The 142,104-nt window shown below is 47.8% G+C and overlaps 3 protein-coding genes and 2 pseudogenes across 8 annotated transcripts in view; 2 read left to right on the top strand and 3 right to left on the bottom strand.

Moving 5' to 3' along the window:
• Positions 1–5,775, top strand: part of FBXO16 (F-box protein 16) — a 72,967-nt gene extending 67,192 nt beyond the window's left edge. The window contains exons 10-11 of the mRNA XM_043487290.1: positions 4,926–4,951; positions 5,665–5,775. Of these exons, the coding sequence (XP_043343225.1) occupies positions 4,926–4,951; positions 5,665–5,674 (36 nt within the window). The 3' untranslated portion in view covers positions 5,675–5,775. The remainder of the gene's footprint in view (positions 1–4,925; positions 4,952–5,664) is intronic.
• A 36,860-nt stretch (positions 5,776–42,635) lies between these two features.
• On the bottom strand, positions 42,636–42,730 carry LOC122453406 (annotated as a pseudogene).
• A 4,180-nt stretch (positions 42,731–46,910) lies between these two features.
• On the top strand, positions 46,911–95,160 carry ZNF395 (zinc finger protein 395). 3 transcript variants are annotated; one of them, XM_043486729.1, is made up of 10 exons: positions 46,911–47,203; positions 75,826–76,072; positions 77,825–78,057; positions 81,308–81,417; positions 86,783–87,018; positions 87,595–87,695; positions 88,340–88,622; positions 90,192–90,284; positions 91,217–91,320; positions 91,508–95,160. In XM_043486729.1, the coding sequence occupies exons 1-10, from the start codon at positions 46,944–46,946 to the stop codon at positions 91,617–91,619; spliced, it is 1,779 nt and encodes a 592-aa protein (XP_043342664.1). In that variant the 5' UTR covers positions 46,911–46,943; the 3' UTR covers positions 91,620–95,160. The 3 variants fall into 3 exon arrangements, with proteins under 3 accessions (XP_043342664.1, XP_043342666.1, XP_043342667.1); XM_043486731.1 differs by lacking the exon at positions 46,911–47,203 and adding an exon at positions 47,501–47,646; XM_043486732.1 differs by lacking the exon at positions 46,911–47,203 and adding an exon at positions 47,653–47,810.
• A 1,981-nt stretch (positions 95,161–97,141) lies between these two features.
• PNOC (prepronociceptin) lies at positions 97,142–126,885 on the bottom strand. 4 transcript variants are annotated; one of them, XM_043486929.1, is made up of 4 exons: positions 126,806–126,885; positions 112,581–112,729; positions 102,204–102,597; positions 97,142–97,580 (listed from the first exon to the last, which is right to left on the bottom strand). In XM_043486929.1, the coding sequence occupies exons 2-4, from the start codon at positions 112,704–112,706 to the stop codon at positions 97,495–97,497; spliced, it is 606 nt and encodes a 201-aa protein (XP_043342864.1). In that variant the 5' UTR covers positions 112,707–112,729; positions 126,806–126,885; the 3' UTR covers positions 97,142–97,494. The 4 variants fall into 4 exon arrangements, with proteins under 4 accessions (XP_043342864.1, XP_043342866.1, XP_043342863.1 ...); XM_043486931.1 differs by lacking the exon at positions 126,806–126,885 and adding an exon at positions 126,546–126,724 and having other exon boundaries at positions 102,146–102,597; XM_043486928.1 differs by lacking the exon at positions 126,806–126,885 and adding an exon at positions 126,546–126,632.
• Positions 126,886–130,726: 3,841 nt separating this feature from the next.
• Positions 130,727–132,702, bottom strand: LOC122452767 (annotated as a pseudogene).
• Positions 132,703–142,104: the final 9,402 nt, after the last annotated feature.

Raw genomic sequence — 142,104 nt, 5'->3', positions numbered from 1 at the left:
CGAGGGGTCGGCCAGGAGGAGGCTCCAACCTTCTCTTTCTTGATTTTACCTTTACTTTCCCCACTTTTCTTTTTTTTTTTTTTTATTTTTAATTGATTATTTTTGGCTGTGGTGGGTCTTAATTGCAGCATGTGGGATCTTTCATTGCGGGGCACAGGCTTCTCTCTAGACGTGACTCTCTGGCTCAGTAGTTGTGACTTGCAAACTTAATTGCCCTGTGGCTTGTGGGATCTTAGTTCCCCCACCAGGGATCAAACCCTCGTCCCCTGCATTGGAAGGCAGATTCTTAACCACTGGACCACCAGGGAAAGCCCCTCCCCACTTTCCTTTGTCTTTCCCCGTTGTCTTCGGTCTCGCAGTTTCTGCTGTCTGAAAAATGGTTGCATCCGAGCGGTATGACATGGAACCCATGTATTTTCTTTCCCTGCACGGCCTCCATAAATCTTGTGTCTGTGCATGACTCCTTCTCAGTGCTGGGTTTTTGATTCCACGCCCCCAGGTAGAATACTGTGTGTTGAACTCTGCCATGGATTTGGTGCTGTGCGCCCTCCTCTGCCTCTGATACCTCCAAGATGAAAAGACCTAATTGCTAAGAATCCTGGGGGCAAAATTAATTCTCAGGAAGGACCACAACTTAGCATCTTTGCATTTCTCCTTTGCCTCTGAAAAAGCATAGTCTGCTTGCTCTGTCTTGTGGCCTCTTGTTTGATCATGCTACGCATAATAAATTAACTTGGCATTTCCAACAGGAGTAATTCTACTTGCTTCTCTTTCCCTGAACATTTAGACTGGGGCCAAATGGCTTCTTGTTTTTACTTAAGAGTTAAACAAAAGAGACTTCCCTGGTGGTGCTGTGGTTAAGACTGCCTTCCAATGCAGGGGCTGCAGGTTCAATCCCTGATGAGGGGACCAAGATCCCACATGCCTCACTGCTCAAAAACCAAAACAAGAAACAGAAGCAATATTGTAACAAATTCAATAAACAACTTTAAAAATGGTCCACATCAAAAAAATCTTTAAAAAACATATATGTGTGCATATGTAGTCTATATGTATGTACTCGTGTATAACCCTTTGTGTTAAATAGTTTGGCTTTTTACAGCAAACTACATTAGAAGTCAATTTTCTCAGACATGGATGCTTTGAAATGTAAATTCATAGTCCTTACTAAACAACCATAGGAATTCTATGTCCTGTGCACATTTGGCGGCACATCCCGACTTTATGTCACCTACTTGGGAGGCTGAAGGGTGCCATCACATAATCTTGGGCTTAAATTTCGAAACCCTGGCTAGAATTTTCTGCTTAGCCTTTCCCCCACAACTGACAGTTTTACCCCAGAGCTAAAGACAAATGAAGAACAAAAACAGGCCTGTTGCTGTGTTGATTATTTCTTGCTCACCTCTATTTCTCTATTTAAAAAAAATTTTAAGGTATATATTTTTTAATGTGGACCACTTTTTTTTAATGGCCACATCGTACAGCATGTAGGATCTTTAGTTGGGGCGTGCAAACTCTTAGTTGTGGCATGCTGGATGTAGTTCCCTGACCAGGAATGGAACCCCAGCCCCTTTGCATTGGGAGCTCGGAGTCTTAGCCACTGGACCACCAGGGGAGTCCTAGACCCATTGTTTCTTGACTGCTTTCCCTTCGTTCCTGCAGTCCTTTCTTCCCTTAAGGTCATTAATCACTGAGACCTGTTTAAGGGCAAGCATTGTGGCCAGGCTTAGATCACAAAATGTCTTGGACCAAAATGGGTTCTCTTATGTCAAAGATGTCATGCCTGATTCTCTTTCTCCAGGGACCCCCTCCCCTATCTGCTTACAACACCCAATGTTGACATAAAAGAAATTTCCAGTTATTTCAACCAGATCATCAGATGCTGTGGATCGAACTCAAGACTGTCAGATTTGTACCCTTTATATATTTCCTCAGGCTTCCCAGGTGGCTCAAGTGGTAAAGAATCCACCTACCAATACAGGAGATGCAGGCAGGAGATACAGGTTTGATCCCTGGATCGGGACGCTCCCCTGGAGGAGGAAATGACAACCCACTCCAGTATTCTTGCCTGGAAAGTTCCATGGACAGAGGAGCCTGGCAGGCTATAATCCGCAGGGTTGCAAAGAATCGGACACAACTTAGCTACTGGACACACACACACAAGCATATAATTCCCCATATTTTGTCTTTCCTCCTTAGATTTTGTCTTTCCTCTTGTCATGATGGGCATTAAAGTCTTAAAATGAAGAGGGTTTACAAACTTATTTTCAGGGACAACCAGGAAGGTTGGTGGCTGACCAGCCCACTCAAGATGTCTGTTCTCTTGCTCTCTGTCTATCCCCTGCCCGACCAGGGCCTGCTTCACTTACACTGACTCTGGCCTTCCTACATACTTGCCTTGGGCCCCAGCTAGTGATTGTTCTTATCAAAGGGGCGGTGAGGGGCGTGCCCTTCTGTTGGTTTCCCTGGTAATCGATGAGCCCATCTGACATCAACTCCCCTGTAACTGGCAATCTCCCCTTCCACCAGGAACAAAGACTGCTGCTGTGACCTGAAGGTGTCTGCTGCCCGGGTGGGGGTGTCGCTCTAGGACTTTGCTTCAGACACATAAGCTCCCCATCTGTCAAACCACTGATGTCTCTGTTGCTTGATGCATGTGTGCGTGCCAAGTCACTTCAGTCATGTCTAACTCTTTGCAACCTTATGGGGTGTAGCCCGGCAGGCTCCTCTGTTCATGGGATTCTCCGGTGAAGAATACTGGAGTGGGTTGCCATTCCCTTCTCCAGGGGATCTTTCTGGCCCAGGGATCGAACCCTCATCTGTGTCTCCTGCATTGCTAGTGGATTCTTCACTGCTGAGCCCCCGGGGAAACCCCTCTGTTGCCCACCCCGGGCTTTCCTCAGTCTTGAAGCTGGGCAAATGCAGGCTTTGTAGGGCTTTGAGGTGCAGTCCAACAGGTGAGCATAAAGAGACCAGCTTCCAGAGCCCCTCAGGAAGGGATGAGAAACTTGACAATTTGGGTAGGTGGTGACAGTTACCAAGAGGAGAGGTGGTGGGGCAGGGGAGTCCCTGGGACCTGCCAGGGTGGAAGAGAAGAGCTTGAGAGGAGCCTGCCTGGGCCTGTGGATCTCCCCTGGGGGACTTAGGAGAAAGGGTTCCTCAAGTACAGTGGTAAATATACTTTGCACTGTAAGAGGATTCCATTTGAAACTGTTACAGGCGAGGTGCTACGAGCCTATTCTTGTATCACAGAAAGCTAGGCTTTTCCTCCATTTGGCAGGTATTATTTGATTTTCCTTGTTCCTAAAATAGCACAAAGGGAGGCTTCTGTTTGTTCTCTTACCTTGTGCTAATCTTGGAGCAACATGAAAATGCTGACTGTACGCGGATCTTGAAACAACCCCGAAAACTTCCACCACGGGAAGACAATTAATTCCCACTCGTTCCCCCTTTACTCTTGGATTCCATCCACTGGCTGTGTTTAACCCCAGTTTTGCCTACTCTTTCCCAGAAAAGTCACAGCTAACATGCGTGGATCTACTAAAGGCAGGAGCGTAGATTCAGTAGGGTGCGGGATTCCAGCTTGATTCTCTGGGGGCTGACGTCTCATCAGAGAACTAATACTGAAGAGCAAATGTTCAGTGCTAAGTTAGGGGATCTGGATGATAATGGCTTCAGGAATGCAGCTGAGACAAAAGTCCCTGAGGGCTGAAACACTCGAGTTTCTTGGAGAAGGTGGGCCTCCAAGGATAGATGTAGAGAAGGAATAAAGAGAGGAGGTGAGTAAGTCAGAAAGAGAAAAACAAATATTGTATATTAACACATGTATGATATGCATTATGGCAGGCTACAGTGCATGGGTCTGTATGACTAAAGTCACAACCAAAATGACTTAGCATTCACACACCACACATATATACAGAATCTAGGAAAGCAGTACTGATGAACTTATTTACAGAGAAGAAACGGAGATGCAGATGTAGGGAATGGACTTGTGGACACGGCAGCGGGAGGAGAGGCTAGGAAAAATTGAGAAAGTAGCATTGCTGTACATATACTCACTCACTCTCAAAGTCACTCAGGTGTGTCTGACTCTTTGAGACCCCATGAACTGCAGCCCGCCAGGCTCCTATGTCTATGGGATTTCCCAGGCAAAAATACGGGAGTGGGTTGCCATTCCCTTCTCCAGGAGATCTTCCCAACCCAGGGATCAAACCTGAGTCTCCTGCATTGCAGGCAGATTCTTTACCATTTGAACCACCAAGGAAGCCCCATGTATGCTCATAACCTGTGGGAGGCTGCTATATAGCACAGGCAGCCCAACCTGAAGCTCTGTGATGACCTAGAGGGAGGGGATTCGGGGGGAGGGAGGCTCAAGAGGGTAGGGATATACACACACATACACACATATATATATCATTATGACTGATTAACATTGATGTATGGCAGAGACCACCACAACATTGTAAGGCAATTATCCTCCAATTTAAAAAATATATATAGAGAGACAGGCAGGTGGAGGGTACAGGCGAGACCAGCCTGTGTGGAGCATCTCTGTGGAGGAAGAGGGACCCACTGGAGACAGCAGTCATGGCTGAAGCAATGTCTGAGCCAGTGAGAGCCTAAAGTAGGATTTTCCCCAGATTAATGGAAACCCTGTGTGTTGCAAATATATCCATCAGAGCATTAGAGGGAGGTAACGGATGATCTGACTCCTGGGACCTGCCAGCTGAGTGTGGAATCGGGAGGGGGACAGTGTTCGGAGGGGCTCAGCCTCTGTACATCTGCTTGCTCTCCTGTGTTGCTCTGCCCAGTCGGGGCCGAGATAAGGGTGCATGTACCCCCTCCTGCTTCCTGTGAACTCAGCTCGTATTATGTCTTTCTCTCGCTCTCTCCCTTCCTCTGCCCTTTCTGCTCACGGCCAGATGTTGAGGAGAAGTCCTTCCTCACTGTGAGTTTTGGGTGGAATGTCCACCTGTGACATCAGTCTTGTGTGTGCATGCCCAGGTTAGCAGGGACGGTAAACGATGGGGATGCTATCAATACCCACCTGGTCTCAGGATCACGAGTCTCCAGACCCAGCTCTAACACTTCCTAGCTCCTTGAACGCTGGCATTTCAACTACCTGCTCTTCAGTTACATTTATTTGTAAAATGGAGATGTTAATACCTGCCTATCTACCTCACACAATTTCCTTGAGGCTCAAATGAAACACGGTTGTGAAAGTGCTTTGGAGACAAAGAAATGTATTTATTAGGAGTAACTCAATACTTGAGGGGTTGCATGAGGGGGAAGGTGGTGAAACTGGGACATCTCAATAAATCCCATCCAGTCCTACGATTTTATAAAATTGTTTTATACTACTTTGTTGTTGTTTAGTAACTAGGTTGTGTCTGACTCTTTAGCAACCCTGAGGACTGTAGCCCACCAGGCTCCTCTGTCCATGGAATTCTCCGGGCAAGAATACTGGAGTGGGTTGCCATTCCTTTCTCCCGAGGATCTTCCCGACCCAGGAATTAAATCCACATCTCCTGCTTGGCAGGTGGACGCTTTACCACTGAGCCACTAGGGAAATCCTTTATATTCCTTAAATAAGTTGAATTAGATAGCTTTTTCTGCTGTTCTAACAACTCTCACTCTAGTGGTATCTTTTTTCCTCCCTAGAGCTCCTTAAATGCAGAACCCAGGGCCTCCCTACACGTTCCAGCTCACCTTGCTTGGCTTCCTCACCAGTCACTGGGCCTCCCAGCCACTGAGGCAGCAACAAAAACTCTCACACAGCATCTCCAGAGGCTCTCTGGACTTCAGTCATCACCCCAGGCCTTCCAGCAGCAGCTGATGCAAAAAATGTGAAAAGATTTTTCCAAAAGCGACAAGATGCTCTACACAGAGACGTGGATGTCACTTGGATCCTCGCTTAGAAACGGCTTAGGAACCTTATTGTGAAAGCAAGTCCTGCAGTATTTCAGGAACAGGTATAAACTTAGGAATGTGATGATAGATACCATGGAGTGGATAAAGGGACATAATGATAGTGTCCCTGGTGAGGTTGGCTGTGTGAGGCCAGGTCCGAGAAGGATATAACCAGCACATCCCCAGGGCTCCACAAGCGGTTTAGGATTGGGACGATTGACTGTGGTGTCATAGTTTGCTGGGTCTTGCTGTAACAAAGTCTTAGTCCGTTTAGACTGCTGTAACAAAAGTACCATTGATAAGTGGGCTTCCCTGGTGTCTCAGAGGTAAAGAAACAGCATGCAATGCAGGAGACTTGGGTTTGATCCCTGGGTTGGGAAGATGCCCTGGAGAAGGAAATGGCAACCAACTCCAGTATTCTTGCCTGAAAAATCCCATGGACAGAGAAGCCTGGTGGGCTACAGCCCACAGGGTCACAAAGAGTTGGACACGACTGAGTGACTAAACCACCACCACCATTGATGAGTGGCTTAAAAACAACAGACATTTATTTTCTGGAGGCTTGGAAGTCCAAGATTAAGATGTGGGCAGGGTTGGTTTCTTCTGAGGCCTCTCTCCTTGGCTTGCAGACGGCTGCCTTCCCCCTGTGTCCCCACAGACTGTCTTCCTTCTCTGCATGTCGATGTCCTCATCTTCTCTTCCTGTGTATATGCTAAGTTGCTCAGTTGTGTCCGACTCTGCCACCCCATGGACTGTAGCCCGCCAGGCTCCTCTGTTCATGGGATTCTCCAGGCAAGAATACTGGAGTGGGTTACCATGCCCTCCTCCAAGGTGATCTTCCGGACCCAGGGATCGAACCCACATCTCTTATAAGTCTCCTGCCTTGGCAGGCGGGTTCTTTACCACTAGTACCACCTGGGCCTCTTATTATATGGACACAAGTCAGATTGGATTAGGGTCCGCGTATATGACTCTGTTTAACTTTGATTGCCTTTTTGAAGACACTCTCCCAAGACAGTCACATTCTGAGGTCTTGGGGGTTAGAACTTCAACATAGGAATGGGGGGCAGGGGTTACAACTCAGCCCTTAACTCACATTGTGGGCAAGGTAAGGAGAAGATGAGATGGAGAAGCCACTGAGAACTATTAACAGCAGAAGCCTCTGTCATCCTTGGGCCTGGAGAAACAAAAGAGACAGGGCGTGCTATTCCTAGAGCCCATCCAGAGCTGTGGTCATAGGAGAGGGGCCGCCCAGCGTGGGTGCTTATGACAGAGGAAGGCACCCATGGTGGAGACCAGGGTCTGGCAGAGAGGGAGGGAGAAGACCCAGCCCTCTCTCTCCCCGCCCTTCACACTCCTCCCTTCACACTCTGATAGTGCTCCTCTTCGGTCAAGAGCCGAGAAAGAGGAGCTGAGGACAACGAGGCCTGGGGGCTGCAGCTTGTAGATGGCAGGCTTTGAGGCAGGCAATGGGCTGACACGTGTGGCCAGGGGTGGGAGGGGAGTGGTAGGATTAGAGTGGGATGATGAAGAATCACCAGCTCAGTGGAGAAAACAAAGACATTTCCAGAGGAGAAATTAATTATGCATACTCAGGTAACATAAATGGGCTTTAAAGTGTCATCGGAAAACAGAAAATGCTACTTAGCTGCAAAAAATATTAGTCATACATTGGAAACTGAACCATGTATTCATGTAACCATTTCCAGTCCTAGAAGTTACTATTCTAAGATACTTGCTTGCAGAAGTAAAGCAGAATGATAGAAAAATACGTTTGTCAATCTTGTCATGTTGAACACTTACGTTCTTAAAATGGGATGGCAAGTATTCCTGGAACTGTTTTGGAATAGAAGGCAGCTCTCTGCCTCAGGAGGGTGCCTGTGTGACCGCACCCATCAGTGGTCACAGCGTGGTTATGTGAACTGGGTGCGTCCCCTGTGTTATCGTGCCGGGGCTGCCATAGCAAAACACCATGAGCTGGTGGCTTCCACAACAGAAATTTGTTTTCTCACCACTCTGGAGGCTGGAAGCCTGCGACCCAGGTGGTGACAGGGCGGATGTCTGCTGAGGGCTCCCTTTGGGTTGCCTTTTCAGTGTGTGCTCACGTGGTCTTTCCTGGGTGACTTTGCAGGGGGGAAAAGTGAGGGGGATGGAGGGAGGGGGAAAGAGAGAGAGAGCAATCTCTTGGTGTCTCTTCTTCTCTTTTTTTCCTAAGTTCAAATCATCCTGATTTTATGATCACAGAAATACTATAAGTATCCACAGTTGGTGAACACCATTATAACAAATACAGATAGAAGGATGGATAGAGAGCTACATAGATAGAGTGACTGGAACAAGAATAGACTCAATCTGCACATGCTGTTTTTAAAGTATAGTGTTGAATTTAGTGTTACTTGAATTAAAAAAAAAATGTATTTGACCACACCAGGGCTTAGTTGTGGCATGTGGGATCTTTAGTTTCAGCATGTAGGATCTAGTTTGCTGACCACGGATCAAACCCAGGCCCCCTGCATTGGGACGCAGGCTTAATCCCTGGGTCAGGAAGATCCCCTGGAAGAAGAAATGGCAACCCACTCCATTATTCTTGCCTGGAAAAATCCCATGGACAGAGGAGCCTGACAGGCTACAGTCCATGGGGTTGCAGAGAGCTGGAGACGACTGAGCGACTTAGCACACACTCATGCATTTCCTTAAAGGCCCCACGTCCAAATACAGCCCCTCTGGGGGTTAAGACTTCAACATATGAGTTTTGGAGGGGACCCAAACATTCAGTCCATAACATCCCACATAGTGATATGAAATAGATGACACTTGATACATTGATAGTGACAGTCATTAAATCAAGAAAACTTCATTGCACACCTACTGTGCGCCAGAATCTCTGCTAGGCTCTGAGATTATAGGTAGAAGGGAAAAAAACTGCCTCAGTCTTTAATGAGTTTATAACTTGAAGAGAGACAGAACAGCTGTTAGAACACAGTGCTCGCTGCCAGGAGAGCTTGAGCATTTGTGCCAAGGCACTTGGTCATGTTCGGCTCTTTGAGACCCCATGAACTGTAGCCCGCCAGGCTCTTCTATCCATGGGATTCTCCAGGCAAGAATACTGGAGTGGGTTGCCATTTCCTTTTCCAGACCCAGGGATCGAACCCACGTCTCTTGGGTCTCCTGAATTGGCAGCAGGTTCTTTACCACTAGCACCCCTGGTGGCTCAGATGGTAAAATTTCACCTGCAATGGGGGAGACCTGGGTTCTATCCCCAGGTCAGGAAGATCTCCTGGAGGAGCACATGGGTACCCACTCCAGTATTCTTGCCTGGGAATTCCATGGACAGAGGAGCCTGGCAGGCTACAGTCCATGGGGTCGCAAAAGAGTCAGGACACGACTGAGCGACTAACACTTTCACTTTCTGTTCAGTGCCTCCTGGGAAGCCCCAGAGCGCCTAGATACGATGAATAAACCACTCCCTGGGGGCTGCAGTAGTGATGTGCAAGCAGAAACGGAGGATGAAGAGTTGGATAGTAAACACGGGGTGGGACAGACAAGGGGGAGCATTCAGGATTTGAGGAAGATGATACACAGAACTAGGGTGACCAGGATCCTGGTTTGCCCGGGGCTGTCCTGGTTTTAGTACTAAAAATCCCACATCCGGGAAAGCTCGGGGTCGCTGAGCCTTATACGTAGAGGTGTAAACGGTGCAGTAGAGCTGGTGCAGGGAGGAGGAGGGTTGCAGCAGGGTTGATGGGAAAAAAGCTGGGAAAGTAGGCAGGAGCCCAAACAGGAGCTGAGCCACGCTCGGGAGGTACGGCTTTCTTCTGGAGCTGGTTGTACTCAGAGCTGTTGTGCTGTGCTTCCTCAATCAGTCGTGTCTGACTCTTGGGACCCCGTGGACTACACAGTCCATGGGGATTCTCCAGGCAAGAATACTGGAGTGGGTTGCCATGCCCTCCTCCAGGGGATCTTCCCAACCCAGGGACTGAACCCAGGTCTCCTGCATTGCAGGCAGATTCTTTACCACCTGAGCCACCAGGGAAGCCCAAGAATACTGGAGTGGGTAGCCTATCCCTTCTCCAGGGGAACTTCCCCACCCAGGAATCAAACAGGGTCTCCTGCATCGCACGCAGGCAGATTCATTACCAACTGAGCTGCTAGGGAAGCTAGTAATCAGTAATCCATCTTAAGTAGGGGAGCAACTTGCTGAGACCAGATTTTTTTTTTTCTACAGCCAATTAATATAATATGTATTTAGTTTTTTCTGTAATCTGCAGTGTGACTTTATTTATTTTTAAATTTTTATCAGAGTATAGCTGCTTTACAATGTTGTGCTAGTTTCTGCTATACACTCTGCCATACACATTATTGTTCAGTCATGTCTGACTCTTTGCGACCCCATGGACTGAATGAAGCACGCCAGGCTTCCTAGTCCTTCATCATCTGCTGGAGTTTGCTCAAACTCATGTCCGTTGAGTCGGTGATGCCATCCAACCATCTCATCCTTCGCCTCCTGCCTTCAATCTTTCCCGGCGTCAGGGTCTTTTCCAGTGAGTTTGGCTTTTCAGGTAGCCAAAGTATTGGAACTTCAGCATCAGTCCTTCCAATGAATATTCAGGGTTGATGTCCTTTAGGATTAATTGGTTTGGATCTCCTTGCTGTCTTTTTTTGAATGCCCTTCCCATCTAGGTCACCACAGGGCGCTGAGTAGAGTTCCCTCTGCTCTATAGCAGATTCTCATTAGTTATCTGTTTATATATAGTATCAATCGTGTGGGGCTTCCCAGGTGGTGCTGGTGGTACAGAACCCGCCTGCCAGTGCAGGAGACTAAGAGACACAGGTTCAATCCCTGGTTCAGGAAGATCCCCTGAAGGGAGGGCATGATAGTCCACTCCAGTATTCTTGCCTGGAGAATCCCACGGACAGACGAGCCTGGTGGGCTACAGTTCATGGGGTCGCAAAGAGTCGGACACGACTGAAGGGGCTTAGCAGGCATGCGTGCACGTCAGTAATGTATATGTGTCAGTCCCAGTCTCCCAACTTCTCCCGTCATCCCCAGAGACTTGCATTTAGACAGAGCTGTATCTGCTGGGTGATGAGAAAGAGGGACGATATTGAGGGCCATGCAGGAAGCCACAGTGGTTTTCCAGGGAACAGCGATGGAGGGTGAAAGAAAAACGATGGGGGGAGATGGAGAGACCCAGAGGGTTCGGAATGTCTTAAGGAGGAGTAACAGGCCTTAGAAATACACGTATGGGACGTGAGAGAGAAGGAGCAGTCAAGGATGACTCCCAGGTTGCTGGCTTGGGCAACTGGAAAAAGTCTTGGGAATTAACTAAGAAGGTTTGGAAATACCTTCCCCACTGCACCCTGCGTGAGAATACAAAACAAAGCAGCCTTTCTTCTGCTTCCCAGACAGCTCTTGGTGACCTGAAATCTCAGTTATTGTGCAACTGCCCCAGAGGTCTCGGGCCCATGCAGCCAGGAGACTTATGGCATGCTCAGGTTGGGGAGGAGGTTTGGGGTGAGAGGGGGAAGCAGAGGGGCATTTATGGCGCTAGCTACTTCCTCAAGGTCTGTGTACTTTGTCTTGTTTAAACTTCACAAGAATCTTGGCAGAGAGGGAGGTGGGGCTGTTATTCCCATCTCAGAGCTGCTGAATGGGGATAAAGCAACATGCCCTGGGGGCCAGGGACACAGAGCAGCAGAGCTGAGCTTTAAACCCAGCTGCGAGGACTTCCCTGGTGGTCCAGTGGTTATGAGTCTGCCTGCCAATGCAGAGGATGTGGGTTCGATCCTTGGTCGGGGAAGATTCCACAAGCCACAGAACACAACTACCGAAGCCTGTGCACCCTAGAGCCTGTGCTTCGCAACAGGAAAATCCTCCACAGTAAGAAGCATTTGTGCCACAACTACCGAGTAGCCCCCACTCACCAGAACTAGAGAAAAGCCTACGAAGCAATGAAAACCCAGTGTGGCCAAAGTAAATAAATAATTTCTTAAAAAAGACTCCACCTCCCAATGCAGGAGGTGTGGGCTCGATCCCTGGTCAGGAAACTAAGATCCCACATGCTACAGGGTGTGGCCCAAAATTATTAAATAAGTAAATTTTTTAAAAAAGATATATTAAAAAAAAATTAAAAACCCACCTATGTCTGACTCTAAAGAACGGCTTTTTCCACCAGCGAGCTCCCTAGTTTCTACCCAATTGGATATGTGGTCGGTGTACTGCCATGCCTTGATTCTGTCTTTATTCAGCAGGATGCAGACAAGGTAAGGACTGTCTCCTTCAGGGCCCTAAGAGGCCAGTTGAAGGCTGCTTGCCTGATGGAGCAAGGATTGCAAGAAAGCATCTTTATCCTCTGTAACTGGTCCCCACGCTGATGAAACCTGCAGAACTCTGAAAGCCGTACTTTCCGTATAATTATCTTTGTGAGCATCAAGGCTATGGAGACAATGTGCCCATCAACAGCCTGTTTAGGGAGGTGGGGAGGTGTGTGTTAGTCGCTAAGTCGTGTCTGACTCTTTGTGAGCCCGCCAGACTCCTCTGTCCATGGAATTCTCCAGGCAAGAATACTGGAGCAGGTTGCCATTCCCTTCTCCAGAGGATCTTCCCCACCCAGGGATCAAACCTGGGTCTCTTGCATTGCAGGCAGATTCTTTACCATCTGAGCTACCAGGGAAGCCCAGAGGGTTGGGGGAAGGAGATGAAACTCAAGAGACAGGTAGCCATGAGCAGGATACTACATGGAAGAAAGGAACACAGGAGGCGTCTCCAGGGCGTCCCTCCCAAAGATGGGCGTGTACAGCGAGCTTGTCTAAATCTCCGAAGCGGCTCTGGAAAACTGACAGCCGTGAAAGTGGTGCGGACAGGGAGGCTGCCCTCCTAGGTCAGGGACCTTCCAGAACTGGAGCCTTAAAAGAAACCCGAGGGCCAACCCGAGCTCCTTTGTAACCAGCCACACTTATATTTTGATGTGAATCTTGACCTAATTCCTGCAGAGTCTTCATAGATAATCCATCCATTTTGCATATGTCTTCTATTGTTATTTCTGCATGTATTTTGTTTCTCTACCCCTTCTAGATTGGGATTTCTTTAAAAGACCCCAGGTTCACTCTGTCCATGTTTTCACAGGTTCTTTTACCCAGTAGACACGTGACTGGCGTTGGTTGTCCTTGATGGGAAACAGTTGTTTCTGACTACCTTCTTTATTCACGGACACTGGCAGAGAAAGAACACAAGAGGGCACTCCTTCCCCACTTATCTGAGTTCAGGTCTTGAAACCTGAGACAGGAAAGGCATTGATAGAAACATGTTTTTAAACTAATTTGGGGGAGTTTGAATATTTACACCACCACACTTAGGGAAATCTTTTTTCAGCTCAAGTCTTTGATTCCATTTGAATCAAACTAATATTCACATAATTTTTGAAGAATTTATAATCTAAGGAAGAAGCATCTATTTAAAAAACCAGCCAACCACTTTATATCCATTAATATGGTTCTTATTGAAAATGCAAAATAGCAAGTGTTGGCAAGGATGTGGAGAAATTGGAAACTTTCTGTGTTGCTGGGGGGAAGATGAAAGGACAACTGCTATGGAAAATAGTATGGTGGTTCCACAAAAAGATCAAACATAGAATTACCATAAGACCCAAGCAATTTCACTTCTGGGTATATTCCCAAAAGAATTGAAAGTGGCAACTCAAAGAGCTGTTTGTACACCCGTGTTCATAAAGTATTATTTGCAATAACCAAAAGGTGGAAGCAACCCAAGTATCCACTGCCAGATGAATGGATAAACAAAATGCAGTGCAACATATGCACAGTCATGTCCAACGCTGCTATCCCATGGACTGTAGCCTGCCAGGCTCTTCTGTCCATGGGACTCTCCAGGCACGGATATTGGAATGGGTTGCCATTTCCTTCCCCAGGGGATCTTCCCAACCCAGCAGTTGAACCTGAGTCTCCTGCATGGGCAAGCAGATTCTTTCCCACTGAGCCACCAGGGAAGCCCGTAACATACAAAAGCATAGTATCAAGCCTTAAAAAGGAAAGCACTTCTGACACATGCTGGAATGTGGATCGCAAAGGACGGCATGTGGTTCCACTTATTGGAGGTCCCTAGAGTAGTCAGATTCATAGAGACAGAAAGTAGACTGGGGGTTACCAGGGGTACCAAGCATTTATTTTATTTTTAAAACCAAGACTGTATCTTTTAAATTATTTGTTTATTTGGCTGTGTCGGGTCTTGGTTGCGACACGTGCGATCTGCATGGTGCCACGCGGGATCTTTCGATTTGGTGCACAGACTCTAGTTGCGATGCATGGGCTTAGTTGCTCTGCAGCATGTGGGACCTTAGTTCCCCAACCAGGGATTGAACCTGCATCCCTTGCATTGCAAGGAAGATTCTTTATGGCTGGGCCACCAGGGAAGTGCCACCAAGCACTTAATCGATACAGAATTTCGCTTTGGGAAGATGAAAAAGTTCTGGAGATGGATGATGTTGGAGGTTGCACAACAACATGAATCTACTTAATTCTACTAAAACATACATTTAAAAATGGAAAAATTAAAGAAAAAGGGGGGGACAGAGAAAGATGTGTCTTTAAGCCCAGTTTCACGTACAGCCTTATCTCTTGCCAAGGTGCATTGGAGTAGTGAAGACCCTCATGACCATGCATTGTGCATGTTGGTGAGGGAGAGCACCAAAGTTTCTGAACATGGCCCCTGCTATGACCAGTGTCCCACCCATCTGGGCTCCTGGTTCCGTCCACTTGGGTGCTGGGACCACACTATCTCAGTTTAGCGTCTTTCAGGCACCTTACATGCTTCACGCCACACGTAACCACTCATCTTTACACCGTTATCGTTGGACTCAGCCCTATTCCTCTCCTTCATTTCAATAAACACTTTCCTGGAAGTTCCATGTGAGTCTCTCTTTTGTTCTTTAATATCTCCGTCCTCTCCTTAAACCAGGAAACCCGGTCTCAGCCGTCACCTCATGGCAACTTTACTGTCATGGTGTCTCAGTCCAGTCTGGGCTGCCAAAGCAAAATTCTGTGGATCAAGGGGCTTAAGAACCACAGACATCTATTCCTCACAGTTCTGGTGGCTGGAGTTCAAGATCACGGTGCCACAGGTTCAGTGTCTGATCAGGCCCCATGCCTCCTTCCTGTATCCTCACCTCTGGGGGCTCCTTTATAAGAGTGCTAATTCCACTTCCCAGCTGGCTCAGTGGTAAAGTATTTGCCTGCCAATGCAGGAGAAGCAGGAGGCTTGGGTTTGATCCCTGGGTTGGGAAGATCCCCTGGAGGAGGGCATGGCAGCCCACTCCAGTACTCTTGCCTGGAGAATCCCATGGACAGAGGAGCCTGGTGGGCTGCAGTCCCTGGGGTCACAGAGAGTCGGACACGACAGACTGAGCGCACAGGCGCACCCCATCTGGTGACTGCTGCGGAAGCCTGTTCTCGCCTCTAGCGGCTGTCTCCTTTGCCTTCTCTACACCGCCGGGTTCTCCGGCCCCGGTTCTCCTCCGGGCCTTACTTGTGCTCTGTTCCTGGAATCTGCAGCGACCTGCTGTTTACTCTGTGGGCATTCTTGCGGTCTTGCCTGAGAGGCGCTCAGCTCTGTCAGCTTCACCCGATTATGATGACGACTCCCAAATCTCTATCCTCGAGGCCAACCCCCCTCCCTCACGTAATCCTCTCTTTCCCCGATTTATAGGGTGTTTGTGCTTTGGGTGTTCTGCCAGCACCTCACACTCAGCCGCTGAGGCTGTCTCATTTGTTTCCTAAACCTGAGATGGGGCGGGAGGGGTCTTAGGCTCTTCTGACAGGGTTGCTCCACTCGGCTTCTTGGTTGTGGGTGGGTGGGTGGGTCATTTAATTTAATTTCTCAGTTTCCTTACAGAGGAAGAGATTTACTTCCCCAAAAATCCTGCCTGTGAGGAATAAGAAAAAAATAATCTGGGGACTGCCCTGGGAGTCCATGGTTAAGACTCTGCACTTCTCATGAAGGGGACACAGTTTCACTGATCAGGGAACTAAGATCCTGAGTGCTGTTACTGAGACCCAGTGCAGTCAAATAAATGAATAAATAAAATCCCACATGCTGAGCGGTATGGCCCCCCCAAAAAAATATGTGTGTGTGTACTGTAAGGAAAAATACACAGGTGCCAATGAGTGGCAGAAGCTGGGAATGAGAGGCTTTGCCTTCTCCTGAGTGCACCATCGCACACAAGTGGAAGCTCAGGTGGTCTGGAAATACTTATGCAAGAGCGGGTGAGCTGTCAGGGTGGTCTGCCCTGCCTGCTGGCATGGAGACACAGGCTAACTCCTAGACCTGGCATATTCTACCCCACTTTGTCTAGCAGACTCCCTTACTCATCAGTTGTCAAAGAATTAAGAAGTTATATACTCTCAGAAAGGCACAATTCTAACCCAGTAGGACTGAAATAAACTTATCTTAACAAACACCACCAACACCTTCAATTCCTATTATGATGGTTCTCAACCCCAATATACTCGAGGGATATGACGCTCCTATGACTCTGTGCTGATGATTCTGGGAGAGTGCATGAAAATCAGGGTGCATAACGTGATCTAGAATTTGGGCGGGCATGTACCCCGAGTTGAGAATGATGGCTCTATTACAAGATTGTCTCGTGGAAAAGCCTAACTTTATTTATTTATTTGCTCCCTTGCTAAATCATTGAAACACTAATAACTCAGTTTTTCATGAGCCCCCATCCACTTGTCATCAGTGTATTTAACAAAGATACCATCCTTTTGTACTTAAAAAGGTTGTTTCTTTTTGAGACTCCATAAAGGATTCTAAAGGCAAACAGGATCCTTGCAATTAAGGAAACTATAATGTAACAGGAAGGTTTCTTATAGACAGGAAACAATTGGAGGGACTTCCCTGGTGGTCCAGTGACTAAGACTCTCTGCTCCCAATGCAGGGGGCCTGAGTTAGATCCCTGGTCAGGGAAGTAGATCCCACATGCCACAACTAAAGATCCCTTTATGGGGCTCCCTTTTTAAGATGCTGCATCTTAAAAAATAAAAATAAAAATCCCACATGCAGCAACTAAGACCTGGTGTAGCCAAATAGATAAATAATTTTAATTAAAAATAAATAAATAAAAATTAAAAAGATTCCCAGATATTTCTTATGTTCTTTTGTGTTTGAAGAACACTGTTGTATACCATTCTATTTTTTTTTTCCCATGCACTTTTCATAGCAACATACAATTGTGAGTTAGAACAAGAGATTGTTATGATTTTAGAGGTTTTCACCAAGTAGAGAGTTGATTTGTTCCTTTAAAAGGCTGGATGGGATTTGTATGCAAGGCGTGGGCCAGGACAGAGTTCCAGGGAGATAAAATTGTTTATGCAAAGGGGGAAAGAAAAAGCAAATGTGAACAGAGATTAGAAAACTTTTTCTGAAGTCAAGGATTCATGAAGGGGAGGAGTAGTGATAAGGTTGAATAAACTCTGAAGAAGAGGCCAAAGTATTTACTTGGGAGGGCAGTGTTTTCTCTAATGTGCCATGATGAAATTTTGATATATTTCATTCCGTCATCCCAAAGAGAAACAATTTTTAAGAAAGAAAAAGACCATATCTTTAACATTGTAATGATCGCAACTACCAGCCCGAGTGCCTGGGAGAAAACCAAGCTGTTAAAATAAATACGACCTGCAATTGCCAAATCTTTTATTATTTACTTGCTGCTTGTTCGTCCAGTTTGTCATCAGTTAATGCGAGCAGATGGGCTTCCCTTGTGGCTCAGACAGTAAAGAATCCGCCTGCCAATGCAGGAGACACTGGTTCGATCCCTGGGTCTTCAGGGGGAAGACCCCCCTGCCCTGGAGAAGGGAATGGCTGTCCACTCCAGTACTCTTGCCTGGAGAATTGCAGAGGAGCCTGCAGGCTACAGTCCATGGGGCCGTAAAGAGGCACCATACGACTCTGACTGAGTGACTAACACTTCAATGCTAGCAGATAAAAGTTTGGATCCTTACTATAGAAAAACAAATGGGGCGGGGTGGGGGGGACTTACAAGTTGAGGAAATTCTACCCATTAAATGTTCTTTTCTCTATGAATTGGGGAAGGGTCACAAGGGCAGACCACCTTGGTTCAGCTCATGGAACTTCAGACTTCCCAGAGAAAATGGATTAAGTCCCACTGTCAACTGTGGGAAGTAAGGCCCGAAAAGGATAAAGGTGTGCTTTTAGGCAGATTACTTTGGTAACTGTATACACATTGGGTTGTTGAAGGGAGCAACCAAAGACAAGAAAACCAGTTAGGAGATTACAGCAGTAAACAGCAGTAATCCAGACTGGAGATGGAGTCATAGGACCTTCTATCTAATCTACCCTGCTTTATGTGATACACATTCTTTTCACAGGCACTCCCTAAAACAATTATGTGAGGAAAGAAATGTCATTTAAGCAAACAAACAAACAGACAAACAAGGTGGAAGTTTAATTTAAAAGGTGGCTATGTGAGTAATATTTTTTTGTTTTCATTTTTATTTATTTATTTGACTGCACCAAATCATAGTTGCAGCACTCAGGATTTTCAGTCTTTTAGTTGCTGCAAACGGGTTTGTTTGTTTGTTTTAAGTTGTGTCATGGGAACTCTGAGTTGCAACATGCGGGATCTAGTTCCCTGACCAAGGATGGAACCCTGGCACCCTACATTGGGAACACAGAGTCTTAGCTACTGGACCACCAGGGAAGTCCTTGTGAGCAATATTTTTTTTTTTTTTAATTGACAGCATTTAGTGAGTGGTTGGTTGGTGGGGTAAAGAGCAGCAGAAGGGAGGAATCCACGGTGATCTCAAAGTTTTTGAACTTGGGCACTTGGGAGACAGTTGCTGCTATTAACAGATCCCTTGTAGCTCAGTCAGTAAAGGATCTGCCTGCAGTGCAGGAGACCCGGGTTCGATCCCTGGGTTGGGAAGATCCCCTGGAGAAGGAAAATGGCAACCCACTCCAGTATCCTTGCCTGGAAAATCTCATGGACAGAGGAGCCTGGTGGGCTGCAGTCCATGGGGTCGCAAAGAGTCAGACACGACTGAGCGACTAACACACGCAGAGGAGAGGCTAGTTTGGAGGGGGGTGTGTAATGGCAAGTTTTCTTTTTCTTTTGCAATAATATCAAAGTTAGAGAAAAGTTATACCAAAAGAGGGACTTCCCTGCTGGCCCAGTGGCTGAGAATCTACCTTCCAATGCACGGGTTCGATCCTGACCCCTGGTCTGGGAACTAAGATCCCATGTGCTACCGAGTGACAGAGCCCATGCACTGCAATTAGAGAAGCCAAAGCATAGCAATGAAGATCGAATGCAGCCCCCCACACACAAAAAAAAGACAAGAAAAAAAAATTTATACGGAAAGAATAATACAAGATATTTGAGATAAGACTTTCACCCTTGTCTCAATAATGCCCTTCTTAAGAAAAGGACACAACACAGGGCCACGCAGTGCACTCAGCTGTTACATCTCTCAGTGCTCCTTCCATCTGGAAAAGCTCTGTGATTTTTCTTTACTTTCACGGCTGTGACATTTTTTAATATTACAGGCCATTCTGTAGGCTTGTCCCCCGGTTTGGGTTTGTGCATGCTTTCCTCCGTATTAGACCCCGGCAATGAATCTCTGATCGGACTATCACAGAAGTGACTGTTTTCACTGCATCAACAAAGTGATTTATCTCATTACTTGTCATGTTAACTTCATGGTTTGATCTTAATCTGTATCTGCCAGTTTCCTCCATGGTAAAGTGACTCCTCCCTCCCTAGCCTAATGACTAAAATATATTGTGAAGAGATTCTTTGAAAGGGTGCTGGTTTTGTGACAGTACCAGCTGTGTAGTTGTAAATGCCCTGCACTTAGAAGGGTCCCAGGTTTGGTTTATTTTTGCTCATTTCTTACAAAGAAAGAAAGAGGGAGAGAAAGAAGGGGCAAAGAAGAATACATTCAACTTTAAAATTTTTTTAAATTATTATTTTAAAAAATATTTATTTATTTGGCTGCACTGGGTCTTAATTGAGGTATGTATGATCTTCAACCTTTAGTTGCAGCACTAGAACTCTTAGCTGTGGCATGTGGGATCTAGTTCCCTGACCAGGGGACCCAGGACCCCTGCATGGGGAGCATGGCGTCTTAGCCACTGGACCCCCCAGGGAAGTCCCTTCCAATTTTTTATTATTTATTTACTGGCCCTGCTGCACTGCTTGGGGATTTTATTTCCCCAACCAGAAATTGAACCCACTGCCCTTGGCAGTGAGAGCTCAGAGCCCTACCCACCGGATGTGGGCATGCATGCACGCTAAGTCCCTTCAGTCCTGTCCAGCTCTTTTTGAGCCTATGGACTGAGCCTGCCAGGTTCCTCTGTCCATGAAATTCTCTAGGCAAGAATACTGAAGTGGGTTGCTATGCCCTCCTCTAGAAAATCTTCTTGGCCCAGGGATTGAACCCGAGGCTCTTAGGTCTCCTATATTGGCAGGCAGGTTCTTTACCACTAGCAGCACCTGGGAAGCCCTCTAGCCACCTGACAGATAGGGAATTCCCAACATTTAAGTTTTGACTTGTGACATTTGAGTTGCCAGGATACCTAAGAGTTAGAAGAGCACAACTAGGGCTTGGGAGGGAAATCTGGGCTGGAGAGGTACGTGCACAGAGGTGATGATTGAAATGGTAAGCTCTCCAAGGGAATTAGAAAACAGGAACTGGGGAACTAACCTTTAGGAACGTGCACAGATGCAGTATAGAAGGAGAAGGGGAGCCTACAAAGCACCCAAAGGAATGCATTAGAGAGGGAGGGAAACCCAACGGTGCGGCATCACAGAAACCAAAGGAAAGGGGGTTTTATAAGGAAAAGAGACATCAGCCACGTGAGTACTGCAAAGAAGTTAAAGGAGACAGCTGACCAAGGAAGGAACCCTAGTTCTGATAACTAGCCACAATGAAGACATTCTCTGTTCTTTCTTGTATGCACTGGACAAACATGGCGGGGAGGGGTAGTTAGGATGGCGAGGATGGGGGCGAAGAGTGGTTAGGGCATAGGCTTGAGGATGGAAGGGTACTGCCGAGGCCAGTGTCCTGGGTATATAAACTGTGTGGGTGCGTGCATGCTCTGTCATGTCCGACTGTTTGTGACCCCAGGGACAGGCTCCTCTGTCCATGGGATTTTCCAGGCAAGAATACTGGAGTGGGGTGCCATTTCCTACTCCAGGGGATCTTCCCGACCCAAGGATCAAACACACATTTTCTGCATCTCCTGAATTAACAGGCAGATTCTTTACCACTGAGCCACCTCGGAAGCCCTTTAGAAGAGTCAAGGCTTGGTTTAATGCTGCTGAATTTTTAAATTTATTTTTAATTGAAGGATAATTGCTTTACTATATTGGTTTGGTTTCTGCCAAATCTGGAGGAGGGAATGGCAACCCACTCCAGTATTCTTGCCTGGGAAACCCAATGGACAGAGGAGCCTGGCGGGCTATAGTTCATGGGGTTGCAAGGAGTTGGACACGCCTGAGCAACTAAGGCTGCCAAACATCAACATGAATCAGCCATAGGTGTACCTATGTCTTCTCCCTCTTGAACTTCCCTCCCATCTGAAATTCTTTCTAAGCATGAGGTCCCTCATGGGACCCCGCAAATTTATGTAGCTGCCTGTGAGTGACCCCCAAGTGTAAACTATTCTTTCCTTTGGGAATATTTGTAAGTGGCAGGCATAGAGCAGTACCTTGTCCCAGGGGGGAAGCACAGGTGAGATTTCACTTAGCCTTGGACACGTGTGCTGGCAGAGGGCAGTGTATGGTGGAAGATTACCGACGCTGGGGAGGGAGGATGGATTTACAGACAGGGCCAAAGTGAATTCAAGGCCATTCGGGAGGTAGAATTAGCCTTGGACAGCGGGACAGGAGCAAAGTCGATGAAAAGACAGCTAAGGCCACGAAGGTGAGGGGACTGGCTGAGGACAAGCCAAGTGCCCACTGAAATTCTTGTCTGGAGTCTAGGGCTTAGCGGACCTTAACGATCGATCTGGTTGGTAGAGAGTCCGCAGGACCAGACACGAGGGCGTACGCTGGGAGAGGCCTGCCACCCGGGCGCAGAAGCGCACCCACGGCCCGGAGACGCGAGTCCCATCCGCCGGACGAGCACGACTCGGGAACAAAGAGGCCTCGCAGGCCGCGAGGAAGGCAGAGCTTCCGGGCCTCACGTTCCCTCCCCGCGTCCCCTCCGCTCTCCCCGCCCGCGGGCCGCGCGCCTGGGGCGGCGCAGGGAGGCCTCCGTGGGGCCGGGCACGTCCGCGCCGCCGCCCTCGCCGCCCCGCGCGCCTGGAGGCTGAGCTGGCGGGGAGGGGCCTCGCGCTGCCTCTGGGCCCGGGCGCTTCCGCCGGCCGTGGCCCGGGCTTGGGCGCCGGGCTTGGGCGCCGGGCCTGGGGCGAGGCGGAGCGGGGCCCGTCGGGCCTCCCAGGGCCTCGGCAGCCGTGGCCCCGCGCGGTCTGGAGGAGTCCTGGGTGCAAACGAGTCGGGACGCGCCGGGCAGGACCGCCGGGCGGCGCTGGCGGCGGGGCAGCAGCGCGCGGAAGCCCGTCCTCCTCGCTGCGCCTCAGCCTTTCAAATCTTCTTTCCAACCTCCCTGAGCTCGTCGGAAGGGCCCTGCGGAGGCGTCAACACTTTTAAAAGGGGTAAATTAACCAGGAGGAAATTAACCTGATTCAAAGCATTGGGAAGGAACCCAAGGAGATTTGAGGTCGGCTTCAACCTCCGCCTGCCCCCACATAATCAAAGTAAAATGTACTTACTGTATAAACTGTGCCCAGTACAGAAGTGTAACTAATCAGACCAAAAAGAAAGAGGGAAAAAGAAAAAGTACCCATCATTCCACTAACCACAAGCAAACAATTGACATTTGGGGATAGTTCTTCATATGAGGTTATGTATTTTTTTCTTTTTACATAATTGATAATTCTGTGTAAATTATTTGGGGTATCTTGATTTTTGTGCTTAATAGCTTGAAAATATTTCCCATGTCCATGAACACGTCGTTTGTATGGTTCTGTGCTAACACTGTCCAGCTGTAGCAAAATCTAACCGTATTTTTTAAAGATTCAAAGGATAAAAATACTTTTGAAGTTCCCGATTCTTAATATTCAATTGTTCTCCACAAAGACTGTATTAATTTATATTTCCAGTCGCACTGAATGAATGGCCAGACTTAGTACACCCATGCATACTGATCAGAGATAGACTCCGAGGTCTTGAATAGGTAACCGGGTCTCTCCTAGGCACCAAATCTCTGCTCCACGTGCTTCCTTTCATTTAAAACGTGAAGAAAATTTCAGAGCCTTTTGAACTCAGACATTCAGACTACTTGGGGACTTTGGCCAGTTCTTGTTTCTCAGTTTCCCCACCATTTTCTGTTCCCCTGAAGTTTTGAAAGGATACCACCCAATGGGTATCTTAAAGATGAAAGAGGAATCAGCCGGAATTCTCTCTTTCAGACCGCTGCCCTCCTCCCTCCAGGTAAGCTTCCTTCACAGTATTTTGAAATACTCAGGATGCAACCTGCTAATAGATGCAGAGGCTCCCCTGGGATCAGGCCAAGAAGCCCTCAAAGTGCAGGTGTCAAGTAATTATTCCTATTAAGAATTCGGGGGGGGGGGGGCGGGGGAGGGCAGGAGGGGGGAATTCCCTGGCCATGCAGTGGTTAGGACTTGGAACTTTCACTGCCAAGGGCCTGGGTTCCAACCAGACTACTGAGGGGAGTTTGTTCATTTCCTGGTGGGGGAACTTAAGATCTCACAAGCCACCGTGGGAGGGGCAGGGGGTGGGGGGAAGAAAAGAAATCTCTGCTTCCTAAGTACTGGTAAAAGGATGAATGGCTAAAGAAGATACCAGATATACATAATTCAGTCTTTAGGGCATTATGCTAGGTGGGATAAATCAGACAGAGAAAGACAAATAACTGTATAATATCACTTTTATGTGGAATCTCAAAACTGGTAAAAACAGAATGGAATGGTGATTACCAGGGTCTGGGGGGTGGCAGATTAAGGGAGGTATTGTTTAAGGGTGTGTGTATGTGTGTGTGTGTGCATTCAGTCACTCAGTCATGTCTTGATTCTTTGGAACCTCACAGACTGTAGCCCACCAGGCTCCTCTGTCCATGGGATTTCCCAGGTGAGAGTACTGGAGCGTGGTGCCATTTTCTACTCCAGGGTATCTTCCCCACCCTGGGATTGAACCCACATCTCTTGAGTCTCTTGCATCTCCTGCATTGTGAGGCGGATTCTTTACCATTGGGCCGCTGTAATGATACATACATGCTTGCAACTATAGATGAATAAGTCCTGGAGATCTAGTGCTCAGTACAGGGATTATGAACAACCATATTGTTTTATAAACAAACTTGTCAAGAGACTAGATCTTAATTCTTCCCACCACAAAAATTCAATAGTTTTATGATGTGATCAAAGTGCTAGCTAATGCTCCAATGGTAATCACAATGTAAATATATCAGTTCAACATGTTGTACAATTTAAACTTACACAATGTTAAATGTCAAATACCTTTCAGTTTTTTAAAAAGTCCCATATAGGGACTTCCTTGGTGGTTGAGTGGTTAAGAGTCTGCCTTCCAATGTGGGAGATGTAGGTTCAATCCCTTGTCTGGGAACTTAGATCCCACATGCCCTGGGGTGACTAAGCCTGTCCACAATGACTGAGCTCCAGGGCCCCAAGGAAGAGACTGCATTGTGCCACAAGGAAAGATCCCGTGTGCCACAACTAGGACCAGACATAGCCAAAAATAAAATAAATACAGAAATAATTTTTTAGTAAGTCCCATATTGCTGGGACCTTAGAGAATAAAATAGAAAACAACACTGTGCATACAAGTGACTTCACTCTCACCTCATCCCACAAAATATTAACATTTAAATGGACAAGAGCTATAATAAAGGTGAATTCAAAATGCCAAGAGGAGGAAAAAAAATCTCTTCTTCTTCAAAACTGGAGTGCCTCTTCACGCAGTACTTGCTTGGCAAGTCACAATACTAGATTCCCCAAATCTGAATGGCTGAAGGGACTCTGAGTGACTTTCTGGAGCTTCGCCGTAGTGTAGTTAGTAATATGGCTTAGTGGTAAAGAATCTGCCTGACAATGCAAGAGACGAGGGTTTGATCCCTGGGTTGGGAAGATCCCCTGGAGAAGGGCATGGCAACCCACTCCAGTATTCTTGGCTGGGAAATCCCATGGACAGAGGAATCTGGTGGGCTGCAGTCCTTGAGGGTCACAAAGAGTCAACAGGACTTAAGGACTTAGCAGCAACGAATAATGGAATAAATAATAATAGCCACTCTATCGAGCAGGAGCTTGTATGCTCTGAGGGTTAGATCATAATCACCCTTTGAGGAAGTTTTATTATGCATGGCCCTCATTTTACAGTTGAGGACACTAAAGTCAGAGTGGTTTGTCTGATTCCTTGATACTCTGTAACAGATAGAATCTGTTGCTCTCTCCTTTTCCCCTTTGCACCAGCAGAGGAAGAGTGTGAATATGAACAAGATCTGCACTTTCCCTTAAATTCTAAACCCTTGTGTAAACAGTCTTCCCAATCATAGCACAGTACTGATGGAATCAAAAAGCAGCAGCAACCCACTTTTCATGTTTACTTCTATCTGGGTGCACATGTGTCATCACATGGTTTTCCCATATCCTATTCATTAAGCTAGCCTGCATTCCCAGCCCCATAATTTCAGTTCACTCCTGCTGCTGCTGTTGGAGCCTCCTGTTCTGGCCTTATCTTTGACGTTCACTTCAGTTCAGTTCAGTCGCTCAGTCATGTCTGACTCTTTGCAACCCCATGGACTGCCGCATGCCAGGCTTCCCTGTCCATCACCAACTCCCAGAGCCTGCTCAAACTCATCTTTGACGTTAGTTATATACATATATTTGCCTGGCATCGCCCATCTGGGCCCCTGGCCTTGTGATGTTTTTAAAAACTGCTTTCGCTATTCTTTCCAGAGTGGATGTGTTGTTTACTTCTTTGAGTTTCCTTAAGACAACGAACCCTTCTCTTAGCACCACTAAATCACAAAAGAACTGAATTATCCAGCCAGAAGAGACCTTGGCCAGTGTCTACTCATCATTAAAAAAAAATAATAATTTTATTTATTTTTTTTATGGTTGTGCTGGCTCTTTGATGCTTCTCAAGCTTTTCTCTAGTTGTGAGGCACAGGCAGTGGCTCTTCTTGTTGCAGATCATGGGCTCTGCTCCCCCATGGGTGGGCCCCCAGGCTCTAGAGCACAGGCTCAACAGTTATGGCTCCCTGGTTTAGTTGCGGTGAGACACATGTGGGATCTCCCCTGATCAGGAATTGAACCCGTGTCTCCTGCATTGGCAGGCAGGTTCTTCACCACTGATCCACCAGGGAAGCCCTCTACTCATCATTTTAAGGAAGAGGTGTTCCGGTCACTCAGCTAGTTGAGTCACTGAGGCTAGGCAAAGCCTAGGACACAGGTGTCCAGTGCTCTTTCCTACAGCCTCTGGTGACTGGTTGCTTCTTCGGCTCCAAGCTCCAGAGATGAGCACGGGTAACCCACCAGTGCCCTGAGATGAGCAGAAGCTTCTGTCTCTTGGCTCTTCAGGATGATTGCTTAGCTAATCCTGAATTCTTGAGCAATGTGGATTTTGCTTGTACTAATTCTGCAGAATATCCTAATAAACTGTCTCTCTCTCTCTCTTTTTTTTTTTTTGGCCAGGCTGCCCAGCTTGTAGGATCTTAGTTCCCCAGCCAGGAATTGAAACCCGGGCCCTCAGCAGTGAAAGCACAAGAGTCCTAACCACTGGGCTGCCAGGGAGTTCCCACAATGGGCCTGCACTGGCTCAGCATCTCACCCTCAGTAGCATGACAGGGAGAAGAGCAGGGACAAAGGAGGACCTTTCAAAACTCCTACTATTTCACGCAGAAGGAACAGAGCCTCCCTCTTCCTGGCCCAAGGCTTAAAGCTTCCTGGGAGCTGGCAAGAGGTTTATTTTATTTCTTCTTTCAAATGATTTAAAATTTATTTTAAAACCTTATCACAGGACTTCCCTAGTGACCCAGTGGTAAAGAATCTGCCTGCCAATGCAGGGGACATGGGTTTGATCCCTGGTCCAGGAAGATTCCACATGCTGCCGAGCAACTAAGCCTGGGCATCACAGCTGCTGAATCCGTGTGCCACAAGTGCTGAAGCCTGTGCTCCTAGAGCCCATGCTCTGCAACAGGAGGGTTGCCCCTGCTCACCGCAACTAGAGAAAGACTGCTCAAAGCAACGAAGACCCAGTGTAGCCCCCAAAATTAAATAAAACCAGAACAAAACAAAAACTCTTCTGCATTTGTACTATGGAATACTATGTACCATTAAAAAACAAACAAACCTTACCACAAACAACACAGGAACATCTTTACAGTTTATTGTCAGGATTTTTTGGTTTTTATTTTTAATTTTAAAAACATGGTGTTATATTTTTATGTAACATATATTGCTTCAGTTCTGCAATTTGCTTTCCTCCCTTTTTGTAAAGTGTTACACACACACACACACACACACACATAGACATAGAGATGCAAATACCAAAAGTGTACAGTGTGATGAATTTTCCTGAACTGAACACACCCAGTTACTTGTTTTCAGATCAAGAAACAACATTGCCATCACCCCAAAAGCCCCCCTGTGTAGACTTTTTGTTATTTTTTTCTTCCCTCTTTTCATAAATTTGCCTGATGTGAAATGGGATTTTTAAAAAATTGTTTATTTTTAATTGGAGGATAATTGCTTTACAATGCTGTGTTGGTTTCTGCCATACATCAACATGAATCAGCCATAGGTATATATATGTCCCCTCCTTCTTGAACCCCCCCCCACCCCACCCCATCCCACCCGTCTTGGCTGTCACAGAGCGGTAGGTTTGAGCTCCTTGCATCCCACTGGGATCCCACTGGATTCCATAAGATTCCCACTGGCTATCAGTTTTACACATGGTAATGCAGAGGTTTCAGTGCTACTGTCTCAATTTGTCTCACCCTCTCCTTCCCTCAAAATGGGATTTTTATTTGACTTGAAGATGGTACACTCTGCAGCTTCCTAGCATCCAACATATGTACAATAGAAGAAATATTTCCCTTTTCATTGGAAAAAACCCTGATGCTGGGAAAGACTGAGGGCAGGAGGAGAAGGGGACGACTCAGGACGAGATGGTTGGATGGCATCAACGACTCAGCAGACATGAGTTTGAGCGAGCTGCGGGAGATGGTGAAGGACAGGTGAGCCTGGTGTGCTGCAGTCCATGGGGTCACAAAGAGTTGGACACAACTGAGCAACTGAACATCAGTCTTCTAAGGCCAACTTAAGTCAAGTTCATTAAAAAACTGGTTGCTCAGGAGAAAGATTGAGTGTAGATCCATACGTATTTAAGGCTGGAAGGAATGTTGGAAAGAGAAACTTATGGTCAAGGCATTGGATCTCTTAAGTGACAGATCTAGAACTGGAGCCAGGCCTTCAAACAAACCACCATTATTCCTTGTATTGTTAATGTCATGTAAATAGCCATGACCCAGATTGGAGAGACAGCAGGAAGGGCAACTTCAGGAAGATTTCCTGTAGAAGGTTGAGTGATAAGGGCTTCCCAGATGGCACAGTGGTAAAGAATCCGCATGCCAATGCAGGAGATGCAAGAGATGTTGGTTCAGTCCTTGGGTTGGGAAGATCCCCTGGAGAAGGAAATGGCAACCCACCCTAGTATTCTCGCCTGGGACATCCCGTGGACGGAGGAGCCTGGTGAGCTACAGTCCATGGGGGTTGCAAAGAGCTGGACACAACTGAGGACTGAGCACAGGCACATAGCTGGATAATAACACTGTGGCAAACCTTGATGTAGGTGGGGACTTCTCTGGTGGTCCAGTGGTAGAGAATCCACTTGCCAGTGCAGGGAACACAGGTTCAGTCCCTGGTCGGGGAGGATCCCACATGCCATGGAGCAACTAAGCTGGTGTGCCACAACTGCTGAACCTGCGTGCCCTGGAGTCTGTGCTCCAAAACCAGAGAAGCCACCACAGTGAGAAGCCTGGCACCCCAAGCAGAGGGCAGCCCACCCTAGAGAAAGCCACCCCCTGCAACCCCACAGCAACAAAGACCCAGTACAGCTAAAATTTTTTTTTTTTTAATTCAAAGCTGTACTAGGAAGGTTTTTTTTTTGTTTGTTTGTTTTTAATTAGTTGGAGGCTGATTACTTCACAACACAGCTAAAATTAAAAAAAAAAAAATTGTTTGGACCTAACTGCTTGACATATAGATCCATTAGGTTTTTTATTTTTTTAGTGTATTTTTATAATTGCTTTACATAATTTTGTTGTTTTCTGTCAAACTTCAACATGAATCAGCCATAGGTATACATATTTCCCCTCCCTTTTGAACCTCCCTCCCATCTCTCTCCCCATCCCACCCCTCTAGGTTGATAAAGAGCCCCTGTTTGAATTTCCCAAGCCATACAGCAAATTCCCGTTGGCTATCTATGTTACATATGTCAATGTAAGTTTCCATGTTACTCTTTCCATACATCTCACCCTCTCCTCCCCTCTCCACATGTCTATTAGTCTATCCTTTATTTCTGTTTCTCCATTGCTGCCCTGTAAATAAATTCTTCATAATTCCATATATGTGCATTAGAATACGATATTTATCTTTTCTGACTCACTTCAGTCTGTATAATAGGTTCTAGGTTCATCCACCTCATCAGAACTAACTCAAATGCATTCCTTTTTATGGCTGAGTAATATTCCACTGTATATATGTACCACAACTTCTTTATCCATTCATCTGTCGATGGCATCTAGGTTGCTTCCATGTTCTAGCTACTGTAAATAGTGCTGCAATGAACAATGGGATACATGTGTCTTTTTGGATCCACTCGGTATTTTTTTTACGCCTAAGGTGAGGAAAGATCAAGTTCTATAAGTTACTTCAGCATCTTTCTTTAGTCCTATGTGTCAACAGATGTTCAGCTGGTAGACCAGAGTCTAGGATGTTTTTTACACAGACAAGGAGATTAAGTCTCAGAGAGTAACTTGAGTTACTTTAAATAACCGAGTTAAGTCATCCAGATGAGGCCAACCCAGGTTTTATCTGGCCTGAAGCTTATACAACTGTTGGAGCCCTCTGTACATACAACAATGCGCAATTAGGTCAAGGGCTAACTTAGGTCAAGAGCTAACTTGGGTCGAGTGCTTGCCGAAGCCTATTCAAGGAGGAGTTCTGATCTTAAAAATAAGACTAGAAAAGGTAAGCATAGATAAACATTTCATTTTTGCTTAGTCGCTCAGTCATGTCTGACTCTTTTGCAACCCCATGGACTGTAGCCTGCCAGGCTCCTCTGTCCATGGGATTCTCCAGGCAAGAATACTGGAGTGGGTAGCCATTCCTTGCTCCAGGGGATCTTCCCGAACCAGGGATCGAATCCAAGTCTCCTGCACTGTAGGCTGATTCTTTACCTCTGAACCACTGGAGAAGCCTGGAATGATAAAAATAGAAAATCAGGGATGAGAAAGCACTCCTAGAAATGTGAGTCTAGCTGGTCATCTGCACACTTGACCTCTCTAAGCAGGAAACTGAGAGTGGGAACACAACTCCTGTACCTTCTCAGGGGACTGGAAAGGGCTTTGGCATCAAAGCTGAGTTTTAAATTCTGGCTCTACCACTTCCTAGCTCTGTGATCTGGGTAAGTCACTTACCACTTACCATCTCTGGTGTTACGGCAGCAGTAAAACTCACACCCCACAAGACTGTGAGGGTTACACTCAGGGATGTCTGAGATATCAACAGATGAAAGTGTCTGCTCGACAGCAGGCATGCACACTCTCTGAGTCTCCCTCTTTCCTCTGTTCCCACACAGATATCATGTACATTTGGAGACGAAACAAATATAGACGAACTGGTGAGTGGAGTTTCCTTCTTGTGTGGGTATAAATAAATGCACATATACGGCAAGCGACTGTCTACGAAAGATGCAAATCAGACCAAGTTGGCAGATATCTGGTTGTGTCTTGTCTTGGTGCAGCACCTAGCTCGGTGTCTATTTTCAGGGGTTCCCAGTTATCCACAGACCAAGGTCGAAACTCCTTACCCTGGTATTTGAAATTTCCTGAAATCTCAACTTATCCTTCTGGGACTTCCTGGAGGTCCAGTGGTTAGAACTCTGCTTTCACTGCTGAGGGCCCGGGTTCAATGCCTGGTTGGGAAACTAAGATCCTGCAAGCAGTGTGTCCAAAAGGAAAAAAAAAAGGATTTCAACTTAACCTTCTTACACCCCCCTCCCTCCCCGGGACCCAACCCAAACCAGTCTTCTAACCAGACTGGTTTCTTCACTGATCTTTAAATACCACCAGGGCCTCAGGGAAAGCCAGGAATTGTCTCTTCTCTTCACAGTCCTGGATCCTACCCATCTTTTAAGACTGGTGCCCTCTCCTGCAGGGAATATTTTCCAATTGATCCCAGGCCCTGGGGATTCCAGTCCTCCCATTTGAACCATGCAGTCGGGAATTAACCATGCACTGCCTTATTTTGTTTTATAGCTTTTAGGGAGTTTGTTTTTCCTTCCAATTGCACTGTAAGTTCAGTGCAATGTCATGGAAATAACATCAGACCGAAAGCAGAGACTTGGCTTCTGTTTCTAACTCTCTGTGTAACCCCTGGGCAAATTAACTCAGAAGTCAGGGTACTGGATAGGGAAACTCTTAACTGCTTTTCTTAAAAATTAGGACCCTCTCCTCAAGACCCCAACTCAGTGAAATGCAAGTTATAATTTCATAAAAAAAAAAAATTCAAGCATTTGTTGATGACTTATGTTCACAGTACTGAGCTAGAATGAGAAAAAGAGACCTAAACACAGAGCTTGCTCTCAAGAAATTTGCAAGGGAGGATTAGATGCACATACTCACTTGTGGAATTTACTGAATGAAGGGTCAGGAGCTAAAAGGTCAGGAAGTAGTGAAGTGTTTGACATTCTCTCTAGTAGTGGCCTCCGTCTCCCCACTGCACTGAATCCCAGCTTTCCCCCTACTCAAGCACCGCCCCCGCCCCTTGGACACTAAAAGGGCAGAGCTCGGAGGCTCCCTGCCTGGCCCTCCCTCTGGCACAGAAACTTTTCCCCTTGGCTTAGAACCCAGCTGTGGGGCTCTCAGCCTGGGGAGGTCCCAGCCAACACGGTCCCCCAGCCTCTGCCCTTCCAACCACCAATCTGCGTGGAGCCTGAAGTCGCTCCTGCAAAGCTGAGCCTGGCCCAATAGGTTAATCTGGCTGCAATACTCGGAGGGAAGCACCAGGAGACCATAGGGCATTAAGAAACCCAGCACAAAGACTAGCCCAGGGTAATTTCTTTGATGGCTTTATTATATGCAAAGCGTCAGTTCTACCTCTTCCTATATTAACTTGGTTCATCCTCACATTATCTTCCATTTACAGATGAGGGGCTAGAGGAAGAAAGAAGTCACATGGCTTGCCCAAGACACTCAGTAGGAGGACGGGATCGGTCTGGAATTGCCGTCTGCCTCCAAGTCTTCTCTTCCAACCTCTGGCTCAAACTGTCTCTCGATAAAGGTTTTCTGTTCTAACAGCTCTGATCTATTTCCTCAGCTACCTTGAGACAGACGGGAGGTAGAGGACAGATACATTTTCCCCCGGGGAGGGGAAGATCTAGACGGTATTAACTGATAACCGGGACTGGAACTACCGGTTCAGGGGGAGTCAGTCTGACCCTGAATAGCAGGCATGGATCAGGGCAGACAGAAAGGCCCTGGCCACCGGAGGTCTGGTCTTGGCTCCGGCTCTAGGAAATCTTTTCACCTTTTGAACCTCAGGTTTTCCCCCACCTTCAGAGTAAGAGAAAGGGAAGGGAGGTGGGCTGGGTGAGCTAGCAAGCGGATCCCTCTCATGTTCGGGTTACGGAATGGTGATGAATGGAGAAGTGTGCGAAGACTGTACAATCAGGTCTGTGTGTGCAGGAGGGCGTCTCCGCTAGTGGAGGCAGGAAGGCGGTGTGTCCGTGCAGGCCTGTGAGTACGCAGGGCTGCAGACCGGGCAGGAAACTTGAGAGGCTCTGCCGAGTGGGGACTTGGGGGCGAGGAGTCGGGGGCGAGCCCAGCGGCCGGGCTGCGCCGGGAGGCTGCGCGAGGAGGAGCAGCCACAGTGGCAAAGTCACTGGGAGGCCTAGCGCAGCGATCTCCGGGCTCGGGGCCAGAGCGGGGCCCCAGCCGGGCCCCAGGCGGGCTGGAGGGAGTGAGGGAGGCGAGGCCGGGCCCGCCCTCCCCGCCGCCCTGGCCCTAGCCGCCCAGGCCCGCGCAGGCTCCGCCCACAACACGAGTCACGTGTGCGCCACGCACCCTCCCTCTGCGCGGGCTGGGGGCGCGCGGGCGGGCTGGCAGGCCGCGGGGTCCCCAGGGAGGAGGCTCCGGGGGCGGACTGGGGACTGGGCCCGCTGCCCAGACCCGGCTAGGGCCGGCGGACGCCGCTAGGGGAAGGGCCGATGGCCTGGGGCGGGGCTTGTCGCTAAGGGCGGGGCCTGTTGCTGAGGCTGGCGCAGGAAACGGGGCGAGGGGGCCGGTCCTACCGGCTGCCAGTCGGAGACTTGTTTACTCCTGGCGGGGGAGCTTTAACCCGAAGGGCGGGAGGGCGGCCGGGAAAACGCGGAGCTGGATCTGAGAGCCGCCGGAGCGGGAGTGGGGCGGAGGAGGGGCGGACGGCGGAGTGACTGCGGCGAAGGTGCCAAGGCTGCAGCGTTCCTGGAAGGGTCTAGCTAAAGACGCCCAGCACAGCTTTGGTTTTGTTGTTGGTTTGGGTGGGGGGGTGTTTTTCTAATTTCCTAACCTGTACAGTTCTCCTCCTACCCCCCACCGCCCGCCCCCACCCCCCCCACATACACACACACTCGCCCGCAGTCCTTTCGGCCCTGAAATTCCTCAAACCTAGACTGGTCTCCCCTCCCCGCTGAGAGGCTGTGCGGACGTGCTCGCAGGGATCGCTGCCTTAAGAGGTGGATGCCTGCGTGCGTTTTGTCCCGGAGCGGGTCTCTTGCCACTTTTCAGTCCAGGAAATGATTCAGTTGCAGGATCGTCATGTATTTTGTGTGTCTGCGTGGGGCCGCACTTACACAAATAAGTTAATTTCGGCTTATAGTCTAGGCATTGCAGCCTCTTGAACTTCATTTTGCAGTTTGTACGGTAGATGAAAAAAGCCTGCGGTAAAATATAAAGTGCTCTATAAATGTATCCGTATAAAATTAAGAGGACGGAGTGCACTGTTACATGCCTTCCTCAAATTAGTCAGTTTTCCATTATCTGAAAAATCACCTGGTACCATACAGAGACACTGTAACATATCATTTAATATTGTAACTAGTAACTACCATGTAACCATTTTATACCTGAGGAACTGAGGCTCAGAAAGAAGTGGCAAGTCAAAAATCACCCAACTGATAAACGAGCAGAGGAACATGAGTCCTTTGACAACTAAATACTATCTTTCCCTCCCTCGCGCCAGTTTCTGTAGTGGACACATGTAACGTCTCCTCTCGCCAGCGTTTATTCCTCTGGGGACAGTCAGTCCTCTATTGCCTGTGGTTTGATTTAGCTTCGAAATCCTAGTAACCCATCCCTCTGGCAGCAGTAGTCCAAAGTGGGGCATTTTAACTAAGCAGAATCAATTAGAGGCTCTCCCTGGAACGAATATGTGAATACTGAGAGAGTTAGTTTTGTTTTCTGTTGGTGTTGCTAAATAGGGATGTCATAGTTGGTAGTTGCCAGCAACAGGATTCCAAAGTGTATGAAGGAAGCTGTTTTTATGGGGGGGGGGGGGGCACTATTTTGAGATAGGAAAGAAGGGGACTCCTAAGAAGGGGCAAGTAGAAAGGAGAGATTTAGAGTACACACCCTGACAATTTTGTTTAAACCTGAGGTCTGGCTGTGCCTTTGGCCAGTCCAAACTCCTGGATTTCCCAGTTCAGTGAGCCAACAAATTCTCTCTCTCTCTCTTTTTTTTTTTGCTTAAGTTAGCATGAATTGAGTTCCTGTCACTTGCCTCCAAAGAGAGGCTTGACTAATAAGTTTGGCACAATATTATTTCTTTATCCTTCAGAAAATAATGGAAGTTGGGTGCTGGCCACAACTATCACTTCTTCAGCATTCTAGTTCCCATGAGTCATACCAAATGTGAGTCCCATGGATATGGGTAAACAGAAGAAAATAGAATTCTTCCTCAATATTATTGTATGGTGAACAGGACACCAGCCAACAAACCTGAATTCAGAGTTGGGTAGATAACATTTAACCCTGGACTATTGTGACAGTCTGAATCATGGAGAGGATAAGATTGAGGGCTTTTGGTTTTTTTAAAAAAATATTTATATATTTATTTGGCTGCACCAGGTCTTAGCTGTGGCACTTGGGATCATCAGTCTTCCTTGCAGCATGCCGTTCTTTTTTCAGTCGTGGATTCCACGTGGGGTATCTTTTAGTTGTGGCATTCGACCTCTTAGCTGCGACATGTGGGATCTAGTTCCCTGATCAGGTATCGAACCTGGGCTCCCCGCATTGGGAACACGAACTCTTAGCCTCTGGACCACCAGGCAAGTCCCAAGATTGAGATTTTTGAGATGAGATTATTAAAAGGTTTTTAGTGAAATGGTAAAGAAAGCAAGTGGGTCCAATAACAATTACTCTATTAGTGGGTTCAAGCTGAAGTGTTGGAAGGGTAGTGGTCAGTTTTTGAGGAGCAACATAAAAGGTGGTCAGTGGTCCAAAGAAAGTAGGGAAGAATCCTCCTTCCCATCCTTTGTCAGCTGCTCTAAGGGACTGGGGATAAAACTGTGGAGGCCCCAGAGAGCCTGGAACTGATCTGATACTAATACTGATGTCATGAGATGAAGAAAAGAGAAACATTAAAATTTTGATGTATACAGTACCAATCCCTTGCCACTCCCTAATTTCAAGGGAGAGGATTCTTGGCTGGCTCAGTCAGCTGCCAGATCTCTGACAAAGTGAAGAGACCGAAGTCAGGAGCAGCCTCTTTCTTCACTTGAGGAAGGAGAAGAAAGAGGAGAAGGGGTGATAAGGAGACAAGAGAACAAGGTGAGGACAGTGGAAGACAAAAGGAGGAGGAATTGGGGGACAGAAGCTTGAAAAGAGGATTTTTGGAAGTTTCATTGTGTATGGTGAGATGAAATTCCTTCTTGGCTTCCTCCTGAAGAAAATGTCAACAAAGACTTGCATTATTTTTAAGGCTTTTTTGAACTGAATTGGTGTTTCTCCTGGCTGCGTCGCCCAGGTTTCACAAGACTGTCCTCTGCATTTCATCACCTCTCTGGCTCGCTGAGAGTGATATCGCGTCTCACCTCCTGTGCCTTTCCCAATAGGAGATCAGAGTGACAATAACCATCAATTATCAAGTGGTAGGTTAGCATGTTGGCCATGGGGCCAACGGATGCTAAAGTACATGATAGTTATGATTTCCCAGTCATTTTTGGCTCTTAGTACTCATGTCAAAGAAGCTTGGCAGATTACCAGCTAGTGAATTTCCAAACTTCTCTTTGGGTGATTTGTTTGGATCAGATCAGCCATGAAGGAAGATGAGAAATATCAGAGGGATGGGACTAGCTGGTTCAGAATCCAGTGGTTAAGAATCCAGGGGACATAGTTGTCGATCCCTGGTCTGGAAAGGTTCCACATGCAGTGAAAGCAGCTAAACTCGAGCATAACAGTTGAGCCTGTGCTCTTGAGCCCTTGCTCCACAACTGCTGAGACCGCGTGCCGCAGCTACTAAAACCTATGCATCCTGGTGTCCATGCTGCTCAAGAGAGGCTACTGCAGTGAGACGTCCGCGCAGCACAACTAGAGAGTAGCCCCAGTTCGCCGCAGCTACAGAAAAGTCCACACATGGCAACAAAGACCCAGGGCAGTCAAAATTTTAATTTATTAGTTAAAAAAATAAAACAAAAACCCTAGGATGGTCTGGGAGTGGATAGAAGTCTGGTTCCCATATATGGCAGATCTTCACTCTCACGTTTGGATGCCAGATGGCTGAAAACCTAGGGGCTAGCCATTTCTCTTGCCTTTGGGAATCATTTCAGGCTTGTCAGGAGTGATCTGAGAGGCAATCAATTACACTGTCAGATGGAGAAGGTGGAGATTTGGTGGTTCAACCATTTATAAATGAGAAGATTGTGAATTGCCATGTTGAAAACAAGTATTGGCAAACTGGAGTGCTCCCAGGTGGATAATGCAAAAGGGTAATTGAACAGGATTTTGTTAATTCATAGGCTTTCTACTCTAATATATTGGGATTATTAAGGCAGGATGTGGCCTAAAGCTAGATGAATTGTAGGTTAAAAGAATCACTATGGTGATTATATGCATATATTATCAAGGTAAGATTATGGGTTTCACAGGCAAGTATTGGCTTGACTTTCTTGAGAAAACGAAAGACCAGGAAAGTTCACTCCTTTCATCTAAATTAGTTTAGGCAGGTCTATGGAAAGAGGTCTATGATGAGAATTGGACCATAAAGAAGGCTGATGCTTTCAATTTATGGTGTTGGAGAAGACTCTTGAGAGCCCTTGGACAGCAAGGAGATCAAACCAGTCAATCCTAAAGGAAATCAATCCTAAAAGGACTGATGCTAAAGCTGAAGCTCCAATACTTCGGCCACCTGATGCGAAGAACTGACTCATTGGAAGAGCCCTTGATGCTGGGAAAGATTGATGGCAGGAGGAGAAAGGGACCTCAGAGGATGAGATGGTTGGATGGCATCACCAACTCAATAGACATGCATTTGAGCAAACTCCTGGGGAGCCTGGCGTGCTGCAGTCCATGGGGTTGGAAAGAGTCAGACACAACTGAGTGACAAAAACAACAACATGGAAAGCATAGAAACTTCCTGTCCATAAATGATTTCAACTTGAAAACATTAAATTTGGAGGAGAATCTAAGTTTCAGATCTTGCAATCTATGCTGAAAACAACAGGGAATTCAACAGTGCCTATCAATCTCCTTTAGCCTCTAAAGATTTAGAAACTGGTCTTATGAAGTTGAACATCCCACCAGCTCGTGATAGAGGCCAACCTCTATGGATGTACAAAACCGAGCTGACTGCAAATACAGTAAGATGTCTGGTACAAATAGGGAACAGTGGCTGCTGTTTAATTCAGAAGAGCCAGAAATTGTCATCCAATGACTGGCAGCCTTTAAATTGCTTTTTAAAACTGGCTTTTATAGTTGGGGTTTTGTCTAATTGGTCTATGGATTTATGGACTGAAACAAAGAAAAATTTTCTTTTTTTTTTTGTTTTTGTTTGTTAAGAAGTCATTCAGTTCATCACCCCCAGTCCTGGGCAATGGTTAGTTAGCACATCACTGGTGTGACCTTGTGGAGGTTATTAGCCTGACCCAGTGCTCTGGGGTGCTATCATCGCTTGGCGTGTATGTTGGGTTCAGATCTTCCCGAGCCCTTTGCGTGTCACTTGTTGAAAATTGTGGTGTTCCTAGATGATCATTCCGCCTTGAAGGAGGTAGCCAGGCTCTGAGTCATTCTCTCTCTCTCATTTTTTTTTAATATTTATTTTAATTAATTTATTTATCTGAGCCCGGTCTTAGTGGCAGCATTCGAACTCTTAGTCTTGGCATGTGGGATCTAGGTCCCTGACCGGGGATCAAACCTGGGTTCATTGGGAGTTCAGAGTCTTAGCCACTGAACCACCAGGGAAATTCCTGAGCCATTCTTAACCATCTGGGTAGTCTGGGTTGCGGCAGACACGAGTTTGGTCTCACAGAAGAATAAGGAAGAGGGGCAGAATGCTTATGTGGGGCTAATGAACAGAATGGTTGGTATTTGAGGAGATGAAGGTTAACAGCTTAACAAAATGAAACTCTGGTGAACTCTCCAGAGGAAAGGCCACTAACCCCTTCTCTGGGAGGCTGGGGAGGGGATGGAGTACTACTGCCATGGGAAGGAAAATAAGAATAGAAGGCTTGGGACTTACCTGGTGGTCCAGTGGTTAAGACTTCACACATCCATTGCAGGGGACACAGGTTGGGTCCCTGGTCAGGGACTGAAGATCTCACTTGCTGCCTGGCACAGGAAAAACTAACAAACAAAAGACTTCAGAGCAACATGGGGCAAAAAAGTAACAACTTTTTTTTTTTTTTTTTTAAATTTTAACCCTATCTGGCAGCTTGTGGGATCTTAGTTCTGCAACCAGGGATCGAACCCATGCCCCCTGCTGTGGAAGCTCAGAGTCCTAACCCCTGGACCAGGGAATTTCCGAAAAGTAATTATCATTGATTGGAACCTAAGAAACTAAAATAAGGAGTGGCCTGGGTGTCCATTCACAGTACACAATTTTCTGGCACTTCTTGGCTTCTTGCTGCTTTGTTGGGCCTTTGCTTGATCTCTCTTTTCTCCCAATCTGTTTTTCTAGTTATGTTTGTTATCAAGGGCGTGAGATAACCTCACCACTAACCCCCACTGGGGTGGGACCCAGTCCTCTTTCTTCCTTTCCGAGTCTAAGTTTTCCTGTCCTTTCCCACCGATTTAATGTTGCTCCTCTCTTAAAACAGCTCTGTGCTGTCTCATGGAGTGAGAAAGCTGGCTGCCTCAGCCCACTTTAAGGACTTTTTATGAGGAGACTCTCTTTTTTTACAAAGGTTACACTGTGAAAGCCAAATGGAGAAGGGCTCCCAGCGAGACAGAGTGGTTCCAATACTATTCATGTTGGTTGAGTTGACTGAACTGCTTTTTTCACCACGTGGTATTTTCCTGTACTTGGTCTGCTTCAGGGTGAGAGCCATGCCTAGATAATCTTAAGCCTGTGCAGAATTTTTTTGCTTGGCCTCTCATTCCTCTGGTCTCAGTTACTTAGCATCTCCCCTGGGGCACAGTGGAGAATGAAGCCGGAGTTGGTCCACCCCCAAATCGGTACTGTTCTGGATTTTATCTTCCTGCCCTCAACAGCGAGATAAACAGACTTTTAATCCTCATTTTTTATGTACTCACTAGAAAGCAGACAGGGTTGTTCCAGAGTGGATTTCCTGTGTCATAGAAATCACAGAAGCATAAAAGGGAAAACCAGATGTGCACAGAGAGCCTGCCTGGGCTTACACATTCTTTCATACCCAGAGTCACAGGGCTTTCTGGTCTGTGTTCCCAAAGCCAGCTCATTTCTTCCCCACTTTGAATATGTACTCCTGCTCATATTCCTAACTTCAGAGCTGGGAAGAGATAAGCAGGGATCTGGGTGTTTATGGACTGGGGTGTGTCTGTGGGTAGCTTCACACACGTGGGGGCTTGTTTGCTCAAAAATATAGCTGTGCAGAGGTTTCCCAGGTGGCTCAGTGGTAAAGAACATATCTGTCAATTTAGGAGACTCAAGAGACATGATTTGATCCCTGGGTGGGGAAGATCCCCTGGAGAAGGAAATGGCAACCCACTCCAGTATTCTGGCCTGGAGAATCCCATGGACAGAGGAGCCTGGTGGGCTACAGACCATGGGGTCACAAAGAGCTGGACATGCTCAGCTACTAAACAACAACCTGGCTGTGTAGATCTAAGCAAGGATACACTGCTCCAGGTGTATCCTTAAACTTTGAACAGCCTACTTGCAACCTATCAATCCTTTCTGTTCAAAGAAATACAAAGCCCAGTTTCTCCAGGAAAGCCTTACAAATTGGGTAGATTAGAGAGAAGATGCCAATTGCCACAGGCCTACCTACAAATGACTTTCTCTTTAGAGTTCCTAAATCTTATACATTTTAGCCTGAAAAGCTTAACATAGGAGTTTTTGTCACTAGGAAACATTGTGACATTTTCTCAATCAAAAGAAAACCATCAAGTCTGCTCGTTGTTGCAAATTTGGCAGTATTATCCTTTTCATTTGAAACTCATAGCTAGTTTGAGGTTGAGGTATGGAAGCTGAGTTTCAAACTGTGTAGCATAGAGGTACACCAGGCCTCCCTGTCCATCACCAACTCCTGGAGTTGACTCAGATTCAAGTCCATTGAGTCGGTGATGCCATCCAACTATCTCATCCTCTGTCATCCCCTTCTCCTCCTGCCTTCAATCTTTCCCAGCATCAGGGGCTTTTCAAATGAGTCAGATTAAAGTAGTGAATACCTGTCCTTGATTCATGATTCTTTCTTTTTTTAAGCAAATCATTTATTTATCTTATTTTTGGTTGTGCTGGGTCTTCGTTGCTGCGCTTGGAGTTTCTCTAGTTGCGGTGAGCGGGGGCTACTCTCTAGTTGCTGAGCATGGGCTTCTCATTGTGGTGGCTGCTCTTGTTGCAAAGCAGAGGCTCTTGGGTGCACAGTTTGAGTAGTTCTGGCACAGGGTCTCATTAGCTATGGCTCTCAGGCCCTGGAGCACGCAGACTTCAGTGATTGCAGCATACAGGCTCAGCAGTTGCAGCTTGAGAGCTTTCAAGCACAGGCTCAGTAGTTGTGACTCATGGGCTTAGCTGCTCCTCAGTATGTGGACTCTTCTCAGATCTGGGATCAAACCCATGTCCCCTGCACTGGCAGACGGATTCTTTACCACTGTGCCACCAGGGAAGTCCCGTGATTATTTCCTGAACGCCTACAATGTGATAGACACTATTCTAGAAGCTGGGGACACATAAACAAAACACCAGTCTCTACTATCCTTGAACTTACAGTCGATGAATGGAGACAGCCTGTCAGGTGGTGATAAGTGCTAAGGAGGAAAATAAAGCTAGGCCAAGGGATGGTTGGGTGGTGCTACTTTAGATAGGTGAGGGAGGGAATGTCTTTCCCATTAGAGTGCTTTTGAGTAGGAACCTGAGTCAAGTAATAGAGCTGCCCATGGGGATACCTGGAGGAAGATCTGTCCAGCCCAAAGGAATAGCTTTGAAAAGGCTGAGTTGACAATGGGTCTAATAAAGGGCAAGGGGGCTAGTGTGGCTGGCATTGGGAGAGCCAGGGAAGAGAGGTAGGTTTGGGGGCCAGAGAGTGGACTGGAGACCTTGTAGTGAGGGAAGAGGGAAGCAGTTGAAGGTTCTGAGCAGAATAGTAATATGACCTGACTTAGGTTTTAAAAGGATCGCTTTGGCTGCTGTGGTGGTGAGTAGAGTGTAGAGAGGCAACCAAAAAAGCAAGGAGATGACTTCTCTGGGGGTCCCGTGGTTGGGAACCCACCTGCCAGTGTGGATAGGAGTCTATTTTGGAAATCCAACTCAGGGAGATGGTGGTCCAGCTAGGGAAAGAGGGCTGGAAAGGGAAAAATGTAATTGATTCTGGATGTATTTCAGCGATTTTCTGGTGGGTTTGATGTGGAGCATAAGAAAATGAAAGGAGTTAAGGATTAAAGAAAGGACTCCTAGGTTTTGCTTGTTTCTTTGTTTCCTGAGCAACTAGAAGGATAGAATTGCCACTTACTGGAATGGGGAGAAGCCGATTGGAAGTGAAATTATTATTTTTTTTTCCATTTATTTTTATTAATTGGAGGCTAATTACTTTACAATATTGTAGTGGTTTTTGCCATACATTGACATGAATCAGCCATGGATTTACATGTGTTCCCCATCCCGATCCCCCCTCCCGCCTCCCTCTCCATCCCATCCCTCTGGGGCTTCCCAGTGCACCAGCCCTGAGCACTTGTCTCATGCATCCAACCTGGGCTGGTGATCTGTTTCACATAGAGGACGTATCAGATATTAAACTGATAAGAACAGATACTACACTTGATCTTAGCCAAAAGGCCGAGAAGCGATTGGAAGTGAAATTAGAAGTCTGACTTTGGACATGGACCTTTGAGATACTATCTGACATCCAAGTGGAGGTGTCAACTCGATCACTGGTGTTCAGGAACCCAGATTAAGTATCAAATGAGGCTCTGGTGGAACCCCAAAACTGAGTTCATTCTATAGGCTGCATCCTGTTCCAAATATTAATAAATGGTTAGAAGGTCTTTACCAGTCCTGACATCTTCTGGGCATCTGAGGCATGCTTCCAACTAGGAATTGCCTGCACTATGGATGGAAAAGCTCTAGTCACTACCCAGAGTTCAACAAGCAATTCATTACTCACCAGTGTTTATCAGGGGCCCACCTCATGCCAGGTACTCTGCCAAATGCTAGGTGTTGCATGGAGACAAGACACACTCCTTGTCTGCATAAAATGTTCAGTACTTAAAAACATTTTTTTTTTTTTTAATTTATTCAGCTGTGCTGGGTCTTAGTTACGGTACATAGAACCTCCCATCTTTGTTGCAGCATGTGAACTCTTAGTCGTGGCATGTGGAATCTAGTTCCCTGACCAGGGATCAAACTCAGGCTCCCTGCATTGGGAACATGGAGTCTTGGCCACTGCCAGAGAAGTCCCTAGAATGTTCAGACTCGTGGGAGATTAGGACAAGGGAATGGAGATTTCGGTATGATGCAGTGTTGAGGGTGAGGTGGGGTGGGTGGAGGTGCTACTGGACTTAGAGGAGAGGCAGGTAATCCAGCTTTGAGGAGGCCAGAGAAAGTGCTGTGTAAGCTGACTCCTGAAGAATGGGCAGGAATAGTAAGATAAAGAGATGAGAGCGATGGATAGAGAGTACTCGAGGCGGAGAAAACAGCTTGGGTCAAGCAACCACAAAGTCTGTTCAGGCAAAGGACAGAAGTTCAGTTTAGTGTGTATAGAGTGCAGAGTGAAGGGGGTGGAGGCAGAGAGAGGCAAGTACTGGCTGGAGAACTAATTAAGAGCCCCACCAGGAAGGATCTTAATGAGCAATGCTGGAACTTTATTATAAAAGCTACAGGAAGCCTTTGAGGAGTCTGGAGCAGAGGAAAGAGGCTGGTGTAAAAGCATGGACTGGAGGGAGGCAAGCCCGGAAGCAGTCATCAGGTGACAGGAGACAGTGGCAATTTCAGATTCACCCTGAAAATCTCCTATGAATGTGTCCATATAATATGAGAAATAACAGACAAGTCCTGAGTCTGCTTTGCTGAACCTCAGCTTAATGAGTGGTCAAGAATCCACTTGTCAATGCAGGAGACTTGGGTTCGATCCCTGGGTCAGAAAGGTCCCCTGGAGGAGGAAATGGCAACCCACTCCAGTATTCTTGACTGGGAAATCCCATGGACAGAGGAGCCTGGCGGGGTCACAAAGAGTAGGACATGATTGAGCACAAGCACAGTTCTAACAGCTCTAAGAAGCTCATGACTTTGAAGAGGAGGAGGTACCAGATGACTACATTTTTTTTTTTTTTTTTTAATGTTTGCTCATTGTATTTGTTTAGTTTTGACTGCGCTGGGTCTTTGTTGCTGTGAGTGGGTTTTCCCTAGTTGTGGTGAGTGGGACTATACTCTCCAGTTGCGGTGCTTGGGCTTCTCATTGTGGAGGCTTCTGATGTCGAGTACAGGCCCTAGACCAGAGTTCGGTAGTTACGGCAGTCGGGCTTAGTTGCCCCAAGGCATGTGGAAACGTCCTGGACCAGGTTCAAGGAATCAGACCGTGTGTCCTGTACTGGCAGGTGGGTTCTGAACCACTGGACCACCAGGGAAGCCCCCCAGGTGCCTACATTTTAATAGGGGGCCAGGCTGTGGGAGAAAGCAAGGTGAAGGGCAGTTCTCGGATGGGACAGCTTCCAGGGAGGGTAAGCTCTACTTTGGGGGTACTGCTGGTGATTGGGGTTGGCGGGGGAGCCAAGATTGGAAACCAACCAGTTATAGTTTTTCTAAGCACATCCTGCTTTGTGTCCAGGGTGCTATGGGGGGTGTTCAGGACAGGGCCTGGAGACCGAGTGCTGGGTATGTGTTTGGGAATGGATGTTTGTGAGGGAAAGTTCAGAGTCTGTATTAATGTGCAAAACTCTGGAATGCATACTGACAAGTACATACCTGCAGTCAAAGGGGATATTCATTCAATATGTGCAGTAAGACAGCCCATGCCTTTGGACGGCCTGTCTCAAACAGAACAAGCTCTGGGTTCTGTGCAAATTTAGAGACCGGTGGCTCACCCTGCACCCAGCAGGCACTGACATAGCTGTCAAATGAATGATTGTTTCCGTTTTATTAAAGTTCAATCGTTTTCAGAAATATATAGGTTGGGTTACAAGTTTGAACTGGATGTTTTAAGAAAAATAAACTCACAGCCAGCCACCGACATCCCTTTACAAAGGGTAGCAGTTTAAAGACTGGAATGGAATTTATATACTACCTGGAGTCCTATCTGGTGTCAAAAGTGTTCACTGTTTCATTTCATTCAACAAACATTGGCAGAACACCTCAGCCAGGTAGCACCTGGTGTTGCTGGAACTCAGTTTCCTCACTACCTTGGTCTGGGTGCTGCAATTAAAGCTTAATTATATGCTCTCTTGTATTGTTCCTTAATTATTGCACGTGCATTCATTTACTTCCAACTAGGCTGGATGTCCCTTGGGGGCAGGGACTATTTTATAAATGTCAGGATCAATGAAGGACTTGGCAGAGAGGTGAATCTGCAGAAGTGGGTAAGCACCTATGGTTTGAAGAGAAAGGGAAACAGAACCGAAAGCTATTCATGAACTGTGCATGTGTGCTAAGTCGCTTAAGTCGTGTCCAACTCTTTGTGACCCTATGGACTGTAGCCCGCCAGGCTCCTCTGTCCAAGGGATTCTCCAGGCAAGAATACTGGAGTGGGTTGCCATGCCCTCCTCCAGGGGATCTTCCTGACCCAGGAATCGAACCTGAGTCTCCTACATTAGTAGGTGGGTTCTTTATCACAGGTGCCACCTGGGAAGTACATTTGTGAACTATAGTAATACATAATACATAATAAGATACCTTAATAATAAGGGTGCACACATTGGTTGTTAATGAAGTAGAGTATTTCTTTAATAATAAAAAGTAAAATTCAAATCTGCATTTTCCCATTAAGGGGAGGTTTTGCATATTCATATCATTGCTGTGATCCCCCAAATGCTTTGCTTTCTGTTCTTCTTTTGAATGCAAAAGAAGAATGTTTCCTTGAGGATAAGAAGGAAAATGAGGAACCAGTCTTTGGTGAATTGTTTGATGGCGGAATTAGCCTATACTAGGATTTTTCAACAGTGTCACTATTGACAATTCAGACCAGGTAATTCTTTGTGGTGCAGGGCCATCCTGTGCATTGCAGGACATTTAGCAGTATCATTGCCCTATACCTGTTTAGATGCTGGGAGCACCACTACCCCCAGTTGTGACAATCAAAAATACTTCCAGACATTGCCAAAATGTCTCTTGGGGGCAAAAATCACCCCTAGTTGAGCACTATATCCTTTAGGGACTTTGGAGTTTTTTCAAGGAGATTTTTCTTATGTTAACAAATGGCGGACCATTAGGGAAGGGAAAGAATATTTAGTGTTTCTTTGGTGTGAGCTAGGCACTGTACCCATGTTTTTTAGTTCATCTTACAGATAAAGAAACTGAGGTTCAGAGAGAGAAAAGAGCCTGCTGAAAAGCATAAAACTAGCTCGACAGTAAAAGCAGGATTGCAAACCAGGCTTGTCTGACTGCAAAGCCTCTAGTCCTTTCCTGCACACTCCCCACCGTCTCACTGCAAGAAAAACAGTACACTTCAAATTGAAGGTGAACTGACTGCAAACTCAACAAGTCAGTCCAAAAATATTTAAAACTTTTTTTGGGGGGGGGGGGATTGGTTTCTTCTATCCTTTAAATTTATTTGAATTTGAATCTATATGCCCACACATACAGGCACTAGGGTCCTTCACTACCGTTGTGGCTCTTGGTCTTATCTCTGAAAAACACAGAACACAATGGAACAGCTTCAATTCTCCTCGTTACAAATTATACAAAAGCCAGAGGCTAACGGTGCCAAAAGCAACTGGTATTGTTTACATAAGGGCTGAAAGCTAATAGTTAACTTTCTCTCCTGTTAATTCCAGAAACAGTAAATAACGCCTCACTTTACAACTACAAACGAGTGAGCGGGAGTAAAATGTCATAAAATGGAGAAGAAAACATGAAAGCCAAGGAAGATGGAAAGGCTGGTCGTGACGTTCACTCCCTCCGGCCTTTCGCTCTCGCTCGGCGGGCCGGGGCTGCGCGGCCTGGGTCTCCATTGCCCCCGCCCAGCGTCCGTCGGTGGCGCCCGGAGCCTGCTGGCGGCCTTTCCCGCCCTGGGGCGAGCTTGGCCTGTGTCGGTGAAGCCGGTCCCAGAGCCCGGCCTGGAAAAACAACAGCGAGAAACTTTGGCTCGGTTGGCGGTTCAAGTGAAAACAGGCAAACACTCAAGTTTGGTTCGGGGCTGCAGCCGCCGGGTCGGATTTGGGGGATGGTGGTGGTGGGGTGGGGGAGGCGGGGGCGTCACCACTCGGTCAGGTTCAAGTACGCATGTGCGCGAGGAGTCGCTCGGGCACTTATTGAGCGCCCACTGTCTACTGGCGGCCGGGGTGTGCACGCCGGGCGCGCGGCGGGGGAGTGGGGGCGGGGGGCGCGGGCGCGTGTGGCCGGCGAGAGGCGCGCGGGCGGCGGGCGCGCACGGCGCCGGGGGCGGGGGGCGCGCGCGGGGAGGGCGGCTAGGGGGTGTGTCTCCAGCTTGGCCCGGGCGCTCGCTGGCTGGCGCGCGCCTCCGCTCCCTTCCCGGGCTGGGAATCCGGGCCGGGTTGTGGCCGCGGCCGCGTACGTGAGCGCAGTGTCCCGGAGAGGGAGGGCAGGCCGGCCAGGTGGGCGCGAACGGAGCCTCGGCGGGCGGGCGGCCGCAGCGGAGCGGAGCGGGGCGGTGGGCCGCGCCGGGCGGGCGGGGGCCGCGGCAGCCGCAGCCCCGAACCGAGCCGAGCTGTCCGAGGGGGAGCTGCCTGGCCCGCGCCGCCACTCGTGGCGGGGCGAGGTGAGCTGCGCGAGAACCTCGCGGCGCTGCAGCCCGGGGACGGGGGGCGGCCCGGGAACTTCCCACGCTCTGCACGCCCGCGGGGGCCGGGCCGGAGGGCCGGGAGGCGGGCGCCGCCGGGGCAGCGGCCGGTCGGGGCGCGGGGGCGCTGCGGCAGTGGCCGCGCCGGCCGGGAGGGGGGTGGCTGCGCGCCCTCCCTCCCTCCCTCCCGTGCGCCGCCTTGTTTATCACGCTCGCCGAGGAGTCCCCTCCCCAACTTTGAGCGCCGGTCCGGAGTCGCCTCTCCGCCGGAGGGTGACCTGCCCCCTCCCTGACCCTTTCCGGCTGGGCGGCCGGCCCAGTCGTTCCGGCGCCCCGCGCGTTCCTGCCCGCTCCGCCGAGCGGCCGGGCGGGCTAGTGCCGGGCTCCGGGACGCGCGGCGCGACACACCCTCCACTTCGGGGGCTGGCCCCCACCCTCCCAGTCCACTTCGGCCCTTCTGTCCACCCCCTGCTTCCTTCTGCGCGCCTTCACCCTGCCTCTCCTCGCCGGCAGCCCCGGGCGCAGGCCCTGTGGGCTTGTGGGGTGCGCGGGTGGGGGCCTGGACGGGGAGTTTGTCATGTGCAAACAATTTTCGGGGCAGCGTTTTCTTCCCTGCCTGGGAGTTCGGGGCTCGGCGCCTTCACTTTAGGAGGGACTCAGAAGTCTGAAGACGCCCACCTGCCGGGAGCCGAGGGGGTTCCGTGGCCTCTTGGTTTCAGATGGCCTTGGCCAATGCCCGGTGACTTTGGAGAGCTTCCCGCAGGCGAGCGTTCGGATGTCAGGCGGCCAGGTGCAGGGGTTGGTTACCTGCAGGCCACTTATCCGTTCTTTACACCCCATATGGTGCAGTTTGCCTGCAAGTGAGTGATCGTGATCAACAGGCATCCAAGGTCTTTTTGACACCCTCCTAAGGTTTTGTGTAAACAGAGATTCCGGGTCTGAGGACACTGGAAACACCAGAAAACAGAGCAGTTGAGTTCAGTTAAGTTTGGAGGACTGCAGGCCTTCTCAGCACCATGCCAGGCTGTCTGGGAGAGAGCACCCAAGGAAAGGTGGAAGTGATTTGAGAGCTCAAGTTCAGATTAACATACTGACTGCCCGAGTGACTAAATGCTGGGGGACAGGGGGACTGTCAAAGGCAAGGTCAGAGCTGGGGACTGGCCTTAGAGTCCTAAGTTATGAAATCAGTTATGCACATGGAAAATAACCCTGGCAAAGGCCAGAGGTAGGGGAGGAAGAAGTAACAGGTGTGAGAGGTCAGAAAGGGATTGCATATAGGAGGAGAAGAGGTTCAGACAGTTACTCAGTGAGGAGGATGTAAAAGATACAGGAGATGATTCCCTCCAGGGTTAATCATCTCGGGGGAGACAGAAAGACTTGAGCATGGGAAATAAGGCCTCAAGATAGGGCACGATTACCTGTCAAGCTGCAAAGTGTAGAATAGGTGCTCTTGGAGTCCAGAGAAGGAATAGGGTAGGAATCCCAGAACTGTTTTCCCAGAGACCCTTGAGGTGGGCCACAAGATGCAAATGGACATGACTTTCCTGAGAGACAGGAGATGTCCTTGGTCAGACCAGGGGATGTTTCTTGAGCAGTAGGAGTAAAGATGGGGAAGTACGATGATTGAGGTTGTGAACATCCTAGAAGGCCAGGTTGAGGGACTGCACTTTACTCTCTGTGTACCGGGGAGACAGTCAAGGTTTCTGAGCCAGAGAGTGATGTCACGAGAGGGTCTTTGGAAAGATTTTGAAAAGTAATGTTGTTGTTTAGTCCGACTCTTTGTGACCCTGTGGACTGTAGCCCTCCAGGCTCCTTGGTCCATGAGATTTTCCAGGCAAGAATACTGGAGTAGGTTGCCATTTCCTCCTCCAGGGGACCTTCCTGACCCAGGGATCAAACCTGTGTTGACCCGAGTCTCCTGCACTGGCAGGTGGATTCTTTGCTGCTGAGCCACCAGGGAAGCCCTTTGAAAAGTTATGTTACGAGACAAATCAGTAGACTGTTATAGTTGTGGAATGCCCAGGATTTGGACTGGGATAACTGGAAATGCAAAAGTGGATGAGTTTTAGAAGCATTACAGTTTAAATAATTTGTTGACAGGGGCAGGGTGAAGGAGGAGATGAATGCAAATTAATTTTTTGTGGAAATTGATTACACGCCAGGGCCTTGGAGCTGCTGTACTTCGTAACTGGAGAAATCCGAAATGTATGTTTTGGGGAGAAGTAATTGATACTCGGGCTGTAAAGAAGTTTCTTTTGTTGGCTAAGAAGTTGAAACATAGGTGTCCTGCTAGCAGCTGCATCCCTGAGATTGGTGGGAAACCAGGGTGTATAGGGTGGGAAAGGCTGTGGGAGCTGGGGGATGGAAGGCACTCTGATGAGTGTCTTCTTGGTCATGGGGGGTGCAGTAGAGGATGTTGGTGAGGGGATCTGGGGTCTGAGTTGGAAGGCTTTGTTCTGTCTTGCCATTTAGATGACATCACCTGGTCCTGAACCTGAAGTTAGCAAAGCAGCTCGGTGGAATTGAGGCTCCGAGGAATATGGGACACTTTTTCTTCTAACTGGGAGGGAAGGATTGGAGAATGGCGGGAACTAGAATGGAATTCACTAAGCACATAAATTGCTGGACTTTGAAACGTGTTGAGTTTTGCTCTCCACAGAGACCTTCAGTCTAGTCCTGGTGACCCATTGCAAGTGTGCATGGGGGAAGCATAAGACGAGGGGACAGCCAGATGATCTAAAAGAGGAAGGAGGACATTTTGGACCCAAATTTGGGATAGTGCCTTTTCCAGGGCCAGGTTCCTCCTAACCGGAGCCCTAGCCAGGTCGCAGGAAGCCAGCCACCTGCCTGCCTGCCTGCAGAGGGTGCTTCCCCTGAGCCCTGAATTCTGCTTTCCTGTTGCAAGGCTGAGCAAGGGTGATTTGCTGAACAAATTCCCCAAGCCTCAGCTTGCAACATCCCAGGGCTGGTGAATTTGAAGGATATGATTGCACAGAGTTGCAGAATGAGTGACAATGTAATTGCAGCTGCTTAGTCTCCCTCTTCCTCTGAGATGCAGGATCAGTGAATTAGCAGGTCAAACTGGCTCATATGGGGAGAGGTGGCCATCACATATTTTTTGTTCTTTTTAGGGAATATATGACTGTCAAAAAAAAAAAAAAGGTTGCATGGAGCACTGGTGGAACTAATCTACTGATTACAGAACAGTGTTTTCTACACTGTTTCAACCATGACCTACATTAAGAAATAAAATTTACATCATGAACTAGTACACCCGATCATGTATGTAAAAACCTAATTTAAGCTCATGAGTACGACCTCTTTTGCTTGGTGCAATCTCCTCTGATATTTTTATTTAGTGAATTTTTATTGGAGTATGGTTGATTTACAATGTTGTGATGGTTTCAGGTGTACCGCAGAGTGAATCAGTTATTCGTATACATACATCCACTCTTTTTTAGATCCTTTTCCCATATAGATCATTACGGTGTTGCCTAGAGGTCCCTCCTGCTACGCAGGAGACACAGGAAACATGGGTTTGATTCCTGGCTTGGGAAGATTCCCTGGAGGAGGAAATGGCAACCCACTCCAGTACTCTTGCCTGGGAAACGCCATGGACAGCGGAGCCTGGTGGGCCACAGTCCGTGGGGTCACAGAGAGTCAGACATGACTGAGCACAGCACGGTGTGTCTATGTCCATCTCAATCCTGATCATTTCATTTTCTATTCTATTCTTTTTCATTTACAAATGCTTATTGTCTTCCACTAAGTCAACTTATTGCGTCTGTAAAGGATCATAACCCACAGTTAGGAAAACAGTTAAAGAGCATTTTCACAGCGAAGAAGTATTGAGTAAACTGCTTCTGTGCAGAGCGCCCCTGATTAGTGCTGAAGGTGGAAGGAAGCATGAGGAAGGGACTGAACGTTTACAGGCTCCATGAGAGATAAGGTCCGCCTGTGATTAAGGAGCAAGGCAAGGTGATGAAATGCCAAGATGAAAAATAAGTAGCCACGGGGTACAAGGGAAGGAGCTATGCTTGTGTGACTTGGAAACAACTTCTGAAATAGGGAAGGAAGTCTGGGGTGATTCCTTTGTGGTGGCTCATGGTGCCTCACAGGTGGGGGTTTATCACTATGATGCTGCACAGGTGGGGGCCCACGGCCAAGAGTTAGGGGTGTACAGAGTGTGCAGAAGAGGTCCTTGTGAGAGAGGAGGGAGCAGTCAGACTGGAAAGGTTGGTTAGGATCAAAGGGTAGTGGAGGGGTTGTAAACAGGAGGCCCGAAGAATGTGTTCAGTTTGCAGACTGGGGTTGTCCCTGGGAGGTTTTCTGCCACACAGAGGTTTTCAAAAATCAGGAGCAGTCCAGAAAAGTCCAACTCTGAAGTTGGAACTCTCTTAAAAAGTCAGATCAGGCCGGCCTGGGCAGCTGAGTGGGAGATGGGTGACAGCCCCACCCTGGGGGGTTGGTGGGTGGACAGCCATTCAGGTTCCCCTGCTCTCTGCTGCTTTAATCCAGTTGATATCAGTTTCCTGCTCAGCTCTGCAGGCCTTTGGGTTTGTGACCTGAGTTTCCAAGAGACTCAAAGGCCAAGGAGGGAATCTGGGATCGCTGTAGGAGGATTGGGGTGGGAGTGTGCCACTGAATTGGAGAGCTTTGTGTGCAGATGACTTGTTTGAGGCTTGTCAATAGTATTTTCTGAGTTGCTGCCAGCTGGCACTTTGAAATATTTTTTTGGTGATTAGAATGGTGCTAATTAGAGATGGCCTTGGACTGTATTCTCTGGTGAGGCCAGTTTCTAGTGACCCTCAGGATCTCTCAGTCCTCCCCCTTTCACTTCTGGCTGGCCTGGTTAGGTGGTGACTCTTGGCACATACTTTCTGGGAATCATGTTGAGGTAATAATTTGGTGAGATGTGAGTCACAACTGCCAAGTGCCATTTGACGTTAGGTTCTCAGGAGCTTTGGTTCTGTGGGTCAATAATAAAGGAATGGTAAGGAGATGGTCTCTTTCCTTCTCTTAAATCCTTCCTAGGATGGTATCGGAGGTGGGCTTCCGAGATCCAGAGACTGATCATCCAGGATGCATAATGACCATGTAATAATTGGTTCAAGACCAGGTGTGAATGGAAATGACTCCTAGGAAACTCGGGGGTCCATAACCACCTGTGATTGATAGTCCTTCTCCAGGGGAAGCTGCAGGTGACAGGAACTGAACAAGAACCACCCTGCTTTTTACAGATGTGTGGCCTGACTATTTTAAAATACAGTTTTAAAAAAAAATTTATTTATTGAGGACTGTATTGAGTCTTCGTTGCTGTGTGGGCTTTTCTCTAGTTTCAGCGAGTGGGGGCTGCTGTCTAGTGGCGATGCTCAGGCTTCTCATTGCGGTGGCTTCTCTTGTTGGGGAGCAAGGGCTGTAGGACGAGTGGGCTTCAGTAGTTGCCGGAAGTGGGCTCAGTAGTCGAGGCTCCCAGGCACTAGGGCACAGGCTCAGCAGCTGTGGCGCTCGGGCTCAGCTGCTCCGCCCCAGGTGGGATCTTCCTGACCCAGGGATTGAACCCGTGTCTCCCGCATCAGCAGGTGGATTCTCTACCACTGAGCCACCAGGGAATCCCCTAAAATAACAGTCTTTGTTACAAGTCAGAATTGAAATACTTTTTGCCAAATGGCTTAAAAATACGTGACCATAGGATGCAAGGATAACCAGAAGTCAGCCGAATCATATCAAATTAAAACCCATTTCCTGCTTTTTTAAAAATAAGTGTCCAATGCCCCTCTTTCACTTTATACTTCATTTTATTTATTTACTGGCCCCATTAGATCTCATTGCAACACGGAGTCTTTCATTGCATTGTGTGGGCTCCAGAATGCCTGTGGGCTCAGTAGTTGCAGTGTGAGGGGTTCTCTAGTTATGGCATGTGGGATCTTAGCTCCCCGAGCAGGGTGGGAACCCGAATTCCCTGCATCGGAAGGCAGATTCTTAACCACTGGACCACCAGGGAAGTCCCCCATTTCCTGTTTTATATGACGGTTTGGTTACTACATCAGAGAAGCCATGTGTCAGCTATGGTACACTTTGGCTTTAGTAAAGTATTTATCAGTTTCTTTAGGTAGGATGGTCCATATTAAATAAGTGGTAGAATGTGGGCTGGGTGGTGGTATTAATTTAATTTGACAGTTGTATGCAAAAACTGTTAATTAGTGGCACTGAGTCAGCCTGGAAAGGGGTCTAAAAATGAGCATCATAGGGTTCTATTCTTGGCGTTGAGCTATTCAACATTTTTTTCCCATCATTGTGGATGAAGATACAGAAGGTGTGTTTGTCAGCATTGTTGACAGTGTAGAGGTGGGAGGAATTGCTTATTTAGTAGATAAACCAAGATTCAGAGATATGCAGAATGAGGGCTCAAATTAAAAAAAAATTCCATAAGGGATAAATGTAAAGTCTGATTTAGTTTTTAAAATTTGAATTGTAATGCTTATACATTCTGGTAAGATAATCCCCCTCCTGGAGACCGCATCCCAAATGTACATGATGCTTTGTACACAGAGATTATTTGGAGTTTTTTTTTTTTCCTTAAACTATAATGAAAAATTGGAAACAACTTAAATATCCAGTAGTGTGACTGGGCAGGAGGTAATCCGTAAGTGATTCTGATGGCTGTGTCTTCATCATGGAATATTTTGCCATTAAAAATCATGTTTAGGAATACTTTAAAATAACATGGACAGATGTTTCTGCGAAAAGTTAAGGAGCATCTAGAGTATGATTTCAAATCTTTCTAAGTTTTTGGAAATAGTTTTATTTATTCTGAGTGTGCTGGAGCTTCGTTGCTACTTGTGGGCTTTTCTCTCATTGCGATGAGCGGGGGCTCCTCTGCAGTTGTGGTGCATGGGCTTCTCATTGTGGTGGCTTTTCGTGTCTCATCGCACGGGCTCCGGGGCCCTCAGGCTTCAGCAGTTGCAACACATAGGCTCAATAGTTTTGGCGCTTGGGTTTAGTTGCTACAAGATATGTGGGATCCTCCCGGATCAGGGATCGAACCTGTGTTTCCTGCATTGGCAGGCGGATTCTTTGCCACTGAGCCACCCAGGAAGCCCCTATGATTTCAAATCTTAAAATTAAAAAAGTGCATAGAAAATGACTGGGAGGAAATAGTCCAATAAGTTTAATACCAAGATACTAATATTGGTTACTTCTAGATAGATGAGTTGAGTGACTTTTTTTTTAAACGTTTTAAGTTTGCTATTTATATTTTTTATAGGGTGTATGTCTGTCACAGCAGGAAAAACACTACCATATATGTATTTTTAAAATATACTTTATTTTCTTGAGCAGTTTTCTATTCACAGTGAAATTGAGAGGAAGGTAAAGAAATTTCCCACATACTCCCTGCCCCTGACATGCACAGCCTCTCCAGCCATCAACATCCCCTACCAGATGGTACATTTGTTGTAACTGATGAACCTACACTGACAATTACTAATCACCCAAAATCCACAGTTTATATTAGGATATTCTGATTTTGGACAAATGTATCCACTGTTACAGTATCATATAGAGTATTTTCACTGCCCTAAAATCCTCTGTGCTCTGCCTATTCACCTGTCCCTCTCCCTAACCCCAGGTAGCCCCTTTTATTTTTACTGCCTTCACAGTTTTGCTTTTTCTAGAATGTTATATCATCGGAATTGTACAGTGTATTGTCTTTTCAGATAGGCTTGTGTCACTCGATAATATGCATCTAATCTTCCTCCGTGTCCTTTCCTGGCTTCTTTTCAGCATTTCTTTTTAGCACTGAACAATATCCCATTATCTGGATGTAGCACAGTGTATTTATCTGTTCACCTTGGTTGCTTCCAAGTATGGGCAATCATTATGAATGAAGCTGCTCTAAACATCTGTGTGCAGGTTTTTATGTGAATGTCATTTTTCAGCTCCTTTGGATAAATACCAGGGAATGCAACTACTGAATCGTATGGTAAGAGAGTGTCTAGTTTTGGAAGAAACCACCAAACTGTTTTCCAAAGTGGCTGCACCACTTTGCATTCCCACCAGTAATAAGTGAGAGTTCCTGTTGCTCTGTATCCTCACCAGCATTTGGCGTTGTCAGTTATCTGGATTTTGGCCATTCTCATCGGTGGGTAGTGGTATCATTTTAATTTGCATTTCTTTAATGACTGGTGATCACAGCTTTTCATGTGCTTTTTTGGTTATCTGCATGTCTTCTTTGGTGAGGTATGTGTTAAGGTCTTTGGCTAGCTTTTTAAAGTTGAGTTGTTTGCTTTCTTACTGTTGAGTTTTAAAAGTTCTTTGTATACTATGGATAATAGTCCTTTATCAGATGTGTCCTTTGCAAATATTTTCTCCCAGCCTGTGGTTTGTCTCTTCACTCTCCTGAACACTATTTTTAAAAAACATTTTATCGTTCAGGGACAGGATGGGGTAAAGGTAGATGATTCATTCAGTGACTAATCTTGAGTTATTTACCTGCTATGTGTCAAGCACTGACTGGAGTCACAAAAGAAGACTCAGTCTCTGACCTGAATTTGATGATCTGGTTGAAAGCAGGAGACCAGCAGTCAAACAGACAAGCACAGTGTAGCCGCGATGGTCCTCCAGGTGCCAAGGAGGGGGCAGATCATGTGGGAAAAAGTTTGAGATTGTTCTGTTGTTCACAAGTTTAATGGGAGCCCTGAGTGACCTGAGGTTTTTTTTAGAAGGTGGTGTTAGTTGTTTGGTCACGTCTGACTCTTTGAGACCCCATGGACTGTAGCCCACAAGGCTCCTCTGTCCATGGAATTCTCCAGGCAAGAATACTGGAGTGGATTGCCGTTCCCTTCTCCAGGGGATCTTCCCAACCCAGGAATCGAACTCTGGTCTGCTGTCTTGGCAGGGAGATTCTTTACCATCTGAGCCACTAGGCAAGCCCTATTTTAGAATTCAAGTCCCGTTCATAACTGGATCAGAAATTCATCAGTCCAATCACAGGATCTGGTTTTAATGACCTCTGCTGGTCTTGTGACATTTGGACCACTGTGGGGCTATGATTTTAAAGAAACAAGAACAAAGAAGACTTCACCCACAGGAAGGTGACTGGGATGCTGTGGGATTAGGAATGACAGGAGTATACTCAGGGGCATGGATACCCAGTAGTGCTTTCAAATATCTTCATGGTTATTGACTTTCATTTCTGCTCCTGGTGTTAGAATATGACCAGTGGATGGAACAATTACTTTATCCTCTCTAGCTTCAGATTCTTCGTCTGTAGAATGGTTGCTTTACATGATTCCTTACCTGTTGAATGATTACACTGAAGGTGGTGAGCTTTAAGGTTCCTTTAAACCATAAAGACTGGGAGACCAGATTTCAGTTCTGTTGGAAAAGGAATTTTTTTTAAATCTGATTTTTTTTATTTAGCTGTGCCAGATCTCAGTTGTGGCACACAGAATCTTTGATCTTTGTTGCCTTGCGGGATCTTTAGTTCCGACATTTGAACTCTTAGTTGCAGCATGTGGGATCTAGTTCCCTGCTGCTGCTGCTAAGTCACTTCAGTCGTGTCCGACTCTGTGTGACCCCATAGGCGGCAGCCCACCAGGCTCCCCAGTCCCTGGGATTCTGCACTGGGAGTGTGGAGTCTTAGCCACTGGACCACCAGAGGAGTCCCAGAAAAGGAATTTTCTAGCTGGCAGTTCTGACCAACAGTGGAAATGTCTTCCCATGGAGTAGTGAGCTCCCTATCATTGGAGGTATTCAACTTGGGCTGAATGCTGTGGATTAAGGGTGCCGTAGAAGAGAACAGGAAGTAGGCTGGCTTCCAAAGTCCTTTCCAATTTTTAGGTTATTGTGTGACTTGTCAAAGCTGAAAGATAGTGTGAAATATGGGATATACCTCTAATTGTACAGTACTAGGGTCAACATCATCATTGTAAACTTTTTAGAAAATGTTAATAAGTGCGTCTCAACATGTTCAAGAAATCCTCTGGGGTCATTTTAGAAAGGAGGAAGAGAACTATTTGATGGTGGCTCAGAAGTCAGCTTGTGGCCACGACTGCTGAAAATTGAATTTTGTCTTTAGGAAAAGCAAGAAGACAGAGGTGAAGTGGAAATGGCAAATAACAATAAACAAAGCAGGTTGACATATGGAAGACTAACGTGTTTATTGGGCAGTTGTATTCAGTATAATAAATGAATCAAGATGGGGACCTTTAATTGACTCCTGGGGTCCTCTGCTTGGCTGTGGAGGACCTGAAAGTGTCTTTGATTATCTCCTTCCTCATGTTTTCCAGGCAGATTTATTTTACCAGGTTATAGTTGTTATTGTGGTCAGTCACTCAGTCGTATCCGACTCTTTGTGACCTCATGGACTATAGCCCGCCAGGCTCTTCTGTCCATGGGAATTCTCCAAGAAAGAATACTGGAGTGGGTTGCCATTTCCTTCTCCTGGGGATCTTCTGGACCCAGAGATCGAATCTCGAACCCAGGCCACCAGCATTGCAGGCTGATTCTTTACCATCTGAGTCACCTGGGAGGCCCTCAGCACAGTAAATGCCATCCTGACACCAGGGATGAGTCTGAACCTTGTGGCTGCTCTGTGGATCTAGGGACAGTGACAACAAGGAACAGATAAAGAAACTTTTGGGTGGGATTTTCCAGAAATGCATGTGTTAATGTTATTTTATATTAAACAGTAAATTTGTGATTTGAGTAAAAATGTTTTTGTTTTCACATTTTTATTATTTGTTGCTTCCATGTGGAAGTTTAATTTTGCCTAAATTTTACTTAAATATATGGTTTATTTAGAATCCACTCTGGTTAAACATTTTAGATTTTCTTGCTGATATTTTTGGATTCCTTCTTTTGTTGGGAGCACTGTCAGGGCTAACTCACATAGCAAATGTTTCTCAGAAATTCCACAAGGAGAGTAGAGGTTTATCTCATCTTTTGGAGAAGAACGCAAGATTTATGTCACCAGGCCATTCATGCCTGCCTTTTGGCATTTGAAAGAATCAGTATTAGGCAAGAAAGTGCTTTTTTCTTTTTATTTAAATTTTATTTTTTGGCTGGCCTGGGTCTCTGTGGCTGTGCAGGCTTTTCCCTTGTTGAAACGAGTGGGGGCGCTCTCCAGCCGAGGTCTGCGTGCTTCTCATTGCAGCGGCTCCTCTTGTTTGCAGAGCCTGGGCTCTATGGTTCATGGGCCTCAGCAGTTGCGTCTCCCGGGCTCTAGCGCACAGGCCGGGTAGTTTTGTGGCGCGTGGGCCACATGAGCATAGTTGCTCCCAGGCATGTGGGATCCTCCTGGACCAGGGATTGAACCTGTGTCCCCTGCATTGGCAGGCAAATGCTTTACCTTTGAGCTGCCAGGGAAGCCCGAAAGTGCTTTCCTCATGTGGAATAATTTCGGGGTGCATATCTAGGGGGCGTCAGTTTTAGATGTATGTAAAAAGTACAGACAGAACTCTGTAATGGAGAACTAAAGTGGGAAATCTCTGTGCATTTGATGATGAAGGGCTCAAGCCGCCTTTATCTCAGCATCATTTGGATCTCACACAGTATATGGCACATGGACTGTGCTTGTTGAATTGCTCGGAATCAGTTCCCTGGGCCATATAACAGTGAGTATGGGAAAAACTTAGGCTATCAGATATTTTTTTTTTAAGGCAAAAACATGATAAGAAATAATAGCTCTCAGCCGTTTTTGTCCTTTGAGTATTAGGAAGCCATAAAACTCTTTTAGTAAAAACAACCACACTGGGTGGCTGTTTTTCAAAGTGCAGGGGGGCGGGGGAGTGGTGGTTCTGGTGGAGGAATGTCCTCTTTCTATTTTTCTTCTTCAGCCGAACACGAATTGCTCCTGGTGTGCCGTTCTTAAATTCCTGTGTCCTCTATCCATTTTAATCTTGTTATCTATTTTTATGGTGACTGTCGCCATGGTACTTGTGCACTTTACATAGCACAACAGAGATTTCAGATATCTCATAGGACAGCTCAAAGTTCTGCTGCAGCCAGGGAGAAACGGTGCTGGGGTAGTTTTCTTTTTAAATTGAGGTGTAATTTGCATACAGTGGAATGCTCAGATCTGAACTGTGCCGTTTGATCAGTTTTGACAAATGCATCTGGAGACAGAACCTTTCTATCACCTCCGAAGTGTTCCCTTCACCCCAATCAAGAACCATAGCTCTGATTTCTAAGACCCTAAGCTAGTTTTGGTGACCCTAGGTCCTTAATAATAGACTTTTGTGTTTCTATGGACTTTTCATGTGGCATTTTGAAGAGGTGGAGAGTATGTGTGTGTGTTTAAAAGATCGGTGTTTTGTGTGATTAGGTGGCCCCCAGGAGTAAATGAGATTTTGGAGCTTGTCTGATGTGGTGGTCAGCTTCTTCCTTCTTATGAACCCATGGGATCGGAATTGATGTTAGAAATCCTGATTCCCAGATGGAAGGGCCTGAAGCACAGCTGGTTGGCTAGGGGCCCTGGTGTGGATTACGTGTGGTTGGGTGAGCACTGCCATTATGGGCGAGTCTCTGTGTGTGTGTGTGTGTGTGTGTGATGTTGGACAGCTGGAATGCTCAACTCGAACAACTGAAATCTTTCCTAGGACATCCCTTTAAATTACCCAGAAGCCCTCTGACATGCCTTTCTCTTTTTCTTGCCTCTTCCCTGAACTGGCGTATAAATTGAACTATCCACAGAGTCACAGAGTTGGGATTCTAATACTTAAAGCAAGATCTGTGTTGCAAAGCCCACTGCTTTGCACCGCTCTGCTTTCAGCCTCCCGGGGAATTGTGTGGCAGATTCAGGTAGAAATTGCCCCCAAACATAGGACTGAAATGTATGGAACAAGGTCAGTTTCTTTTTTTAAAAAAAATCACATGGTGAAATGGAATTTTCATTACACAGGTAATACAGGAACACATTTTCTGTAGGAAAAAAGAAAGTGCAAACCTTCCAGAGCAAAACCAAATCTTCCTTAACAACCACTTGTAATCCCAGTCCTTTCCCAGAGGTTAACCACTGTTATGAGTTTGTTGGTGTGCTCAGATGCTTAACATACCTGCATTTATACCTGTAGAACTAAAAAAAAAAAGTGCACTGCAAGTAGTATTGTGCTCCCTCCACCCCCCTTACATCTTGGTGATGGCTTTCTGTCACTGTGGATAGGTCTTACTGATTTTATCTCCTGCATAACCTTCCTTAGAACCAGAAGGCTAAACCATTGTTTGTGGGCTTCTCAGGTGGTGCTAGTGGTAAAGAATTTGCCTGCCAATGTAGAAGGCATAAGAGATGTGGGTTTGATCCCTGGGTGGAGAAGATCCCCTGGAGAAGGGAATGGCAACCCACTACAGTATTCTTGCCTGGAGAATCCCATGGACAGAGAAGCCTGGTGGGCTACAGTCTATGGGGTCGCAAAGAGTTGGACATGACTGAAGCAACTTAGCACACACCCAAACAGTTGTTTAATTTAGCCTAATTGATGGCCATTGAAGTTATTTCCAAATCCCCTACTGATACGAATGCTGTTACAGTAAACATGGTCAGACATGCCTGTTTGTCACATATGTGACCAAGGATAGATACTGAGAAAGGGGACTTGCTGGGTAACAGGGTACTTTAGTTTTAATTTTTATTTTTCTATTTCTTTATTTGACTGCGCTGGGTCTCAGTTGAGGCATGTGGAATCTTTAGTTGAGGCGCATGGGATCTAGTTCCCTGACCAGGGATGGAACCTGGGCCCCCTGCATTGGGAATGTGGAATCTTAGCCACTAGACCACTAGGGAAGTCCCTGATACTTTAATTTTAAATATTAATAAAGACCGTCATTACAGGGTCAGTTCTGAGCTTAGGCTTGATGTAGGCCAGAAGTTCTTCAGGTGGGCTCAGACACAAAGCAGTTGTTTTCTAAGAATGGGGCAGGCCCCAGGGTGTGCGAGTATGCAGTTTGGCTGGGAAGCTGGGTGTTGGGAAGAGTCCGTTGAACCCCACAGTCAGTTGGGTCTGGTTCCCCGAGGACTTTGACCTGTGTGTTGGAGAAGAATCACTGAATGGATGAGCAGCAGTGGTGGCCCCTAGATGATAAATTCTAAACCCAGTTCACTCCCTAGCTGGAGACCTTCAGTCCATCTGTGATGGTTCTCTGTCCATCTTTAGAATACAAAGTGTGGCTTCAACACGCAAGCCAAGGGTCAGGCCTGTGGAAGCATTTTTGTGTTCTTAAAAAAACCTAGAACACTGTCTGTTACTCCTGTTAGCAGTTCCACTGTGCTTGGAGAAGGATGGAGTATGTCTGTGTTTACCCTTCTTCCCATCATCTCTAGATCTCTGAGAACTCCTGGAAGACGAGAAAAGTCATCATCAGTCCAAACCCATGTGTGTAGGAGGGTGTGTGGCAAGTGAGGGCTTGGCTCTGTCCCTTTTGAACGGAGCGTGCTGGTGCCACTCGTCACCCAGCTGGTGAGGGCAAGGTCCCGTTGCAGCCTTAATCATCCTACATGCATTTGCCTTCAGATTTCTTACGCGGAGGTTAGAAAACAGTTCTGGTTCTGACTGCAGGGCCCCCCCCCCTCCACTGATTGCACTCACACAGTTGTCCAAACCCAGTAAGGCAACTTATATTGCCTTCTTTGGGGGTGTTGACCCGCCTCGGTCAAGGTTGGGACCCTATCTTATCTCTCTCACTTGCTAGACTCTCCCAGGGCTCACTGGCCTTAATCTTCCTGGTCGTTTGAGTGTGCCCTCCCCATGACAGCCCATTGAGCTGACCGTCCTGGGGTTTCACAAGTTCTTTCTCCATGGGCAGCCACCTGTGGCCCCAGGGTGAATGATTCTCTTAAGTTTATAGGTGGCGGGGGGTAGCGTGTTTCCTTTTGGTTTAGTACTTTTGCATCGGTGCTGGACAAGACGATTTGTTTGTTTTTTTCGACTTTGTGACCGCAGTAGGATGACAATCCAGCCTACACAGACAGAGTCCCTATGTCAGAGCTTTTCCACGATTTGTTTCCCCTCCCCCCTAAATGTATTACACTGCCCTCGTCAGTGGTCAGCTTTACTGTCAGTTTTTCCCTTCCTTGAGCGAAGTTTTCCCATCACCACCCAGAGCTCCGTGCCTTTTTAAAGGCTCACATTTATTGAACTTAGCCCTGGAGGTTTCTTTTCCCACTCTTTCCTGGGCTTTTCTTCCAGACCTGGGGGATCAGAATCTCTAGGAAGGGGATCTTTCTTTTGTTTTTTATTTTTTTTATTTATTTGGTTGTTCTGGGTCTTAGTTGTGTCGTGCGGGATCTTTCTTCCCTGACCGGGGATCAAACCTGGCCCCCCTGCATTGGCAGGTGGATTCTTCCCCACTGTGCCACCAGGGAACACTTTCTTTTTTAAAAGGTTGTACTGGAGCATAGTTAATTCCCAGCATTGTGTCAGTTTCTGCTGTCCAGCAGAGTGGTTCTGTCACTTCCTAGCTCTGTGGCCTTGGGAATGTTGCTCCACCTTCCCACGTCTCCGTTTCCTCATCTATCAAGTGGAGGCGGTGATGCTGCTTATCTCGTGGTGCTATCTTGAGGGATGAAGTGAGATACAGTCTGTGAAATGCATAGCCAGTGGCTAGCCCTTCTGTCTTTGAGTAATGATAGCTCTCGGAACATTCCTGAAGAACTGTAGTCTTCGAGAGGCTGCAGGATGGACAGAAGGCTGGGTTTCTCTTGCCCTTCGCTCAGACAGTTCTAATGAAGCAGATAGACGCGATCTGGGGGCTTGTGAACACCCCGGGGCCTTTCCTCTCAAAAGAGTCTAGTTGTCTGCGTGGCCCTAAGTCAGTCTCCCTGCCTGCCTGACCTGGGGTGGGATTCCCTGTGGTCCCAGGGGCCAGCAGTGACTTACCAGTGCTAGGCAGTCGCTGCGGCGACCCACCGCATGCCAGGGTCATTCTCTTTTCTCAGAGTGCGTGTGCGTGTGCCCACTGGTCCTTCCATTTGGTCCACATTAACTTTGTTACTTTGGCTCAGTCACCAACGAATGTGCTCTCATCCTCTGTCCATTTCAGGAAAAAACACCCGAGAGTGGATGCCCAGATATCCTGAGCTCAGACAGGAATGCCCACTCATTTAGCCTGTTTCTTCATCTCTCTGCAGCCTTTGAACTCATCCTCAGGGCCACAGTTATTGGGGCATGCGTGTGCACGTCCTCAGTCGTGTCCGACTCTTTGTGGCCCCATGGATGGTAGGTCAACAGACAGGCTCCTCTGTCCATGTGACTTCCCTGGCAAGAATACTGGAATGGGTTACCATTTCCTTCTCCAGGGGAGTCTTCTCGACTCTGGGATCAAACTTGCATCTCCCACATTGGCGGGTGGATTCTTTACCACTGAGCTACCTGGGAAGCTGCGAATTCCATAAATGGCCACTCCAGAGAAAGCTGCTTCCTTGGTGGTTTGGGCCTGGGGCAAGCCCTCTCCCTCACTGTGCCCATTTTCACAGTATATTTATTTAAACCATCTTCTATATGGTATTCACTTAGGCTGACTTTCTGTTTTCTGGAGGAAATGTGTTTGTCTCCCTCACCCTCCAGTCACTCAGCAGATTTTTTTTTGACCCATAACATTTTGTTTCAACTTAACTGTATCAAGCACTGAAAATATTAACATGCATAGTCATGTATGTTTATGAGCTTCATCCTGAAAACCATCTTTTTTAAAACTGGGCTTTGGTTTCAGATTGCTGAATTTTTTTTTTTTTTTTTGCTTTCTGAAAGAAGCAGATTCTGATCCATTCATCTAATTGTACTGCGCAGATCTATGACTGTCACTCGATCATATGAAGTTCTTTAGTAAACAAGAGCTGGGTGTGGGACGCAAGTGGAGCTCAGTGAGGCCTAAAGTTCTCTGAAAGAAGAGTCTGAGCTGAGGCTCCTTCGCTGTTCCGTTCAGCTCCTGGGCAGGAACCTGGCGCACATGTTTAGCGGCAGCAGGTTATTTTAGCTCGCAGGTGCCTGGGTCCTGCGGTGCCGCTTTCCCTGGGTTTCCGCTGAGCTGGCGCTGTGTGGTGGGTGGGTCTGCACAGGTGAACGCGTGTCCAGATCCAGGCAGCGGGGATCTGGGACCGAGGTGTCAGATTTGGGAGGTTGCTCGCAGAGGTTGGTCACGCTGGTCACGCTCCGCCTCGGAGAGGCTTGGCAGCGGGCCTTGAACCGCCCCGGGCAGGCTACCGAGACGGAGATTTTGGCGGGGTGGGGGGAGGGCAGGCTTGGAACTGTGTGCTGAGAGCCAGGTGAGGGGCCAGTCACGTGGGCCCTGCTTTGGGCTCAGGGCAGAGCCGGCCAGCTGGGTGTTGAGCTCGAAGCTGGGAGCCCTGGGGTTAGTTCCCCATGGCCAGCTGGCCTCTAAGTGGAATATGTTGGATTTCTCAGTTCCTCTGCTTGCCGAAATCAGTTCCGTTGTAATTTCAGTTAATCAGCAGCTCACTCATGGTCAACTTTTTTTTTTTAAGTATTTTATTATTTTGTAATAAATAATATTATATAATATATAATTATATATTACAAATATATATTGTTTATAAATACTATATACAATATAAATATATAAATAATATATATTTATATATAATAAAATATAATATATAATAATATTATATAATATTATATTATTATACATTAATGTTGGCTGTGTCTCGCAGCATGTGAGATCTTAATTCCGTGACCAGGGATTGAACCCATGCCCCCTGCCCTGGAAGCGAGGAGTCTTAACCACTGGACCACAAGGGAAGTCCCCACGGCCAGCTTCTTGATTCCCTTTAGAGTTAGTAGCTGCATCACTGATTCTGGTTGAATACCCTTTCACAACCTCGGTTCCCAGGTGCCAGCTGGGCTGTGGCTGCTAAGCTGTCTGAGTGGCCGGCCGTGTCTGTTAGCCATCTCGTGCCAGTGTGAAATCAGGCAGCAGAGGAGGCGACACGTCTGTGGAGCTCCTTCCAGACGCTGGGAAGGGTTCTCATCTTTCATGGTGAGGCAGGAAACTGAGGCTCTGAGCTGGTGGCTTGTTGCCAGACGTCACACAGGTCAAGGTCACGGGCTCGCCTGGCGCGCCTTTCCTGAAGCGGTGCCCTTGGCCGTGTGCCCAGACTCAGCTTCTCTGGTTCCATTTTGAGGAGCCAGTTTCAGTTAGTCAGGTGTATCGAGCCTTTTTTTCCCCTGGGCCACAGAGCTCCTGGGGGATGGGACACATTCGTGTGGCCCTTGGGGACAGTGCTCCAGTCCCAGGAGTGAAGGGTGGTCTCCCAGGAGAAGGTGCCAGAGTGACAGTGGGGGGGAGCTGCCCCCACGCTGAAACAGGAGACGTGTACTGGGAAGCGGGTAGTCAGAGTGGAGGCAAAATTTAGATGAAAAATTGATTTGTGGAAGGACCTCTTTGGTGATCCAGTGGTTAAGACTCCGAGCTCCCGATACAGGGGGCCAGGGTGCAATCCCAGTCAGGGAACGAGGTCCCGCATGGCACAGCCCTCCCCGCTGCCCCCCAAAAAAGGTTGATCTGTGGAAGCGGGGTACGGTCCTTCTGACCAGACACGTCTGTTCCCTTGGCCAGTCAGCCATTCTGGTCTTGGAACCAGTTCTGTTCATTATCTAGCTCTTATTTCAAGTTTTTAAGTGTTATCGGCCAGCAGAATGTTCTGTCATTCCAGCAGCATGTGTTCCTTGTCTCATTACCTGTAATTTCCAAGATTGCACTTTTTTTTTGTCCCGGGTTGTGTTTGGCTCCGGTGGCTCCCAGCTGAGACTTGGGTTCCGGAGGGGTGTTTGGACCCTTCCCGTCCCTGTTTCCCTTTTCCGCTTGGCCCATTCTTGTCTGCCTGCGCATGGCTTCTCATCCATAAAGCTGGCTTGCCCACTCCTGGCCCGGCCCCCAGACCAGGTGGCTGCTTTCTTGGGTACCTGCAGCCGTGTGCTCCGACTGTCCACCCTGGGAGAGGGCTCCTGCCTTCTTACCTATTGATTCTGGCCAGGAAAGTCACCAGGTGACTCTCATCTTCCCTGTAAACCCCCTGGCACCACCCCCGGCCCCCCACCTCCGGTCTGTTTATTTAGGATAGCCAGGGTAGGTGATTATTCATTCAAATGACTGCTGAGTTCCACAAGGTTTTTCTGCTTTAACCACTTCAGTGAACAAATAGAGCCTGCATATCTCTGCCTTCAGAGGGGCAGGAACACAAGGGGCCCCTGTGTCTCAGGATCAGCATTTCAGGCATCACAATCACACAGCTTCTCTTTCTGGGGTGTGCACCACTCAGGGACTTACCTAAGGGGTCCCATGTTGTTAGGCATTTTGTTTTAAATTTTTATTAAAAAAATATTTATTTATTCGGCTGTGCTGGGTCTTAGTTGCGGCAGGTGGGATCTAGTTATCTGATGACCAGTGATCCAACCAGGGCCCCCTGCACTTGGGAGCTTGGAGTCTGAGCCACTGGCCCACCAGGGAAGTCCCTGTTAGGCGTTTGAAATTCTCTCCTCTGTGCTTTAGATTTGGGAAGGTGGTTCTTATGATGCCAGTTTCCCCTTTTCATAACTGTAAGTGCCTCTGATAGACTTCCCCGGTGACTCAGTGGTAAAGAACTTGCCTGCCGGTACAGGAGACACAGGAGACACAGGTTCAATCCCTGGGTCAGGAAGTTCCCCTGGAGAAGGGTATGGCAACCCACTCTAGTATTCTCGCCTGGAGAATCCCATGGACAGAGGAGCCTGGCGGGCAAGTCCAAGGGGTCGCAAAGACTCTGACACAGCTGAGTGACTGAGCATGCATACACACAAGTGCCTCTGGTAGATCCCTTCTTCCCCATGAAGCTCACACTTCCTTCCTCACAGCATTGTGAGGATCAGACAAGGCAAGGCGAAGGCCCCAGGGAACTCCGAAGCACTTCCATCTGAGCCCCTGTCCTGCTGCAGGGTCTCCAGTTTCAGGGAAGAGAGAACAAGTCCAGGGATGAGCTAGGAAAAGCTGCAGGCATCCCAACTGAGCAGGTCAGCAAAGCAGTGGCCTTCTGGAGGAGCCTCAGTTTTCTCAGCTATAAAATTGGGATTAAATTGTCCCTCCATGTTTCCTTGAGTTGCTGGGAGGTCAGGGAAAAAGGGAAGCCCCCAGATGTGTGTATCAAAGTACCTGGAAACCCGAGTGCCCTTCATACATTCCTGGGTGGTTTGGGTTAATGTGCAGGTGGGAAGCTTTCCCTGCGAACTGCTGGAGGGAACTGTCAGTGCTCTGAGGCCGGTTCTCCCCGCCTCCCCCTGCCCGCTGGCTCTGGCTAGACTGCCGAGTCAGCAGTCAGGCATCTCCCTGCCTCCTGCGGGAACTCTCACATAGTTTTGGTCCAGCCGAATCAGGTTTAACCACAGTGCAGGCCCCCACATGCACACACGTGCGTGCGTGCGTGCCCCGCGCAGGGAGGAAAACAGTGCTGGCCCAGCCCTCCACCTCGCCCGGCACATTTGTAGGCGTGCTTCTACTTATCCCCGCTTCCTTAGACAGCATGCTCTACCTGTTTTCAAGAACACACTGCATAAGTCCCCTACACACGAACCTTCAAGATGCGAACTTTCAAAGATGTGAACATGTATTCTCATGTTTCACCTCATTAATGAGTTCACGTGTCTGGCATGCCTTGTCACGTGCTCATGTCCTCTACAAGTGGTTGACTTTTGTGTTCTTTACAGAGTTACAGTGTCTTTATTTGAACCCCAGGATGTCCAAAAGCAGGGCTTCCCTGGTGATGCTACTGGTAAAGAACCAGCCTGCCAATGCAAGAGACATAAGAGACTTGGGTTTGATCCTTGGGTCAGGAAGATGCCCTGGAGGAGGGCATGCAACCCACTCCAGTATTCTTGCCTGGAGAATCCCATGGACAGAGGAATCTTGCAGGCTATAGTCCATGGGGTTGCACAGAGTCTGACGTGACTGAAGCGATTTAGCATGCACACATCCGAAAGCAAGTGTAAAAGCGGCGGTGATGTACCTGGTATGGTTAAGTGCTAGCTGTTGTACTGTACTAGTGACTTTTCAAGGTACTGTAAGATTAAAAATAATTTTCTTTTTTTGTGAGTGTTTGTTTTTTATGTACTATTTGTGTGAAAAATATCATAAACCTATCACAGTACAGCACTATATAACTGATTGTGTTAGCTGGATACCTAGGCTAACTTTGTTAGACTTAGGAACATGTTGGACTTACGAACGCTCTTTCGGAACTTGTTTGTATATAGGGGACTTACTGTACTTTCTTAGAACCGAGTCTAAATGCTAAAATGCTACCCTTACTTTTGACATCTGCCTATCATTTTAGGGTGAGTAGTAGGTCTTATTTCTTACAACACATTATTTTTTTAACTGTATTTTATTTTTAACATTTTTACTCATTTATTTTTGGCTGCGCTGTGTCTTGGTTGCTATGTAAGGGCTTCTCCTTGAGGTGGCTTCTCATCGTGGAGCACAGGCTGCTGACATGTGGGCTTTAGCGGTTGTGACGCATGGGCTTCGTTGCTCCATGGCGTGTGGAATCTTCCCAGACCAGGGATCAAACCCACATCTCCTGCGTTGGCAGGTGGCTTCTTAACCACTGGACCACCAGGGAAGGTGCACAACATATAATTTTTTAATCTGGGGCTTTCCTTTCCTATGGGAATAGCAACATCTGTTCAAAATCATGCATGTAATGGGATAAGCAGGGGCTTGCTGTCTTGGGGAGATGGAGCCCCTTGGAGTTTCAGGTCCCCGAGCCCTGCGTTTCACGCAGAGTAGTGCATGCATGACAGAGCCGTGAATAAAGGGCACTGCTGGTTTTGTAAGCAGATGAGGAGGTAGGTGTGAAGGAAGAGGAAGTACAGTTGTTCCTGGGCTGAACTGTGAAAACCCTTTCCTTCCCTGTGGGCAGCATAAACAGAATGGTCTCTTTTACTTGACAAGAATGGCTTTTGTGCAGTCAGACCAACAAAAGTATTTGTGGATCGGGGTCATTTATTGTTTGCTGGAGAAAATTCAGGGTAACCAGATCAGGTGACCTGTTTCTGCAGCCCATATGCTGGGATATGAAAATAGCACTGCTATGTGGGGCCCTAATTTTCCCCTTCCATTTTGCTGTTACTTCTGTTACTCAACGATGGGAAGGCTGGGCACTCAGTTACACTCAGTTACAGGAGATGCTGTGGAGAAGATCCAGCCCTGAAGGTGAGATGGGCAGCCTTTAAGATCCTTGCCAATCCTGATCACCTAATTTTAATTTTACCAGCAGTCTAAACTGTTATACATTGAGACAGTATAATCCGGTTTTTAAAAACCTTCAGATGAAGACAACAATTAAGATGACTTGAGAATCCAAATGGTCATTCTCTGAACAGGTGATTTAGAAATCTTGGCATTGAATCAGTTACTAATATGCTCAGTGCTATGATCTTAAGCTCATATCATGAAAAACCTAAAATGCACACTACACATTTAAAAAATGGTGTCACAGGGCCTGATATGTAACTTGAGAGACCTAGATGTTTTAGCATAGGGCCCTTGGCTACTCTTGGAGATTTTTCTGTCCAAAACCAGGCTGAGAAGAAAGTCCTCTGGGAAGAAATAATCAATATATGCTCAATGAAGTAAGGTGTTTTTCTCTCTTTTTACTTTTCCTGGAGAAGGCACCCAGAAGAAAATAAAGGTTGAGAACCAGGTAGCATTTGGGCAGTGAGGACAAAGGATGACAACTTGCTTCTTTCTGCCAAGCAAGGTTCAGATGGTGAGGACCACAGACATATTTGCGTATTAATCATCAGGATGCTGTGGATGCATGAGACATCTCTCAACAGAGATCATCCCTGGGCAAGGATTGCTGAAAAATGAATTGTTTGGGACCAGTGAATTATCGTATTCTCCACTGAATTCCATTAGGCAATAAAAGATGTGGTGTGCTGCAGCATTTTTGACCTTTACATGAGCTTAGAATGTCACATAGAAGGAAGACATTAAGTGAAAACTTTACAGATTTAAAATAATAGCAACACTGATAACAAATTAAGAACAATATGCGAAATATTAGGCAAAGATCTAAAAACTCAAATCATTGCTCTGTGCAGTGGTTACCCAGGGGAGATCATAAAATAGAAAGCTGAGGTTTAGTGGGGAATCTCAGCAGAGGAGTGATGCCCCTCCCCTTGGTCCCCAAATTGTTCATTAGAGAAGCAGCAGTTTTCCACGCTTTGGCATATGGAAGTCTTACTCCAAGCCTCACCCTCTTTAATGACAAAAGCAAACAGAAAAACAAAACAACCCCCCCACCCCCCAAAACAACCCTTTGGTTGTGTAATGAGTCAGTTTGACTGTGACCTCTGTCCTGCAAGTGCTTCTCGGTGACATCATAGCTTGTTGCCACGGGAAGCTAAAGAGAGCAACCATTGTGCGTGAGGGCGTGCACACACACACGTGGATGTGCTGAGACGAGGGGTTGTCTGGCAACAGTCACATGTCAAATGGCAATTTGCAGCTTAGAACCTCAGAGAGGGCTTGTTTTCTTCTTCTGTCTGTTCCAGTTACTAAACTGATGGCAGATGTCCTCATTAAGAGCTATTAGCACATCAGAAGATGTTTGCTGAGCTTAAAAAGGGCTCACCCCTTTTGGACATGGACCAAAATACATCTTCTCCGGTAGCCAACCGCGCCCTAGCGGGGACAGCGGAGAGGGTGAGAAGCAAAGAGAAGCAGGTTCTCTTAAACCTCTACATCAGTCAGGAAGTCTCTTTTAGCATGAGTTTATGTTTTAGTCAAGGACTTCCATAACTCAAGAATGTAACATTGTAAAGTTGGATTTGCCTACTTGTCGAAACACTGTTATTGTTACCCTGAAATAGATGTTTCTTGATTTCTCTTTATGGTACCAGAACCCTGTGGCAAATTAGGGACTGACTGGCTTGTATGGACTGTTTATAGCGCCGAAGAAAGGAACTAATAGGGAAGTGAGTAGAAAGTAGAGATCAGGGAAGGCAGATTTGAAGGAGGCAGTGGTTATATTGATAGAAACATACTGGGGTAGAGTTGGGACCCTTAGTCTAAGGTATAAATGACAAGCAGTCCTGGAAAGTCCCTGGCAAATTCCGTATTAACCTGGCACCTCTGCCTGGCCGCATGGCAGACCTTTGTGCGTGTGTGCGTGCTAAGTCACTTCAGCCATATCCAACTCTTGGACCGTAGCCCCCCAGGCTCCTCTGTCCATGGGATTCTCCAGGCAAGATTTCTCCAGAATGGGTTGCCATGCCCTCCTTCGGGGGATCTTCCCAACCCTAGGGATCAGACATGTGTCTCTTACTCTCCTGTATTGGCAGATGGGTTCTTTACCACTAGTGCCTCCTGGGAAGCCTGGCACACCTCTGTAGGTGTTTGAGTTCACTTCTCAATTCCTGAAGGACTTGAGGGATGGTGTTATCTCCCGAGCCGTGTTCCTGATTCAATGCTGGTCAACACACTTGGCCATCCCACCCAGCCTACATTTTTTCACTTCCATGCTATCAATCCCCAGTGTAAATTTGGCTAAAATTTTCCTTAACTTTTGGGATTGATTCCATATCTCTCTGCGCCCTCATGAGGGCAATATGTGTATAAAGTTCTTCCCAAACCACTAAATGATCAACAATGATCTGGACTGTTAAACAAGATCAGAGGAAAGCATTGACCTTTATTTTGTAGGTAGGAAGCTAAGGTGCAAGTGGAAAAGGGATTTTCAAGGAAAGAAAAAAGCACAGGAGATGGATGCAGAAACTTGCAGGATTGGGAGCTGGATTTTGTTTGGTTTTGTTTTATTTTTTTCCTATTGAGGTTCACTGACATAGGGAAAAAAAGACCATGTAGGTCAGAAGCAACTTGAGTGTTTTCTTTTGAGAGCTCTCATACCTACTGGACTAACGGCAGTGTCATGCCCTTTGACACCAACAAGGCAAGAGTTCAGTCTCTTGGGACTGCCTTTCATAGTTGTGTTGCCTTGGCAACCTAAGCTGGCAGTGGCTCAGTTTCCTCATCAGAAATAAAAGACCATATGTTTGTCTTAAGTTGTTCTGAGGATTAAATTAGATACAGTTTGTGAAAGTTCATACTATTGGGCATTTAATAAAGGCAGTTTCCCTTCCTTCTTTCTCTTCTGCTTTTAAAAATTAAGATTTGAGTGCACTATAAATAAAGCAAATCATAAAATGTATTTCAGGGTGGAATTCAGGCCAGTCAAAGGAAAAAGGCCAGAGAACGCATGTGGAAAGAAGCCGGAAGTGGGCATGTTCACCAGCTGTGCAAATCCAGCAGGCTTTGGAAGGTGCAGCTTCACAAACCAAATAAAAAGTGTTCTTTACGTTAAAAAAAAAAAAGACTTAGAAAAAAAAACATCATCAGAGACTGTTAGCCAAATATTTCAGCCTCCGTCTGAAGACTGGAAGCCCAGGAATTTTGGAAATACTACCCTTTCTTCATGTTCAGTGGTAGAAACCTCAAACTTCCTGCTGTGGAAAGTGGGGGTGGCCACTGTGTTTTTTGTGTTTTTTTTTGGTCAAGAGCAGGGTTCTTTCTTTCTCTGGGTGGTTGCTGCCATCTGACGTCTCTAAGTGGCACTGTGGTTTTGCTTACAGCTCAGCGACGTTAAACAGCGGGTTATGGGCATCCCTGGGGGCTCAGTGACAGGGAACCTGCCGACCAGTGGAGGAGGCTTGGGTTCCATCCCTGGGCCGGGAAGACCCCCTGGAGAAGGGAATGGCAACCCACTCTAGTATTCTTGCCTAGGAAATCCCGTGGACAGAGGAGCCTGATAGACTACTGTCCATGGGATCACACAGATTCCGACACAGCCGAGTGACTAACTCTTTTTGCGTGTGTATGTGTGTGTTCGCACACACGTGTGCATGTGCCTGAGTGCTCAGTCACTCCGTCATGTCTGACTCTGCAACCCATGGACTGTAGCCTGCCAGACTCCTTTGTCCGTGGGATTCTTCAGGCAAGTATACTGGAGTGGGTTGCCATTCACTTCTCCAGGGGAGCTTCCCAATCCAGGGATCCAACCTGTTTCTCTTGCATTGGCAGGCAGGTTCTTTACCACTAGCACCACCTGGGAAGTGCTTAAAGTGAGAGTTAGAGGTTCTTGTTTCTGGCTTGATGCATGAAGATGACAGTAGGTGACTGAGTGGACCCTTTTTTTTTTTTTTGATAGTGGTGAAGAATTTACTCTTTATGTTTTTCTTCCTTTTGATGACATGCATAGCAAAGCTTTCCAATAGAGTGTTACTGAATATAAAGTCACTAGAAACCTAGAGAAGGATTCTGTAGGGTGGTCTGATTTTGACCTTTTTCTTACCTCTTCTTTGCTTTCTAGGGAATTCATGATGGAGATACAATACTCCCTGATTCTAGCCTGTGAAGCTCTGAGTAAAACATTTATAAAAATGTGCCAAACCCTTCTCCATATTTGCAACTGTATTAATAGCAGACAGGCTGTGGAGCCTGGGTGGAATTTCCCAAGAGCAACCTGGTTGACTATTTTGATTCTCGGAGGCCCTGGAAGATTGACTTCCTCTTTCTGGAATGGTGTGGGCACCTGAAGGTCAAGGGGTTCCCCCTTAATCACCCCTGCCCTGGGGCTTATAGAGTGCCAGGTGGTTAGAACCCACCTCTCAGGCATTAGGATTTTGACCAAAGGAGCGTCACACCAAGCGTCTGGTCTTGTCATCTTTCTAGCTCTTCCCCCATAAAATGCAGAGGACAGGGCTGCCCAGCGCCCTGGTTTCTGGAGTATGATACGTGGCGGGTGCGCTGACACCTCTGAGTAGGCAGAAATGATATGTATGGTTTGTGGAGCAGCTCCTGCCCATCATGGGGTGACCGTACAGAGGCCTGGCATGGTCTTCCTCGGGTCCATGTCAGGCCTGTGGTCGTGCATTTCTATCAGCCCGGAATTCACAAGTGGCCCGAGCTGTAGGAGGCAGTGAGGAGATCTGGGTTTGGAGTCAGGACACCAGATCCCATTTATCTGACACCAACAACCTTTATCGCCATGAATAAGTCTCTTAAGCTCCCAGGGTTAGTTTCCTTACATGTAAAACAAGGAGCGTTACCGTGGCTCATTTCTGTACCTGTCTGCAGCTTTGAAGCCAGCTCCGTGTGGGATTCTGTATCTGACAGACACCCTCCTCTTCTAACTTAGTTGTTGTTCAGTCGCTAAGTCATGTCTGACTCTGTGACTCCATGAAGTGTAGCCTTCCAGGCTCCTCTGTCCATGGGGATTCTCCAGGCAAGAATACTGGAGTGGGTTGCCATTTCCTTCTCCAGGGAATCTTTCCAGATCAGGGATCAAACCCGTGTCTCCTGCATTGGCAGATGGATTTTTTACTGCTAGCCACTCGGGGAGGCCCCTGCTCTGACTTTGCGCTATCTTAATAGGATCCTGACCTGGAAAGTGATCCTTGGTGTGTATGCTGAGGTGCCGCTAAGATGCTCGCTGTGGGCAGAGAAGTTTCAGTAACAGAACCCAAGGGTGCAGCCATTAGGCACAATGATAAGGGATTTGTTAAATTAGCAGTGATGCAGCAGCCTAAGAAAACACAGCCGTGTCTCCCAGAAGAGTTTTTGTAGAATGACATTTAATGATGCACTACAGCCGACACAGGATAAGTGAAAATTCCCCGTTTACCAAGCTATGATGCTGTTTTTTGTAGAAATGCAAGTATGTAAACCATTGTGTAGAAGAAAGCCTGGAACACTGTCCAGGAAGCATGGGTGTTTCTCTGGGAAGTCTCTTCTTGAGTGATTTGTTTTTCTGCTTATCAGGATGTTCTCAATGTCCTCCTCGTAACAGGTGTTTAGCTTTTGTAGAAGGAAAACCGTTGTAAAAATTACTTTAAAATGACTCGTCGTTTTTCATGGACACTCATGGACTCTGGCTGTGTGGGGGGCATCTTCCTGATTCCCCAGATACTGGATAAAGGACCGTGTGCCTCCTTTGTCTCCCCAGGAAAGGCAACAGCATGGCCAGCGTCCTGTCCCGGCGCCTCGGCAAGCGGTCCCTTCTGGGAGCCCGGGTGTTGGGACCACCTGGGGCTGCCCCACCCTCGGAGCCTCAGGCAGAGCTGCTGGAGGGGGCGGCTCCCCAGCCCTTTGTTGCCTCCAAGGATGCGTCCTGCCAGGAGCAGCCTAAGGAAGTCCTCAAGGCTCCGGGCACCTCGGGCCTCCAGCAGGTGGCCTTTCACCCCGGGCAGAAGGTAGGTTGATCCCCAAGTACACAAGTGTCCGCTGTCCCCATGCTGGGGTTCAGCAGCCCAGTGGTGTCCCAAATGACAGGCTAGAAGCTCTCTGGGCACTGACTTGAGTGCAGACCTTTTCCCTGCAACCATCTGAGCCCTTGGGCAGCAGGCTTCCCAAGAGAATGAGCCATTCTTAGATCCAGGGCTCCTACATGACAGTTCTGGGCTCAAGCCTGCTCAGAACCTCAGTGCAAAGCATGGCCAGAGCCCAGTTTCTCTTAATCTGCCCCAGTTTACAACTTTACAAAAACAAGGGGAAGGGGCTCAGATTTATGAGAGAGAGAAGATTGCATCCCACAGTCATGTATGGATGTGAGAGTTGGACCATAAAGAAGGCTGAGCGCCGAAGAATTGATGCCTTTGAATTGTGTTGAAGACTCTTGAGAGTCCCTTGAACTGCAAGGAGATTGAACCAGTCAATCCTAAAGGAATTCAACCCTGAATACTCATTGGAAGGACTGATGCTAAAGCTGAATTTCTAATACTTTGGCCATCTGATGCGAAGAGCCAACTCACTGGAAAAGACCCTGATGTTGGGAAAGACGGAGGGCAGGAGGAGAAAGGGACGACGGGATGAGATGGTTGGATGGCATCACCAACTCAATGGACATGAGTTTGAGCAAACTCTGGGAGATGGTGAAGGACAGGGATGTCCATGGGGTTGTGAAGAGTTGGATACAACATAGCAACTGAACAACAACAACAAAGATTGCCGCATTGAATTACCTTGAGATGTTTCAAGAGACAAAGGTGTCTGTTTAGTTGGAATACCATTTGGATTCTCTTTTCCAGTGTCTGCTCCTCTGTGTTATCACTAGATCCTTTTGGCCTCATGTCATCGCTAGGTCCAGATGAGTGGGCTTCTCTTTCATTGCCTTCCGAAGAGCTGATAATAGAGGCTCTACCTTCTGCCTCTATTTCAAGACTTGTGTGGTCCAGACCTCTTTTCCCACGAGGTGGGGGACCTGCCAACTGCTAGGCACCTCTGAAAGCAGTCAGTCTGCATTTTCATCACTACCATCTTGCTTCCAGGTAGACTCAGGATTTTCTGAAGGGGAAAATGCAGGGTGTGAGCAATTCAAGGCAATAGTTAGGAACCAGCAGATACATAGGACTTTAGAGGCCAGTCAGGTTAGGAACTCAAGAGGATGGATACAGTTTCCAAATTCATTTGATTTGAAAATTTAATCCATTTACATTTAAAGTAATTAGTAATAGGTAAGGAGTTGGTATTGCTATCTTGTTAATTTTTTCCCTGTTTTGTAATTCCTTTGTTCCTTTCTGCTTCTCTTGCTGTCTTCCTTTTTGAATTTTTTTTTTTGGTAGTCCTATGCTTTGATTTCTTTATCTTTTGTATGTCTACAAGAGTTTTTTCTTTGTGGTTACCGTGAAGCTTACAGAAAACATAAGTCTATTGATAGCAACTTTAGTTGTATATAGACTCCACGTTTAAAAAAAGAAGTTTCAGAAAGTGATACTTTTGAACTCTCCATCTAAAGAATTTATAAAGATTTGTTTCAGTAAGAACTGATCCACTTTGGCTGGTCTGGATGTTCAGGTAGGAAGCAAGTACCCAGGAGCGTATGTGTGAACTAAAGATGAGTCAGAGAATGCAGTTTGTGGCAGATAGCTCCTGGGTCCCAGAACCTAGAACACATGGAGTGAGAACTCCCAAGTGCTGACCACTGGTTGCTGTCTTTCTCTCTCCAGGTTTGTGTGTGGTACGGGGGTCAAGAGTGCACAGGACTGGTGGAGCGGCATAGCTGGGCAGAGGATAAGGTGACTGTCTGGCTGTTGGACCAGAAGTTACAGATCTGCTGCAAAGCGGAGGAGGTGTGGCTGGCCGAGCCGCCGGGCCGCATCCCCCAGGTGCCACCTCCAGAGCAGGGGACCCAGGCGCCAGCCTACAGGCCTGTGTCCAGGAACATTGATGTCCCAAAGAGGTTTGTGTGGGAGAACCTTGGCTCTGAAAGATATGCGGGTGTTGAGGTAGGGGCTTTGGGATGCCTTGTGTTGGGGAAGGAATGTAGTGCTCCAGATGTCTGTCTACTGGTGAAGATACCAGTCGGATGAGATGCAGTGAGAGGGCATCCTTTTGGGAAAAAACCTAGAAGGGCATCTTTTCTTCCCCATAACTCTATCTGTTATTGTTTTAGTCGCTCAGTCCTATCTGACTATTTTGCGATTCCATGGGCTGTAGCCCACCAGGCTCCTCTGTCTATGGGATTCTCTGGGCAAGAATACTGGAGTGGGTTGCAATTTCCCTTTGGATCTTCCCAAGCCAGGGGTCGAACCTGAGTCTCCTGCATTAGCAGGTAGATTCTTTACCGCTGAGCCACCAGGGAAGCCCTGGTAACTCTGTTAAGAGTGATATATATAACTTCATCTGGCTGAGGGCTATTTTTTTCCCTTTCCTGCTTAAACTAAAATTAGTTCTTAGTTTTTCATGATGAGAGAGCAAAAAGTGGCTTAGATCAGGAGGCAGCAAACATATCCAGAATGGGCCAGATAGTAAATATTACGTAGGCTTTGTGGGACACAGGGTCTCTGTCACAGCTACTCTGCTTGGCTGTGAACTTGAGAAATCAGCTGCAGACAGAACTTAAACAGGCGGGCATGTTGGGCTCCAATAAAACTTATGGACACTCCAATTTCAATTTCTTGTGATTTCCATGTGTCATATGTCAAGAAATAATATCCTTCTTTTGATTTGTAAAACCACTTAAAAATTGTTAAGCCAGGGACTTCCCTGATGGTTCAGTGGTTCAGAACCCACCTGACAATGCAAGGAACACAGGTTCGATCCCTGGTCTGGGAGGATTCCACAGCGAAGCCTGGGAGCTACAGCTACTGAGCCCGACTGCCCTAGGGCCCTCACTCTGTAACCAGAGAAGTCACCGCAGTGAGAAGCCTGCACCCTGCAAACTAGAGAGTAGCCCTGAGCTTGCTGTAACTTAGAGAAAGCCCACACACAGCGAGGAAGATCCAGCACAGCCAAAAACAAAGACATAAGTAAACTTTTAAAAAGTTATGTCATTCTTAACTTTCAAACCAGGCAAAAACAGACAGTAGGCTCAGTCAAGAGATTACGGAGCCCCGGCTAGATATTTAAAACCATCGATTTTGAATGAAAAATGTTTACTTTGCTTTAGAAGTTTTAAAAAATTATTTTAATTTTTTTGTCCCACTGCACAGTATGTGGGATCTTAGTTCCCCAATCAGGGATTGAACCCCTGCCCTCTGCACTCAAAGTGTGGAGTCTTAACCACTGGACTATTAGGAAAGTCCCTGTTTTAGAATTTTATGACATGAATTTTTCCTCTGAGAATACAAACTATATTGTGTTAGTTGCTCAGGCATGTCCAACTCTGTGACCCCTTGGACTGTAGCCCACCAGGCTCCTCTGTCCATGGGGATTCTCCAGGCCAGAATACTAGGGTGGGTAGCCATTCCCTTCTCCAGCAAATCTTTCCAACCCAGGGTTTCCTACACTGCAGACAGATTCTTTACTGTCTGAGCCCCCAGGGAAGCTCTATGGTATAGACTCAGTGCACATCGATCTTTTAAGATTAAAAAAGAAAATCTGCTAGTGAGATTCTTCTATGCTGTGCTATGCCTAGTCATTCAGTTGTGTCTGACTCTGCGACTCCGTGTAGTGTAGCCTGCCAAACTCCTTTGTCCATGGGATTCTCCAGGCAAGAATACTGGAGTGGGTTGCCATGCCCTCCTCCAGGGGATCTTCCCAACCCAGGGGTCGAACCCAGGTCTCCCATATTACAGGGGGATTCTTTAGCGTCTGAGCTACCAGGGAAGCCCTAGAATTCTGAAGTGGGTAGAGAATCCCTTCTCCAGGAGATCTTCCTGACCCAGGAATCGGACTGAGGTTTCCTGCATTGCAGGCGGATTCTTTACCAGCTGAGCTACTAGGGAAGCCCCGAGATTCTTCAATACAGATGTGTAAGCAGCTGAACTCCCCTCCCCCACAATCTGTGTGTGTCTGTGCATGTTACTGTTATTGACAGTACATTCTGTGTCTTGAGACCAGACCAGAGCAATGAATAACATTTGTGATTGTGAATTCAGTGGAACACTGGCAAAGAATTTATCTTTCATTCTATAGAAATAAAAATACAAATAATCATTCAAAAAGGGGGCTGCTGACATGTCTAATACATTACTAGTCTAGGTTTAGCTGCTTCATGTATAATTTAGTGGATCTGAATTGTAAAGAATAAATTGTATAATACAGTCCTTTGAAATAGAAGTGCTGCCTGGAAATTTATTTCAGACTGACTTTTCATACTTTAGTGTTACCTTGTTGATGACTTTCATTTTATTTTCAAATAGTGTAACCTTATATGGATTAAGAAAATTGTGTGTAAAATGTCATAGATCTCTGCTGTATAAAGCATTGAGATTTGTTGGGAGATTTATTTTAGTATTTCTGGAGATTTTTTGCTCATTGGCTTATGTGGCCAGATTCTGTTGACATTCAGAAGCTATCATATTATCTCATCACTAATATTGAGGGGAGGGGAAGGGAGCTTGTGAGTGGAATTGTTCTCCCTTAAATCTAAATATAGAGACTTCCTGGTGGTCCAGTGGCTAGGACTCTGTGTTCCTAATTCAGGGGGCCTGAGTTTGATCCCTGGTCAGGGAACTAGATCCCGAGTGCTGCAGCTAAGGTTGCAGATAGTGTGTGCTGCAGCTAAGACTCAGCACAGTCAAATACATTAAATAAACAAATAAATACTTAAAAGTTTAAATATAAAGCTAGAAAAGGAAGGTAATTATAGTGCTTTCGAATTCTAGCCAGGTGTCTTTTATGCCCTTGCTTTATTTCATTGCTTGGGCATGTCATCCTTTCCCTCAAATAAAATTCCTGATTTTAAACTGTAGGGTGAGAGTTAGGAAGTGAATTCCACGGAGAATGGAGCTGCCTCTGGGTGTCAGCAGTGGGATGGGGCCCAGCCTGCTTTCCCTGGGGTTGACTGGTATTATCAATGACACTCAGAACTGAGTACTTTTCATGAAGAATGAGGAGAGGTCTGAATGCTTTATTTAACTCTATTACTTGACCACACACCGACTGATCGGAGTAGGGGCCTAGAAGGGACATTCCAGGAATGTAAGATGCTCACATGACCTGCTGTGTCAGGAAGTAACCTCTGACTCTCACCCATCTGAATCCAGGAAGTCGGATGCAGTGGAAATGGACGAGATGATGGCGGCCATGGTGCTCACGTCCCTGTCCTGCAGCCCGGTCGTACAGAGTCCTCCCGGGGGCGAGGCCAACTTTTCTGGTGAGGAGCAGGGCCAGATGGGTTCTGGGTGCGGCCGAGGCTTCCATTCTTTCTCCTCAGTTTCCTCCTCTGGGGAGAAGTTTCCTGGTGCATTGTGACGATGGTTGAGCGCGAGACTGAACCTCACTGGCCACCTGAGTAAGTTCTTCCATGGGAGTAAGCGAGCAAGGCACTCAGGCTGGACGAGGCCAGTAGAGGAACGTTTAGTTGTAAATGATCCCCTCGTGGCCTCAGCCGATTCACGGCCCCCTTCCGAGTGCCTCATTCAGCCTCGTAAATTAGTGTGGAAGAAACGATCTGAAGTCTGAAATAAATCTAATTGCTTAATGCAAACCAATAGGAAGACTTCATAACAAATTTATAAATTAAAAGAAAATGCTAGCACAACCCCCCAGATACATTATGAGTGATATGGGAGGAAGGTGGGTTGCTGGATATTAGTACTTTGACAAGATTTATAGTGAATCTGAACTTTTTTTTTTGCAATTTGTTATCTGGCTGGCCTAACTTACTCCCAGGGAATAACTTTTTCGTTGGTGAGATCTAACTGAATCGTGAGCTTCTTAAAAGCTTACAGGAAAATAATGGAGTCAGTTTTGACCATATCAGGTGGAAAGTGGCCTTTACAAAGCATCCCTCATAAGTAATCTCCCTACTTAGAAAATAAATTTAAGGAGGTGATAAGATTTACTTATTTCACCCAAGGCTTGTCATCAATGGCTAGACTGCTAGAAGAAGCTGTCGCAGTCTGATAGCGCCCGTTGGGGGGCAGAGCATCACACACCTGTTCCGTGAACACCTGGGGCCCACACCAGCAACACAGGAGGAGAGGAGTCAATTAAAAATTTTCATTTATTTGGTCGTACTGAGTTTTAGCTGTGGCATGGGAACTCGGTTCTGGCATGAGGAATCTAGTTCCCTGACCAGAAATTGAACCTCAGCCCCTTGCATTGGGAACTCGGAGTCTTAGCTACTAGACCTCCAGGGAAGTCCCACAGAGTCAGTTTTAAGTTCTCAGGAAACTCTACAAGTTTAGGAGATTGGGGAGGTTGGTCAACAGGAAGAAGATCCAGGAAAATATCATAAAGGGAAAGAAAATCTTTGATTGAAATTCCCCTCAGGTTGTGTGTGTATAATCCATTCATATATGTTCACACACACACCCCAACGCTAGCATATACTCATCTAACTGATAAGATGCTGTGATATCTTAAGTTCCCTTTGATAAACATTTTTTTATTGTCTGTTAAAGGTTTTTCCCATAACAACATATTTCTGATCTTCCATTGAAGTAAGTGGGAAGATAAGGCCCCCTTGGCAGCTAATTATGTTGACGTAGTCTGGAAGGTGAGGTCTCTACAACAACCAGAACCTTGCTCTGATCATGGTTGCTTTTTGCAGAATCCACCATTCCTCTTGGAGTCTGTATTGTTAGGATGACTCTGCGTGTGCCTGTGGAGAGCCGAGGTCGTTACAAGGATTTCTTAGAGGTTCACGGTGCATTGGCCAGGGAACACTTTTGTTTTCCTGGTACAGAATCTCTGTTGACCCTGCCCTAGAAAATTGTATGATCTAAGGTGGAGTGATTTATGTTTCTCTTGTAAGATATATGCAGCTTCCGTAGTGGCCCAGATGGTAAAGAATCTGCCTGCAATGCAGGAGACCTGAGTTCGACCCCTGGGTCAAGAAATGGCAGCCCACTCCAGTATTTTTGCCTGGAGAAGCCCATGGTCAGAGGAGCCTGGTGGGCTACAGTCCATGGGGTTGCAAAGAGTCGGACATGCCTGAGCGACTAACATTTTGTTTCACTTATAAGATACAGGTTAATTTATGAGTTTCACTCTTTAGCTTTGTCTTATATTTGTCCTTATGTGCCAATTTGCCAGTGTTGGCACTGAGCCACTTGAGTGATTCCTCCCTGGAAGACTGCTGTATTGTGGGGCAGGCCTGCTGTTTGGCCTGTTCTCTTCTGTTCTGATGTGAGATGTAGCATTCCTCCCCTTCGCCCATCTCTCCCTGATAGATTTCCTTGGTGGACTTGTGAGAATCCTTGGCGGCTCCTGATTTTTTTCCTGAAGGGCTACCCTATTTTTAGCCTCATGTGTAGATGTCATAAACTCTCAATTTCCAGGAAGTCATAGCTTTGAGACTTGACAGGGATGTTCAGGGAGGGCAGAGTTCATTTGACCCATTCTGTTTGGACAGGCTTCTCCTGGCATCTGAGACTTAAATAAGGAGAGCCTGCATTGGAAACATGGAATGCTGGGTGTCTAGGTTAGCCTGAAGGTGGTTTGGGATATGGAGTAGGAAGAGAGGAAAGCAGTGGGATGCTTATCCTGGCCACAGGGGATGTGGTAGATGGTCTCAGGATGCAGGGTAAGGAGGCTTTGTGGACCACTGCCCATGTGGAAGTTCAGGCTTGGGGACAAGGCTACCATACCTGAATGCGCCACAGGTTTTTCCCCTTTTCTTGCTATTTCTGTGTATCAAAATTTCAGGTTCTCCTCTAGTATAAATTGGGCTTCTCTAGTGGTTCAGTGATAAAGAATCCACCTCCCAATGCCCACTAGGCAATGCAGGAGATGCAGGTTCGATACCTGGGTCAGGAAGATCCCCTGGAGTAGGAAATGGCAATCCACTCCAGTATTCGTGCCTCGAAAATCCCACGGACAGAGAAGCCTGGCGGGCTATAGTCCATGGGGTCGAGAAGAGTCAGAAACGACTTAGCGACTGAACAGCAACAACAAAATGGTGTAAATTAGCACATTATTGACCAGAAAACTTTTGCAGAACCTAATGCCTGTGGTCATGTATGGATGTGAGAGTTGGACTATAAAGAAAGCTGAGCACTGAAGAATTGATGCTTATGAACTGTGGTCTTGGAGAAGACTCTTGAGAGTCCCTTGGACTGCAAGGAGATCCAACCAGTCCATCCTAAAGGAGATCAGTCCTGGGTGTTCATTGGAAGGATTGATGTTGAAGTTGCAACTCCAATACTTTGGCCACCTCATGCAAAGAGCTGACTCATTTGAAAAGACCCTGATGCTGGGAAAGATTGAGGGCAGGGGGAGAAGGGGACAACAGAGGATGAGATGGTTGGATGGTATCACCGACTCGATGGACATGGGTTTGGGTGGACTCCGGGAGTTGGTGATGGACAGGGAGGCCTGATGTGCTGTGGTTCATGGGGTCGAAAAGAGTCGGACACAACTGAGCGACTGAACTGAACTGAACTGAATGCCTGTGACTGCCGATTTGTTATATTAGTGAATACTGAAACATCTCATCAATAATGTTCGGATAACAAAAGACATTAATGGGTCTCTGGTCAATAAGTTGTCAGTACAGGTTTATGGCCTAGGCATGGAAGAATCTGGGTTGGGCTTAAAGCAACCCAAAGGGAGGCAGTTTAAAAACAAAATTAAAAATAAAATAAAAACTGAAAATTTCACAGGTCTGACTGTGATCTTCCTGTTCAGACGCGTTGCTGGGAGCAGGGCAGCGAGTTCAGGCCCTGTTGGGCATGCAGGCCTCCTGTCATCTCGTGATGGGTCTGAACTGTTCTCAGAGCTTGTCTTTGCTGCTCTAAACATGTTCCCTGTGGATAAAAGCAGGAGCCAGCTCTGGTAAAGACTTCACCTCCTGACGGCTATGAGAGCTGGCTGAATGGTTGCTTTTCTCACGAAGGTTTTGATGTACTTGCCTGGGTTTAAATGATCAAAAGGCATCTTTTAAGAAAGCCTGGTTAAGAAGCCCTTCTCCTGGCCTCTGCATCCTACTCCACAGCCGGGAAGACTTCCCAAGTGGTACCCAGCCCGTTTGCCTGTGCGTGGGGGCGGGGTGGGGGCAGGAGAGGCTTTCCTCTCCCCTCTCTCTGCTCTCCCCCTGCCTTTAAAGTGAGAAGTACCTTTTGATTAGCTTATCGTTCCTTTAATAATACAGGTCTCCCCTGCTATCTGAAAGCAAAAGCAGAGCATTTCTGTGAAAACTTTCGAGAACTGAAATGGTATCAGGCAAAGAAACAATTACCTTAGGACGCCTCTTGCTAACGGATGCACAAAATACGTTGTGATACAGCACAGATACTCGCAGGTTCAGTTTGAAGCTCTGGGGGCTGGGTGCTGAGATGCTGAGTGTGGTTCCTAGGAAGGGGCTTGGGGGGGGCCACTCTCACTGTTTGGGGTGCCCTGCCTCCATAACAGCTTGCTGCAGAACCAGCACTGAATCCTCTTGTCACCTTTTTTCATAAAGTGAAAGTCCTCTTTAGATTTCTTTCGGTTAGTGAAAACGGGTCCTGATGTAAGGTTGCCACTCGGTATTCATGGGGGATTGGTTCTAGGACCCGTGTGGATACCCAGATCCATGGATGCTCAAGTCCCTTGTGTAAAACAGCATTGTACTCGCATGTAAGCTATGCACATCCTCCTGCATATGGTCAATCATCTCTAGGTTACTTAGAACACCTAACACAAGGTAAATGCTGTGTACAGCGTTGTAAGTAGTTGGAAAGACAATGTAAATTTCTTTTAAATGTTGCTGTTTAAATGTTTAGTTGCTGTGTGGCCAATTCAAGTGTTGCTGTGGGGATCTTTCTGGAATTCTTTTTCCTAAATATTTTCAGTGCAGAAACGGGGGATTTGGAGGGCTGACTACAGGTCTTGCATATGAAAGAAAAGGTATAAATTGAACTTTCAAAAACTGGGGGACACCTGCACACAAAATGCAGCTCCAGAGTGCGTCTGGCGGCCAGTGATGATCAGCACAGCTGTGGCAGGAGGGGTCCGCGAGAACAGAGCAGTCTGCCGCCCACAGACGGTGCTGCAATGAAGGGACCCATTCCTCATTTTTACTGAAGCCCAGAAAGGGGAGGGGTTTGTTAGGGAAGGGGTACTTTGTTGGTTTTTCTTTTTCCCCCTTGGAGCACAAAGCCAGGCAAGCAGAACCCGGCATTAGATTCAGGAACCCAGCCTTTTTAAGAAAATAATTTTTATTTATTTATCTGTCTTTGGCTGTGCTGGGTCTTTGTTGCTGCTCGGGCTTTTCTCTGGTTGTGGCAGCTGGGGGCTTCTCTGTGGCTGCAGTGAGCCAGCTTCTCTTGTTGCAGCGCACAGGCTCCAGGGTGCTCGGGCCTCAGTCATTACAGCTCCCAGGCTCCAGAGCTCAGGCCTGTGGGGTCTTCCCGGACCAGGCATCAGACCCGTGTGTCCTGCACTGGCAGGTGGATTCTTTACCACTGATTCACCAGGGAAGCCCAGGAACCCAGACTCTGAACTAGAGTGTCCTGCCCCCGACCTGGGCGGTCCGCGCGGCCCCTGGCGTGGGCAGAAGGGCAGGTGCCGAGCATCCTCTGTCTCCTCCCATCCAGCCTCCCGCACGGCCTGCGACCCCTGGAAGGAGAGCGGCGACGTGTCGGACAGCGGCAGCAGCACCACCAGCGGGCACTGGAGCGGGAGCAGCGGCGTCTCCACCCCCTCGCCCCCGCACCCCCAGGCCAGCCCCAAGTACCTGGGGGACGCCTTCGGCTCTCCCCAGACGGATCACGGATTTGAGACCGACCCCGACGCTTTCCTGTTGGATGAACCAGCTCCCCGAAAAAGAAAGGTGCGTGGCCTGAGCTTCCAAGCTCAGCCGCAGAGGGGCCAGACCTGGGTCCCGGGCCTTCTCAGGCTCCATCCTATTTCAGTGATCCATTTTTTAAAAGTTAACTAATTAGGCTGCACCAGATCGTGGTTGTAGCATGTGGGATCTAGTTCTCCAACCAGGGATTGAACCCCGGCCCCCTCTGCATTGGGAGCTCGGAGTCCCAGGCCCTGGGCCATCATTTCAGCTCTCCTTTGCTGCTGCTCTTTCCTCTTGATATTCCCAGGAGCCCGCCCCTCCTCTCCAATGCCACATCGTTGGCCTTCTCTCCTCTGCCCAACCCAGCTCTCCTGCAGAGACCTCCATCAGGTCTTCCCCTGCCCCCCAGCCCACCCCCATCTCCACTCTAGACCAATCAGCCCCCAGGACCAGCTCTCTGCCCCTGTTTGTCAGTCTCTCTGGTCTCTGGGAACCCCTTTACTCAATTGAGCCTTCTGCTGGGTCCTGTTGGATGTGACTGGAACCCCACTGGGTGTGGCCGGGAGGGGGCTGACTGGGGGGACGTGACCTCCTCATCCCATGTTCCTTTCCTTCCAGAACTCGGTGAAGGTGATGTACAAGTGCCTGTGGCCCAGCTGTGGCAAAGTCCTGCGCTCCATCGTGGGCATCAAACGACACGTGAAAGCCCTCCACCTAGGGTAGGTGCGCGCGCAGAGCTCCTCTGCCTAGGGCGTTCTGCAGACGCCCTCCACCCACTGATTCCCCTAGACCCACACCCCCAAATACTTCTGAGAAACTGGCTGGCCGAGGGCCCCACCCACCCTGATCCTGGGCCCCGTGAACAGCCCCTTTGCTGGGATCTCTGCTGGGAAGCAGGCCCTCCTGCGGCGGTGGGTGTGGATGCTGTTGATGGGTATGTCTTCTCACCCCGGAAGGAAGATGGTTCAGTTCTGGGCAGACATAGAGGGTGGTTAGTTACTTAGCGCCTGTTGCTTCCCCTTGGGGAGCCGGGGCTCCCCTTGCACTGATACCTGGAGCTGGGGCTGCAGGTGGCCAAGGGGACTGACTTACAGTCCTTCCCCTACCGGAGAGTGTGGCCGCGAGTGCGTGGGGTCCAGAGAGGACCAGAGCAAAGCGTGAAGCAGATCTGGCCAGAGGAGAAGCCTCCGAGGCTAGGGAAAATTATCCCCCTTGACGTGCCAGGGTGCAATCCCTGGGAGCCCGTGTTGGGACCTGGGCTCCTGCCTGTCCTCCTGGGCTTCTCCTGTGACTTGCCGCTGTCCCCTGCGTTTGGACCAGGGCAGCTTGTCCCTGGTTGTCACCGCATCTCTGTCCCCTGCAGGGACACCGTGGACTCCGACCAGTTCAAGCGGGAGGAGGATTTCTACTACACAGAGGTGCAGATGAAGGGGGAAGCTGCTGCGGCTGGCGGCCCCACAGCCGACCCGGCTCCGACCCCCAGCGTGACCAGCCCGCCCCTCACCATCCTGCCCCCACCGCCTCCTCCCAAAGCCCAGTCCTCAGGCCCAGATCACCCTGGCCTGGAGTCTTACCTGCCCTCCGGTGCTCTCAGCAAGTCAGCTCCTGGCTCCTTCTGGCACATTCAGGCCGACCATGCATACCAGGTATGGGGACCCCCCCGGGAGCTCAGCCTCGGGACCAGGAGGGCATTCAGTGTCTGTCACTGGTCAGCCTGATCACAGGCCACTGACCGCACTGATCGGAAGCTGAGTCCTCAGCTGAATTACCCATCTCTTACTTCTGTAAGGAAAGTGACTTCACACTCAGTAAACACAGGAATTCCAGAGTTGTACCTTGGTGACTGTCATGAGTGGTTACTGAATCTGGCTGAATCCAGTGGTTAAGAAATCTAGCCTGAATCCCTGAGTAACCAGGTTGATGGATTTGGACGGGGGACTTGGTCCACCACTGGTTATAAGAGGGGATAGACTAGTGTAGTAGGGTTTCTGAGAGCAAATCTCCAATTCCCAGAATGGTACTACATTAAATAGTCTGACACTCAGTTTTTTGAATACCTACTATGTGTCAAACTGCAGGGTAAGCTTTGCAGATAGAATAAGATACATAATTCTTGAGCTTGTGAAGTGTACACTTTAGCTGGAGAGAGAAATGAATGTGTAACTATGATTAATTATAATAAGTAGTTAAAATATCTTACTGGAGGCACAAGCCATCGTTGTGGGTACAGGAAGGACCAGGCTTCCCTGGTGGCTCAGTGGTAAAGAATCCACCTTCCAATGCAGGCGATTTGGGTTCAGTCCCTGGGTTGGGAATATCCTCTGGAGAAGGAAGTGGCAACTGGCTCCAATATTCTTACCTGGGAAATCCCATGGACAGAGGAGCCTGGCAGGGTACAGTTCACGAGTCGGACACCGGTTAGTGACTAAACAATAGCCGTAAAGACCAAGGTAGTATTATGCCCATTGGGTTGGGAAAGCAGTCTTGGAGCGGGTGGCATTTAGGATGGTTTTTACTGCATGTAGTAGGTACCGAAGACTCTGCTTGCCATGTGCAAGTTTTTCTTAAAATTCTTTGATGCCTACTGCTTGGTTTTTTCCGACTGTAGGCTGATTTGCAAGTTAGTAATTAAGAAGCAGTGCCTTCCGTCAGAAAGCCTTTAGAGAGCGAGCCAGCTCTCCTCTTCATTAGAACGCGTGGTCATGAGTGGTCGCTCAGCTATTTCAACTCAGGTGGCCCTTCAGGCCACCAGCTGTCCCTGTGACATGAGACCTGGAGAGGGCGGTTGGTGATTTTAGAAACAAACCTTGACCTGGATAGTTGCTGCTTCCACGCGGTTGCCCCAGGGGATGGCAGGTGCTTAGTGTGGGCCCTGTGCCCCCACTCACAAGGCTGGATTTCTGGGGGAGCTGCCCTGAGCGTGTTCTTGGTAGGTGATCCTGCCAAGAAGTTAATCTGCGGAGATGATTAAGTCATGAGGCTGGCACGTAAACCAGCTCCAAGAGGAGGGCTCCAGAAAAAGACTGGAGCCCGAGACAAAGGCGACTCCAGAGAGCCGGTGCTCTGCTGTTTCTCTCGGGAGGAGCATTTTGGGGTGTCCCAGCACTTTAGTGTGAGGTGCAGCTGCCGCTGCAGACTGTGAGGGCGCCGGGGTGGGAAGGGGGCCCCGGGAACTTGCTGAGCTGGGCCCGGGCCGACGCGCTCTGTCTCCACAGGCTCTGCCCCCTTTCCAGATCCCGGTCTCCCCGCACATCTACACCAGCATCAGCTGGGCCGCGGCCCCCTCCAACGCCTCCTCCCTGTCCCCGGTGAGTGCGCCCAGCGCTTCGAGCCCCTCAGCTCTTCCAGGGGCCCCAGAAACAGCTGAGGGCTCAGCCACACACACCCGGTGCTGGAGGCCTTTTCCCCCGAGCTCGCTGCCCCCTGCAGCCCAGCTTCTTGAAGGTCTTCATACCCTTGCCCACCCCTCTCACTGAGAGTCACAGGCGCCCATAGAATGTTGGAGGGGCACGCCGGCGAGGAGCACCCAGATCCAGTTTATTGCCAAGATCATGAGGCCAGGTGGGATCAGTGCCCTATTTAGCCCTGAGCCCCAGGGGGTGCTTGGTAAGGTTTTGATGCCAAGAGGAGGAGGGAGAGGACATGGGGAGGCTGGAGAGGAAGAGGGAGGGTGAGAAAGGAGAGAGGGGCATGTGGGAGGCTGTGCAGATGGATCAGAGCTCCCTGGGCCACTGCAGATCAGCGCCTTAGGTTGCTTGCCCCCAAACTGAAATAAATGGGAAGTTATTTGGAATCCCCATGGACAGAAGAGCCTGGCAGGCTACAGTCCATGGGGTCGCAAAGAGTTGGACACGACGGAGAGACCCTTAGGGTGTTGCAGTCTGAAACGCCTCCCGCAGGAAGGCATCACCACACACTGTAACGCCAATGTGCCTGAAGGTGCCGCTGAGGCTGTGCCGTCCCTCTTTCTGCCCCAGTGTGACAGCTTTTTCTAAACCTGCAGATGGCAGCCCGTGACGGGGCCCAGCCGAGTGGCTCTCCTGCCTGGAGCCCCTTCCCCTGGGTGGAGTGTGCCTCCCAAAGCTGGCTCCTCCCTCTCCGCCTCCACTCCCTCCTTGGTCCCTGCTCACCTCTGGCTGAAATCTCCTTTGAGAGAAGGCCTCCTGGCACAGGGTGGGGTGGGGTCCTTTTGCCTTGCACGCCTGCCTTCGTGCTCACAGCCCCTCTGCCCTGTGCCCAGGTCCGGAGCCGGTCGCTAAGCTTCAGCGAGCCCCAGCAGCCGCCCCCTGCCATGAAGTCTCACCTGATCGTCACGTCTCCGCCTCGGGCCCAGAGCACCACCAGGTGAGCTGTCCTCTCGCGAGATCTTGGGGGCTCCTGTCCCCACCCGCCCCTCGTCCCCAGGGTTGGTCCCAGGGAGCCGGTGGGGGGACGTCTCAGATGCAAGGGAGGCAGTCGGTCCTCCGGCCCTGGTGGTTCCCCTTGCTGGCTGGCCAGCGGGTGACCATCCCCTCTTCACCCTGGCTTGCAGGAAAGCCCGCGGGGAAGCTAAGAAGTGCCGCAAGGTGTACGGCATTGAGCACCGGGACCAGTGGTGCACCGCCTGCCGCTGGAAGAAGGCCTGCCAGCGCTTCCTGGACTGAACCACGGCCCCTCCCGGCGGCCCGGGGACACAGGCAGATGGGTCCCAAGCCCACCGCAGAAGCCTAAAAGCTACAGAGTGGACACACGGGGAGTTTGGGCTCTATTGGCTAAGGTTGAATACTCAAAACATTTTCCCCTCCCTCATGGGAATGTTTTAGTTTTTTTAAAAAAAAAATAGAAACAAAAAAATTATTTTTTTTTCTTCCCCTAAAATGAGAGAGAGCCAAAACTGACCAAGGGTATTCTGCAGCAAACCAGAGACCAAAGAAACGACTCCCCTTCCTCTCCTCCCCACAGCCCATCTCCCTAGGGGATTAATGTGTACCGTATGGAAGGAAGGGACAGCTCATCGTGTTTCCTGCTGAGCTGTTGGATTCTTTGCTTTCTCCACTCTTCCAGAAGGGACTGTGAGCAACATGGATTTACTTTTTTTTTTTTTAGAAAAAAGAGAAATTTCTGGCTGATGACTCAGAGAACAGGACCTGCTGAGGCTGGGGTGGGAAGACGGGGCTGATGTGTGAGCTTTTTGAGGTGCAGCCGGCCCCCTTTTCTCCACTCAGATCCAGGAGGAGGGAGAGATTGTCCTCACCCAGCAGCCTCCATCAGAGTCCAAGGAAAGCCCCTTTTCCGGTGCCAGCTGCTCTGATCTGGGGTCCCTCAGGTCAGGTTGCAGCGCAACAGATACGGTATGGCCTCTTCTCCAAGCCCAGACTCGTAGGTTTGTGAAAAGACTGGGACAGTCAGGAAGCTGAGCCAAAAGGCTAGAAAGAATTCACGTCGTACAGCGTGGCAGATCAAGACTACCTTGCTCACCCTTTCCTTGACAAGAGACCAGACGGTGTAGTACTCGGCGAGAGTGCTTTGCTGTTCCCTGAGTGAACCCACGCCCACCCCTCCCCACCAGCTCTGGAAGACACCCCCCCCAGAAACACTTTGTTTTCACTTACGGTATATTCAGGAGCCTCTTTCTGATTTAAGACTCCCCCTTTGTTTGGCCGAGAGATCCTGCCCTGAGGTAGGTCCCACTTTGTCTCATGGGAACCAGGGATTTTCCCACGTTCCTCCAAGGCCACAGGGCCGGGCTGGCGAAGAGAACAGACAGAAGGGTAGGTGGCAGCTTCTGCCACGGTGAGAGGGGTGCAGAGCTGTCCCGTGGCTCCACGGGCTCACCTGGCCCTTTGGGTACCATCTGGTTTTCTTCCTAAGGTGACAGGCAGGACGGGACTCTTCAGGGGGCTTCTGCTTGGTCCAGTCAGTGTGATGGGGAGGGTCACTTGGATGTGGTGTCATGTTCCCAGACACCTGTTGGGCGTCTTTTCTGCCCGAAGGCAGGTTGGGGCAGGTTAGGGAGCCTGAGGAGGTGAGTTCAGTTCATTTTAGTCGCTCAGTCATGTCCAACTCTTTGCAACCCCATGAACCACAGCACGCCAGGCCTCCCTGTCCGTCACCAATTGCCGGAGTCCAAGTTGGGCGTCTTTGCTGCCTGAAGGCGGGATGGGGCAGATTAGGGGGCCTGAGGAGGTCACGTGACAGGAACTGGGGTTGATTTAGCATCTATTGGAGACCTCAGGAATGGAGGGGACCCTGGACTGCGTGACTTGAGAGCTAAATACGTGAATCCATTTTTGTTGAGGAAGAAGTGGAGGAAGGGGCTTCTGTGCCTGGGCGAGCAGGGCTGATCGAGGGCACATTTTTGGCTAAAAGCCTCACCTTTCTGCCGAGCGGGACTGGTTTTGGGGACTCCTCAGGGCCCACGTCCCAAATGTCAGGGGCTCAGGGAACTCTAGGCCAGCTCTCTGGGGCTTGCACAGCGGCGTCCAGCCCTTGGCTGTGAGCAAGGCTGTCCTTCCCGTCCAGGCGGGCTCACTTGGCTGCAGGAACCCGATAGATGCCTTTCCGTCTGTGACACGCCGCGTGTTGGAAAGCGGCAGACAGGGGAATAGGGGGTGTGATGGTGTGAAGGGTGATGGTGACCTGGGTTTGGTGACAGAAGGGAAAAGCACTCTTACACATGAGTGTCTTTGGTGGTGATGGGGTATATTTTTATAACTCAGTAAAAAAAAAAAAAAATTATGTATGTGGAATTCTGTCCCTCGGTGAAGCTGGAGATCAGGCCAGCAAGAGGTGCTGGGTTCTCCCTCCCGCTCCTTCAAGCTCCCAGCTTCCCAAAGCTGACTCCTCGCTTCCCGCCCTGTGCCCTGCAGGTCCTACCCGTGTGGGGAGGGGGCCTTGGAGATGGGGGTGGGGGGAGCTCTGCCCAGCAGCGTCTCCCCTTTCCTCCTTACTCAGAGCTTTTGCTGGGTCTCACCTTTGGAGACGCTGTTTTCATTTCCCCCTCAGTTTGGACCGTGTAGGTACAACTGGATATCAAGATTTTCTCTAAGTAAGGCGGGCTTCTTGTGTCACAGCTGCACAGGGCAGAAAAGGAAGAGAGAAGAAATTGATGCAACAATTTCAAAACAGAGGTTTTTTGTGTTTTTTTTTTAATGTTCTGGTGCGGCTTTCCCTGGCGGCCTTTGCTCCGGCCTCCTTCCTGGTGGTGGTGGCCTCCTCCAGCCTCTCTCCTCCCACTGCTCCATCTGTGGCTGCCGTGTGGGTTCTTGGACGTGTGGTCTGTCCCGGGGTTGTCCCGTTCGTCTCTTCTTGGAGGGCCGGGGGTGGTTTGTGACCTGATCCCACCATCACGCCTGTTTTCTTCATCTCTGTATTTCTCCCTACTTCCCGGCCTATCCTGGGAGGCAGAATCTGATGGAAGGTAAGAGGCGACAGGTGCGCTTTGGAAACTAACAGGACGGATTGGGAAAGCAAGCGTCTTGGGAAACTCTTTATTCTGGGGATGTTATGCTTATTCACAATATTTTGGAAGTACCTTTGGAGTCTAGTGCCTGCTTTGAGCAGCCTTAATGATACCGAATCTGCACCCGTGCGCCTTCAGTGCAAAGAGTCCAGTGAATGAGGGTGGTGGTAGTGGTTGAGTCACTGGGTCCCGTCTGACTTTTTGCGACCTCGTGGTAGCCCCACAGGCTCTTCTTGTTCGTGGGATTTCCCAGGCAAGAAGACTGGAGTGACTTGCCATTTCCTGGTGGTCAAATGAGGTCACAGGTGCAGAACACAAGGACCATCGGGTGAGTAAAATGGCTTAGATTTAATAATCTGACTTCTGAGCCGGCTGTGAAAGCAATCGTGTAATTTCAGAACACATTCTGAGCAACATCCACAGTGTTGCAGTTGGCCTGAGGCTAGATTCTTTGAAGAACATAATGGATTTGGATGTGGAAACTCTGACTTGTCGGAAGAAATCAGTCCTGTTACTTTCTGGTCCTCGCAGGTTCTGACTTTACCAGGGGCAAAAAAAAAAAAAAAAGAGGGGAGGGAGATAAATCCCATCTGTGAACTTGTCTTTATTGGCGCCTTTTCCCCCAGCTGTCTTCCAAGTATTATTTTTACTGTTAAAAATTTTTTTAAAAATGTGAAATATAATGTTTTTACAGCAACAATATGAAATATATTTTATAAGGAATAAAATGGTACATTGTCTGATTTGATGTGTGCCTGTCCCTCCACCCTCTCGCCCTGCGAAGGATAAGATTATCATTGTCCTTGGTGTTAAGCAAGCAATAGCCCCGGGGGAGAAGTGTGCACCCTCATTTGCTTATAGTAACAGTAGGCAACATTATCAGGGACCTGGCCAAGTGCTTACATGGATAACCCACGAAGAAATTACTGTTGTCAGTCCCATTTTTATTTTATTTTTAAAATAAAATTATTTTTAAAATTTATCAATTTATTTTCATTTCATCATTCCCATTTTACAGATGAGGAAAGTGAGGCCCAGAGGTTAGAAAACTTGCCTGAAGTCATCATCCGGGAAATAATGGCACTAGGATTGTAATCTAGGAGATAACCATTTTCTTTTTTTTTTTTCTTCCTAATCTCTAGTTTTAATTTTTACAGTTTAATGGTTTATTATAGTGCAAACACCTCAGTATCCACCATATTCCTTCAAAAAACAGATCGTGGCCAGCATTCCAGAAACTGCCCTTGTACCTCTGTATTGTACTTAGTTGCTCAGTCATGTCCGACTCTGTTCGACCCATGGACTGTTGCCCGCCAGGCTGCTCTGTCCGTGGGGATTCTCCAGGCAAGAATACTAGGGTGGGTTCCGATGCCCTCCTTCAGGGGATCTTCCCAACCCAGGGATCAAACCGAGGTCTTCCGCATTGCAGGCATATTCTTTACCATCTGAGCCACCAGGGAAGCCCTCTAGCAAGGCGCTATTCCTCTTTTCCTCATAAAAGCAACCACTGTTCTTTGACTTTTTACATCAATGATTTCCTTGATTTAGGAAAAGAACCATTTTCTCTCTTGCTTGCATTGTTGACAATTGGGAGAAGCTCCCGGCTGTGGACCTGAATTTGTTGGGGAGCCGGCGAGCGCCTAAGGAGAGAATGAGCCGCCACCTGCTTGTGCAGTGCGTGCTAGCCCTGGGGAGTAACAGGGGCTGCCCCCCACCCCCACCCCCGACCCCCGGGTCAACCCGTGGGTTTTGTGTCCTGTGATCGCCCATGTGGCTGGTTCAGAGCTGGCCTGGGTGGAAGGGGAGCTGGCACAGAAAGCTCTATCTCACCCTGGGAGGGGGTTCTAGGACCTCCTCACAGCACCCAGCGGGGAGGTATGAAGCTGCTCTGAGAAGACCTAAGAACTAGATTTCTGCCAAAGTCAGTCCAGCTCAGCAGCCTGTGGGAGACCACCCCGTCCCGCCTTCCCCCACCCCTCTTTTAAAGGGGTTTACTGCCTTTGGGCTGGACATTGTCCATTTGCAGCTCTGGACCCTCCCAGGCCCACCTTTGTGGCTGCATCCGAGGACCCCCTAACTTTCTGGCTCTCAGTTGGGTCTGACCAACCGGAGACGCCAGGCTAGAGTTGGAAGGGAGAGAGTTGTTCAATCTCGCCCACGGTACCACCCTTGCACAATGAGCGGCTGTTTCCCTCCTGACCACTAGAGGGAGCTACAGTCCTCACTGGTTCCAGTAACCCCTCACCTCACCAGGCGCCCCCTCCCCCGAGTTCCCCAACAGAGCACCTTACCCTCCCTATTGATTTCCCACGGCCCCCTATCTGTCTGTATAGATGTTTGACCCACCTCACTCACTCCATTTGGGTGGACCAGAGGTTGAACTGATATTATCCATCTTAACATGTTTTGAGTTAATTTCGACCCCGTCCGGAGGGTCCCAAACCAGCAAATGCTACATCACCTGGAAATTGTTAAAGATGCAACTTTCTAGTGAGCCGGAAACGGAGGGTGGGGCGCAGCAGCCTGGCCCCTCCCCGTCCCGCCCGCTGGGCCCAATCACGCAGCTGTGGGCTTTGGATCTGGGGACCCGGCTCAGTCGGGGTGTTCCTGCTCGACACACTTCACATAAAACAGAGTCGCCTGCGTTTGGCCTCTGGCTCCGAGGAGAGGCAGCCTCTGACGGTATGTCTGGAGCCTGTGCTCTCAGTTAAAGAAACAGCCAACCCATTTACTAACCATTTGCTCAGTAGAAGTTTAATGGAGAAATATCTGTTTAAAACAATCGGTCAAAAAGAACAGCTCTGTTACAAACAAGTTACGGCAGTGACGAGTCAAAACCCCAGGCTTGATTTCCTGTTCCTTGAACCCACCAACCTCAAAGAGGGAGGAGGTGGGTGAGAAGGAGAGATGGGGCCGTTTAAATGTTAGCTGGAGGAATTACAAAAATACACTCTGATGTAGCCACAGGGTTGTCATGAAACATGCCATGGGTGGGGAGGGGCCAGGAGGAGTCAGGGAGGAAAAGACAACCAGATGGCGCAGGGCCCTGGGGCGGCGGCCTGGAACGAAGGCTCGCCTCAGTGCCTTGGGGAGGGAGGCGTCCTGATGCCCAGCCGGCAGGTTTGGGGCTGGAGACATGCTGCTTTGGGGATCGCCCGGACACCTGGGGAGACATAAATTAAAATGACAAATGAATGGCAGATTAAAATGGCAAGTCCGACAGTTTTTCTGACCCTTCAATTCGCTTTTCCCTAGTGCCTGAGAAATAGAAAAGAGGCAAAGAAAAACTATCACTTGGGACTTTCCTGGTGGTCCGGAGGTTAAGATTCCGTGCTGTAAATGCAGGGGTGCTGTGCTCTGCGAAGTCGCTGTTGTGTTTGACTCTTTGCAACCCCATGGACTATAGCCCACCAGGCACCTCTGTCCTTGGGATTCTCCAGGCAAGAATACTGGAGTGGGTTGCCATGCACTTCTCCAGGGGATCTTCCCAGCCCAGGAATCAAACCTGGGTCTCCCACATTGCAGGTGGATTCTCTACCACATGAGCTACCAGGGAAGCCCAAGAATACTGGAGTGGGTAGTTTATCCCTTCTCCAGGGGATCTTCCCGACCCAGGAATTGAATGGGGGTCTCCTGCCTTGCGGGCAGATTCTTTACCAGCTGAGCTACCAGGGAAGCCCTAAATGGAGAGGGCCCGGGTTCAATCCCTAGTCAGGGAACTAAGATCCCATATGTTGCACAGTGCGGCCAAGTAAATTACACACACACACACACACACACACACACACACACATATATTTTAAAAGCTTTATAATCCACATAATTAGCCCCAAAAGCAGCAAGAAGGGGTCCCTGACTCCCTCTACACACCTGTTTCCCTGGCCCATAATCTAGCGTCAGAACCAACAGAACAAAGGGCACGCCTCCTGCCCAGAAACAGTTCTCTTATCCCTGGTATCAGTATTTGGAATCTGTATAGTAATTCATTTCTTCAGGCTAAAAAGAGCCCTCATTTGTGGCTCTCTCATATTACAAGTGCTAACTTCACTGATTCCTCACCAGGAATGAATCTGCTCACTCTCCACCATCTAGAAGGTCAAGGTCTGGGGCAGCGGAAGAGAGGAGAGAAGCATAGGGCCAGGCAAAAGGACGGTAGGTATCGGGCTCCGTCGCGTACTCTTCACAGGTCTCTCTAGGACTGGTCCCGCACCCCACTGTCCCTTTTTTTTGGTTCCATTTGTTATTTTTTATTGGAGTGTCATTGCTTTATTACGTTGTTAGTGTCTGCGGTACAGCAAAGTGCATCAGCTATAAGCACACACGTCTCCTCCCTCTAGAACCTCTCCCCTTCCCGCCTCCCCGCCATCGCACCCTCTCGGCCATCACCGCGCTGAGCCGAGCTCCCTGTGCCCTACGGCAGCTTCCCACGAGCTGTTTCACACGACAGTGTGTGTGGTCAATTCTACTCTCTCAGTTCATGCCCTCTCTCCCCTTCCTTGCTGTGTCCACAAGTCCCTTCTCCACCGTCTGCGTCTCTATCCCCACCCTGCAAAGAGCTTCCTCTGTACTGTTTTTCTAGATTCCATATGTGCCAGTGTCCCTCCCTTCTAGGACATCATTACGCTTTCTGAATAAGGGTTCTTTATCCCAAGCGTTTGCTTCCCCGGTGGCTCAGTGGTCAAGAACCTTCCTGCCAATACAGGAGACACAGGAGACATGGGTCCTATCCCCTGGAGGAGGAAGAATGCTCCAGTATTCTTGCCTGGGGAATCCCATGGGTACCGGGACCTGGCGGGCTGCAGTCCATTAGGTCACAAAGAGTCAGACATGATTGAGCGCACACACACGTCCCATGTGGTGGGTGGCGCCGTTTCCTCCAGCATTCTAAACATAGCTTGGTGTTGGGTGTCTCTGGTGTCCAGAACAGCTCTGGCAATAGGAGTCCCCGAGCCATGGAGAAATCTCAAGCATGTGTGGGGCTGGCTGGGGTGTGTACAGGCAAATAAAGACAGGCTTAAGGGACTCATAAATACACACCCACACTGGAACTCAGCAGCCGTGAATGTGTGGAAAAAAGAATCAGCAAGATGGTCACAGGAGGAGAGCAATCGATAATACCCAGATAAGCTGCTGAATATCACCAGCGTTTCCCTCAAGAACTTTATATCTTGAGCAAAGCCACAGGCAGAAGCTGGTTACCGGTTATGTTCCAGTGCCTCTCAGTTGGAGGCTTAATAGAAAACTAGAAAAACCAATTGCCTGAATAGGGGCTCAAATAGTTTTTCTAAAAACTAAATTGATTCCTGCTAAAGTGACTGATTTGAAACTGTCTTTATAAGGTAAACGGTCATAGTTCAAACTTAGACGTGTCTTCAGGGTGTCTTGATGGTCCCTTTAAAGAATAATGTACCTTAAAAAAAAAAAAAAGAATAATGTCCCTAAAGTTTAGGAGGAAGGTTTGGTGGGGGGGGAGGGGACACATATGTATACCTATGGCTGATTCATGTTGATGTGTGGCAGAAACCAACATAATATTGTAAAGCAATTATCCTCCAATTAAAAATTTAAAAAGAAGAGGAATGTCTTTAATATTTAGAAGAATTCAGCCTATGCCATTTCTGAAAGATTTTTTATTAGGTCCCGTGTAGATATGGCTTTGGAGAAATGAATGCATATTAGGGATCCAAGAATATGACTTCAAAACCAGTGTAGGTTAATTCAGGGCCTTCGGAGATTAGTCATTCTGCTAAAATAAACACAGCAGCCTTTGGCTCGCCACTGAATACATATACCCGTATTTGGCAATGGGCATTTTGCAAACAAGCCAGCCTACCTGCAAAGTCTTATGTGGGCTGCCTTCCTGCTGCAGTGTGGGTGCTCAAGATCCACATGTGGATTAATATACATTGAAGGAAGATTATTAACGATCTGGCTACCTTTGACATATAGGAAGCAAAGTAAAAAAGCCCATGCACAAACCTTGCTTTTATGCCTCTGTGTCAAGCAAAAGCCCCCACTTGGGTAATAACGTTTACAGAAAGTTTCTGACCAACTGAATAGTTCATTCTGTTAGGGGAAGCTTCTCTCTTTAAGGAGATATGAGATACTGTATGTGAGCCTGCGCGCTCTGTCCTGTCTGACTCTTTTCAACCTCATGGACTGCATGCAACCTTCCAGGCTCCTCTGTCCATGGGATTCTCCAGGCAAGAATACTGGAGTGGGTTGCCATTTCCTCCTCCAGTGGATCTTCCCAACCCAGGGATTGAACCCATGTCTCCTGCATTGACAGGCAGATTCTTTACCACTGAGCCACCAGGGAAGCCCAGATGAGATCCTGCAGATAATCATATTCCTACATATGAATTAAGGCACATACGCTTAATGATTGGAATTCTCTTAGATTTTCAGAAAAGTTCATTGTGCTAGTTCCCTCTGCCACTCAAAGTTATGTATAGGTTAATGGGCTGAGGAAAGCCGAGTTTGAAATGACTGGGAAATAAGTTAGGATCTCTGATATTTGTGATCTGCATTGTAGGTACATGTATAAATGAGTGCCTGGGGGACTAAGAACAGACAGGCAGGGAGATAGGAGGAAGAGCAAGCAAGCAAACACAAAACAGAAATGGCACCTGGGTACTTCCCTGGTGGTCCAGTGGTGAAGAATCTGCCTGCCAAGGAAGGGGACACGGGTTCAATCACTAGTACAGGAAGATCCCACATGCTGTGTGGCAACTCATTCTGTACACCACAACTACTGAAGCTCTCACACCCTAGAACCTGTGCTCTGCAACAAAAGAAGCCGCCACAGTGAGAAGCCTGTGCCCTACAACTAGAGAGTAGTCCTCACTTGCTGCAACCAGAGAAAACCCATGAGCAGCAACGAAGACCCTGTGCAGCCAAAAATAATAAATAAAAATTAAAAACAACAACCAACAAACAAAAAACCAGAAATGGCACCTGGAAAGAGGCAAAAAGTGAGGGAAAATGATGATCCTTTAGTCCCTCTTCTAAAAGTGACTGAGGTCATTAGGGCCAGATTATCAAAGCCTTGCTCACGTGCCATCAGCTGCAAAGAACCAGCCCACCTGTGGCAAAGTGATCAGGTGAACAAGTGATGTGTGGGAGAAAGAAACACAGAAGGTGTCCTAACAAGAACTGGTCCTAACCAGAGCTCCTTGATGGGCAGAGTGTGAAAGCTGAAAGGTTGCCATGGAAGTCAGTCACCTTAAGATAGAGGGAGTAGGGGAGGGGACAGCTAAGCCATCTTTGAAGGTGAAACAGCGACATCACACACATAAATCAGACTCTGCAAATGGCTAAGTGCAGGTCCAGCTCTGGGTCCTTAAAGTCTCAGGGGAAAGGTGAGTGGATGGTTTCTATGGCAACCATATAGGAGGCTTGGTCCACTTCACTGTCCCCATAGTAACTAAGCTCCTGAAGAGCCATAGAGGAATTAGTTATCTTAACACACTACTATTATCCCCATGGTAACCAGTCTCTCCACCGCAGTGGTGAGCTGCTGGGAGCAATCCCAGGAAAATTTTTGCTCCCAGAAAGAAAAAAAAAAAGGTGGGCTGGCGCAGTCCTAGGAGCCGAACCCCTGAAGGAAGTGGTGTGGAGTCTGTATATGTGTCTGGGTGTCAACATGTCTCCCCCCGCCAGGGAGGAAGGTTAAGACGGGGCAGAGGAGGTTTCTTCTTGCCCCCAGCTCATTGGGGCCCCACTCACTCATGGGTTGCAGTGGACGGTGCAGCCGGGAGGGGCTCCCCTTCCAGCTACGCATTACCATTCTGGTGCAGGGTGCGCCGGCGCTGGCTGGACTGCATGCTCAGGACCAGGTACTGCCGCATAAACTCACTGAACCGCTTCTGGTTAGCCAACTTCCGGGCCGACTTCCGGGCCCCGGTGAAGCCCCCGAACCGCTTCTGTAGCTGCTTCTGCTCCATCTCCCCCGCCTCCTCCAGGCCGGGCTCTGTCCTCTTCTGCCTTTGGAAGAGGCTCCTGACCCGGGGCATTCGCTTCAGATGCTGCATCTCAGAGGCCCTGGGCTGGTCCGGAGCAGCCGCCACGTGGTCTGGGTCAGCAGGGCTGAGCTGCCAGGAGCCCCTGGCCATGACCTTGGTGCATGGAGTCCAGAGAGGGCTGGTGAAGACCTTCCCTTCACACTCGAGGATGCACACCTGAAAAGGGAGAGGTTGGAGGAAGGAGAAAGACCAGGGACATCTGTTAGTCCAAGGCAATGAGGAGATCAAGTACTTTGGTTGTCTGTTTTTAGGGCTTCCCAGATGGCTCAGTGGTGAAGATGTCGCCTGACAGTACAGGAGAAGCAGGAGGTGCGGGTTGGATCCCTGGATCGGGAAGATCCCCTGGAGGAGGAAATGGCAACCGCTCTAGTATTCTTGCTGGGATAACCCCATGGACAGAGGAGCCGGGCGGGCTACAATCCATGGGGTTGCAAAGAGTCAAGACATGACTGAGCATGCATGCATGCATGCATTATCTATTTTGGTATCAATCAGTGCAAGGGCTTCTGAAGCACCTCTTCAGTACCATGGAGCAGTTTTACATATAGTTACTTAAGTTCATAGAATTTAAGAGTTGGAAAGAAACAGAAAACGAACTGGCCCATCTCTGTCATTTCACAAAGAAAGCTGGGGCTCAGAGACGTGAGGTTAAGTTACCCAGGTGACTCAGCAAGTTAACAAAATGCACAGAGTTATAGTCTTTGTTGGGTTTTTGGAGCCAAACAGCTCATCAGGGTCATCCAGAAAGAAACATTTTATTCTGTTCTCTTATCAGGCCTGGGAGAGGTCAGAGTGATTTAAGAAACTGGGGATGTTAAAGCATGTGGTCACGCAGTTAAATCTGCATGGTTATTCTAAGGTCACCTGGTAAAGATCAACCTTGGTGTGATTCATTGTTCACCTTGCATACATTCATCATCACTATCAGTACATCAGTTATAGAAAATAGCGATCAAATAGAGAGCAGACTTATGGTTGCCAAGGGTTAGGAGCAGGTGGAGGAAGGATGGGCTGGGAGTTTAGGGTGAGTAGATGCTAAGTATTACATACAGAATGAGTGGACAACACGGTCCTACTGTATAGCCTAGGGATCTAAATTCAATGTCCTAGGATAAACCATAATGGAAAAGAATATTTAAAAAATTGTATATATAATAACCAAGTCACCTTGCTGTCCAGCAGAAATTAATACAACCTTGTAAATCAACTATACGCCAATCAAAAAGTAGAAAAGGGAGTTAAGACGCTTTGAGATATAGACAAGTTGGATAATCTGGGACTGTCTGACACAATTCAGTGGACCTGCCAGCTCCCTAGGAACCCCTGCAGCTTCTGTCTCTCCTGGTATCTCCCACCTCTCGTCTAGACCACCAGCCTGACCATGATGTTCCCGTACCTTCCTGACTAGCCCTGGCCTTAACCCTTCCCTCCCACATTCCTGTCTTTGATTGGATCTCCTGGAAGCCTCTGCCTCCAAGTTTTTTTCCCTACTGTTTTGGCTTCAGGCTTCCTGAATGGCTCAAGTGATAAAGAATCCACCTGTAAAGCAGGAACCACAGGAGACACAGCTTCAATCCCTGGTTTAGGAAGATTCCCTGGAGAAGGAAATGGGAACCTGCTCCAGGATTCTTGCCTGGAAAATCCCATGGACAGAGGAGTCTGGTGGGCTACAGTTTGTGGGGCCCCAAAGAATCGGAAACGACTGAGCACCCAAGCACACTTTACCCCAAATACTCCTCTCCGTGTTTTTGGGGTCAGATGAAAACCCCACTTCAGCCTGACTCTGACATCATGGTGAGCAGGAAGCTGCAGAGCCCTTCGTCAAACCTTGGAGTCCTTTTTTTAAATTTAATTTTTAATTTTTTTGGCTTCACCATGCAGCATGTGGGATCTTAGTTCCTGGACCAGGGATCAAACCTGCACCCACTGCATTGGAAGCTTGGACTCTTAACCTCTCTTGGGGTACCAAGAGAGTCCCAAACTAGGGAGTCTGTGCCTGGCTCACGGGGCATCAGGAGTTACTGCTCTGGTTGGGCAGGCGCAGGATGTGAGAAGATGCATGCATGCCCCATTGGGGCTCTCTGGGGAGCAAGCACTCCCACCCGGGTGTTCAGAGTGGCACGCTTGCCTCTATGGGCAAGGTTTCCAACTTGATCTCTAACTGAGTAGTGAGATATGCATGCAGCTTAAATCACAGGCTTCACCAGCTGTTCCACCAAATCCTCAAAGCGTGTCCTTCAGTCTGACTTCTGCTTGCCTTTACCACTCTGACCCTGCCCTCCTTTTGTTGCTGCCAAGCTGCTCCAAGATGTGGTCATGCTCATGCCTACACTTCAGCATCTCCCACTTTCTGCTCCTGACTTACATGTGAGGAATCAAATCTCTGTCTTTTTTGGGGGGTGGGGCACACAGCGCAGCTTGTGGGATCTCAGGTCCCCAACCAGGGACTGAACCCAGGTCACACAGTGAAAGCCCGGAATTCTACCAGCGGACTACCAGTTTAGTTGCTAGGTTTTGTCCAACTCTTTTGCGACACCATAGGCTGTAGCCTAGCAGGCTCCTCTGTCCGAGGGATTTCCCAGGCAAGAATACTGGAATGGGTTGCCTTTTCCTCCTCCAGGGGATCTTCCCAACTCAGGGATAGAACCCAAGTCTCTTACATTGGCAGGCGGGTTCTTTACCACTGAGCCACCTGAGAACTCCTAAATCTCCATCTTATTAAAGATGTCACTTCAGGTGTTTGTTACTAGCAGGTGACTTTAATTCTTATCTGATATACTTTTTCAGTATGAGTGGAACAAGTTTGAAGGAACTACTGATTGTAGCATATATATCAGTACTTCACTCCTACTTTTTTCCACCCCAAGTCTATCTTTTTTGCTCTGTCTCTCTCTCTGAATGTCACCTTACTCCCCAGCTGGTTCAGGTTTAGAACCCTGGACATCTCTCCAGCACTCCCCTTCTCAGGACCCCATTTCTCCATCCACTCAGTATGTAAATCTGCCATCTCCTTTCCATCCCCTCTGCCTAATTTCCTCTTGGGGTGCTGTGAAGCAAGGAGAACAGGTGACTCCTGTTCAAAAACCCGGACCTCCATGATGGATTTCGGGGAGAAGTTTTTATAGGCAAGATTTGGGATGAAGGCTGCAGGGTGTGTGACTTTGTTCTGAATGGCTGGTGGTAACAGATGTTCCAGGAATCTTGTGCTCAGCCTGAAGTTACCATCCTCCACCTGGGTGAGGGCCTTAGGTCCCTCAGAAGAATTTAAAGGTCATCATTGTCATTCAGTCCCTAAGTCGCGTCTGACTCTGCGACCCACAGACTGCAGCATGCCAGGCTTCCCTGTCCTTCACCACCTCCCGGAGTTTTCCCAAACTCATGTTCATTGAGTCGGTGCCGCCATCCAATCATCTCATCCTCTGTCATCCCCTTCTTTTCCTGCCTCGAACTTCCCCAGCATCTGGGTCTTTTCTAATGGGTTGGCTCTTTGAACTCAAAGATACTGTTATGTATATTCTTTGAGGCGGAACCAGGAATGGCTGCACTATTGTTTGACTGCTCCTCCCTGCTCTTGGCATCCCCTACCTTCCCTGATTAGCAACTTCCCTTTGGAACTCAGGGCAGGTTCTGGAGACTGAATGAAGCCTATTTCCTACACACAAGAATTGGGGGACACAGAAAGGACTTGTACCCAGGAGGACCCCCAGGGTCCTCCTCCATTTCACAAGGACATTGGCAGGCAACCTATAATGTATAGGACAGCCCACCTCCCACCCCAACAAATAATTATCCAGCTTAATACAGCCACAGAGTCTGAGAAACCCTACTCTACAGAGTCAAGGAGGAAGCAGAAAGCATGGGTAACACCAGGAAAGCCAGTAGAAGTGAAATAGGAGGGGAGTGGGAAGGACAAAACCTCTAATCAAATGACATAGCCCTAGAGGATACGACATAAACTGGTGAGAACCAACTAGATAAAAGTTGGGGAAGATTCGACTTCCAGTGAACCTTGAGCCTCTTCATATGCTCACTGTGATATTAGCATCTAAATGACACATTTACAGGCACCATGAAAGTTCAGAGACTGATCATAAAAGGTCAAAAAGTGGGCGGTGGCCCAATTCCAGAAAATCTCTGCCCCTTTTCCAAAATAACTGGAATAATTATCCCACTCATTAGCCCATGAAATCACCCAGCCCATAAAAACTAACCACCCCATGTTTGGGGGCCTCTTGCCCACACTCTGTCTGTGAAATGTATTTCTTCTAGGGCCATTCTCTCCTTTTGAGACAGACAGCATTCTGTCTATGGAATGTGTATCTCTAAATAAAGCCACTTCTTACCTATCACTTTGTCTCTTACTGAATTCTTTCTGCAAGGAGACGTAATGAATCTAAGCTTCATTAAGTCCTGAGACCAGATGTACAATCTTAATTAAAAGACAGTGGATTTAGGGGCTTCCCTGGTGGTCCAGTGGTTAAGACTCTGCACTCCCGATGCAGGTCGGGACTTGGGTTCCATCCCTGGTCAGGAAATTAGATCCCTCATCCTGCTACTAAGGACTTTCCAGGTGGCTCCTTGGTAAAGAATCTGCCTGCCAATGGAGGAGGCACAGGAAATGTGGGTATTGATCCCTCTGTCAGGAAGATTCCCTGGCGAAGGAAATGGCAACCCACTCCAGTATTCTTGCTTGGAGAATCCCATGACCAAAGAGCCTGGAGGGCTAGAGTCCATGGGGCCAGAAAGAGTCAGACTTGATTGAGTGACTGAGCACACACTCACTCCCACATGCCACGATGAAAATCTAGCATGTGAGAGTGAAAACTCCAATGTGCTGCAACTAAGACCTGGAGCAGTCACATAAATAAGAAGAGTGGGTTCAAGTTCCATCCTGGGATTTGGCTGGGTTCAAGTCCCAACCTGAGTTGTGTGGTCTCATAAGCATAGACTTGTGGGACTCAAAAGGACCTTTGAACACACTTGGTTCAGTCCTCACAGGGATAGGATCCTCAAAGTGCTCGTTGCCTTGATCTGCCCTGTCCATTTACAGGAACAGGTGGAAACTGTTAAGCCTAGAGGCGCTCAGATCTTCTGCGAGCCCCTGGGTTTCTAAGCCCAGATGGTAATTATATTGCATGTCAATCAGAGAAAATGAAATTCTATGATCAAACCAGATGCATAGCCCTTACCAAGACTCAACATACTGTTAGATGATTAGATACTAAAAAATATGCATCTTGATTCTTGATTTAGGAGAACGTTTTTGGGCAAAAAAAAAAAATGAGGAATCCAAATTGATGGCAACATTTGTAGCACCAGATGGGCATATGAGCTTACTGACTACACTCTCTGGTCTGAGGGACTCACCAGCCTGTTTGCAGAGATGGGTTAATGGCCCATTAAGTGAGCTGGACACATTTTCACAGGCCACTCTGATGACATTGCTATATTCAGACACAGTGTGGAGGAGCATCTGGAAAGTCCCAGATTGGTGCCAAATTGATCTATAAAGCTGGGCTTTGCAGGGGGAGGGAAGACAATGAGCAAAGGGTCATCTGAATGTCTAGGATCAAAGATTAATGGGCCAATGGAAGGAAAATAAACAACTCATTCAGATTGTCATGTTTCTGTCTCTAAGGAATCCAGCCACTTCTGACCAAGAGACATTTGGGACCTATTTGCTCTGGGAGGTTCTGCCAGTATATCTGAGAGCCAACACTCGTGGGCCAGCAGATGCACAGTACAAAAGAAAAACGTGTTAGGAACTCCTGCAGCAAGTCAACTACTAAGATTTTCTGTGTAATGAAGACAGAAACTCCCAGAAGTAGTAGCTCTTCTGCTGCTAATAGAGTTTTAGGGAATTTATATAAGTTTCCCCAGATCTTTCTTGGCTTCCCTGGTGGCTCAGGGGTAAAAAATCCACCTGCCAATGCAGGAGATACAGGTTTGATCCCTGGGTCGAGAAGATTGCCTGGAGAAGGAAATGGCAACCCACTCCAGTTTTCTTGCCTGGGAAATCCCATGGACGGAGGAGCCTGTTGGGCTACAGTCTGTGAGGTCGCAAACAGTTGGACATGACTGAGTGACTAAACTACTACAACAACAAAACAGACCTTTCCTGGGAGTTACCTTCTTCTCGGTCACTAGAATAACCCAGTGAATCTAGTTTTTTTCTCTGTAAGCTGGTAGGGTAAGTATCATTCTCAATTAGCTGAAAGCCCAGGACTATCCAATCATTTGGCTTATGTGCTAGTCATTTACTGACCAAAATGATAGTCTAACAAAAAGGCAGGCACGCTTGGACCATTGCCCTGGAGTGAGAACAAATGAAATTCCTGATGAAGCCAAGGGTCCAGAAGGTCCTGGGAATAGATTAGGATTTCATCATTTGGTGGAAGGATTGGCGGGTGGGGGGTGGACAGTGACCCTTGCCTAAATATCTGAGTCCCCCCATCTTTCACAGAGGGGACATAGTGAAGGGTTGCAAGATTTGGAAGTGAGATGTGGTTGCCTCGATTCTAGGCATTTCATAAAAGTTAAAAAAATAGGTTAAAAATGAATACAAGCTAGAAACATCCAGGCAACCAGGTCCTCTGGGGGTCAGCAGGCACTTGCAGAGGTCATCCATCATTCTGAAGTGGGAACTGGCCATTTTCTTACAGTGTTTTCCGGACCCCAGAGATTTAAGATGTTATGGAGAAATAGAAACTAGCTCCAAATTCCTTCCTGGCTTTGAAAAACAGCTGTGTAAAACCTCTACAGCATCTGCACCTGTTAGGAGACTAAAAGGTCTTGCAAGGTTACAGTTTTCCTGTGCTTGCCTGCTAAGTCGCTTCAGTCAGGTCTAACTCTTTGTGACCCCAAGGACTGTAGCCCATCAGGCTCCTCTGTCCATGGGATTCTCTAGGCAAGAATATTGGAGGGGGTTGCCATTTCCTCCTCCAGGGAATATTCCAGACCCAGGGTTTGAACCCATATCTTTCATCTCCTGCATTGGCAGGCGGGTTCCCACTAGCACCACCTGGGAAGCCCTCCAGTCTCCATGGGACCTGTTTATTGAGTACTGCCCTGGGCCACAGTGTAATGTGTGCTGGGGAAGCCCAGATTCATCCGCAAAGACAGTGCCTAAGAGATAGCCCAGCAGATGCAAGTAATTGTCAGAGAACAAAGGAGCTAGGGGCTGGCTCAATTGGGGACCGGTGGAGAATCTGCAAGGCATCCCCTCCTAAGAGTAGTATTGCAGGGTTTATTGGCTGGGGGAGGAGTCGGAGGTCTGAGCAAGACGGCAGGGCAGGTTCTTGGAGCTGTGGGGAGGGAAGGGAAGCATGGATTTCCCAGGAACTATGGAAAGTGATGGGAGCCCAGCAGAGAGGAGGCGAAGAGTGTACCTGCTGCCTGGGGAAAGCAGACGCTGGGAAGGAGGAAGGACATGGAGGTAAGAACAAGGAATTTTGGCTATCACTTGTGTTTAGGGGGTGCAGGAAGTGGAATGGGGCTCTAACAGGAGGCAGAACAGGAAGAGTCAGAGTGGGGAAGAGAGCGGGGTCCACCCAGAGAGGACGAGGAGGGGAAGCCTGCACATGGGCGGAGGTTTCTGTGGTTAGGAACTGCTGGTGACCTTGGAGATTGGATAGGGAGTTAAGGCGGGCTTCCCAGGTGGGCAGTGTTAAAGAATCTGCCTGCGGTGCAGGAGACACGGGTTCGAGAAGGAAATGGCAACCCACACCAGCATCCTTGCCTGGAGAATCCCATGGACAGAGGAGCCTGGCGGGCTCCAGTCCATGCGGTCGGATACTCCTGAGCAGCTGAACTCGAGCACCACAAAGGGGTGAGGACAACAAAGGGAAGGAAACAGCCAGTGGGAGATGGGAGAAAAGCATTTCCAGCAGGAAAACCAGTGGTACACAGGGAGGGGGAAGGAGGAGGAGCAGCAGCTCAGATCCTGAGATGACAATAAGGAGGCTGGAGGGAACCTGGCCCTGGTGGCCTCTGTCATTTCACAACCGGCACCCGAGGTCAAGGTGGCCCGGGAGCCGGAACTTCACAGTCAGGCAGGGCATGATGTTTGCTCTCAACAAGCCACCTAAATCTGTGAATGCTTTACTCTGTAAAAAAAATAAAAACTAGCGCAGATTCGGTGTTATAGCTGAGCTCCAAATACTTTTTTCTCTATTGTAAAATCCAAATACCATCAAATTTACACTGGAACCATTTTTAAGCGTACAGCTCAGAGGTATTAAGTACATTCACTTTGTTGGGTTACCATCAACCCTTGCCCCCATCTCTAGAAATTTTTCATTTTCCCAAACTGAAACCTGGTAGTCATTAAACGCTAACTCCCCTCTCCCGGTTTCCCCAGCTCTTGGCAGCCCCAGTCTACTTTCTGTTTCTATGAATCTGACTGCTCTTGGAACCTCTGGTAAGTGCAATCCTGCAGTAATTGTTGTTTTGTGACAGCATACATCTTCAGGGCTCATCCACGATGTAGCCTGTATCACAATTCCCTTCCTTTTTAAAAGCTGCATAATATCCCATTGTCCGCATCGACCATGTTTTGTTTATGCATTTGTCTCTCGTCAGTCACTTGAGTCTTCTCTACCTTTTGACTATTGTGAGTAATGCTGCCATAAATGTGGGTGTACACATGTCCTCATGCTTTTTGGAGTGGGAGATACAGGGTTGCAGTTAAAGCTTGTGATTCAGGAATTGTGCACAACTTTCAGTCTTTGTCAAGATTGCGACGATGATGAGATTATTCCTTAATCAACTCCTTCACTGGTTTACCTGTGAACTAGCGGTCTCCTCTGTTGACTGAGACCAAGGGAAAGCGTTTTGTTTTGGGTGAAATTTTAAGCCTCTCTGGGCTGCACAGAAGAGACATGTGGGTCTTCCGTGTTCTAGCCAGTTTCCTGGCTTTCCTCAGTTCCTTACATGCCAGTCCCCTTCCCCCAAGAGGCATTTGCACATGTGCGCTCCTCCCCCACTCTGTGCCTCCCTCATTACCTGGGCACCTGGGCTCACTCCCTGCCTCTTCAATCATCTTTAGGTCTCCTTAGAGGCTTCAGTTCCTCCCAAAGCCCCCTCCGCCCCTCTAGACTAGGTTGGGGTCCACTGGTCTTGCTTCCCCATTGCTCAGTAATTACTCTCAGGAAAGGATCATAGGTTCTTCTCTCCCACTATCTGTCTGTGCATCTTGGGGCCCTTGGTCTAACCCAGTGGTTGGCGCATAGTAAGTGCTTGGCACATAGTAGGTGCTCAGAAAAACCCACAATGACTGAAGGAGGAGGATGGATGATCCTTGAATGGGTTCTCAGGATACTTCTTCATGATTTGATGGTTATTACTGTTCAGAAAACAGGCTCGAAAGCCACTGAGGTGGCATGGGAGGAGCGTGGTGTTGTGCTGGGTCGGGGGGCTGTGTCTGTTCACGTTTGCGTGTCAGCCCAAAGTGGGTACTTGGTTTCTATATTTGTACACTTGCCTCAAGGAACAGGAGAGAAAAGGTTGCTCTTAAGATTGAGGAGTTCCAAACATGACATCTATTGAAAGGAGTTTTCTTGACTACAAAGAAAAAGTAATCGAGTTATATTGGATTTAGTAGGAGAGGAATAACTATTTAAATGGTAATGAAAGCAGTGGAGAAAGCAACTGACTTAGTGAAATTTAGTGCTCAAATAAGCAAATTAAATACGAGGCAGCACGTAGGTGTTCACTGTAGATTTGTCTATAATATCAAAACTGGAGGACAACTTACGTGCTCAGCAGGAGGGATTGGTTAAGCCAAGTATACTTAAATTAAAATAATGTTAATAACGGGAAACTTATCTTGATATAACATAGCAAGTGAAAAAACTAAGATTTTTTTTCTCTGACTGATGAGATTAAAGGTGACTTTAATTTTCTCTTTTCATAGTTCTTGGAATTTGCCAAATTCTCCAGAATGAGTGTGCATGGTTTTAATAATAGGAGCAAAACAGCAGCCTGGGTAGGTCTTTACTCGAATGTGGAAACATGGGATGATGACAGGGTTTGCTTTCAGAAGCTGGGAGTCCCAGTCTTTCTTAGGCACCATCCCACTCTGGGAGAGTCATGTGACCTGGGAGGGGAGGGGAAGACAGGGTCCAACCTCCTGGACCTACCTCGAGGTTGAAGCTGTCAAGAGTGGGATGGAGCTTCTCTCTGCAGACCAGACAGTCCTTCTGACAGCTGCTGGACACGCTGGAGAAGAGGCTGAGCAGCAGGAGGTCACAAAACAGGATTTTCATGGTGCAGGAGCCGGAAGCTGATGCTAAAACACAAGTGAGGGTGGGCACCATTAGTACAGCCCTTCTCTGGGGGCCAGTAGGGGCTGGAGACCCTCATCCAGGGCACAGGGCCCTGGATTCCACTTCCCAGGAGGGGCTGGACGATCGAGGGCACAGTGGCCCCAGCCTGTCTGCCAGGGGTGATGTTCACGCACAGGCGAGCATCTGGGTTCTGGGGTGGGGATGGGGAGGCGGGCACACCTACTACTCCTGCCATCCAACTGGCCTCCACGTTCATGAGTGCTTCCAGGGAGCTGAAGGCTCCACTTGCAAGGCCCACCTGTGGCCTTGAGACAGCCCCTCCCAGCCTCAGTTTTCACAGCTCTTAATGGGAAACACTGGTACCTGCCTTGCCCCAGGGCTGTTGCAAAAATGAGATCCATAAGAAATGTTTTGCAGAGTGTGAGATGTGTAACACAGGGGATTTATGAATGACTCATCCTCCCCTGCCTTGGCCAGGAATGCCCTGCAGCCCCAAATTCACTCTTCTGGGAAGCATCTGCTAGTTTCTTCTCTGTTTCTCCTCCTCGATGGGAGCCAGCTCCCTGCACACAGAGCTAATATGTTCACCTTGTTATTCTGTGCAAAGCACAGGGCCAGGCAGATGGAGTCATTTATTGAAAAACAACCAAAGAGACCATTCTAAGGTAATAGCGCCAATGATTATGAGTTAGATCAGTTATCTATATTCTTTATGTAGAATTGCCTCAAAGATGTGCAGTTCTTCCTGTTTCCCTTTAAACTTATCCTGTGATCAAGTCTTCTGCATCAGAAAGCTATTTTCTTGGACTGCATCACTTTGGGTCCCTGTAGAATCAACTTTATTTGTAGGGTTTAAATGGAAAGGGGAATGAGGGAACTTTCTGGAAATGTGAAATGTTCTTGATTGAGGTGTGGGTCACAGGGGTGTATACGTTTTCCAGAGATTCACTGAATTGTACATTTAGATTCTGTGTGTTTCATTGTATGTAAATTTTACCTTAAGTATTCAGCGTAGAAAAACAAATAATGGCCTTTATTACTTTTTCATTAGACTATACTGAGACAACGTATAACCTTACTATTCAAATGCAGTCTGCAGACCCGCAGCATCTCCTGGGATCTTGTAAGCAATACAGAATTTCGGTCCCTACCCCAGATCTACTGAATCTGGATCTGTCTTTTTAGTAAGATTCTCAGGTGATTTGTACACATGCTAGAGTTTGAGAAGCAGAGGTAGAAAATGGGTATGCAATGGAGCTAGTCAGTGGGGGGAGGAGAGGGGGTGATCCATGGCCACTGGCCATGTAGGGAAACCACTCCAGCTCTTCTTGGGCATCATCCAAGCTTTTCATACCAAGCATATGTCAACTGAATCAACGCTCAATGTTTGTTAAGTTACTGAGGTGACATCTGAGATGGGTTTTGAATAATGAGGGAGAGTTCGCCACTAGCTGTCTATTTTTCACATAGTAGTGTATATATTCAACCCTCATCTCCCAATTCATCCCTCTTTCCCCTTCTCCCCTGTGTCCACGTGTCCATTCTCTACATCCGCATCTCTGTTTCTGCCCTGCAGACAGGTTCATCTGTACCATTTCTTTGGATTCCACATATATGCATTAATATACGATATTTGTTTTTCTCTTTCTGACTGCACTCTGAATGACAGACTCTCGGTCCATCCACATCTCTACAAATGACCCGATTTTTGATGGCTGAGTAATATTCCATCATAAATATGTACCACATCTTTATCCATTCATCTGTTGATGGACATTCAGGTTGCTTCCATGTCCTGGCTATTTGAAATAGTGCTGCAATGAATACTGGGGTCATGTGTCTTTTCTCAGGGCATATGCCCAGCAGTGGGATTGCTGGGTCATATGGTACCTGTGAATAGCACAGGGCGCTCAGGTCAGTGCTCTGTGAAGACCTAGAGGGGTGGGATGGGGCGGGGTGGGAAGGAAGTTCAAGAGGGAGGGAATATATGTATACCCAAGGCTATGGTTTTTCCAGTGGTCATGTATGGATGTGAGAGTTGGACTATAAAGAAAGCTGAGCACAGAAGAATTGATGCTTTTGAACTGTGGTGTTGGAGAAGACTCCTGAGAGTCCCTTGGACTGCAAGGAGATCCAACCAGTCCATCCTAAAGGAGATCAGTCCTGGGTGTTCATTGGAAGGACTGATGCTGAAGCTGAAACTCCAATACTTTGGCCACCTTATGCGAAGAGCTGACTCATTGGAAAAGACCCTGATGCTGGGAAAGATTGGGGGCAGGAGGAGAAAGGGACGACAGAGGATGGGATGGCTGGATGGCATCACCAACTCGATGGACATGGGTTTGGGTGGACTCTGGGAGTTGGTGATGGACAGGGAGGCCTGGCGTGCTGCGGTTCATGGGGTCACAAAGAGTCGGACACAACTGAGCGACTGAACTGAACTGATAGCTGATTCACTTCATTGTACAGCGGTGACTAACACAACATTGTAAAGCAATTATACTCCAGTTATAACAAAAAGAGTTTGCCAAGAGGACAAAGAGGACACAGGGAATGACGGTGATCACAGGCATAGGGACGTGCATGGTGGTCCAGTGGTTGAGATTCCATGCTGCCGATGGAGGGAGTACGGGTTTGATACCTGGTCAGGGGACTAAGATCCCACCTGCCACACGGAACAGCTGAAAGATAAACAAATGACAAAGACATAGAGGAAGGGGGAACACAGCATGGGTGGGAGGGGATGGTGAGCAGGCAGCCTTCCCAGGGCCGTCTTCCTAAGGGAAGCGCCTTCTGAGAGAGAGGTCCGTCCCAGGTGAAACAGGGTCATGTTTGCCATCTAAAGGGTTCAACCTCTACCCTACAGGTTGGGAGGTCTGTGCTAATGAACATTGAACTCCAATATGTATTCAAATGTTGTTGTTGTTGTTTAGTTGCTAAATTGTGTCCAACCCTCTTGTGATGCCATGGACTGTCTTTTTAAATGCTGCTGCTGCTAAGTCGCTTCAGTTGTGTCCGACCCTATGCAACCCCATAGACGGCAGCCCACCAGGCTCCCCTGTCCCTGGGATTCTCCAGGCAAGAACACTGGAGTGGATTGCCATTTCCACCTCCAATGCATGAAAGTGAAAAGTGAAAGTGAAGTTGCTCAGTCGTGTCCCTCTCGTAGCTACCCCATGGATTGCAACCCGCCAGACTCCTCTGTCCATGGGATTTTCCAGGCAAGAGTACTGGAGTGGGGTGCCATTGCCTTCTCCAGTCTTTTCAAATGAATATGTCTCAAATGCATCTTTCTCCTCTATCCCAGGGGCTAGTACCTTAATTGAGATTTATCACCTTGGTTATTGTGATCACCCTCTAATCAGTCCACCCAATGATCCAGCCTCCCACCAAGCCATCTCCATCACCAATCATCTGATGATTCCCTCCTCCTTTAATTCTCTAATCCCCTGTGGGACTCCGCCCCGCTCCCACCCAGCTCTCTGGCTTCAGCTCCTGTCACTCAACCTTGAATCTCCTCCAGTCCTCAATTCCCAAAGCTATCAGGTCCCTTCATGCCTCTGTCCCGTCTTGGTCCCTGCTCTTCCTTCTGCTCAGAATACCTGTCTCCAGCTCACACGTTATACCAGAATTATCCCCCAGGGGAAGCCCTCCCTGGTCTGAGTTAGATCAGTCTCCTTGGTTTGTGTGGCATTGTGAAGTACATCTGTGGGGAGAAGTGAGCCCTGGGGACCTCTCCGTCAAACAGGCACAACAGACCTGTGAGACAGGGTTGCTAGGATTCCTGTTTTCTTTCAAAAAAACGTTAATTTTATAATTGATTAACAATGTTGCGATAGTTTCAGGTGTATAGCACAGTGATTCACTTATACCTATTTTGGATTTCTTTCCCCCTGTAGGTTATTACAGAATATTGAGTAGAGTCCCTTGTGCTACATAGTATAGTGTGTATATGTTAATCCCAGACTCCTGATTTATCCTCCCCCCACCCCCGCCACAGCCTTTCCCCTTTGGTAACCATAAGTTTTGTTTTCTGTGTCTGTGAGTCTGTTTTGTAAATAAATTCATTTGTATCTTTTTTTTTTTAGATTTCATGTATTAGTGATATTATATAATTTGTCTTTCTTCACTTAGTATGATAATCTATGTTGCTGCAAATGGCATTATTTCATTCTTTATGACTGAGTAATATTCCATTATATATATGTATTGTTTATCCATTCATTTTTCCGTGGACATTCAGGTTGCTGCCATGTCTTGGTCATTGTAAACAGTGCTGTTATGAACATTGGGGTGCATGTATATTTTTGAATTGTTTTTTTTTCTGGATACATGCCCAGGAGTGGGATTGCACGAGCATATGGTAGTTCTACTTTTGTTTGTTTGGGTTTTTTTTTAACGGAGGGATTCATATTTTCTCATCTTCTCATCACTGCAGACTGCCTGGGTCTGCAAAATCCCACGTCTGCAACTCAACCTCTCAGGTTCTCATCTATAAAACCGGGACAGTAAGAGTAACTGTCTTATAGGACGATTAATGGGTTGATATCTTTAAAATAGCACCCGGCACAGAACAAGTATAACAAGAGTTTGTCAAAGAAGGAGCCCAGGACATAGCCTTCACTCTGTAATACTATTCTTGTCTGCCGTGTGGCGCTTAGCATTCTACACTGTAAGCTTGGACTTGCGTGTCTCTCTCTCCCACTGGGCTGTGACTTCCTGAAGGGCAGAAATCATGTGCTATGGTCCTCTGAATTTCCAGCACCCAGCATAGGGCCAGGTGCTTAGGAGGTGCTCAAGAAAGTCTGACAGATGAGAGTGGAGTGTCACAGGAGTGTCTCTTCTTCACAAATGAGAGTTGGGGAGTGTTTACGAGGACCCCCGCTTCCCTGGGAGCCTGGGATGCTCAGGCCTAGAAACCACTTCAGGGCCTGCCTGACATTGCTGTGTTTAGTCGCTCAGTCATGTCCGACTCTTTGCGACCCCATGAACTGTATCCCGCCAGGCTCCTCTGTCCTGGGGATTCTCCAGGCAAGAATACTGGAGTGGGTTGCCATGCCTTCCTCCAGGGGATCTTCCCAACCCAGGGATCGAACCCAGGTCTCCCGCACTGCAGGAGGATTCTCTACCGTCTGAGCCCCCAGGGAAGCCCATGGCCTGACAAGTTTCTGGTAGTTAATGGTTCCAGTCCCGGTGGGAGGGCTGGGAACACGTTTTGCTCCAGAGCGAGGCCAGATGCCATCCAAAGCTGGAACCCCATGCGTGCTCTGGAAAAGGACTAGTTGCCAGTGTCTGGGAGGCATGGTTGGAATGGTGCTGTGTGCTAAGTCCGCAGTGGTGCAACCTGTTGGTGGACAAGCAGTGAAGACTCATCACCGCGTATAGGCTCTTTCAAAGAGAACATATCTTTCGAGTTCCAAACAGTCACCATATCAGCAAAGGTCTCAAGCTGAGGGCTGCTTGTCTACGTCTTTTGTTTAATTAGGTAATTGCCTTTAAGCTTCTTGTTCTACCCAGTTTCATTCTGGGCGGAGAGAGCTGGGTCTCCTTTGTTCAGCATGCTATGCTCCCTACGGCCACATGGTGGCAGTGTCCGTATGTCACAGAAGGAAGGGGAAAGCCGGGAGAAAGGGGACCTTTGCCTTCCTAATACAAAATTGCAATCCGTAATGTTTGCATAGGCTGAGCTGATAAGTTGTGACAGATGTTAATGAAATGCTCTCCTGCTGAGGTTTTTCATGAACTTCATTAAATGTGGCAACTTGCGCATTCAGCAAATGTCTGGTGGATTGACTGCTACTCCTTATCTCAAATTCTGGGTAAATGGGTTTTTAGGATGAGGTAAGGAAAGATGAGCCCCTGGGACATTGAGCATGTGTTCCATTCGATACCTTTCTTGCATGTGAAACTGTTTGGCCCTTGGGGAAACCTTACCAAATCTACTTGTGGTTAGCCCAGCCCTCACTGCTGATCCTTGGCACACCAACCTTTCATCTCACCTCTGAGCTCCCTACTTAACCCTCCCTGTCTCATCCCTAGCTATTATTTATTTTAAATTTTATTTTTTTTTTTCAGAAATAAGAAAATCATTTTTTTAAATTCAGCCAGTTCTCTTATTCTACTCCCCCAGGCTAACCAAGGCATGTGATTAGTAATATTACCTTAAAATTGCATCCTGGGCAGTGTTTCACTTAAGTTTAATGAAAAACACTTGGTAGCAATTGACTGCTGGGGAGGCATGATTGGTTATGATCCTTGTTTATGAGTTAGCATTAGTTAAAGAGTAGCTGATGCTGAAGGCTAAAGTTATTTCTGTTTTGTAACAATGTTCCATCCAGGACTTCCCTGGTTAAAGGCTCCACGCTCCCAAGGCAGGGGACACAGGTTCGAGCCCTGGTCAGGGAAGTAAGGTCCCATAGGCTGTATAGCATGGCAAAACAAAGTTCCACCCATACTGAAACAGAAAGATTGATGAATGTCAGTGGGCATTTAGCAGTAAAAGAAGCCAGAAGCCAGAGATTGCTACCCCTCACTTTTAACAAGTGACTCCACTAATTAATGAAAAATCTTTACTCAGTGCTATGCATTCTGCTCTTCAATTCAAAGAATTCTAAAAATTGGAATTAACACACAGTTCAAACTTACAGGTGGTTTCTGGTATTTAAATGAGATTAAAATAAATAAAAGCTCAAAATATATGTAATTATTCTCATAAAGGGGCTTGCTTCCCTGGTGGGTCAGATGGTAAAAAATCTGCCTGCAATGCTGGAGACCCAGGTTTGATCCTTGGGTTGGGAAGATCCCCTGGAGAAGAGAATGGCTACCCACTCCAGTATCCTTGCCTGGAGAATTCCATGGACAGAGAAGCCTGGTGGGCTACAGTCCATGGAATCGAAAAAAGTCAGACACGACTGAGTAATTAGTATATATTCGCATAAAGGGGACAACACTTTGTTGCTTTTTGTAATCCTCATAACCCTTGTACAACTGTGTTCTAGGTTAAGACTTTTTTTTTTTTTTTAAGACTTTTTGAGAAGTCTTAACAACATCTGTGTGCTTTCTTTGTAGCTGTGTGTCAGTTAATGCCAAGAGAAATGTAGACGAGTAATTGATTAATTTCTGAGTTACATTTATATTTGATCTTTGCAAGTGTGTGACTTAGGGCACGTTTAACCTTAGAGAGCCTCAGTCTTCTCACCTGCAAAATGGGGGGAACAACAGATTTGTTGTGATTATCGTTTTTGATTGTGCAGTAGAGACTATCAGTAAATAAAATTTCCCTCAGTGTGTCTAAATTTTACAGGGTTTGTATTCACTTTGTAAACCAAACTCAGCTAACACTTCCTTGTGGGGATGCTATGCATCTGAACATCTTGTATGGAGTAAAGAAATGTTTAATTACCTTTTATTTTAGCCACAGCACTCTTTATAAAGATAAAACACCACTGTGTTTAGCTTTAATCTATTTAATCTATTTGTTTGTAATCATGCTTCCAAGGGCAATATAATTAGTTGCTTATCTGTTTGGAGGATTACGTATGAAGCTTTAGCGGAAGCTAAAAGCTAATTGAGTTTTGTCTTATGACCTATGAGAAAGCCTGTAATTTTAGTGCTTTTAGTGGCGAAGGCAAAGAGGGACTAGGTTTTCTGCTAGAGGCATGTCTCCCCCATCCTTCTCATCAGCCACATGTATGAATGTTGTTCTTGCTGTAACAGAAGTTTTATATTCTTACACAGTCCTGGAAAGCATTAGTTGCTCAGTTGTGTCTGACTCTTTGCCACCCTATGGACTACAGCCCACCAGACTTCTCTGTCCATGAGATTTCCCAGGTAAGAATACTGGAGTGGGTTGCCATGCCCTTTTCCAGGGGATCTTCCTGATCTAGGGATTGAACCTGGGTCTCCTGCATTGCAGGTGTATTCTTTACCATCTAAGCCACCAGGGAAGCCCAATACAATCCTATAATCTAGGGTTAATATTATCCCCTCTTTGAGAGGAACATATGTTTATAGAGGTTAACAATTTACTTAAGATAATCCAGCTTATAAAAAAGCCAGGACTTAAGTGTTTTGACTCTAAAACATGTTCTGGGAAACCATAAACTCCACACACTGGTCCTGCTTTGGAAAGGTTGACAAATTCTGGTGGCATCTTATTGGAATGGTCTCTGTTTGTATTTAACAGTAATCATATTATTATTATATTTAGCACACTCCTCTGTGCCAGGGACTGTGTTGATGGCTTTGTAAGCATCCATCCTATGGGGTAAATGTTATTGCTCCCATTTTACAGTTGAGAAGACTGAGGTTTGAAGAGGCGAAATAACTCGAAGTGGCAGAACTGAGACTCCAACCCATCTGATTTCCAAGCTCATGCTCTCATCAGACTTTTCAATGATCTTGGCAAGGGGACTTCCCTGATGGTCCAGTGGTTAGGACACTGTGATACCATTGCAGGGGGCATGGGTTTGATCTCTGGTTGGGCAATGAAGATGTCACATGCCACACAAGTTGTGTGAACAAAATAAGAAAAGAAACAGAGAGGATTTCAGTGGTTTTCTGTCTGTTCCTGCGGGTGAATTCATTGCAGGGAGCTCCTTTTGTCCTGAACTCTGGGTATCCCTCTCTCATGATACACCTTTTTTTTTTTTCTAATTGGAAGATAATTGCTTTAAATTTACATTGGTTTCTGCAGCACACTCTAACCAGTTGTTGTTATTTATATCTCCTCTCCCTCTTGAGCTTCTCTTCTGTTCTCCCCCACCCTGTCCCACCCCTCTCTGTCATCACGGAGCACCAGGCTGGGCTCCCCAGGTTCAACAGCAGCTTCCTACTCATTATCTATTTTACACATGGTAGTGTAAATATGTCATTGCTACTGACACTCTCTTTATTGCTGCCTGTCCCCAGTTCCTGAAGGGGTTTTTCATTGCCCACCAGCATGAGGGTTTGTCTTCCTCATTTCTTTAACCCACTGCAACCCTGACTCCTACACCGAGCTTTTGCTTATTCACCAGTTATGACTGAATCCCTTTTATTTCTTTTCTTCCTCTAATAGACTCTCATCCATAAAGGTTCCTCCTCTGCTTCTAAATTGCCACCTGGAAAGGGGGTGGGTGGGTGTAGAGAAGGTGGAGGGCCAAGCATGTCCCCACCCCACACAGACCGGGTATGCTGGGAGCTGGTGGGCAATGAATGAACAAGAGCCCTGTGCCTTGCGAGGAAGAGGCCGGGCTTCCAGCTCCAGCTCCGCCTCACCTTTGGGATCTTCAGCCCTGAGTGCTTAGTCATGTCTGATTCTTTGTGACCCCGTGGACTGTAGCCCACCAGGCTCCTCTTATGGGATCTTGAGCAAGTCCCTTTCTTTCTCTGGGGCTCTGTTTTCCCTTCTCCAAAAAGAGGCAGTTGGATTAGATGGTCAATATTAATATTTTTGATTTTATAAGTGGCCAGATATTTGTTACAACAGCCCACCTGGGGCTCAGCAGAGATGGACACATTTTTCTTTTTTCTTTTTAAATTTAGCTTGTCTATTTTTGGCTATGCTGGGCCTTCATTGTTTTGAGGGCTTTGTTCTAGTTGCGGCGAGCAGGGGCTACTGTCAAATGATTGTGAGTTTCGTATTGCAGTGGCTTCTCCTGTTGCGAAGCACGGGCTCTAGGGCTTGCAGGCTTCAGTAGTTTCGGTTCCCAGGCTCCAGAGCACAGGCTCAATAGTTGTGGCAGACTGGCTTAGTTGCCCTTTGATATGTGGGAACTTCCCTGATAAGGGATCAAACCTGTGTCTCCTGTATTGGCAGGTAGATTCTTTACCACTAAGCCACCAGGGAAGCCCTTCTTTTCTTTTTTTAAAGTTTTTTATTTTATTTTTAAATTTAATTTTATTTACATTATTTTAAAATATTTTGGCTGCCCCCTGACCAGGGATTGAACCCAGGTCCCAGAAGTGAAAATGCCGAGTCCTAATCACTGGGCCACCAGGGAATTCCTAAGAGGCACATTTACTCCCAGTGCTGTCACAAAGGTGGAAAAGTGTCATCACTCTTGTCTTGGATCTTCCTCATTCTGGCCTGTGGTTCCCTATATAAAAAATAATTTTTTTTTTCATCGCTTTTACAATAAAATCACTTAGTGTTCCTTTCAAAAACATTAGAAAATACAGATCAGCAAAAGAACAATGGATACAGATCAGTGTGCATGTGTGCTCAGTTGTGACTCTTTGTGACCCCAGGGACTGCAGCCCACCAGCTTCCTCTGTCCATGGGATTTTCCAGGCAAGAATACTGGAGTGGCTTGCCATTTCCTCCTCCAGGGTTTCTTCCCCACCCAGGAATCAAACCCCTGTCTCCTGCATCTCCTGCACTGCAGGTGGAGGTGGATTCTTTACCACTGAGCTATTGGGGAAGCGTAGTACCCCCCCTTTTTCCCCTAGTATTTATTTATTTGGCTGCACCAGGTCTTATTTGCAGCATGCAGACTGTTAGTTGTGGCATACATTCAGGATCTGTTTCCCTGACCAGGGGTTGAACCCAGGCCCTCTGCATTGAGAGGGGGAGCCTGGAGTCTTAGCTACTAGACCACCAGGGAAGTCCCAAGACCAATAATCTTTCAAATGTCTTTAACTTTATACCTCAAGAGCAATCAAACCATTTTTGAGCACACCTTGCTAATTTATTTGTTATCTACATTATAAAACCCACTAAAGTGCAAATTAAGAAAGATAAGATAACCACATAAAAAAAATTCAGTGTGTTTCCCAAAGCCCGGTGGACTGTTGGGCACACACACCCCTTTCAGAGACGACCAGCCTGGACTTATTAATATCGAGTGACATTGGCCAAGAGCTCTGAGGACAGGCTGCCCGGTCTGTTTTCCCAGGCACTCAGCACTGCAGGCTCTCATCAGGAATCCAGGCACGTTTCTCGGCTGAATGAATGAAAGGATGAATGGGGACTGGGTGGAGGGGTGGAGAGTGAGCTACGGGGAGGCTGGCTCCGAGCCTGGGTGGCTAGGCAGAGCCCTGGGTGTGTGCGGGTGATCCACTGACATTTTCACCAAGACCCAGACTCCTTGGAGGCCAGCTCCACACGTCACTCACCCAGTCAGTCCCGTCAGAGCTGGCGATGCGGTGTATCTGCAACACTGAGGCGTCATCCAGTATTTGAAAAATCTCAGGATCGTAGAAAATCAACACCGAATGTGATCATAGGCTATTTAGGAAGATGCCCAGAAAACCGGCTTGCCCCCCCAGATAGGCATGCCATAAATCTCACAGCTAGTTTGTGTTTAGAAGGAAAGTGGCATGTTGGAGACTAGGAGGACCTAAAGGCATTTAAATAGAAATGTTTAGAACAATTGAGGTTGTCTGATGAGCTCCCAGCCATTCAAGCCATGAAAGCTGTTGTTACCCCTGTTCTCTAGCCAGATTCTTATCAGGTAGATTTCCTTCTTGGGAGCTGGGGCTTGGGGGGTGTGTGTGTGTCTCACTGAGTATGGATGAAAGTATAGGAAACTCACCCCAGATCTCCCATCCCTACTGTGTGTGTGTGTGTGCACATTAGCATGAAATAGGCATATAGATAAATTTAGCTCACTGCCTGGCATACAGTAGGTTTCAATACATGGACCTTTGCCCTCTTTTTGTGTCTTTGTCCTGGCGGCCACCTCCCTCTCCAAAACCCTTGGGTCATCTAGATTCTATCTCCTTCCCTGACCTGCTTGAAATCCTGGACTTCTCTGAGCAAGTGCTCCTTCCTCCAAATTCCTACAGTGCTTGCTGTCTGGACTACGAAATTTAGGACTTAATTACACCCAGCCTTGCATCGTCCTCGAATTTTTTCACTGTGTGTTGCCCCGTCCCCACCCCCTTAGTTCGTAAGCACCCCAGGTTCGTAGAGGGCCGTGCACTGGAGCCAGCAAGGCTGGCTCGGTCCCCTCTCGGCCACATCCTGAAACAGATTATTTAACCTCTCAGCTTCGATTGCGCCATGGAGATAATGACACCATCTCTCACTGCTGTTGCCGAGGATAATGTGTGTGAAAGCGCCAAGATGTAAATCGTTGTGTGAATGTAAAGGCTGTTATTATCACCTCTGTTGGATCGACCCCTGTTTGGTGGAGCATAATAAATACCTGATTGATTGAATACGGAGTAGCTTTGCGACAGCTCCTGACTTGGGCTCCAGAAACACCGCTTTGCGCCTGATCCTGCAATTACTCCCTTTGTCGATAATGCTAAATCTGCATCCTCTAAATCCCCTGTACCCTCAGCCTCGGCTGATAAAGCCGGGGAGAACGGAACTGCGCCCCTCGAGGACCCCACAGCTGCACCAGAGCGCCCTCAACAGGCAGCACATGGAACCGTGGAAGCTGTTCCTTCCATCAAAGTGATGGTTGGGGGGGACAGTCTTTCCAGGGACCCTCCCCCGCAGAAGACTCAGCTAGTCCAAAGGAACGCGAATGCTTTTTGTGAAAGGTATTGCAGCATCATCGGTGGAAGTGTGCAGACCTTTTTCCCTGCCACACTTTATAAATGAGAAAGAGGAGCGTGCCTGCAAAAGCCACCCACAGAGAGCAGCAATTTCCTTGGGAGGTTTTGAGAAGAAGCCAGGCAGTCACCCGTCCCCCACCCCCACCCCCCCAACCTTCTATGTTGAAAACTCCGGTTTCGGCTTGCTGGCAAATGCCATGCAAAGCTCATCTTTTGTTAGTCTGCCGAACAATGTTATTGGTTATAATTGGGGCAATTATGGGCTGCTCGAGGAAGCGAAACACAGATGTTGAAACCCAGGATCAGGGTATTCAAGTCCAAAGCTGCTTGCTTTAAATAGTCCGTTTCCCGAAGCATCCTGACTTACTTGAAATTCCCTCAGAACTTGGCCATGTTCAGAATGAGATGCGGGAGGATAAAGATGGGTAGTGGTGGGAGAGGAAAGCCAGACCCGCAGGGAGAGAGACGCACAAAGAGAGAAAGAGGAAAAGGAGGCTGAGCGAGAGCCAGAGTTTGCATGACTTCTGAACGTCATTTTCGCAGGACCCCTGCAGAAACCTTTAGGTGGCAGAGATGGGTAGAAGGAAGAAAGATGCAAAAAAGAGAACAGACCTCCGAAAGAAAGAGGGTCCGGAGACCAAGGTCAACCCTGCGGAAATACACGGCGGAATTCACACACAGCGACCCGCGATCAGCTGGGTACCGGTCAAGCCCAGGGCAGGCTCCGACTCTTCCCCGCATCACTGCTAGCGATTTGTATTGGGTGCTGAGGGGAGCAGGGTTCCCTCGGGATGAAAAAGCCAAATCCCAATCGAGTTCAGTGATATGTCGGAAAGCAGCCTGCACCCACTGTGAAAGGAAGTCAGTCACAGACAGAAACCACTCCTAAAGTGTGCCTGGAGGGGTAGGTCGGGGGTGGGGGGCGCTTCCGGAGGGTTGCCTCGCAAGGCAAGCCCCCGCCCCACCCCCCAGTGCCTGCCGCTCCCCTAACCTCACTCCTACAACCACCTTTTCGCCGCAGACAGCAGTGACAAAGTAAGGACCACACCTGGGGAATGGAAACTTTTCCTCCTTTCCAAGTTCAGCTCTTCTTCTGCATCTCTCTCCAGAATAAAAGCCTTAGCCCTCCCCTCCACCGCTACCCACCACCCCCCCACCTCCATGAGAGCACGGAAAAGATGAATGAAGGAATAATCTAAAGGGAGGCCAGCAGCATCTACACTGGACAAAGGAGAGGCGCTGGGGAGACAGCCCTGCCGCCCGCCCTCCACTTCCCCAGGCTCCCAGCAGCGTGTCTTGGGGCGGAGGGCTTCGCGCGCAGTCGCCTACCTGTAAGCTGTCAGTAACCGGGCTCCTCCGGCTGTGAGGCTCCGCTGTGTCAGCCACACGGGCATATATATCCTCCCCCCACACGCACAGCCCTCCCCTTCCCTGCCCACCTCGATGACACATGCACACGGCTGACCCCCGTAATCAAGCGAGCGGCAGAACCTCCAGTCCTTCCTGGCTGCTCCCCGCCGGCCGTGGCTCTGTGCTTGGACCTGTGACATCTCGGGCTCCCCATCAGGCCACCCCCCCAACTGCTTTACCTGGACGCTGCTCAGCCAGGATCCCACAGCTGCCTCTGCTCTGCTTCCAGAGGCGCTGGGAGGACTGATGGGAGCTCTGGCAAGTCAGGAAGGGGAAAAAAAAAAAAAAAAAAACAGCCTCCTAGTGAGAGTGACAAGGCAGACCCCAGTCCTGGAGTCTCCTTGAGCAACCTTTTCTCCTGAAGAATGAAGACGCGGGAGTGGGCAGAAGTGGGGGGAGCTCCCACTGACAAAGACAAGCCCAGAGCTGAGTTCAGATGCGTCCCCTCCTGCTGTCACGTCCCCGCAGGCGGCCGCAACTAGGCCACTGGAGGGAATGGCCACACCTGCTATGGGCGGGGGCCAGGGGTGCCTCCCAGGTGCTCAGGGTGGAAGATGCTGAGATACGACACTCAGCAGCACACGTCTGAGATTCTGCTTAGAGCGAGTTCTCTCTGCGAACCTCAGGTCTCCTCCTGTGAAGGGGGAAGCTCAAACACCTCCCAGGATGGCTGTGAGGGTAGAAAAACTCGATTCTGTTTGTATTCGGAATCTACCACACCTTTAATAAAGGCGCGTTCTGCACACTCTTCATCTCTTCCCATGGAATCAGACCAGCTGAATCTGAAACTCTCTCTGCCAACAGCTGTCACCACAGAGTGCTTTGAAACCTGCTGCTACACTTAAGGGTGTCGCCACCGAGCACCTGCCCTTCAGCATGCAGCTTCTTTCCCTTCCCTGTGTGAAAAGAGCTCCTGGTCAGCCCATGGGGGCTCCTCAGGCAAGGAGGAGGTCATGGTGTACTTCACCTGCCACCAGGAAGGAAGACAGTGAAGGACAGGGGCGCCTGGTCTGCTGTGGCCCATGGGGTCGCAAAGAATTGGACACGACTTACAGCCTGGATGACAATGGCAGCCTCGGCAGGGAATGTTTCGATTCCGCACGCCCTTGTGCATCCCTGCTTTCCCAGCTGCAGGTGAATCACACCACGACTTCCTCCCTGGCCGTCCCAAGAAGATCCACACGTATTCCAGAACCCCCGGGTTCGAGCCTTGTGCCGCAAGGATCTTCAGCACTCTCTCGTGTAGCGAGTCTGAGACTTGCATCAACCTGAGACTGGATGCGGAAGCATTAAAGAAAGCATCTGCTCTGACTGCTAATGGGTACAGGGTTTCTTCTGGGGGTGATGGAACTGTTCTGGAATGAGACAGGGCTAATGTTGCACAACATAGTGAATATACTAAAACCTCCACTGAACTGTGTGCCTTAAAACAGTGAACTTTATGTTAGACGAATCATATTTCAATTTTTTTAAAAAACAGCAAGTAAGAGAACAAGCAAGCAAGCAACATCTGTCCCAGGTTACGAGCAACAAGTTCTAAGAATAAAGCATCCATTCATCTGTATAGAGGGGCCCAGGAGACTGGCAAAGGCACAGTTTTCACTTCGGTTTCTATTGCCCAAATCTTACACTTTGTTACAATAGGGCAAAGCCACCACTATGAGCCCTGAGAAATCAGCATGGCATGTGATCAGTTTTGCATCCTGATCTATGTTGGGGCCTGGGGCTTGATCTTACACACGCTGTGGCAGATGTTGCGAGTGGCCTACCCAATACCCATATCCCTGTTCTTCCTTACTACACAGTACCCCTGGTTTTGTTCTAGGTGGCAAAGTGCTCAACTAAAAGCCTACCTTTCCCAGCTTTCCTTGTGGCCAAGGGTAGCCAATGGGAATCAATCTGCCAGTCATTGGGTGGGGCTTCCAGGGAAAACTCTTTTAAGAGGAACAATTCAACTAGAAGAGGCCTCTTCTCTACCCTATCCTGGCACACAAATGTGATGAGTGGAGCTTCAGCAGCTATCTTGGATCATGAGATGGCTTTGAGGATGAAAGCCATGAACTAAAGATGATGGAGCATCAAAACAGAAGGATTCTGGGTCCTGGATGACTCTGGGCTGCCATACCAATCCTGGATTTCCAATTTTTAACTTTTTAAGAGAAAAAAACTCAGATATTTATTTCAAATGTCAGGATTCGGTTTGCTCTTTGTTCCTAACAAGCCACACCAAAGTCAGAGAATTTGTTAAACAACCAACCACTTATTTGGTTCTTGATCCTGCAGATTGTTTACTTAGGCTGGGAGAAGCAGGGCAGTCTTGGTCTCAGGTGCCATCATGACTCTGCAGTTGGCTATAGACTGGCTGGTTGTTGGCTGGGGGCACCTTGGTTCTCTCCCAAGTGTCTTATCCTTCCTGTGTCTCTCTCATCCCCTGAGCAGGCTGGTCTGGCTTGGTCTGGGGTGCAAGTTCAAGCAAATATATCCCAGCCAGGCAAGCACCAAGCAGAAGCATGTAGAATTCCTGGGGGTTCACCCAAGCTTGATGCTGGCACTCCGTTTGCTTTGCTGCATTTATTGGCTGTGAGTGTGTGCTCAGTCGCATCTAACTCTTTGTGACCCCATGGACAGTAGCCTGCCAGGCTCTTCTGTCCATGAACTTTTGCAGAATACTAGAGTGGGTTGCCATGTCTTCCTACAGGGGATCTTCCCGACCCAGGGATTGAACTTGCGTCTTTTTGTCTCCTGCATTGGCAGATGGATTCTTTATTGCTGGGCCACCTGGGACTGTCATAAGGCCAGTCCAGAGCCAGGTTGGGTGGAGACCCCCAAGGTCAGAGGACAAAGGGGTGGCTATACAGAGGCCGTTCACTGGAACCATTGCTAATTTTAACCACCACATTTTGTTTCAGCCACTTTCTTGGGTTTTCTGTTACCTGCAGTTGAAAAACATCTTCCATGGTCTTCTTACTTTTGATCATCTTCCTATTCCCTGGGTGTTGGGTGGCCAAACACTCTTCTTCCTTTGAAGTGGAGAGAAAGAAAAAGTAAGAGTGAAAAGTCACTTAACTTCTCTGCATTTTTCTTTGCTTCTTTACCAAATGGAAGAATTGAACTGAATGAACTGAAAGTTCCCCTTGGGCTGAATGAAGCTGCATTTTGTGGGGAGCCGTTTCCTGTACCACCTAGAGGGGAGGGCAGGAATGAGCCCAGAGGAGTTTATGCTCACAGTTGTGTCTGTGTATGTGGGGGAGTGTGGGAGTGTGTGTGTGTGAGAACCTTGCCTCTGGGAAGAACAGGAGTCAAGTGGCAGGGATGCAGACCTTGTGGGCGCAACTTGGGTGCTCAGGGTCACCTAAAGTGTTTCTCCTCCGCAGTTGGTGGCTGAATCATGGCACCTTGAGGCCCATGGGCTTCCCTTGGAGGTGAGACTTGGTCTTGGAGCATCAAGCTGCCCTCTGCTCTTCTGAATGACAACACCCACTTGCTCAAATCATTGGAGCAGAAAGGTCATCTCTGCCCATACCAGCTCCCCATCCTCTTGCAATCAAGGGGCCCAAGCCAGGTGGCTACAAGCTTTAGAGCCATTCAGTTCTTTTTTTTTTTTAATTTTAATTTCATATTGGAGTATGTGCTAAACTGCTTCAGTTGTGTTCAACTCTTCATGGCCCCATGGACTGTAGCTCACTAGGTTCCTCTGTCTATAGGAATTTTTTTCCAGGCAAGAATACTGCAATCGGTTGCCATTTCTTCCTCCAGGGATCTTCTTGCCCCAGGGGTTGAACCCTACTCTCCTGCATTGGTGGGTGGATCCTTGACTACAGCACCCGCTGGGAAGCCCATATTGGAGTATAGCTGATTAAGAATGTTGTGTTAGTTTCTGGTGTAGAGCAGTGATTCACATATGCTGTTGCTGCTAAGTCGCTTCAGTCATGTCCAACTCTGTGCAACCCCATAGACGGCAGCCCACCAGGCTCCTCTGTCCACAGAATTCTCCAGACAAGAATGCTGGAGTGGGTTGCCATTTCCTTCTCCATACATATACATATATCTATTCTTCTTTTTTCTTTTTGACGGTTGAGTATGGTTTATTAAGTTGTGCCTTAGTACAGACACTGGGGCTTGCCCATGGTGCTCTTAATGTATAAGGCCCTAACGTTCGGCCAGTTTTTCTTGAGCAATGACAACAGGAAGTTGACAGCTAAGTGGATGTTGTACACAAGCTCATCATCTGTTATCTTCATGTGGCCACCAGCCACTGCCAGACACAGCACCTTCTTCATCTGGAACTTGATCGTGGACTTCAACTTTGGCCACCATGTTCTCATTGTGGGTCGGCAAGGAAGGGAACTTGCCAGTCTTGTTCAGGCCTGGGCCCAGGATTCGTGGGATCTGCTTGATCAGAGACTGAAGCCAAAAAAGCATCATATTTCTTGGCCAGCTTCTTGGCCAGTTTCTTCTTCCTGTTGAGTTTCTTCAGTGCCTCAATGTCCATGTGGGGGATATCCACAGCCTTGGCCTCATCACGATGCTGCTGGTTCCCCAAGACACACACGGAGAACTTGGGGCAGGGAGTGGGCTTAAGCCTGATGGTGCCCGAGAAGTGTTTGTCCTTCTGAGGGTCATAGTTCTGAAGGCTGATCGGAAGCTCCACCGTCTCCAAAGACTTCTGGTGCTTGCGCTGTTTCCCGTGCAGGACTTCCCGCACCGCCTCCTAGAGGGTGTCGGGGGAGACTTTGCTGCTTATGGTTCCCCACGTCGCAATAACTGGAAAAGAGCTCTATTCTTCATTCAGTTCTAACAGATAAGCCTGGAGCCAGATTTAGAAGCTCTTGAAACAATCACTGGCAAAGCTCAGTCGAGGGGACTGCAGGAGGAAGCGGGCAGGCAGGACTGGGCTCCCACCATGAACTCCTCCACCCTCCACCTACCCAGGACTTGTCTCGCTCAAAGGAAAGAGCCTCTCATCGCCAGGGATTTAGCTGCTGGAAATTTAGTGATTAATTACGGCGCCTACCGCCGATTGGTCTCCTTAGTAACCACGCTAGCAGGGTCCCAGGCAGAGAAGCTGTTTCCTATTTTCAAAGAGGGCAAACCCTCTCTACATTGTCAAACACCTTCAATCAAAACACAAATGGATTTTGAAAATCAAGAGAATCTCCTCTCTCTCTCCAGCCTCTTTTCCCCAGCAGTGGGATTTGAGGGTTTTGCAGGGAAAGCTGAGTGGTAGTGATTGTTTTAAATGAAGAGTTAGGGGGACTTCCCTGGTGGTTCAGTGGCTAAGGCACTGTGCTTCCAATGCAGGGGAGCCCAGGTTCGATTCCTGGTTGGGGAACTAGATCCCACCTGCCATAAAGAAGATCAGAGATCCTGCACTTAAGACCTGGCACAATCAAATAAATGTTCAAAAAAATAAATGAAGAGTTAGGCAAATCGAGTTTCAAGGCAAAATAGCCCATTGTTGTGGTCTTACAATCCAGAGCATCCGGCCAAGTGCTTCGGCTGGAGAGCGAGAGGGAGGTGAACTCAGGTGTCCCGCCCTCGAGAAGATAGCCTGGGGGACAGGACACACTCTGGTGGCTTAGAAGTAAGAGAATGAGGGCGTACATAATCTGGTGCTAACTGCAGATCTGCCTGGAGATGAGAGAGCCGTTCGGGTGAGAAGGGAGAGATGGGATGTGTTTTCTTACTTTTTGAACGAAATGTTAAGATCCTGAAGGTCAATGGCAGGCTCTGAGTGGGTCGGAAGGGGCAGCTGGGCTTCATTCTGGGCAAGTGTCAGGATTATGGGATATATAGTTTGGCTCGAGCGGCTAAGACAAAGCACCACAGACCGAGCAGCTGAACAACTGACGTTCGTTTTCTCCCTGTTCCGGAGGCTGGCTGGCTGGACTGAAGAGGATCCTCCAGAGGCCTCTCTCCTCTGTCTTCTCCCTGTGTCTTCACGTGGTCTTGTCTCTGTGTTCGGCATCCTCATTCCTTCTTAGAAGGACACCCGTCATACGGGATCGGGGCCCACCCTGATCATTTTATTTAACCTTAGTCACCTCCCGTAGATTCCATCTACAAACAGTCCCATTCCGAGGTCCTGCGGGTGAGCACCTCAACAGACAAATTTGGTGTGTGGAGGAGGGCATGTGTATTAATAACGGGGGGAAGTGATACTGTGCCCGTCAGATAAGGGGGATGAAACCCCAGAAAGGGAACTAAAGGTCACTGTGGGCCACTGGGTGACCGCTGGGCACAGTGGGTTCCATCCTCCCCTTGGGTTACCCAGGCCCTGGTGAGCCCGGACACCAAGCTGGCAGCGCATCTGACAGTCCTGCTTTGCTGCATCTTGGTGCCTGGTACCTGTGCGGTTCTCAGGGCCGTGTCTTAGGGTCCCATCCCCATGAGGAGGTGTGTCCTGGAACTTGGAATGCGGAGATCTTGGAAAAATAAGGCATGCCATGCTCAGGAGGAAGAAGGCCTCTAGGCTCTTCACAGGCTCCAGATCACCGGCCCTGAGTTCTGTAGGATGGTGGGTTAGCATATGAATACTGGGGGCAGCGGTGGCGGGGTGGGGGGGGCGCTCATATGCTCATGTTCCATCACTTTCTATAAATAAATGCTACAAAACTCCTCTGGAGCTGCTGCTCAGACTCAGTTGCATCCAATTCTCTGCAACCTCATGGACTGTAGCCCATCAGGCTCCTCTGTCCGTGGGATTTCCCAGGCAAGAGTACTGGAGTGGGGTTGTCATTTCCTTCTCCAGGTCTGGAGCTGATCCCTCTGTTAAATTCGGCACAAGTTATTTACTTATTTATTTGGCTGCGCTGCATCTTAGTTGCAGGCATGTGAGCTCTTAGTCTCATTTCCCAGCCAGGGTTTGAACCCCAGCCCCCTGCTTTGGGAGTTCAGAGTCTCAGCCACTGGACTACCAAGGAAGTCCCAAATTAGGTACAAGGTGCTAGGGTAAGCTCATTGCCTTTACTCACTGGGGGAGGCCCTTCGGTCTCAGCCCGATTGCCATGTTTTCATTGCCTTCAGGAATTCTCACTCACATCACCTCGATACCCACAGGGACGCTGTCCTATCCACTCTAACACACCCCGCCCACACTTCCAACGTCACAGCCTCATCACAGCTACTCAGCTCTGTAATCTGACTGTTTCCCTCCTCTCTCTTTTCCTATCCTCTGTATTCGGGGAGTTATCAAGTGTCATCATTTCATCTTTATTGCCATTTGTCAGAGCTCCCAGCACCCCCGCCCCTTCAATCTGTCCTGCACACAGCACCTTGCCCAATATTTTTAATTAATTTTAAAAATTAATTTCTTTAATTGAAGTGCAGTTGATTTACAATGTTGTGTTCATTTCTGCTGTACGGCAACATGACTCAGTTATACATATGTATACATACACACTCTTCTTTTAAACATTCTTTTCCATTATGATTTATCATAGGATATCAAATATAGGTCCCTGGGCTATACACTAGGACCTTGTCTGTTATCCATTCGACATTTAAAAGTTTACGTTTGCTCACCTCAACCCCCAACTCCATCCCTCCCCGAGCCCCCTCCTCCTTGGCAACCACCAGTCCGTTTTCTGTGTCCCTGATTCTGATTCTGTGCCTGACATTTTATTTATTTTTATACAGTAGGTCCTCAGTTATCCATTTAAAATAACTAAGTGTGTTACTTAGTGTGTACATGTCCATCCCAAACTCCCTAATTATCCCTTTCCCCCGTCCTCCCCCCCACCCCAGTGTGCCCAATAATGGCATTTTCATTTTGCTTCATTATCTTACTCCAAAATCCTTTACACCCAAAATTTAAAGGCAATGGATGATAACAGTTTGAAGCAGTGGGGTCATTGCAGGGCCCATTGAATTTGAACTCCAAAGATCGGAGTCTGAGTCCCAGCTTAGCCCCTACCCTGCCATGTGACTGGCTGAATCTCTCCTGCTTCCAGGACCTTGTCCACTTATTCTTTAAAATGGGTCTAGTAATACCTAACATGGTATAACATTTATTCAGTCAACATAATGGAAGGGGCTTTGAAAATGCTAAGGTATCACACAGATACTTGTTGTTTTAGTCTTGTCCAACTCTTTTGGGACCCCATGGACTGTAGTCCACCAGGCTCCTCTCTCCATGGGATTTCCCAGGCAAGAGTACTGGAATGGGTTGCCACTACCTTCTGCAGGGGATATTCCTGACTCTGGGAATGAACCTGCGTCTCCTGCACTGCAGGCAGATTCTTAACCACTGAGCTACCAGGGAAAGTGAAAGTGAAAGAGACTCAGTCATGTCTGACTCTGTGACCCCAGGGACTGTAACCTGCCAGGCTGTTCTGTCCATGTCTGACTCTGTGACCCCAGGGACTGTAACCTGCCAGGCTGTTCTGTCCATGGAATCCTCCAGACCAGAAAACTGGGGTGGGTAACCTTTCCCTTCTCCAGGGGATCTTCCTGACCGAGGGATAGAACCAAGGTCTCCCACATTACAGGCGGGTTACTTTACTGTCTGAGCTAAAGACTATGACATATAATTACCTCTCAAGCTCGTCTCAAGTACAACCACGTCTTACAACTAATGAAAGTGTTAGTCACTCAGTCGTGTCCGACTCTTTGCGGCCCCATTGACTGTAGCCTGCCAGACTCCTCCATCCATAGGATTGTCCAGGCAGGAATACTGGAGTGGTTGCCAGTTACTTCTCCAGGGGATCTTCCAGACCCAGGGATCGAACCCAGGTCTCCTGCATTGCAGGCAGACGCTTTACCATTTGAGCTACCAGGGAAGCCTTACAACTAATTAAAAATTGCCCTTTTCCTTTCCTGAGCTTTCAGAACCTTTTCTAGGACAATTGCTTGTATTCAGGTTTGCAGTTTGCGTTGCCTGGTGCGCCCCCTGCTGTTCCCTGCCAGTTTCACATCTTGTCCGTATAGGAGGATTGCAAACCACTTGCGTGCTCAGGTGCTCTATCGTGTCCGACTCTCTTTGGCCCCATGGACTGTAGCCCGCCAGGTTCCTCTGTCCGTGGGATTTTCTAGACAAAAATATTGGATCAGGTTGTGATTTCCTATTCCAGGGGATCTTCCCTCGGCCCAGGGCTTGAACCCGAGTCTCTTGCATCTCCTGCATTGGCAGACAGATTCTTTACCTCTAGCACCACCTGGGAGGGCTCCCCAGATAGCTCAGTTGGTAAAGAATCCGCCTGCAATGCAGGAGACCCTGGTTTGATTCCTGGGTCAGGAAGATCCTCTGGAGAAGGGAAAGGCTACCCGCTCCAGTATTCTGGCCTGGAGAATTCCACAGACTGTATAGTCCATGGGGTTGCAAAGAGTCGGATACGACTGAGTGACTTTCACTTCACTTCACCACCTGGGAAGCCCATAAACCAGCTGAGGGATGCATTTACATTCTCTCCTGTTCCTCTTCAACTGAGCATAGTGCCTAGCATCCTAAAGTCAACGAATCTCACGTATATTGATTGATCAGATATTTCATTCACACAAGGCACATATTAATAGGCAAGAGATTCAATGAGCTATAATAAAAATTACTGCACTCAAAAAGCTCACAGTCTGGCTTGGAAGATGAGTTGTAAGAGTGGAAAAGGGTGTGTAAAACTGTTCCAAAAGATACGATGGTGTGTGAGGGTGATGAATCCCCTCCTGCTGGGGTGGTGGGAAAGGTTTGGCTGAAAGGGAAGATTTTGATCCAAGTCTTGGAGGATGGGTGAGATCTGGATAGATGTATATGCCAGAAGATGGATTACAGTTCACAGCCCAGGGGCTCTGGGCTGGAGGAGGCTTGGCAGAAGAGGGTGATCGGACAGAAAGCTGGACCAGCCAGCTGGGTGAGACAGTGGCAGGCTTGGATGGTAGCCTCAATGATTTGTGCTCTGTCTTGGTGATTGGAAGACTTGAAGAGTTTTTGCTCAGGGGGTGACAGACTCAGGGCAGTCTTTGGAGTGTTAAGGGAGGGTTAACACGAATTACTTACTTTTTAAATACTTTTATTTGTTTATGCTTGGCTGTGCTGGGTCTTCATCACTGCACAGGATTTTCTCTAGATTCCGAGCGGGGGCTACTCTAGTTGGGGTGCGTGGGCTTCTCATTGCGGTGGCTTCTCTTGTTGTGGAGTCTGTGTTCTGGGATGTGCAGGCTTCAGCAGTTGTGGTGCATGGGCTTAGCAGCCCTGTGGCATGTCGGATCTTCCTGGATCAGGGATTGAATCTCTGTCTCCTGCATTGGCAGGTGGGTTCTTTACCAGTGAGCCACCAGCTACTGCTGCTGCTGCTAAGTCGCTTCAGTGGTGTCCGACTGTGCGACCCCATAGAGGGCAGCCCACCAGGCTCCTCTGTCCCTGGGATTCTCCAGGGAAGAACACTGGAGTGGGCTGCCATTTCCTACTCCCTGAACCACCAGGGAAGCCCCTAAATACTTACTGATCAGAGAGAGCAGGAGAGTGTGTGTGGGTTCTCCTCTATGTCTCTGAGGCTGTTCCTTCAAGGATGACTCCAACCTCAAAATCCTGTCAGAAATAAACATACCGAAAAAAAAAAAAAAAAAGAAATAGACATACAAACAGTCAAGCAACTGCACGGAAAGTTTTCTGTTTTTTCAGCAAATAGCGTCACGTGAAAATCTCCTAATCTCGTGACACCTCCTGTTTCTAGATCAACTCACATCTCTCACCAGTGCAGTCAGAGGCCTGAAACAGCCCGCCAGTCTGAGCCTGCCCCTCCTCATGGGAGGAGGGCCCCTTCATCTTCCCTCTCCCCAAACAAAGTTCACAGAATGCCATTTCATGAAATGATGCTGTTTGTCACACAAGATGACTATCTTCCCAAAGCTATTTCATGGTTTTGGGAGCGGAGAATACAAAACAGATTTTACATGTATATATATATATATATATATATATATATATGGCTTCCCATGTGCAGCAGTGGTAAAGAATATAAAATATTTTTCTATTATGAATGAAAACAATTTTCTTTCTCAAAAAAATGTATATTTGTATATGTGCATGGTGCATGCTCAGTCGCTCAGTGATGTCTGACTTTTTTGTGATTCTATAGACAGAGGAGCCTGGTGGATTACTGTCCAGCGGGGTCACAGAAAAAGTCAGACCCGACTGAGCAAATGAGCTCTCACCATGAACATACGTAAGTACATATATTTTTTTTTTTGAGAAAGAAACTCATTTTCATTCTTTTCAAAAATGAAATAATGGATCTCTGAGTCCATGGTTTCACCATCAATTAAAAGACATTACCTAAGAACTCCGTCCTGCTGGTCTCCCTCCCACCCATGGGTCTCCCCACCCTGGGCCTGTGCGGACCACACTCGTCATGCACACAGCTGGTACCTCTGTCTGCCACCATTACAATCACAGAGTTTTCCCCAAGCAACAGGAGCTGGTGCCATCAGGATTACTTGCAAAATGTATCTTGTTGAATCACAGGAGCACAGCGCCTAAAAAAAAACCCCAAAGTGGCATCATCGGTTGAAGATAATGGCATTGTTCCTCCGAGGGAAAGGTAGGCGATGCGCCTCCTGTGTCATATATTACAGAACCGAGTGCAGACCTCCAGGAGGGGAAATTTCCAGATACTCAGCCAGCTTGCCAAAACTTGGTTCTGCTGCTTTGCCCTCCGATGGGGAAAGAGTTCTCCAGGCCTGGCCCGGGGGGCCCAGGCTTTGGTCCTAATGACAGATAAGACTAAATGAGTTTGGGGCTTCCTCCTGAGCCGGCACATGTGTATTACAGCCTGCCACGCGGCCTCCATGGGGCTGCATCCAGGACCTGAATGTTTTATTGAACCATTAATAGTGAATTTTCTGCTTGGATTCCCTGCTGCTTGGAGACTAAAGGCACCAGAGGGCTCTGAGTCAGGGTTCAGGATTGGGGAGGGGAAGATGTTCTCATTTGCATCGTCTAGCTTTGTGCCGTGTGCTTCGTCTAAACACAGACCATCCCCTCCTCGCCAACACAACTATCCGTATTCTGGTTCATTCATTCAATAAGCGCGGGGGCTACCGACCTCCTCTGTGCCCATCACCATGCTCAGAGCTGGGTACCAGACAAGAATGAGACAAGATCCTCTCTGTCGCACAGGGTATCCGTTGAAGCTTGAAAAACATGTTTAGAATTAACACAAAGCAGAACATGCTCCAAATATGAAAGACTCCAGAGGGTTTTAAGTGAACGAGTTAGTAGATTCTGAAGAGAGAAGTCAAAGGAAGGCCAGTGATTAAGTATGACTGGATGAAATAGTATGAAATACAGGCACGTCCCTGGGTGCCCAGTGGTAAGACTTCACTCCCAATGCAGGGGGTGCAGGTTCCATCTGTGATTGTGGAGCTGAGATCCCAGGTGCCTCCAGGCCAAAAAACCAAAACATCAAACAGAAAAAATACTGTAACAAATTCAATGAGGTCTTTCTTTTGAAAAAATTATCTGGACACAGATTAGGGGGAAACAAGAAAGATATCAACATGGTGATTTCCCCCCCTGTTTTCAGAATTTTATTTCATGTTGTTACAGTAATATTTATAGAATAAAATAGGGAGAAAAAGCTTAAATTTGGATGAGAAAAACCTTCAAGATATAGCCAGAATCTTTGCAGGCAATACAGAATTTTCTCATACTGAAATGTTTGCTAAATGAATGAATGTTTCACCACACAGTTATTCCAATAATTTCCAGGGGGTGGAAAGACCACTTATGGAACAGAAAATGGTATCTTCCCCCCAAAGTGAAAAGAGTTTTTTTCTTCTGACTATGTAAGCAATATGTGTTCATTGTAGCAAATAATTTTTAAACTATACAAAAAAAGCATAAAAATAAAAATTTATCTGGAGACCCACATAGAAATAGTCAACTTATCTTTGACAAAGGAGCAAAGACAGTCTTTTCTTTTTTTAATTATTTTTTATAGAGTATTTTGCTCCCATTAAACAGATTTTATTTATTTATTTTTTTGTAAAGTATGAATATTTATTTCAGGCTTTAGATCCCAATCAATTTCAAAAAACAAACTCTGATTCCTCTCTTCTGTGTGAGGACGATTTCCTGGAGGCTGAACAGTTCTGTGCCCTTAGGAACATGTCTCATCAGGTTCAGAACAAAGTCCCTGATGCCCACTGTACCCCAGCCTTAAGAAACAAAACTCACCACCATGGGGCTGAACAAATGCACACACACGTAAATGAGCTTGCTATGCTGGCTCTTTGTTGCTTCGTGGGCTTTTTCTAGCTGCAGTGAGTGGGGTCCACCCTCTAGTTGCAGGGCACACGCTTCTTGTGGTGGTGGCTTCCCTTGTGGAGCACAGCTCTAGACCTCATGGGTTCCTGGCTGTAGAGCGCAGGTTCAGTAGTTGTGGCACATGGGCTTAGATGCCCCATGGTGTGTGGCATCGTCCCAGATCAGGGATTGAACTTGTGTGTCCTGCATTGGCAGGTGGGTTCTTTACCACTGAGCCACCAGCAAAGCCCCAGTTTTTTCAACAAGTGGTGCTGAGACAACTTGAAATCCAATGAAAAAAAGGAAAACAGAATCTAGTCACAGAGCTTATATTCTTCTCAAAAATTAACTCAAATCCATCATAGACCTAAATGTAAAGCACAAAACTGTAAAACTCCAAGAAGATTACATGGGAGAAAACTTCAATGGCCTTGAGTATGAAGGTGACAGTTAAGATAAGACACCTAAGGATTCAGAAAAAAAAAAAGATAAAGACACCTGAGGAATGATCCATAAAAGGAAGCACTGATAATCTGGACTTCATTCAAACTAAAAACTTTTTTGCAAAAGACAATGTCAAGAGAATGAGAAGACAAGCCACAGACTGAAAAAAAAATTTACAAAAGACACATCTGTTAAAAGAGTGTTATCCATAATACACAAAAACTCTTTAAAATTCAACAATAAGGAAACAACCAGAATAAAAAATGAGCTGAAAACTTCAACAGACACTTCACCAAAGAAGGTGAAAGTGAAAGTGAAGTCACTCAGTCGTGACTTTGCGACCCCATGGACTGTGTAGCCTACCAGGCTCCTCAGTCCATGGAATTTTCCAGGCAAGAGTACTGGAGAGGGTAGCCATTTCCTTTTCCAGGGGATCTTCCCAACCCAGGGATCGAACCTGGGTCTACCACATTGCAGGCAGGCACTTTACCATCTGAGCCACCAGGCAAGCAGGTATAAGATGGCTCAAAAGCACACATGAAAAGATGCTCCACATCATATGTCATCAAGGAAATGCGAAATAAAACAGCAGCGAGATACCACTTCACACCTATATGTGCTTAGTCGCTCGGTCTTGTCCGACTATATTGACCCCATGGACTGCAGCGCTGCAGGCTTCCCTGTCCTCCACTATCTCCTGGAGTTTGCTGAAACTCACGTCCATTGAGTCAGTGATGCCATCCAACTATATAACACTCTGGAAAAAGCAAAACTGTGTAGGCAGTAAAAAGTGGTTACCAAGGGCTAGAGGGTCAGGGGAATGAATAGACAGAGCACAGAGGATTTTAGGGCAGTGAAAATATACGACACCAGAACAGTGCATGCATTTATCCACAATCAGAACATACAACACCAAGAGTGACCCCTAATGTCAACTATGGACTTTGGGTAATTAGGAAGTGTCAGTGTGGGTTCATCAGTTACAACAAATGTACCATCTGGTGGGGGATGTTGATGGCCGGGGAGGCTGTGCATGTGAGGGGGAGGGGTTATGTGGGAAATTTCTGTATCTTCCTCTCAGTTTTGCTGTGAATATAGAATGTCTCTAAAAAAGTCTTTTAAAAAAAGTGTCTAATTCTTTCGGAGATAACTTCTATTAGTATTTGACTGCATAGAACTAAGCTTGTTCTTATGTGCATATCTTTATCACTCAAGCGACTGACTTCTTGCAACCCCCCTGGACTGTAGCCCACCAGGCTCCTCTGTCCATGGGGATTCTCCAGGCAAGAATACTGGAGTGAGTTGCCATGCCCTCCTCCAGGGGATCTTCCCAACCCAGGGATTGAACCCAGGTTTCCTGCATTGTAGGTGAATTTTTTACTGTCTGAGCCACCATGGAAGCCCACAGAGCGTATCTTTAAAACTCTACCACCACATTCATAGCAACATTATTCATAGTAGCCAAAAGGTAGAAACAACCCTAGTATCCATCAGCAATGAATGGATGGACAGAATGTGTATATACATACAAAGGAACATTATTTAGCCCTGAAGGAAGGAAATGCAGGCAGAGGCTACAACATGAATGAATCTTGAAGACATGAAGGATGCTGAATGAAATGAAATAAATCAGTCACAAGAGAACAAATATTGTAGGATTCTACTTACAGGAGATAACTAGAGGGTTCAAAGTCATAGCAACGTAAGGCACAATGGTGGTTGCCTAGGAGCTGTGGGAAGGGCTTCCCAGGGAGCACTAGTGGTAAAGAGCCTGCCTGCCAATGCAGGAGACATAAG

The sequence above is a fragment of the Cervus canadensis genome, chromosome 14 (genome assembly GCF_019320065.1).
Source record: "Cervus canadensis isolate Bull #8, Minnesota chromosome 14, ASM1932006v1, whole genome shotgun sequence".
NCBI classification, from domain to species: domain Eukaryota; kingdom Metazoa; phylum Chordata; class Mammalia; order Artiodactyla; family Cervidae; genus Cervus; species Cervus canadensis.
This window is presented reverse-complemented; position numbering and strand designations above follow the sequence as displayed.

Excerpts from the sequence above, each read along its gene's own strand:
- PNOC (XM_043486929.1), bottom strand. The coding sequence starts at position 112,706 with ATGAAAATCCTGTTTTGTGACCTCCTGCTGCTCAGCCTCTTCTCCAGC. Across the intron at positions 102,598-112,580 it reads TTGACAGCTTCAACCTCGAG|GTGTGCATCCTCGAGTGTGA; the intron begins GTAGGTCCAGGA and ends CTCCCTTTTCAG. Across the intron at positions 97,581-102,203 it reads GCGCACCCTGCACCAGAATG|GTGTCCGGGCGATCCCCAAA; the intron begins GTAATGCGTAGC and ends ATGTCTCCCCAG.
- ZNF395 (XM_043486729.1), top strand. The coding sequence starts at position 46,944 with ATGAAAGCCAAGGAAGATGGAAAGGCTGGTCGTGACGTTCACTCCCTC. Across the intron at positions 76,073-77,824 it reads CCTTTCACCCCGGGCAGAAG|GTTTGTGTGTGGTACGGGGG; the intron begins GTAGGTTGATCC and ends TTCTCTCTCCAG. Across the intron at positions 91,321-91,507 it reads CGGGCCCAGAGCACCACCAG|GAAAGCCCGCGGGGAAGCTA; the intron begins GTGAGCTGTCCT and ends CCTGGCTTGCAG.